Here is a 129,410-nt window from a genome sequence, read left to right as displayed (position 1 = left end):
CATCTAAAGTAACCCAGAAGTTTCGAGAATGGTAAATTTAAAGGATTTATAGGAACAGAATAAGTTCTTTGTCTTACGTGCTTTCATTCGAATCGTTTAACAAATTTTCGTTCATCAATCTTAAATAAGCATATTTCGATAGGAAATTTTCGATAAAAATTCACAGTTGAACGCTTATTCGTACAATTGAAACGTTCGTTTGTCGATTTTTTACGAAAACGTGCTTAATTTTGAATCTTAGGTAATTCTGATTTACATACCGGACGAATTCTTATATTCTATATTGTCTTTTCCATTCTGATTCTAGAAATTCGCAAAATTTGCTAAATTTAAACTTCGGAAAATTGGCTGAATCGTATCGCAACCTTCACAACAGAGTGTTCAAACGAGACCACCAACCTTCAAGACGTCTTATTTATCATGGATTTTTACAATCATACGAAAAAACGCAACGGATATGCGGACGTCGAATTATTATGATCTTGAATAACCAAACATCATCACCTTGTTTGGTGTAAAACCAATTGACAAAAACTGATATATTTTATTTGCCTATGTGAACAATTCTCCGAATTGAAATGAAAAAATACTTTCTAGAAAATTACACACGGCTACAGACATTATAATTTTAAGATCTACAGACACACATTCAACTACTCTGAATACAGAGATAAACAATTTATTTAGGTAGACTGGTTCACAACTTTATTAAACTAGGAATGTAATCAAATATTTTTGATACTAGTTAATAATTCGCGTAGTGACAACTAGATGGCACGATATTCCTCCTCATGTCGATTGATATCTTGAAGCATGGTGGACAGCTCGGCAGCTTGTGCGGCAGCTGGCCTTTCGGCAACAGGGCGACAGTGACGCAGGTTACCCTCCACCCAACCATGGTGGTATAAGCACCTGGTCAGTGCCCTCTTTAACTCGATATCGTCAGTATTTGTAGCCCTACTGATCATTTCCTCCTTTATGAGATCCAAACGACTTTGCAAGGCATTGTATAACTCCTCGTTTGCGGTGAATGACATTTTAACTGTGTACTAGTGAGCAGTATATATCTAACTCCCTACTTGGCAGGTAAAACTAGTTTCCTCAACTAGATGTGGCGAACAAACAGTCAACCACCACGGGCAAACACGGCTTAACCATTCAACCATATAATTTTCTTTTAAAGACCACGTTTAGACACAGGAAAAAAGGGATAAATAAATTATCTGAACAGGAGCTATAACGGCCGGAAAAGAAGTAATATCTTAATAATCTAATGAAATATACATGTAATGATTTAAAAAACTGCCGTTAAAACATGAATATTTAGGATGTGTCAATGGATGCGTGAACGGATCACCCACAGTCGTTACGAACGAGAAACAGATCAGGGTTGCTGCTGAAGTAGCTAGTCTAATGGCAGCACTTCACTTCCAGAATGTATTTTCCAAAAACTGCTGAAATCGATACCGAAAACCGCGGAAAGCTGGTCGTGAAAACGTCGAATTTTTTCCCGAAAAAAATCTATAAATTTTACTATGAAAAAATTTCATAAAATAAATGATTAACTCATTCTTGTTGTTTCACTTATATTAATTTTCTTGAACATAATAAATTATTACAAGTATTGGGATGACTATGACATATATAAAAAGGCTGCGATGACTGTATTGTTTTTGCACTGGTATAAAAACTTGTTTAAAAAACGCTTACTGATTGAAAATAATGCTTCTATACTGGATTGTACGTTATATCACAAGAAATTTTCGTAAAAAACCTATTATCATTAAGATATAGATTATTATCAAGGATCCAAAATGTACATGATTTGAATATAATGAGATTCCAGATTTCTGGCATAACTGATAAAACAGGTACTAGATTTAACACAGTATGAATTTTCAAGTGGCTATGGTCCTTTGTTTCTTTCATGGTAATATCGTTAATTTAAAATAGAAAAAACCGACAACTTGTCGACGAAAATATCCGTCGATAATGTCGTGCTCCGACTGTGGTCGAAATATGTCATTCAAAACAGAATTACATCATTAATTGCCGCCGAAAATTTTTTTTTTTTTTTTTTAAAATTACTATTCTACCCTTGAAAAGTCATGATAAAACACAAAGGACATAACCTATAAGGTCGAATATTTACATAAAATAATAATTAAAAATCAATGAAAAAATTATTGATTTGGCTAAAACCAAGAACGAAAAGCGTCGGTGTTTCTTGTGAAACGTGTGTTGACGATTCCGTCGTCGACGAATCTCGCCGTTCGCTGTCCTCCTGTGAACGGAGAATTTATCACAATATTGTGAAAAAGCCCAGCTCTATTTGTGTGGCCGTTTATCACCGGCTGGCATGGGAATAATCTTTGGGCTGCCGACGTAGGCATGTCTTGGGGCCGCTGTGTCATAATGTCCTCGTGCCTGCTTGGGGACGGGCGCCGCGAGACTTGGGGATGGGAAGTCGACCTAGAATTTTGCGCCCCGCGATAAATTGGTTGACCGGAGTTCCGCGCAAAATCCGTTATTTGTGGATCGTCCTGCATTGTAATGCACCGCGACAAAGCCATTTGATATGGCTCCGTCATCTGCCGGTACATACGGGACATTTCAATCGACCGCCACTTCCCCTTATCCCTCAACGCCTCGTCCGACAAGCCGGCTTCGCACGCTGCGGAAACCCCAGACATTTTGCAGGATTTTCTGCCCACTGGGCCGAAATATCCTACTTGACGGCATAATTGCGTAATATCGTTCAAAAGAGTCTGTGGCGAAAGTTGATACCTGCCGTCAGCCACAATTTGTCTACCACCTGGCAGCCACATGGTAGAAGTTCTACAGAACAAGAAGTTTTCATCCAGGATCCCTTCTCCCATAAACTGGAATCCACATCTGCGGTAGTACTTCTTAATCAGTACCACGGGACACAAATCTCCGCCCTCTGAAGCCAACAGGTTTGTACATCCTTCATGTTCTTGATCATTCTTCCTCTTTGGGTAGATCACTCGTAGAACCTCCACCCCGCCTATTTGATCTTGGCTTATATGGCAAGCCCTCACTTGATCAAGATCGGCGAGGCGAGTGAATGTGTGGAACTGCAAAATTATTGCCACCGTCGCTCGGAAAAAAGGCAGAGGAATGTCCCAGATGGAGTCATAGTCGTAAACTATCTTGCGCATGATTGCCGTGAGAACACCCTTAGGAATGGGCGTGGCTTTTCTGACGGGGGCGCGTTCCGTTGCTGCTCTTCTCACTGCTCCTTCCAACAGCCGCGACACGCGTTGTGAAAACTCCGAAACCGGCTGATCTATTATATATGACCATGCCTTCAAACTTCCACAAACTTGCTTGAGAAAAGAGTAAGGCTTCCTTATATCCTCAAGATAATGGATGAAGTCCTGCAACACCCTTTCCTGGAACGTGGTTGGCGGCAGATTCCTCTTACGCAGGTAGGCGAGAAATACCTCCACTACCTGTGAATGTACGCTCGTGGTAGACTGGGCGCGGGACGACGTGTATAGTTTGGCATCTCGACTCTTTGTCGGCGATAGATTCAGGCCTCGCGCTGCCCTCATGATTCTCAGAGCTGGCCTTTGTGAAATCCGAGCAGGAAGACCCTCTCCGACTAAAAATATAGATTAAATTAACCATAGATTTAAATAAAACGGACTTCTTACGCGTTAAACACCTCTTATGGAAAAAGTTATTCATCCAATTGAATGCAAAGAAAAAACCTGCGGCGAAACCGATCATTGTATGTTAACAAAAATTCTTTGTTTGTTGTATCATAGATTTGAGATTAAAAGCTATCAATCCTAAGGCTGCAAAAAACGTTTGATTCCTGTCTTGCTACCCGATTTTGTATCATATGAACAAATATACTTGCCTCTCATAGGTCTTTGTTGCCCTCTGGCCCGATAAGCTGGATCAAATCCGGCGCGACCCATTTTATACTGATTGCCGCGGATTCCTCTAATAAAAAGTCTGAAATGGATATACAAATTGAGAAACCAAATAACAAATCTCCGAAAAAACTCGTTTAATTTTGTAAAAAATCAGTATACACAAATATGAAATCCATTCGGAAATCAAGTACTAAAAAAGGCCAAATATTAACATTGTAAACCCATTTCTTGAACAGCCACAAATATATATTAAATTTTCAGAGTGTATCACAGACTAGAATAATTTTCAGATTGCACTTTCATGAAAAGACCGAACGTTAAAAAGATAGGGATGAATATAAAAAATGCTTATAACAAACCAAAAAGTCCAAAACAAGCAGGAATTCTCTTATAGGTATACATAATCTAATCTGCTCAAACAAACTAGCTGAATTTAGAATAATGTGTCTAAATTAAAATAACTATTTTGAAAAATAAAAATGCTTCTCATGTTCCTACACTTTTTGGACTTGTATGGTTATTACAGAACTTTAGATCTACAAATCAGATTAATACATAAATTAAAATAATTATATCTGCAAGGAAATGATATCATTTTATTGGTTACGAATGAAAAATATCTTCAAATCTTACTACATCTTTTCGTCATGGCGAAAATAGAAATTAACCTCCCCCTATGATCTAACAAAGTCCTATCTGTATATTTACTCAAATTTTTTCAAAGAAATATCGTGGCCCAATAAATGAAACATTTCTATTAGCTATAAATACACAACTCATGTCTTAATTAATAAAGCGATCATAGAAAAATTACAAATTCCTTTAAACATACAATCTGCTGCTTCTGATGTAAAAATGGTCTTAAACACAAAAATTCTTTTTATGAAAGACTTAAATTTTCCAGCTTCAATAAACTGCGACCAAAAACAAGCAGACTGCCATAAGGGAATAACAAAAACGATAGTGGCGGACGGTATACTCAAAATCTTATGTAATGCTGGAACTATAACTTTAACTGGAGGACATATGTACATGACACGCTTATTATCCAATTCTTGTATAAAAAAGTCAGTGCCTAATGCCGTTTTATCCGGCAACTTTGAATAAAACGCCGAACATTTTGTATTGGCCGCGCTGGCCATGAGATCGATTTCCGGCATAACCATAAATTTTTCACATATTAGATTATAATCCTCGAGGGCTACCGACCACTCGTCGGTGTTACTTACTTTAGATCCCTCGTCAGCGATTTTTAGCAACAACGTGCTCCTCCTTTGCCATACTGGCAAAAGGATAATGTCAAATTGTAGCTGGACTAACTTGATATTTATCACATGACGCTGCAGAATTTCTACTCTAGAGCCGCGGTTCAAAATACTAACTAAACCGCGATTGTCCGTACACCAAACCACTGTTTTGTGTCTATTTTGCTGGAGAAAGGATTCCTGTTCAAACATTTTCACAACTGCCAACAACTCTCGTAGTGTACTAGACTGCTGCATTTCGTCGTATTCAAATGGAAACTCTTTTATGAAACGAAGTTGCTCCGCTTCAAATACATAAGCTCTAGATTCACTTGAATCAGAGACCATGATGGACTCTATCTGTGTGATGTCTAAAGGATCTACAGCTTCCAGCAAAACTGCCTGCTTCGCAGATTGGATAATGTTGATGACCACATTACACTTGTTGACAGGTTGTCCGTTGAAACTGAAATAAAAACAAAGAATATTTAAGTGTATATTCATATTTAACTGAACGTCAAAATGCAAACGAAGTTAATCAAACATTCGTAAAATTGCCAGGGGAAAAATAAGACATAAAAAATCTTAAAAATGTTTTGAAACTAAAAAACTCGAATGTACACACCTTATTAGATAAACCTTCAACATTTCGAATTCTTGTAACATTCTATCGTTTATAGCTAAAGACCCGGACCATCCATTCTCCTGAACAGTCAATCCGAGTGTCTGCTGGCATGCTCTAGTCACCACTCTCATTATACTTCCATGAGAATGGAGAAGGTGACAACATACGCCAAGGATATGCGCTAATTCTTTGGTGTATATTACGCCAACCTTATCAGCCTTTGAAATAGCAGCGTTAATGTCATTTGTGAGAATTATTATCTTCATTAGGGGAGCACTGATTCTCATAGAGATTGAGTCTAAATTAAAGCCCAGGTAACACAAAGAAGTAGTAGGCCCGACACATTTCGATAAATTTAATGTCCAGCCTGTGCTTTCGAACACAAATTTTATGAATTTAAGGCTAGCCAATCCTTTAATTTTAGACAAGGCTGAATTGAACGAGTCATCAACAAATGTTGACAAGTCTATGCCTCGAGCGTGGCAGAATCTTCGTATGGGGACTATCAGAGAATTCATTATGTATGTGGCTGGTCCTGACAAAAAATATTGCATTCTTATGGATCAAATTTAAAAAATATGTACAATTTAAATTCGACGCTCGATCATTTCTTAAGAAAAACACTACCAAAACGTAAAAACAAAAACTATACACTCGCTTTTTGGTTTTTGGTATGCATAAGATTGTCAAATACATTTCATATTGTACTCATTAAACAATAGGCATCGCTATCCTTAAGCGTTTTAACGCTTGCGCATCGAAATAATGCCATTGATTGAATTAGGAAATAAAACAAAAAACTAACCTGTGCCGAATGGCAGTGTTAAAAACTCATAGAACTCCCGCGTGCCAGAGGCGTTGACAACCGCGAAGCCGAATAAACCACGGAACTCTGGATGTAATGCCAAATGGCAATACATCGCTGAGATGTCCAACACGGACATCCAGCAGCCGGGCGTGACTCTGGGAAGAACCATGGAAATATCCTCCATTTTCATAGAAACTTTTCTTAAACAGTCGTTCAGTGTACGTGACAAATCTAAACACTGACGTAATTTCACGTTACCCTCACTATCCAACTTTGACGCCACTGTCAAAGGGTTGACAAAATATGGTTTATAATCGACTTTCCTAACAATGTTTTCCTTAACCCATTTGTCTGTCTTTGCCTGAACGAATTGGATGTTTTGCAACGCGCTCATGTTGTTCCTAAGGTCTGTCGCCTCAGGAAGAGGAGTAACTATGTCCGGTTTATAACCGTCTCTTAATAATTCTAAAACGGAATCACTGGCGTTTAAAATCTGTTTATAAAATAACTGGGCCTTTGGATCATGGATCCCTCCTGCAACTGGACCGAAACCCAGGTCTTGCAACCGGTCAATTTCTTTGTCAATAAAAGCCGCAAATTCTTGGTCAGATATGTCACTTAAAGAACTTACGACTAAGTCACTGGTAACAATTTTAACAGAAGTATTGTCGTCGATTTCAATGTTACCATTGGAGTTAAAGTCAATAGTTTTTGTGTCAGGTAAATTATCGTTATCGAGTGGAGCGATAACATCGTCAATGAGGAGCTCCTCGGCTTTGGTAGATGGAAGTACCGCTATGGCCGGGGAACTCGAAGCCTCGCTTCAATCCTTTTTCTTAGGAGCTGTGCACTGGGAGGCTCTATGGCCTTGTTTCTGGCTGAAAGTATAATTAACATTAGACCGGCTGAGTTTAACAACTAAAAAACTCTGTGCTAAATAGTAAGTTAAATTGCGAATATATATATATTTTTTTTAAAAAACTAAACTATGTATTTTTTGAAAAGGAAAACTTCTTTGATTATCTATTTAGCATATCCATTTATTGCCCGCGCAAAATCGAGATCCAATTATCATTACAACACATTCAAACTGGTTGCAAAAAAGATATATTAAAAAATTTAAACGCTTACCAATTGTGGCACGTGCCAGTGAAGCGTTTCGCAGATGGCCTAGCCTCTCGTTCTCTGTCCCGTCTGCGCTTCTCGCTTTCTTCATGCTCCTTGCGCAAAGTATTTAATCTGGTGAGCCTCTCACCCTGCAGAACTTCACGATTATCGTTGCAGGCAAACTTGACAACCACAGAGGGGCTGTTTGTAAACGTCAAGCTCATGTAGAGACTCATGAACTTGAGCAGCTCGATGGCCATAAGCGAGAATTCCATACTGCGATGGACGGTGGCGTGGGCCTCAGGAGGTAAATACAAATTATAAAGCTCGCGAACTGCATCCTAAATTATAGTTTAAAATCGTAACAAATTCTTATAACACTTAAACGGTACTTAAATCAAATATGGTAGTATACGACAAAAACCTCAAATATTACCTTGTTTAGATAAACCGCTCTAGTGCTTATTAAGATCTATAGTATTAAAAATAACGACAAGTCTCACTGCCACAGTACTTGTGAAATTAAAAAATTTTTCGAAAACACTGTAAAAAGAGAGAATACTAGAACTGTGAACGATACTCTTTGTCGGATAATTGTAATAATATTACCTCTATATAATTCTGAACAGACAATAGATCGAGGCCAGTCTTCTGCATCAACCTCAAATAACTGGAGTCACGGCAATTCTGCGCATTGACCTCAGTTATTTTTCCCAGTCTGGTTTGTTGCGTAACAGCATAATGTACTAGGCAGAAACCGGGCGGCTTCGTTTTTGTAGGCACGCCTGCAACAAGTCTTCTGCTTGGTAACGCAACCATCTGCCAACCCTGGGGAAACGGCGTAGCCTGTTGAAAATTGGCCGCTTGAGACGCTTGCATGCCAGCCCTCTGCTGCTGCTGAACTTGCTGTTGCTGAACTTGCTGTTGCTGAACACCGCCAACACCATTGCTAGTCGATGGTTGAGAAGCACTGGTGCTCTGCTGGTTCTTCTGGTTTCTGTCACTGACTAGCATGCGAATTACGTCGATAAGAGCACTGTTTGGTACCTGACCCGAATTATCGACAGACAAGGGCCTGTCAGCCGCTGATCCTCGGTCATGACATGTACCGCGTGGAGGCATGACAGATTGAGCTGATTTCGTCGGCACTCTGGGTAGTTCCTCCGACCTATGGCGTATGCGTTCGCCGTTTTGCTGCGGTTGGGGCCTAGCTGCCGCGCCTCCTGCCATATATGGTGCCGTATTTATGTTAACGTTACTAAAATTCATTGCCTGATTCTGAGATGGATAATGAACTGGACCAGGCCGACACTGTGGTAGATGCTGAGGGTGATGTTGTGCTACTCTATTAACATGATCATGTTGGCCATATCTGGCCCTTTCTTGTTGAATGTACGATTGAGGTGCTGGAATGAGAGGTGTGGAAGCCCGAAACGGTCTGGCTCCCATTGGTGCATCATCTCCTAGCATGGCCAACAATTCCGCTGGATCTCTTCCGTTTCCATCATTCATTCGATCCGCCTCCGCAATTTCATCCATCATAGGAGCTGGTTGTGATTCATGGAACTGCGCATGAGCGGCGTCAATCTGATCCTCTTGATCATGGACACTTTCGTCACTATCATCAGCAGACTCATTATCTACGTCCGCTGCTAAAAAATTAAAAAGCTATTTCAAGTATCGATTTTCATTTATACATTGCAACCGCTATTTCGCATGGTTAAAACTAAATAAAACATGTCCAAAATGAAAAATCCCATGAATTTAGTCGACAGATTTGCAATTTTAGCTAAAGTATATATATATATTATTGTGCCTTAAACAAGTGTATGCACGAGTCAAAGAAAATTTTTTTTTTTTTTTTTAAAAAACAAGAATTGATGTAACGTAAATAACCATAGGTCTATATCAAGATGCGTGGTTACGAGAAAAACTCTATACTTAATAGCCAATAATCTGTCAATTAAAATAATACCTGGAGATACAGGTTCGAAACCGTTTTCATCCTCAAATGCCGGCAATTCTTGGGCTATGTCACCCAAATGTGGCAACTGCATCTCATCCTCACCGTCGGCCATCTTATGTATAAATATGCGCCGTATGGGATAGAAACAAAGGCTTATGATAAAAAATCTGAAAAAATTATATATAATATAAATCAAAAATTCTAGAATGAACTTATATAAAAATAAAACGAAGCATTATGATGATAAATTAAATATTTAAAAGAAATAAATCGAATCGACATTAAAAATGATCCCTATAAAAACTTTTTAGGTTAAGTCTTATAACATAAAATTTGAAATTTGAATCATAAAACTATCTATTATTGCCCTATCAAAAACCACGTGCATAAAAAACCGGCGAATTATGAAAGGGAAAAATATATAAAGAAAAATTGCTATAAAATTAAAACATACTGATGAAAAAATTTAAGGGAGTGGGAGGGAGGGAAAAATAAATTTTTAGAAAAAACTTAAACGATTAATATCACAAGCGACTTTGTAGCATAAATCTATGTTTCACTATCCTTTATTCTTTATTCTTTCACTTTTGTATTTAGATGTTGTTCGTTCAATGGTCAGATAAAGAATGAAGTAAAACAGCGAGCTTTCTCTCGGCCCCTGTAGTCCGAGTGTAAGTGTGTGTGTGCGTGTGTGTGTGTATGACTACTTGCTTTCGCGCTCAGCTTGACAACAACCACCCCTCGTGGTTTTAATCTAAACTTGTACCGTTCCGTCTCACAATCTGCCTACCGCAATTGAGAAACTTATCTGGCCTGTACCGCCATACGTAGAGTCCTCCTCTACTACCACTCAGTTAAGAGTATATAAACGTGCCTATACATCATTGTCGGCCCCTGCCGCTTCATATAGCCTGTATATCATTTATAATGCACGAATACGCCGCAAGAGGTACTCCCTCTATAATACGTCTCTCTACCGCCATCTAACGGCCGTAGCTGACAACTAAGGTTAATTTAATTTTTTCTGTCTGCTAACTCCCCAGGCTTTCTTTATCAGCCATTCTACTTTTTATTCAATACTACGAGCGAATTTTTCACATAATTCGCTTAAGATCTCTCAAACTGTGTTACTTTAGACTTCTCATATTAACTTTTTATCCTTGTCTTTCCACGTTTTATTCCGACGACCTGGGCCGCTTGCCAAAATGCTCCTAGAGACACGTTTAATGTATTTTTTGAAATTCCACCATATTGCACAACAAATACCAATTTTCTTTTTCGTTTTAAATACTTCAATGAAAACCTCACATTATTATTTCATAGCTTGAATTCCAGAAAAATCCGTTTGGAACGTGTACCTACTCAATTTTGTCATATTGTCCGAAGTTCGATCGAAATAAAACGCGGAAAGACTCGGAACGAGTAAATCTGTTCCATCTAAAGTAACCCAGAAGTTTCGAGAATGGTAAATTTAAAGGATTTATAGGAACAGAATAAGTTCTTTGTCTTACGTGCTTTCATTCGAATCGTTTAACAAATTTTCGTTCATCAATCTTAAATAAGCACATTTTCGATAGGAAATTTTCGATAAAAATTCACAGTTGAACGCTTATTCGTACAATTGAAACGTTCGTTTGTCGATTTTTTACGAAAACGTGCTTAATTTTGAATCTTAGGTAATTCTGATTTACATACCACTATCTAAACTGAAATATTTTATCCTTATAAAAAACCATTCTCGAAACTTAAATTAACTTTCTCATTTAAAAAGATTAATTCACTTTTACATATACAATTAATATTATCGTTTCATAAAGGATTGCGAAAAATAATGCTACAAAAAATAAATTTTTAGAAAAAACTTAAACGATTAATATCACAAGCGACTTTGTAGCATAAATCTATGTTTCACTATCCTTTATTCTTTATTCTTTCACTTTTGTATTTAGATGTTGTTCGTTCAATGGTCAGATAAAGAATGAAGTAAAACAGCGAGCTTTCTCTCGGCCCCTGTAGTCCGAGTGTAAGTGTGTGTGTGCGTGTGTGTGTGTATGACTACTTGCTTTCGCGCTCAGCTTGACAACAACCACCCCTCGTGGTTTTAATCTAAACTTGTACCGTTCCGTCTCACAATCTGCCTACCGCAATTGAGAAACTTATCTGGCCTGTACCGCCATACGTAGAGTCCTCCTCTACTACCACTCAGTTAAGAGTATATAAACGTGCCTATACATCATTGTCGGCCCCTGCCGCTTCATATAGCCTGTATATCATTTATAATGCACGAATACGCCGCAAGAGGTACTCCCTCTATAATACGTCTCTCTACCGCCATCTAACGGCCGTAGCTGACAACTAAGGTTAATTTAATTTTTTCTGTCTGCTAACTCCCCAGGCTTTCTTTATCAGCCATTCTACTTTTTATTCAATACTACGAGCGAATTTTTCACATAATTCGCTTAAGATCTCTCAAACTGTGTTACTTTAGACTTCTCATATTAACTTTTTATCCTTGTCTTTCCACGTTTTATTCCGACGACCTGGGCCGCTTGCCAAAATGCTCCTAGAGACACGTTTAATGTATTTTTTGAAATTCCACCATATTGCACAACAAATACCAAATTTTTTCTCTACACTAAAATCTACTTTCATATTTAGAAAAACAATCTTCTTTTAGAAAAATTTATAAGAAATATTTTTAATTAATTGAATTATTATTACTATTTTAAAAAGATAAATAAGTAAGTTAAAGATTTTTAAGAGTTGTTTTCATTGTAAGTTTGTTTATTAATATTAGGGAAAATTATTACAAGATATTTGTCCACAAAATTGCCAGACTGAAACTAAAAGGGCCATTTTTGATAATAATGAATTTATTTTTGGTTTCCCTATTTTCATAGAAAATAAGTGGATTCATAGATAATAAATGCATTTTTCCCTGGGAATCTATATTTATGATTCTAATAGAAAAAAGCACAAAACCTGCAGATAAAAGAAAAAGGACCCAAAAACTGGAATCTCTGACGACACTAGTTACATTACAACCATTTTTGGAGCTTTTGAGGTGTGGAAGTAGCAACCAATTTTTTCTTCATTATAAACAAAAATATGCATAAAAATGATTTTTTTGCTTGAGAATTTATCATTGTGAAAAATGGTGATTTTTAGGTCCTATTTTAAATCCTAAAAAGCCGGTTTGGAAGCTTATCTTCAATAATAAATATTAATAACAAAGATGTGAAGTTATTGATTTTTTCATAACAATAAGCTTCTGTCAAATTGTGATTTCATTGTGAATTTAGTGAAAAATGTGAAAGAAAAGTGACAAATATTCATTAAAATTGTGAAAATATTTAGTTTCAACCATTTTAATTAACGTAAAAATTATGATTTTATATGGTTTTTGTTAATTTCAAATATTAGTTATATCCATTTCTTAAGTTTCAAGAAAATTTATTTTTAAGATAATTATCTTCTTCTTTTGCTTTAAGATAATTTGTTATGAATCATATCAATTTGATTTTTTATAAAAATCGAAACAAAACAAGATTTACGTAAAAAGTAATGAGTAACACATTTATGACGTCTTAACTTTATTTTCTTAAAATATTAAAAAATGTCAAAATGTTCATTTTTAGTATCAGGGAGGAATTGGACAATGACTGTTGAATTGTTTTGCTTGACTAATCTACATTCTACAACCCTATCATCTTATCCCTTTTTTCTAACCAGCGTCGAAAAAAAGTTATTCTTAATTCTAAGGAAGGTTATTCATCGTCAGATGTCATATCCTTAAATCCCTGACGTATAGTACTATGATCGAATTCTAATGACGTATTTTAGTTATTTTTTTATTTTTGACTTTCAATAAAGTTAATTTTTCTATTGTTTTGCTATTGATTAAGTTTCATTTTCTTATTATAATTCACTTTTGTTTCCTTTTTATTTTAGTCAAGGGAAAGATTTTAAATAATTCAAGGAAAATTGTCCTTCTGTTTGAATACTAACAACTACGTATTTTAGGTAATTTTTGTGTTTCTTTACTTTCTTTCAAGTTTATTTTCTACCTGAGGTGGATTCTTAAAACAATGCTCCATTAATCGCTTAGTGGGGCAAAATTGTTTTCGTGAAAAATCCACCAAAATCACATTAAAAATCTACAAAAGTTAAACAAAATCATAGATGGGTTATTAACATAAGATTTTATTTCATTTTTGTAGATTTTTTATGTGATTTTGGAGGATTTTTTCACGAAAACAATTTTTTAAAAGAATCCACCTCTGGTCTTGCTATTGATTGTATTTCCTTTTCTTTGGAATGCGGAGCCGTTTGATCATTGATTTTAAAATCTGGGCTTTTCTTAACTTTTCAAAACTAAAATTGAAAGTCCTGAGTCTACGAGACTATTTTGTTCTAGTGAATAGCGAGATCCTTGCATTACAAACAGTTAGACAGACATCTTGTTACTTTTATAAAAAGAATTTTTTTCTTTTTTCAGAATGACAATGTTAAATAATTTATATGTAGAATTGTTGTGAAAATGGACTCTAGTGCAGGCCCTACAGGCCGAATGCACACAGGTATCGTCTTTAAACCATAATTGTACGTCATATTATTTATCTGACTACAAACACTTTAATTGCAAGACTTTTAACTGAAAATGCGTTCTAAATATGTATTGACTTTCGCTTGTTATTTATCAAAATCCCTCTATTTTTACTATTAATTTAAAGTATCTATAGGAGCATAAATGTATAAATACAACTTCTTTAAATAAGACATTGTTGAGGCTTAGATTTGCATTGCACCTATCACCCCGTTTTATGAAAATGTCACGGGAGCTAAATTTTAACCTTACAAAGATAATTAATATAATTAACTTTCTAATTGTTAATTTAAGAACGCCTTGTCTTGTTTTTTATTATTATTATTAGCTGCTTACATTTCGTTTTCATTAAGTTACTTTATTACATTTTTATGTCCGGACGTCTGTCCGTAACATTTGCGTAATAATAACAAACGTCACTGTATTTGTTCTCTCTCCAAAGATATCATTACATTTGATAAACAATTTACTGTTCTATTTCAATCTGGCAAACTTTTGATGCCTAGACATTACTGTTATTCTTTGTTTCAGGAACACGAATAGGACGAACTCCCAGCACCCCCCGCACACCCGGGGGCTCCAGTATCAGAACTGGAAGTGCTAATGCCAGATCAAGGAATGAATTTATTAAGTTAAAAGATGTCGAACCTACCCTCCTTTATATTTTTGGTGATTCTTGTAAAACATTGTGCCTTATTGTCATAGTTATTATATTTCAAATGTTTTCTAGCTAACATTGCTTCTAACAAAGCCTTACGGATTCCATCAACTTCCATTAATAGCAAAGCCTTTTAATCTTTTAATATACCTCAATTTAAAACAGGTAAAAAAGTAAAAAATCATTTAATGTTAATTCATCCTTATTTGCCTTTTCATACCTAATTGATAAGTTCCTTGTTCTTAAATAGAACGGGTAGTGTGCATCGCTCAGATGGCCAGAGTACGCCGGGAACGGCGAGTCGGACGCCGTCTAGCGGCGGCAGGACACCTGCCACACCCAGTACACCCTCTAATCGGCGGAACGGCCGACTGGGAAGTATGGGAAGCAGTACGTCGTCGGAAAGAGAGAAACTAGTCTTATCTTCTAATATGAGGTCTCCAGGTAATCATCTACACTGTTTGCTTATCATATTTATTTGAAATTATTTTGTCTGTTTTTTGTTTTTTTTTGTAGAGAAATCAAGTTAAAAACTATTTTAACAAATTCTGAAAAGGGTTATATCTGTGTTCAGGGGTGTATATTCTACATGGGATCCCCTGCTCAGGGAGTGAAAAAATAAAAAATAAATGGTTGGAGGGAAAATACTGTAAAAATTAGGTAAGAAAACTGAAAACATTTTTTCCATTTCCCCCCCTCCTTGGTGAAAAAAACTTTAAAAATGTGTGGTAGGAGGGATAAAATAAATAAAATATAGAGTTCTTTAAATATTTTTCCATTTTCCCCCCTACTTGGTGAGAAAAAACTAAGGGGGGAAAAAAATTTAAGCAGGGTAAAAAAATAAATCTTATGCAGAATATACACCCCTGTCTGTATTTAATTTGATTTAAAGTTTAGAATATTTTTAGAGGGGTAGGTCCATTGCTTACGGGTTATTCTTAAAGTATTTTTTAAAATCGCAATCCACGTTGTGTAATAGATGTATTTTTTTTCTTAGTTGGTCGAGGAAGAAGCGCCATATCTCCTGTGACAGCTGTGAACCCCATGTCTTCCATATCACCTGGCAACCCAAAACCGTTGCCATCCACCGCTACGTCGTCACATAAACCATTGCCTAAACAAAGGAAAACTTGTCATTTAATATTTAGATGTTGCATTGTGGATCATTGATCCTAAAGGATAAAACAACATGTTGATTTAGGTTCCCAATAGTGATAACAAAAATAGATTATCTCATATTATTGGCAGAAAAGTTTGAACGCTAATACTTTTGAACCAATTAAAATTCAACAAAAATATCCAAAATTGTGGACCCAACGAAAGGGATAACGTTGTAATATATAGTTTAATGTCCTCTTCCTCCCTGTAGTGTACCTAGGTAGGACACGTGACCTGCCATATATGACAAGTTTGAAATGTTTAGTTCTGAGCCAGGCTTAGAGAAATCTTTAGATAAATCTATGTGGACTGCCATTTATGATTATGATGCACAAGGTAAATAGATTATAGATAGATAGACATACAGATGGACAGATAGATTGGATAATAGAAGGATAAAAAAATAAAAAGACATACACTTAGCGAACCCTTTATATAAATCTAAATAAACTGCCATTATTCTCAAGGTATACAGAAAGACAGACAGACATTGATGTACATATAGATTGTCAGAATGCTAGATTTAAGATATACATACATAAAGACAAATGATGCTCAGAGAAACTTTTATATAAATATATGTGTTACAAGCTAAATAGATGTGATTCTCATATATACATTCAAGAGACAATATTAATTTTCAGGGGAGGACGAGCTTAATCTCCACAAGGGGGACTTGATAGAGGTGCTAAGCAAAGACTACAAGATCTCAGGAATGGCAATTAAATTCTCATACACTAATTTAAAATGGTGTAAATTCTAGATATTCATATTTCAATAACAGGATACCTAAATAAAATAAGTTAGCTACGTAAGTTTCAATACGTGTTCAATATTTTATTTATTTTTTAATTTTACTTGATTTTATATTAAACCTTACTTTGAACTTTTGAAGTATCACTTTTTACTTCCAATATTTTTGTTCATGAAAAAGAAGATTTTTTAGGACCATGGACATAAAACACAGGGGCTATAAGTAGGAGAAAAGTTACTGTGAAAATACGATAAAACCCGCTACTTCGTTTTCTTCTCATGGTCCGATTTTTAACAACTGAGTTTTGAAATTGCTACACTGCTCGCAGGAGATGAAGGCTGGTGGACGGGGAAGTGTAAAGGCAATGTCGGAGTCTTTCCATGCAATTTTGTAGCCCCCAATGATCTAGACTTTTCTAATCTTTCAAAGGTGAGATTTTTTTCTTTACGTAATAAATACCTAACTTACTCAGTCAGTCAGTCTAGCTATAAGGGAAATTATGAATTCACTGCACGGGTTCCCCTGCTAAGGTAGGGGGGGGGGGGGGGAGGGTGAAAAAAAATGTCCTATATTTGTGTAATGTATATAATAAAATAAAGAAGAATGCCTGAATGCATTTAACTAAGGGGGTTGGGAGGGGTTGAAAAGGTTTTTAGCCAGGAGAAAAATTATTCTTGTAAAGAATATACAACCCTGCTGATAATTAAATCTTTCTCTATTATATTCAAATAGGTAGGGACATTGAACTGTTAATTTCTCTGGTTCTATAATCACGTTCGTTGGCTTAAAAACTTTTGGTATCTACTTTTATTGAATTTTGATTGGTTAATTTCAAAATGATTGTGCCCACACTTTATAACCAATGTTATTCTTTTAATTTTGTAGGAGGAATTGCGGCGGTTTTGTCCCCCTCACATATCCTGGAAGGAGCTGGACGTTTTGGAATTCATTGGTGCTGGAGGCTTCGGAAAGGTATGATAGAATTCTATTTATTAAAAACTCTCCTTATGTTATTTTATATGTGTAAAAATATAAGAGGAATCTGTATGTAATCCTTATACTAAAGTAACAGGATGTCTGTGTGTTTGTACCGAAGGATCTCGCTAACCGCTGAATTGATCGGGTTCTCCTTAACAGGGTAGCTTCTCATAGGTCCCGGGAAGGTTTATAACTATTTTGGGGGAGGGTACCACCACCCTTCCCAAGAGAATCGCCTCTAGAAAAAAAATTACCCCTCCCGAAAAAGAGACTTGAACGAAACATAAACCAAATATTTCTCTAATTAGATATTTAAATAAAAAAAAACATTCAAAGTGCCACTAGAGGCCTCTAGGGGCGTAGCCGCTAGTCCTTATAATAAAGTAACAGGATGTTTGTCTGTGTGTTTGTATGTTTGTACCGAAGGATCTCGCTAACCGCTAAACCGATCGGGTTCTCCTTAACAGGGTAAATTCTCATATGTCCCGGGAAGGTTTATAACTATTTTGGGGGAGGGTACCACCACCCTCCCTAGAGAAAATAATTTTTTTTTAATTTCTCAATTTTAGAAAGAGAGTTCAACGAAAAACAAACATCAAACGAATTTTTTTTTTACTTTTTCTTTTAAAATCTAAAATAAGAAATTGAATTATTAAATTCGACTCTCTCCTCCTCAAGTGCCCCCTAGAGGCCGCTAGTTGTACATAAAATATTAGTCTTGAAAAAGCAGGAATTTTGTTTACCTATTAAGAGGGAAGTCATTTTCTAGTAAATCCCGTAAAGGTGTGTGTTATAAGGCCTAAAAATAGTAGTAGAACGATAAGGTGCTCTATATATTTGTATTCCCTATTGAATAGAACAATAGGGAAATTTTTTTTTTTTTTTGTTACCTGGAATATCTTTAAAAAATAAGAAATTTCTATCAAACGCTTTGTTTGGCTCAAACTGACTAAAATTTAAAAAAATATAATTATAATAATAATGTTTTCTATAGGTACAAGGTAAAGGTTAAGAACAATCTATACCATTAAAGAAAGGAAGAAGCCATTCTTTACAGGTTGATTTATTCAAGGTGACAAAAATTAGTTTTATGTTTGTGGAATTTCATGTTTGTTTGCTTTGAAGTAGAAGGTTTCAATGTGCATTGTTTCATTTCAATTTCACTACAGCGAACAACTACATTTTAGAACATTTTATTCTGTAAATTAAACTTTCATTATCAAAAAACTAACTTGTTTTTCAACTATATTTTGATCAATCTTTATTATAAAAAAAAATATTCTGGCTTTCAAATAGGATTTGAAACTAAAAATGACATACTACACAACAAGCAAAGAAAGAATATGACATGCAACCTCCACTTTGTATCTCTTACCTTATATAGATTGTATATCTGAATGTTTTCAAAATTGTCTGTATGTAACTTGTTGTGTTGGTTTGTTTCACTAAGTCATTGTATTAATGATTTGTTAAAGTTTCATTTTAATGTTCACTGCTCGTACAACCTGTAAAGAATGGCTTCTTCCTTTATTTAATGGTATAGATTGTTCTTAACCTTTACCTTGTACCTATAGAAAACATTATTATTATAATTATATATTTTTTAAATTTTTGTCAGTTTGAGCCAAACAAAGCGTTTGATAGAAATTTCTTATGATAGATATTCCAGGTACGGTTATCAAAAAAAAAAAAATTTCCCTATTGTTCTATTCAATAGGGAATACCACTATATAGAGCACCTTATCGTTCTACTACTATTTTTAGGCCTTATAACACACACCTTTACGGGATTTACTAGAAAATGACTTCCCTCTCTATCCTAAAATAATTTACATAAATAGATCGAGGCTTTTAGGGAATTTTAGAGGTCACTAATTCTTAAATTAAAAGGTTTATCTATCTACCATCTATCTAAGTAAAAGGATGCCAAAACGTTAATGTTTTTTATATAGATCTTTTATTAATGATATTATCTATCTATATAGGTTTATCGAGGCTATTACCGAGGCCACGAGGTTGCTGTTAAGGAAGCCAACAGAGATCCCAATGAAGATCCTGAAGATACGAAAAACAAGGAAAATAATTGTCCAAAACAATAAAGTTAACAATGTTATAAAATGTATTTAACTGCATAGGTTGATAAATTATTCTTTCATTGGTTTAGGTTGAATAATAAGGGTTATCTATAATAAAAAGTAGAATGATGTTCGTTAATTTGTCTGTCTGTCTGTTTGTTTGTAGCGAAGAATCTCGCTAACCGCTGAACCGATCAGGTTCTCCTTTACAGGGTAGCTTCTCATAGGTCCCGGGAAGGTTTACAACTATTTTCTTGGGGGGGTGGGACATCCCTAACCCCCCCAAAAAATGAAAAATCACCCCCCCCCCCCAAAAAAAAAAAAAAGTTTTTTTAAAATTTTCTTTAAAATCTAAAACACGAAAAATTAGCTTGATAAAACCTCTTGGTTCAAAGCCCCTAGAGGCTAGGGGCAAAGCCGCTATTGATATAAAATAGTAGCGCAACAACAAAACTTCCTTCAACATTCAAAGTTAGGTGCATTTGTTTTAATCTACATTGATATTTAAAACACACACGCACATCCTATTACTTTGTATCCTGTTTTATTTGGATAACCAATCAGCTTTATGACAAGTGGATATATCCAGATAGAATCAACTAGTAGGTTATAAACCGCTAGGTATCGTATTTGTTAGATCAAAAACTTTTTTTCAAATTTAGATTGGTTGGTTCCAACCCAGTAGTGTCCAAACTTTTTAACCAATAATTTTAATCTCAAGAAGGTGTAATTTGGTCTATTATCATTGGGGATGTTTATTAATTTATAGTCCATTGTCTTATCCCTTTATATCCCTGGGTGTGATTAGACAATTATGGACATTGCAGGTGCTACAAGAAGGAAAACTATTTTGGCTGTTGAATCATACAAATATTGTCGGACTTCTTGGAATTTGTCTGGAGCAGCCCAACCTTTCATTAGTCATGGAATATGCCAGGTTTTTGTTTGATATAGATTGTCGATATGAGATAGATTAAAAATTTTAATGTTCGATAGGCACATTAAGGTAAACTTCATATCAATGATGTGTCTACTAGATATTTTAAATATTAACTATTCTAAACCCTAAACGTATCGTATTTCGAGTAAATTTGGAAGGGAATTTAGACATATGAAAATATTGAAATTGGGGAATATTTATATACGTGTGCAAGAATTCTATTTCAAAAATAGGATATTAATTCCCCTCTCACTTCGTTCAAAAATACATCCCTATTTCTATTTTTCTAAATATTCAAATTTCTTAATATTTATATACGAAGTACTTGGTAAATAAATAGAAGATTTTGAAAAATAATAAATTTTTACGTTTTATATTTCTATTTCGAAATAAATCACGCAATCTTAAATTAAGTATGTTCGTTAAACAATTCCGAAATAAAATTTACTAGATATATTAGACTTTTAGGTTCTTTCTATGAAATTAATGTGATGACATAATTTCCTTACTCCAAAAAGTCTACCTGTTAAGAATACGACATTTTAGACGTCTTACTTTTTTCATTGCTTTTTTTACAGGGTAAAATAAAAATTCTTCCTAATATTAAAAAAGGATAATTTTGCATTACGTAAAAAAAGTATATAACGATAATGAAATATATTAAAGTTAACTTATAATAGTTTGTAATTGTATTTGTAACAATATATTTATAGATTCCCTGTTATTTGATATCATCCGTTTCCGGTGTATGCTGTTATATCAGGGATAAATATATACACAAAAATTCCTCCAACAAATTTTTATTATTTACCGTGGTCAAAACATATTAAAAAATCTTATTTTAAAAAATGTAAATATAACGAAATAAATTATATTGAAGTTTCTAATTACCCATGTACATTTCTACCTCGTGCACCTCGTGCACACACACACAGTTCTTCAGTCCTTATTTGAATTTCAGAGTGTATTGACACGTCATACTACGCGTTAGTTAGATACAAAGAAAAGTGAAAAATAATAAAAAATTAATATTCAATGTGAAAACTTCAAATGGAATTATATTAATACAATAAAATAAAGTGATAAATATTATTTGCATAGTTATAAAAAAAAAGAAGAAAGAAACAAAGTCTTAGTCAAGTGTCAACACAAGAAGATCTAATTCTGTACTGTCGTCCGAAAAAAATTATTGTAGTCTATTGTTTTGAGTGAATGTCATAAGAGTACATACACGTCAAAATAATAGGCTATGTTTTCTATTTCGGAAGGCAGTACACATAATCATTTACTGTATATTAAGGTAAGGATTTTGTAATAATTTGTAAATATAAAGTGATAAGTCTGTTCGTTATAACTTAATTATTCTTATTTTGCCTTTTGGTAATTTCAATTTTAAACGCACAGATTTTATACTGTGAATAATTCGGCAAGCTCCATACTTTGTTTTTAATTATGTTTATTTTTTATTTTTTTATATCGTTCCAAAATTACAAAGTATCGGGTGTGTTTTATCGATAAGTCTTACCTAAAAATATTGAATCCCTGTGTTCGAAAAGAATTTCCGTGCATTTTTTTACGTCGTTCAGAACGGCTCGGCTCCACATTAGGTTAAAGTGAGTTTTTACAGTAATAATATGATTTAACGGTCTATTTCCTTAAATTAAACTTAAAAACCATATGTTACCAAATATACACACATCCGCAGCCGTATTTCTAGATTCGGCTCCGCGTTTTTTTTGCGTTGAAACTCGGTTTTAAATGTACGCTCATATTAAACCTGATTATCAAGCTGTTTTTAAACAAATTTACTTACAATTTTGCTTAGACTCTTATATATTCGCATTCTGATAATTCAGTTCTGACATTAATGTCCGTATTTTTTTTACATTTTAACAACAAATTTTTATGTGACCTAATTATCCGATTGGTCTGATTTTTGGTTTACTGATGTTTGAATGTACAATAATATAAGCGAAGCGGCAAGTACGCATTTTTTATTTTTTTCCATCACCCTTTAATTGAAATTCAAATTTATTTTTGGATATTTAGTATTTACTTTCATTTGATGTCCAACTTATTTACTCTAGAACCTCGAGCAAGAGACCATCCACGCATAAAGACACAAGACAAGTATGATTTGAGTAATGTTTTTGGCTTCGCTACTTATTGATTATTCATCCTTGTTAAATTAAATAACAATACTGCCAAAAAAAAAATATATCAATAAACAGTTTTTTGGGTTTTATTACAACATTTATTTTATAATGGTAATGATACAGATATTTAAAAAACACAAAATTATTTCATTAAATTATTTGTTTTACTTTACTTCTACTTTATTTCTTTCCAACATAATTAATATGATAAACATATTTACAAGAATTATTTCACTTTTCCAGTTCCTTGGTTGCTGTCTTCTTGGTAACTTTTACCTGCCTATCCCAAAATGCTTGGGACTTCTTGGGGACTAGCTTGTTCATCTTCAAGAACATGATGGCGTGGATGGTTTCTTTCTCTAGGTTATACCGCCTCGATGAGTAAACTAATTTGAGGTGTGAGAAAATTCTCTCACACCTCGCATTAGAAACAGGTAAGTTGTTGAAGTTGGTCATCAAACTGACAAGTCCAGGTGGATAACATATCTTCTCTGCAACATGTTCATACCTGGCAGTAAGCATCCTGTGGGTTGCGGTCATTGCTCCTTGTTTGTACAGTTTCTGGCGTTCTTCAACATCGAAATCCTTGGACTTAGATTTTTTGACTTTCGCAATTTCCTCCTTTATCTTAGCGACTTCACGTTGGTAACCGTATGTCAAGGCATGCAACTTGGATTCTTCTATGTTACTCCAATCCTTCAGCCCAGCTTTCAGGTGTTTCTTCATGACGTCCAGGGGATCCTTCTGTTTGTCACGTTGTTCTTTCTTTTTCTTCTTGGCTGCTGCTTGAGCCTGAATTTCTTTGAACTCTTGTTGTTTGTTCCAAAACATCTTTTGGATGGGTGTCATCATGCCTGTAATACATAAATATAATTAATAAAAATGATAATTGAATTATTTAACTAATGTTATTATTATTATCTATTTTAATTAATATTGTATATCTTTACCTGTGGGAGGTGCAGTTTCTGGAGATTCGTACTCGTCAGCTTCGGAATCCTCATTGTCGGCATCCGCATTAGCTCTACGCAGGTCGGCCTCTTCATCTGCCTTTTCTTCAGGACTTAGGTTGGCTCTCAGTGAGATTCGGTGTAGCCGTTCACCCAACAACCTACAATTTTTGGGTGCTTGTTGTAAAATTGTTTTTGCTTCATCCTGTGTCACCGTATAGCTTTGTGTGCCACTCGCAATCATTTCCAAATGACTGCGTGACAGGGGGTGTAGGTAGAGACAGACTTGCCATCCTGCATTAGTACGGACAATCTTGTTAACTCTCAGGTGAAGGAACTTGAATACACGTCTAGCGAATAAGTTGCCAGGCATACTTGTCCGTAGGGTAAAGAACACCGTATCCAGCATGGTGAACATCTGGACGATTGTGGCCTCATGGGCTTGTGCAGGAATTGTCAGCATGGTATCCACACACTCCAACACTTCCAGGACTTCTCTGAGGGCAAGAACCTGGTCAGGTGTTGGCCACAGATTGTCAAACTTCTTGTTGACTAAAATAAAAATTAAAAATTAAAAATTAATTCTATTGATATATACAGTTCTAATTTTTAATTAAGGGAACGAGAGAAGAAATAATTTATTTAGTTTAAATTTTAATAAACTTCTATTTGTTACCTTTCTCTTTTGTTTAATTAAGGGACAGAGAGAAATTTAAATTGGTAATTTTGTTAGTTTTAAATTGTTGTTAAAATTATAATTAACTTTTTTGGGTTTACCTTTCTGATCCTGCACGGATTTTTTCACCTTCTGAAGTAGTGGTTTGTTGTCAAACAACTCTAAGAACCGCTTTATCATGTTCATTCTGGAGCTCCATCTCGTCTCCACGTATCTGGTAAGCATACGTTGTCCACTCTCTACCAAAATGCGACGCAGCTTCTTGTTATTCATAATTTTACTGACCAGCTTTGCCAGGTTAATTATGGTTCTGTTGTACCCCTTCCCTTTCTAAAAAAATATAATATTTGTTAATTTTCACGTTTTTGTATAATTTATTATTTAACTTTTTAAGTTACTGTATAAGTTATTTAGTTGGTTCTATTAATCATTTAATTAATTTACTTACAACTTTGGCAGCCTGCTTCAACGCCAACTCCACTTGGTGGTTGAGGCAAACACCTCCCACTATAAGTCCACATTTCTGCTCATCACATTTCATTGTTCTTTGGATGTTCTCTTCTATTAGTTTCCCGAAATTTGTGATTGCTGAAAAGAAATAATTTAATAAATTAATATAATTTAGTTAAATGCATTTCGTGAAACTACCCCTGTAAATCATTAAATGTAATTCATTGAATTTTTTGGGAATGAATTTAATTTAACTTTACTTACCCTCTCTTTGTTGTGGATCTTTGATGGCGATGGACCTGTAGAAAATCGCACTTGATATGCCGCCATCGCCGCCATCGCCTTGTCTTGTTCCTGCCAGGGTTTCTTCATCTCCATCCTGACCCTCACCTTCGGCTTCTACAACACCATCCTCAACCTCATCTAAATCTTCTATAAACAAATCCAACGGGATTTCATCTTCACTATCAGCCTCAGGTGTGTCTTCCTTATCACTATCATCATCACTGACTCCCTCATGGTTCATGAAACTTGTATACTCTGTGGGGGTTTTCCCGTGCTCTTCATTGAGTATCTTGACGGACTAAAGAATGAAAAATAAATTAATGATTTACTTTCTAATGGTATTGTTTTATAATATTAATTCTCGTATTCATTCAAATATTCATCTAAAAAAACTGGTTTTATCTTACAATTGTACATTTTACATCCGCGGAAAGCCATTTAAAATACGATGCGAGAAAAAACTATTAAATAGTTATGATTTTATAATTATAATTTATAATTTTTCATTACCTTTACACAGTTGGCAGCCGAGTCGGATGTGGAGCTGAGAAGTTGATAATGCTCAAGCCCAAACGTTTTCAACAGTTCTTCGAAATATTCGTAGATGCTGCGGCCGGAAGCATCGGGTTTAGGCATCTAAACATAAGTAATTAATCAAATTATCATTTAGGTATTTGTGGTCATTCTAAATTTCTAAGAATTAATTTTAAACTTATACCTGTTCACAGGCGAGCAACAATTCTTTGGGACCGTCTGCATCGGTATAGTTTGCAGTTACTGAAAAATTAGTAATTCTTTTATATTATTCATTCATAATAGTTTACTTTACTTTATTTAATTCAGGTTATGTAGCTGCTGCAGTTGTAATTGCATTAATAAATAATAATAGTTTATTTATTTTATTTAGGTTACCTGCAATGAAGTCGGTGTGGTGAACATTGCCGAAGTCGAAGGAAAGGTGCACACCTGCGGAAACAAAGATAATATTGATTATTTAAAATAATTAAATATTAACATTTTTTCCGCAGGTGTGCACCTTTCCTTCGATTTCGGCAATGTACACACCCGCGGAAGTGAAGATAATTTAAATTAATTATTTGTTATTTCTTTCAGATTTTGAAATTATTTAGTAATGTTTTAGTTTATAAATTATAATACTTAATAGTTAATAGTTATTAATACCTTTATTTTCTAAAATCTTCTTGAAGGATTCCATGTAATACTTGTGCTGCCCCTGCAGCCAGTTATGAAGCTGTTTGCTGGTGGGTGCATCCTGCTTCTTGCCTTTCTCAAGTAAACCGACCTGCTTGGCGACGATATGGTCAAAGGCATTGGCATCCATATCCTTAAAGCGAATTTTTTAAAGTTAGTATGTTTTTCAACCTATTTTTAAAAAATACACTATTCTAACTGACATGAAGATATATTTCGATTTTAGCAATCATTTTCAATTAATTTTGTTTAAAAAAATATAGGTATGAGACATTAGATAACAGCAAATATGATCAAAAATATTAAACATACATTTACCTTAAAGCGAAGGAAACTTTCATTATTAACCAGTTTTCCTGTTATGTGGCGCAGCGCTTCTAGGGCAGTGACGTATATTTTGACTTCATGGATAACTTCAGCATCTGCCTGGGCCTGTTGAAACTTCCTCTGAAAGCTGGCCAGGTTCACTCCCTTCCTATACTCTCGGTAAACATCTCTGTGGTCATTGATCCAGTGATGGCGAAACCTCCTAAACAGGTAAGCAATTAATATTATTTTTTTTTAGCAAAGCTACTCTATAATTCACCTTGTCCGTCAGTATATATTTTTAATCAATGTTTATGAATACTTAATACATCGTGTTATTTTATGTCAACTTAATATTATTACCTAAGAAGGTTAGTTTCTTGATTTATAAAATCTTTCCTTCCATCTGGATCTGTGGGGCATTCTTTCACGTGGTATGTGCCATCCCAGGTATGGAAGTTACAGTATTTGCACCCCCGCCCCCACGGGGTCTTATTCTGACCCTTTCCAGGGTAGTTGGGGATCATGTAAGCATGATCTTCAAGCACTTTAACCAAGTAGACATAAACCTGAAGTAATTTTAATTTTATTAAACATTTTATTTAATAATCTCACACCTGTAACTCTTTTTTTAGTTGTGTTCCTTTCTTGACTTTTAGTTTTGCTTTCAAAAAGTGTCACTTTTGCCCCCCCCCCCCCCCCTCTACATTTTATTATTATTTTTAGTATTTATGTTTGTACCTTATCACCATTACTATATGTTATCCTCTTCCCATCAAGGCGGTCATAGAGCGAGTGTGTGTCCCCTTGTACTGTACCCACGCAGTCTAGGTAATCAATAGAACAGTTAATTTAATATATTATAGGTAAAGTAAAACAAACTAGTATTCTAGAAATTTATGTATTTACGGTTGAGATTGTATGGTTATTAATTATAAATATAATATAATGTATTTTATTTAAGTACAGACAAATAGACATCCTGTCAATTAAATTTTTAATGTTACTACCTATGTTATTGATATTAATTATACTAATTTAAGCTTACCTCTGATGAACATATGTTCCGTACTGTCACTGTTCATCTTGGGTTTATTCTTGGATCCTTTTTGTCGGCCACCTCTCCCTTTTGGCTTTTCTCCAGCTGGGGATGACTGTGCTGAAGAAGGTGTGTCTCCAGCTGGTGTTGTAGGTGTGGCTGCGGCTTTAGGTTTGGCTGCGGCTTTAGGTGTGGCTGTTGTACTTGTACGGCCACCTCTCCCTTTTGGCTTTTCTCCAGCTGGGGATGACTGTGCTGAAGAAGGTGTGTCTCCAGCTGCGGCTTTAGGTGTGGCTGTTGTACTTGTAGGTGATGGAGACGGCGGCGGCGTTACGTTGAGTGGGCGCATTGGTGATGTATCTGGTGTTGTTTGTGAAGCTGGTTGTGGGCTTGCTGGTTTTGACCTTAAAATAATTAATTAATATTATTTTTCCCTTGCCCTCTGGACAAAATATAAAAATTATTTGGCTACTTGTTTTTTTTACCTCGATTGGGGAGAAGGTTTGGGGGGTGAAGTTGGATTTTCAGGTTCTGGGCTGTCAGGTTTTGACCTTAAAAAAATAGCCTATTATTTTAATTATTAATTAATATTATTTTTCCCTTGCCCTCTGGACAAAATATAAAAATTATTTGGCTACTTGTTTTTTTTACCTCGATTGGGGAGAAGGTTTGGGGGGTGAAGTTGGATTTTCAGGTTCTGGGCTGTCAGGTTTTGACCTTAAAAAAATAGCCTATTATTTTAATTATTAATTAATATTATTTTTCCCTTGCCCTCTGGACAAAATAAAAAAAAATTATTTGGCTACTTGTTTTTTTTACCTCGATTGTGGAGAAGACTCTGTTCTTCTTTTCTTGACCCTTGGAGGTGAAGACAACTTAGTTATTATTCGCTTCCGTTCACGTTGTGGATCAGCTATTTTTGAAGTGACTGGAGTGCAACTGAAATTAAATAAATAAATAAATTTTCAATTTCTCTGGTTCTTTTTAGAACCCACCAAATTTACCAAATTTGGGATTATATTCTAAAAAAAAATGGCCTCTCTTGGTGTGTAGAGCACCGAGAGTTGCTGAACATGGAAGGAATGCGCCCCGGAGGATGGATGGAGGACCCAACCTAACCTGACCAAAAGTAAGTAAGGATATTTTTTTAACATTTACCTACCCTAAGATAAAAAGTTACTGTAAAAATACAATACTTTTCATAATCCCATTTATTATAATTTTATTAGGGGTATGCATTTGAGCTTAATAGTAAATAAAAAGTAAAAATACGACGAAACCCACTAATTTTATAAGGGGTAGTTTCACGAAATGCATTTGAGCTTAATAAATAAAAAGTTACTGTAAAAATCCCATTTCTATACTTTTTTTAGCATGGGTAGATGCACTTCGTGAAACTACCCCTTTTAGTTTTTTTATAACATTATTAAATATAAAATGAAAATATTATTATTACCTAATGTTATCACTGGGGGTTATTTTTTTTGTGGGGGTCCCCAACCCCTCCTTCTCCTCCAACATTACCGACCCTGGAGTGCAACTGAAAATTAAATAAATAAATAACATTTACCTACCCTAAGATAAAAAGTTACTACTTTTCATAATCCCATTTATTATAATTTTATTAGGGGTATGCATTTGAGCTTAATAGTAAATAAAAAGTAAAAATACGACGAAACCCACTAATTTTATAAGGGGTAGTTTCACGAAATGCATTTGAGCTTAATAAATAAACTTCGTGAAACTACCCCTTTTAGTTTTTTTATAACATTATTAAATATAAAATGAAAATATTATTATTACCTAATGTTATCACTGGGGGTTATTTTTTTGGGGGGGGACCCCAAACCCTCCTTTTCCTCCAACATATCAAGGTCAACCTCATCCAAAACATCGGGTATGCTTGCATCGGGGATCGTCTTACGTTCACGCAAACTACGAGTACGCGTAACTGAAGAGTCAGGCATAGCTTGGACAACCTCACTGTCATCATCGTCACCTACTATAACTTTATTAGAGTCAGGCTCAGCCATTCTCTAACGATGTTGTAACTGAACTAAAACTAAAAAAAAAGATTAATATTAATTATGACTTTATGACTTTAAGCCTAAGGTGGTGAGAAAGAATGGCCAGGTTACCGCTTACATTGGATGATTGGGGGAAGAAAAGGGTTAACAACTTAACAGTAACTCCACCCATAATTTTATTTTTTGGAATAGTAAGGGATAAAATAAACACACATAAAAGAAAGTGTGGGGGGGGGGGGGTATAACTAATCCAATTACTACGAAGTACGAGGGAAATCATGGGATGTGTTGGAAAATATTTATATGACATGTAAGACTAAGAATTCTCCTAATTTCCCCTTGAGGAGGGGGGAGGATTTGATGCTTAATCTGCAGAAGGGGTAATTTAACACTTAATTTACCCTCCGTAAAAGATTAAAGATTAAAAGATTAAAGATTATTTGAAACCTGCCCCACCCCCCTTTTTCAACACTTCTTATTTGAATATAATTATATGTAATCTTTTTTTCTCCACCCATCATAACGTAATGGTTAGGAGGAGGGGGGGGGGGGGAACCAACAAGATTTAATTTGGATTTAATACGATGAAATTTTAGTAAATAAATTAGCCGTTAGAGGCTGGATATTTCAAATTGTTTTTCAATTTATACTTAAGTTTCATCATTCATTGGTAAGAAAAGTTAAAAATTATATTTCAAGTTTTAGAAACCTATTTTTAAGAAAAGTTACATTTGACATGAATAGAATTAAAAAAGTATTCGGTAATGTAGACAAACAAAATTGCTTCATAGTTACATATTGGAAGTTACATAACATTCAAGGATTACCATTGACATTGTCAGCTTTGAGGTCACTTTATGAAGGCTTTTTGGCCAATTATAGAATAGATGGATGATAATGATATGATGAATATCTGTATCATTTCATATCTTTTAAAAACAAAGTTTTATACCAACGTTTTCTTTTTGGTTTGCTCAACAATTTTGGGGAATTTTGGGACTTGGTTGCTTCATTAAGTTGAGTGTAAAAACGTTTCAACTATGAATTGTTATTTACAAAAGGGGTAATTTTGTGCATCATCATTGGGAGTGTACATCAATTTATCGGCCATTATAATATAAGGTTATAATTTATAAAGGTGTCATATATATAAACCTTTCTTAAAAGTTAAAAAAAAACTCTCTCCCGTCACCCAGCATTAGTGGAAAATTTTTATAAAGGAAAATTTAAATAAATAAAGGGGGGTTATAATAAAGGTGTCGTCATATATATATTATGGAAAATTTTTATAAAGGAAAATTTAAATAAATAAAGGGATTATTCTTTGTATTTTTTTTGGGGGGGGGGGGGGGTTATATTCAAAATCAAGTTCAACCCTTTCTTTTCATATATTCTATGTATAATAAAGGTGTCGTCATATATATATTATGGAAAATTTTTATAAAGGAAAATTTAAATAAATAAAGGGATTATTCTTTGTATTTTTTTTTGGGGGGGGGGGGTTATATTCAAAATCAAGTTCAACCCTTTCTTTTCATATAGCAACCCTCCTTAAAAGGGGAGGGGGGGGAGACTAGAGTAAAATAAACAGCCCATTGCCCTTCCCTTTATTTTGGGGGGGGGGGGACTATAAAGGTGTTAACTGTTACTTACATGTAAAACCCTTTTCCCCCACCCATATATGTTTGGATATTGACCTCTCGGATGCCACTTATTTTAAAGGGTATGTAAAGATAAAATTTTTTCATGCTATTAGACTATTAGACTATTAGTATTAACAAATTGAAAATCTTAACATTTTCTAAATAATAAATATCGAAGATTGATTTTACGGCATTAGGTTGGTTTATTCGAAGATTGATTTTACGGCATTAGGTTGGTTTATAAAGATAATTTACATTTTACAAATTTGTAATTTAAAGTTAAATAGTAGGTTGGCGACGAACGAGACATGGGCCAGCCAACTTCAAGTTACTTGGATACTAAGGGGAGAAGAAACGGCGGCGCAACCGCCGAAAACTGCCGAGAAAAGGCAAAATAAATTTCAGCGGCTTATCGGAAGGTAATGAGGAAATTACATTTTTGCATACAACCCCTTTATTTTAATGGCTTTCTCTACCTTTTGACCGCCTTTCTCTTTGTTTTAATGCGTAATTAGTTTTTATATACGCATAAAATAAACTTATAAACTTAATTATTTTTTAATATTTGATTTTGCAGTGTTTTTATACGTATATTGTGAACGTTTTGGTGAAATTGAATTGAAATTGAAATTAATTATATCTGCATTTGCATTATGAAAAATAAAATACTAATTATTAAATTATTATTTCAGTATAAATATCCGAACGATCAACGAATAATGAAATCTAGAGTACCCAGCAGCACGAAACGAAGGAGCCAGCGAATACTTGAACGACGTCAAGGTATAATATATATTGAATTCTATTTATTTTTAGTTATTTATTTATTAGGATGTAGTTACGTACGATTTAGAAAGCGAAGCAACTCTATAATCATTACCAGAATGTCCGTAAATGCATAACCATAACCATAAACAATTATAAACATGACATTATACAAGTGTTAATGTCCGTTTGTCCTACCTTTTCAGAGCTTCGCTTTTATGGATGTTGTCATCCTTGTTTTTATAGTTATAACTTATTCCACAAAGTGTAATATAATGAATAAATAATCCTTATACTAAAGGATCTCGCTAACCGATGAACCGATCGGGTTCTCCTTTTTACCTTTTTAAAAGCGAAGCTTTTCTATAATTATGGTCGGTCCGTCCGATTTAGAAAGCGTAGCAACTCTATAATCATTACCAGAATGTCCGTACGTTCATTTTAAACATGTTGATTTTTCGTCCGAGATAGTTAGCTTTTATTCGTTAATTTAGGCATGTTAGAATTGTCCTATCGATTTCAAACTTTGCATGATGTAGTTACGTACGATTTAGAAAGCGAAGCAACTCTATAAGCATTACCAGAATGTCCGTACGTCCCTTTTAAACATGTTGATTTTTCTACTTTTATAACAACAAAATTTTATGTGATCTAATTATCCGTTTGATCTGGTTTTTGGTATATTGATTCCTTGGACAACAAAGAATAATATTATAAGCGAAGCAACTCTATAATTAAGTCCTAGAAATGTAAGTATGACCATAAACATTATCCTGTATGAAGCAGTTTTCCAACAAATTTACTTAAAATTTTGCTTCGACTCTATACATTTATAATTTATTAAGGTGTCGCTGTTCCTCTTCCTGTTCCTGTTGAGGCCCCCCTCCGAGATGATCCGGTTGTGGCTGCTATTGCACCCCAGCCTGATGACCAGCGTCGAGTTCGACGACAACGACGCCGTAATGCTGCAAGACAATTAGGTAGGTATTATATATAATACGTTTGTCCAGTAACCTTACTCTAAAATAATAAATTCACCTTTTGGAATTAATTTAATTAATTAATTGCGTTGAGATATTTTATGGTTTGGAAAAAATAACCATTTATTTTAAATTAATAGTAAATATCATACAGAATTGCTTACATGATTATTATAAAACAAGGATGAAAACATCCATAAAAGAGAAGCTCCAAAAAATGCGTCAAAAAATCTAAGCTGGATCTTTAATTAAAATGTATTTTTTTTGGCTTTTATGGAACTAATTGTAATCTACAGAAGGGAAAATCACTGGGGATGTACATCGATCTATCGACCACCCTCCTGAGAGATTTTAATTTTAATTTTGATTTAATTTATTAAGGTCAACAGGTTATCCAACAGATGGGGAACAATAATAATGTCAATGTTCCCCATCAACCACCACAACCGGACCATCCTCAAGAGCCGGACCACCCTCAGCAGGACCCTCCAGAGCCCCTTCCCGCCGACAACAATCCACCTCCCCCACCCCCGCCACAGCAAGAACGTCAACCTCAACGTGTGCAACCTATTTTCAATTTGACAATAGGTGCGCACGCCACAGTAAATATCAACAATAATACATTTCAATTCTATTGATTATTGTTGATATTTACTGTTAATTTATTGTTATTTTGTGTTGTTATCCCCCCCCCCCCCCCCCCGACTAAATGACTGGATTAGGTTAGGCTAGGTTAGGTTATATGGCTAGGGGGCCGAGCGCCCGCGGTTATTTTTATTGGTGGGGGGGGGGGGGGGATAAAAATTGTAAAAATCTATTTTGTATTTTGTATATACTATTTTTGATATATTTACTTTATTTACTAGAATTCCAATTATCCCCCCCCCCCCCCCCCCCGACTAAATGACTGGATTAGGTTAGGCTAGGTTAGGTTATATGGCTAGGGGGCCGAGCGCCCGCGGTTATTTTTATTGGTGGGGGGGATATTTTCAAATTTTGTATATACTATTTTTGATATATTTATAATACTTTATTTACTAAATTTGCAGATTTTTTAAAGGGGTAGTTTCACGAAATGCATTTAAACTTAATTTAGTGAACCGCATATTTTATCCTGGTTAAATGGTTAAACTACATTTATATGGCATATATTTGAAAAAATTTCAATTTTCTACCACATAGTTTTTAAAATGTCAAGACTTGAAAATCGTCTTTTTAAATTGCATATATCACAAAAAAGACAATTTTAAGGTCTTGATATTTTAAAAACTACGTGGTAGAAAATTGAATTCATTTCAAATATATGCCATATAAATGTAGTTTACCCATTTAACCAGGATAAAATATGCGGTTCACTAAATTAAGTTCAAATGCATTTCGTGAAACTACCCCTTTTCTTTAGTTTTAATATTTTCATTTAATTTTTTTTTCAATTTCATTGTTTCATTTTTTAGTAGCAAATCTACTTTATATTTCTAAATGTAAATATGTCTGTCTGTCTGTCTGTTTTTTTTTCGTTTTTCAATTTCATTGTTTCATTTTCATTTTGTATTTCATAAATTCATTCATTTCATTTCATATTCATATTCGTGATACAAATAAATGTGATAAGAAACTCGAAATAATACACTTTTTTATTCATTCTTATGCGAAGCTTTTCTATAATTATGGTCGGTCCGTCCGATTTAGAAAGCGTAGCAACTCTATAATCATTACCAGAATGTCCGTACGTTCATTTTAAACATGTTGATTTTTCGTCCGAGATAGTTAGCTTTTATTCGTTAACGATGCAAGAAATAGCTATCTATTGATAATTTTAAATACGTGGAACGCTTACCTAACCTACCTAAGTTTTATCAAATAACTATATCAAACGTCTCTCTTCCTTCCTTGGATACAAACGGCTGCGCCCCTAGCATTTAGAGGCTCTATATTCGAACCTACCTACCTACCTACCTAAGTATATCAAATAACTATATCAAACGTCTCTCGAGTCTCTTCCTTGGATACAAACGGCTGCGCCCCTAGCATTTAGAGGCTCTATATTCGAACCTACCTACCTACCTACCTAAGTATATCAAATAACTATATCAAACGTCTCTCGAGTCTCTTCCTTGGATACAAACGGCTGCGCCCCTAGCATTTAGAGGCTCTATATTCGAAGGGATATGAAAGGGCAGAAAAATAGCCTAAAACCATCTAAGGACCTATACGAAGCTGTACTGTAAAGGAGAACCATATAGGTTCAGTGGTTAGCGAGATCCTTAGCTACAGACAAACAGAGCTTACTTCATTATAAGTTTCCTAGCGGCTACGCCCCTAGAGGCCTCTAGTGGCACTTTAAATGTTTTTGTTTGTTAAAGTTAATACTATAGCTATTGATAATTTTAAATTTATGTCTTCAATTCAAAGTTAAAATAAGTACACAAATAAAACCATCTAAGGACCTATACGAAGCTGTACTGTAAAGGAGAACCATATAGGTTCAGTGGTTAGCGAGATCCTTAGCTACAGACAAACAGAGCTTACTTCTTTATAAGTTTACTAGCGGCTACGCCCCTAGAGGCCTCTAGTGGCACTTTAAATGTTTTTGTTTGTTAAAGTTAATACTATAGCTATTGATAATTTTAAATTTATGTCTTCAATTCAAAGTTAAAATAAGTACACAAATAAAACCATCTAAGGACCTATACGAAGCTGTACTGTAAAGGAGAACCATATAGGTTCAGTGGTTAGCGAGATCCTTAGCTACAGACAAACAGAGCTTACTTCTTCAATTATAATTCAAATTATAGAGCAGCATCGCAATTACAAATTAAATTAAATAAAAATAAGAAAATTATTTTTCATAGTTTTATTATTATAGCATATATATGTCAAGTTATGTTATTTATGTGGAATCTAACTAAATATTCACAGGAATGCGATCTCATTCTCAACTCAATCGATAATGATCACTGACTCATCAGAGTCATCACCTTCACCTTCGCTCGCGCCACCTTCGTGTTCCAGAACTTCCAGGATGGCGTCAATATCTCCATCATCGGAAGATGGATTTACATCGCCGGAGATATCGGGATATTCGTCACCTTCGCTCGCGCCACCTTCGTGTTCCAGAACTTCCAGGATGGCGTCAATATCTCCATCATCGGAAGATGGATTTACATCGCCGGAGATATCGGGATATTCGTCTTCATCTGATAGATCTACTGTGCCATCTAATCCTATCGCACGGTCATAGACAGCTAACGCCTGGATAACGTCGTCACGGTAACCGTTGCATTTTGCTTCCATTTGCTGCAGAACAAGTTGGTTTTGTTCGCGTGTACGCTGCGAAGATGGAAGGGCTTGGTGAAGGAATTGGTATATACCAATTCCTTCACTAAATAGTCTGATCGCCTGCATATTCCGAACACTCTGGAACCCCGACCTGTAAAGCAGCGAAGATATATCTTTAAAAGATCTGTGAAGGACCTGATAATGGGCGTACCATCCAGGTATCAGGTCGGGGTATAAACTTGGTTCTGGATCTGTACAGGTAAGTGTACGGGCATCCATCGCTACCGGCTTGCGCCTGCGCCCAACTCTGACTCTCTGTCCTTGTTCCGCCATAATAACGATAGCAAAAAATAAAAATAAAACAAATGTTCAAATGTTGTCACTTCAAAGGTCTGTAAGCAAATGAAATTTCAAGGAATCATTAATTACCCCCTACAAATTTTTCTTTGTTGTTGGTTTCCAAGAAATTATTAAGATTTATAATATTCTAGATATCTTCAATGGGATCGGATGTGTGAAATATTTTTAACAAGGATGACAATATCCATTAAAGCAAAACATTAACATAAATGCATTAGTATAATCAAAATTATAAGTAAGTATTCTGTCTATAAGTATAAATTATATAAATACTAACATACTGACGTCTATAACCAACACTAATTATAGAAAAGCTTCGCTAATTCCTAGTATTTTGAATTTTCCATATGTTTTGTTTTGTTTTGTTTCTTGGGGGGGGGGGGGGGGAACATTAACATAAATGCATAAGTATAATTATAAAATAAGTATTCTGTCTATAAATTATATAAAATAGTAATACTAACTGACGTTTATAACCAACACAAATTATAGAAAAGCTTCGCTAATTCCTATTTTCCATATGTTTTGAATTGTCCATTTTCACCGCTCATTATGAATATGGGCGGAGTGGTAATGCGCGCCCCCCCCCCCCCCCCATGTAACCCCCTAAAATTGGGGTTGGTGTTGTATGTAATAAATATTAGGAGGTAATAGGATATCTGTTTAGCTCCCCCCCCCCCCAAAAAAAAAGGGGGAAAAACATAAATATTAGGAGGGGATAGGACAGTTGACAATAATAAATAATAATCAAAAATCAAAATGCTGAACTGATAAGAAATAATTAATAAACAATTTTAAGTTTAGGCAAATTTAGGATTATGTAATTGTAAATTCAATTGTTTAAGTTTTAACGTTTTTCTATTAGCTTAATGCTTCAAAAGACAACCATACATTGTTCCAAATGGTCTATTTATTATTCATAATTTTAGAGCTTCGCTACTTATGTATGTTTTATAATTATTAGGTAGACATGTAAGAATTATGCTAATTTCCCCTTTGAGGAGGGGGGGAGGATTTGATGCTTAATCTTTCATGTCACACGGTCCACGGATAAAAAACAAATATATAATATCGTAACCAACCTGGTAATGGTATGGTAATAATTGGGGTGGGGGGGGGGGGGGAGAAACAAGATTAAATTTGGATTTAATACGATGAAATTATAGTAAATAAATTAGCCGTTAGAGGGTAAATATTTCAAATTGTTCTTAAATTTATACTTTCATCATTCATTGGTGAGAAAAGTTAAAAATTATATTTCAAGTTTTAGAAACCTATTTTTAAGAAAAGTTACATTTAAGACGAATTGATTTCACAAAGTATTCGGTAATGTAGAAAACAAACAAAATTGCTTCAAAGTTACATATTGAAAGTTGGAATATAGATAACTTCTCTATATGCTTTATAACACTTTATGAAGGCTTTTTGGCCAATTATATTATAGATTGATGATAATATCTGTGATAATATCATTTCATATGTTTTAAGTTTTAAAAACATTCTTTCGCAAGGAAGGGAAATTTAAATTTTTTTAAAAAGGGTCAACTAAATAACATGACACGGATATGAAGCAAAATTGTAAGTGAATTAGTTGGAAGACTCTAATTGCAATAAAACCTACTCTTTTTGAATAAAACAAATATACAAAGTTTTTACTTTTTAATTCGTTCGTTCTTTAAGACAGATAGCTATTTCTTTCATAGTTAAACGGCTCCTCGGGGCTAAAAAAACTGGTTTTAATAATCAAACGATTGTACATTTCTGTTCTGTCTATATATCATAGTTATCATTGAAAACCAAAGAATAAAATAATAGGATGTCTGTTAATCTCCACGGATAAAAAACTTTCCTAGGAGTTTTATGAAGGCTTTTTGATCAATTATACAAACTACAAAGATATGATGATAGTAACCAAATTTAGATAATCACTTTAATAATTTTAGTTCTTTCTTTTTGTCTGTCTATCTTTTATTAAATACAAATCGTAAAATTCGGAATAACTATATACGGTTTTTTTGGACTTCAGTTGAAAGAAATCGTTTTTACTTTCCGGTCATACGCTTATAATACGATGTGATAATTTGATAAATATCTATTTTTTGAATTAAATTTATCGCCTGGACAGACATACTTACAAAGCTATGTTCATATATATTTAAGATTTGAGATTAGTTTGTTTCCCTTCAGTATTTTATTTTTTTTGGAGCGAAGCTATTTCATAATTAAGTTTTTTAAAATTTTTATAGACATTTTTCCGTGCATTTTAAATTTGTTTCAATTTTCCCATAATTACTAAAATAAAAGAATAATGTCAGTTTGATAATAAAAGTACTCGTTTTTATGGTAAATAAAATTAACATATCTTCGCGCCTTAATCGCTGTACAATATTTATTTTTGGGGGGGGGGGCGGGGAGGAAAAATTTATGTCACCTGATTAAGGAAGGGAAACTGGAAGGGTCAACTTAACTGAACTCACATGAGAAATATGAGATCTTCAAGTTCATACAGAACAATAATTTTCTATAATTAGGGTCAGTTTGTCCGTCGACTATTTGTCGACTATTCTGAACTATTTAAGTGTTTGTGTTATTATCCGTTTGTTATACAGTTTCAGAAATCGTTTTAATCTTACAGAACAATAGCTTTTTTATAATTAGGGCTGGTCAATCTCCGTAAGAAAGCGGATAGCTTTTTTCATTTCTGGTAATGTAGGCATTTGCTTCCTGTATCCGTTTGTCATAAAGTTTCAGTACTAGTTTTTATGGATGTTTTAATCCTTGTTAATATTCCCCAATATACAAGGTATATTGATAAAAGCGTTTTTTTTTGGGGGGGGGGGGAACATTTATGACCGCATAAAGCTAAGGGTCAACTCATGATACAGGAAATATGAGACCTTAGAGAACAAGGACAAATCGTTACAATTTACAAAACTAACTCCAATCCAAATAAAATAAAAATATTTATTTTCATTTTATTTAAGTCAACATAGTTTATTTATTTATTTAGATTATTTATTTCATTAAAGTAAAAAAAGTTATGATTATTGTTTTGTTAGTATGTTAGGTTAAATAATAAATTAGTACATATTACTTGAGTTAGAATGATTAATACATTATTTAATGGTTATTGGTGGTTTATTTTTTAACTTTTCTTTCACTTTATGATATTAGCAAGTTTGATATATGGTTGAGTTGAAATGTAGAAGACAGTAAGCAGGGTGGAGGGTTGGATAATGTAGGGTGTTGGATCTTTGGAAGGTGGATTATTATAGAGTAGATACGCTGAAAGCCTGAAACAAAAAATCTTAAGTCTTAACAGCTATGTGAGGGGGGGGGGTGGTAATTTATCTATCCTTTACAACCCTCTCACATACTCACACGACAATACAAATACACATAATAAATACTAGGATATGACAATGAAAGAAAAATCGAGATTTTTGGAATAAAGAAAGGGGAGAATAAATTATTTAAAAGTCTTATCTATTATACAAATTTTATATCTAAGTTTTCATATTTATTGAATTGTTTACAAGTAAAACTGATATGGTTCTGATATCGCAAAAACCAATCAACCAATATTATTTTTTTATAATTCATTCTAAAAAAATAAAAAAAACTCATCAATATTTAATTTTTAAAGTTTTCATATTTATTGAATTGTTTAAAAGTAAAACTGATATGGTTCTGAGTTCTGATATCGCAAAAACCAATCAACCAATATTATTTTTTTTATAATTCATTCTATAAAAATAAAAAACTCATCAATATTTAATTTTTAAAAAAAATTGTATAAAAAGTAAAAAAAACACTGAGAAAATATTAGGTGTAGAGGTTTCGTGTTTTTTCTAGACAGCCATATTGGCTATTTTTCCAAATTTTGACGAAACGAAAAAATTTATTGGAAAATATCAGTAAATATTAACTTTCAGGATCGTATAAATTTAGAAAAGATTTTAATATTTAGGTTTCCTGTCCAAATTCAACCCTTTCCCTAATTGTTATAAACGTCTTTGGACAGTTAGAAACTAGGGGGAATATTAAAGAAATATTGACCCGACAGTTTCAAATTTCCATCGTCTAAGATCTATTGAATAAATTTCTAGTAGACATATGTCTGCTTCATATCAAACAAAAACATCCCACAATAGGGGCGGTGCATTGAACCGGATACTGAGTGGGCGCAAGGTGCGTCCCGACGTTCTGATTGACTGGGCCATCCAGATTGCCCGGGGGATGCACTACCTGCACGACCTGGCACCCATCTCACTTGTCCACAGAGACCTCAAGTCTTCCAATGTTCTCATACTCGAGCATGTTAAAAAGGAATGTTAGTTTACATTGATACAAGTGGAGGGCTAAGGAGGTCAGGAAAATGGCTTTAAACTATCGCATGTCATTTGCCAAGCTTACCTTAAAAGTACAATCCATTCGAACCAGCAATTTCAAAGATCTTTAGCTTCAGACAAAAAAACATACTACTATCTTATTGTTATCTTAAATATCTAATAGCGAGAAGCTTTTGAAAGAAATTATTCATAATTTGGAGAGGGAGTGGGGTAAAAAAGAACAAATAATAAAGAATTATTTTTAAGATGTGTACTGTATGTAGGCCACAAAAGGTTAACTGTCAAAAGAAGAGAAGCACAAACCTTTACATAAAAGATAACCAAGGGGGGGGGGGGGCATCCTTTACCGATATGGATATTTTGTATATTGGCTACACTTTTTAAAACGAAATTTTATAATTTTCTTTTTTTTCTAAAATCGTACCAAAATTATGATAACCTAACAAAATACCAAATACAGGATGACGATTTATTATTAAAAACGCTCAAAATTACCGACTTCGGTTTGGCCCGAGAGTTTTCAAATACCACGAAGATCTCGGCGGCCGGTACCTACGCCTGGATGCCTCCAGAGGTAAGATAGAAACTAGATATCCATGTTAATTAATCACATAAGTAGATTGTTATAAAGTAGAAATTTAGAAAGAATCTTAGGGAGTGGGGTAATTCGACCAACCACTTTCCATTTCAGTTTTAAAAAGAAAATATATTTATAGGGGGGAAGGCATGTATTTTTTTTCTGATTGTAAAAATGAAAGTACATAGAAAAAAAATACATTTTCAAAACAAAATCATAATTTCAGGTGATCAAAAAGTCAACGTTCAGCAAGGCCAGCGATGTTTGGAGTTACGGAGTTCTGCTTTGGGAACTATTAACTGGAGAAACACCATATAAGGAAAGTGCAAATAAAGTATAAAAGAAATTGTAAACGATAAACTGATATACATTCTAAAATTACCACTTCTAAATATCAGAATTATTGGTGGAAAAGTATGGACATTGCTAACCAATAACGATTTTGTAACAATTATTAATTTATTAGGACCAATATGATTTATAGTTCATTTTCCCTTCCCTCCCTTTATATAGTTAATATTTATTTGCTTTGTTATCAACAGGGTGTAAACGATGTAGTGATAATGTACAAGGTAGCTATGGGTCAACTCAACCTGCCAATTCCGTCTACCTGTCCACAGGAATGGAGGTACGTTAGATAGATTGGAAGATACTGGATAGATAGATGAATAGACAGATAGATAGCTAGACGGACAGTTGGATAGCTAGATTGTCAGTCGGATAGCTACATAGACAGTTGGATAGCTAGAAAGATAGACAGTTGGATAGCAAGAAAGATAGATGGATAGACAAATAGATAGATTGTTGGTTAGATATATAGGTAAATATTAATAGTTTCTTTTTAAATTTTTCTTTTTTCCATTCAATAAATCTTTTTAATAAACCAAAATAAAATTAGATTTGCAAAAACGCATTATTTTTTATTGAATTTCATAATGAAACTCTTGGCAATGACAATTTTATCATTATAAATTAATTATCCTAATGTAATTGAAAGCAATGTCTAAAACTGATTTAAGTACAACCATGCATTGGTAACTTCATTTATAATTATAAATCAATTAATGTACAAATCAATCTTTATGCAATTGAAAGTAATGTCTAAAGAGATGCTATATCTGTCTGTTATATTGGTTTTAAGAAAATTGGATTCAGCGTTGAAAGTTAAGTATCATATTTTTTCTATAAATAATGTTTTCCTTGGTCATTCATTCTAAAAATATGATCATAAATTCCCTATATAAAGAGAGACTTATTACTAATGTTCTATTCATGTTTATTAAATCCAGTTTGCAATAAAATTTGCTAGTTTTGTGTGCTAGAAACAATTTTCCAAGATTTGCAATCTTTTTCTCTCTAAACATATCATGTACATTGTACAACATTTACATGGGATAAGAGAAAAGTGAATTAAATGAAAGGTTTTCTATGTTAAATACAAAAACTTCTATACCACTAAAAGAAATATTTATGAACCAGAAGGGGAGAGTTTGCCACTTAGGATCAAAAATCATTAGAGATGGGTACTGTGGTGAAAGTTTAAAAGTTTTTTAAATTTTCCTTCGTCTATTGGTTCAAAAAAATATAACAGAATTGTAATGTTTAGTTTAATACTTATGTAGTTTTTAAAGTAAAATATTTTTACATATTCCCAAGATATTTATTTTCAAAAATTAAAGTTCTTTGCATAATTTATAGAGTCGCATATTATTTGTAGCTTGTTTATTAATTCACAACTCTTAATTGCTAAATTGTTAACCTCTCTTGTATGAAAAGTCCCCTAGGAATCTATGCTATGTTTAGAAAGGTTTACAATCAATTAAGGTTCTTAACTTACATTTTTTAATAAGATTATATCAAGAAATACACCAAACGCTTTACTTAAGTCTAAAGTACATAAATTAAAAACCTGTTTCTAAACATGACATTTAAAGTATAAAATTACAAACTTTAAAAAATCTACCAAATATTTTCTTTGTTTACATTGTCCTATTTTCATGAAATTATCTATCTATAGATTTTCAATATGAGAAGAAAATCATTTCTCCTTTGATCTAATCAGGGATGGAGGGGACATTGACAATTAAAATAATCTACAACCATCTACCTCATTATCTCATACGGGGGGGGGGGGGGGGTTGCAGTCCATGACACTCAAACGCCAGGGTCCAACAACCCAGGATAACCAAGTGGAGAAATATGTTTCCTTTTCTGTCCAAACACCCGGGGTATTAGGTTAACTAATGACCATCAGACAACCAACTCTTTGATTGCACGACCTATATCTTAGAAGTCATAACTGTGCATGATAATGATTTGCGCCTGTTTTGAGCCAATGCAATCCCCCCTCTCTTATTGATAATATCGCACACCTGAAATAGTAGCAGCAGGTACCATTTTAAACGTCTCTAGTTTTGACGCGGTGTTAAGCCGATATTCGAACTTATCACCTACCTCCCCGACAACGAGCGGATGCGCAATGTGTTGAGCCACGGTCACGAATTATCTACAACCATTTACTCAACACAATAATTTTAAAACTTCCATTTCACCATAAAATTTTGATGAAGAATAATTTGTCATTCATTATCCAATCCCTGTATCCCAAGATCTAGTGCACTTCTTTAGAGAAACATTTGGCGGGATCTAAAGTTACTTATAGAGTAGCATCACTACCAATTATGAACTTGCAATAGCCTCTTATTCATCTGTGACATTAGATTGGTATTATAAAGTTTTTCTATTATTGTTTCTTAATAATGAATAGATTTTTTTAATAGGAAAGATTTGCACCAGGTTTATTAGATGTTCATCTTTAGTGGATGATAATTTGTTATTTAGAGATTTTCTATCTATATTTTCAGTATAGGTATATGAATACCTATTTTTTTAAAGATGAAAAAGATTTCCATAAGCTATTTTATATTACCTACACAAATGAGGTTTTTAACAAATATTTAGACTTACTATCTATATTTCAATATTTTGTTTATTTATCTGTCTCAATTCAATTTAATAATTTATCTGTCAAGGTTATAAATAGAGAAATCACAAGCTATCTATCTATATTGTCTGTCCAAATATCTTTCTTTCAAGGTTATTAATGAGGAAATGTTGGGAGTACGACTGTCTAAAGCTATCTATCTATGTATATTATTTATCTATCCAACTATATATTTAACTATCTATCAAGGTTATTAATGGAGAAATGTTGTTAGTACGACTGTCACAGGCTATCTATCTATGTATCCATCTATCTGTCAAGGCTTTTAATGGAGAAATGTTAGGATCACGACTGTCACAAGCTACCTATCTATTTATCTATCTTTTTAACTTTTTAGAAACTATCCAACTGTCTCTCTCTAAGTATATTTCTTTCAAGGTTATCAATAAAGAAATGTTGTGAACGACTGTCACAAGCCATCTATCTATGCATATTTTTTATCTATCTATTTAATAAACTTACTATTATCTATCAAACTATCTCTCTAAGTATCTTTCTATCAAGGTTATTAATGGAGAAATGTTGGGAGTACGACTGTCACAATCTATATATCTATATCATCTATCTATTCAACTATATATCTATCTATCTATCAAGTTTATTAATAGAGAAATGTTGGGAGTACGACTGTCACAAGAGATTTGTCTATATCCAACTATCTTTCGAAGTATATTTCTTGGAGAGATGGAGAAATGTTTGAAGTTGGACTCTCACTAGCTATCTATCTTTCTAGTTATATATCTTTTATGTATTAAGGTTATTAATGGAGAAATGTTGGGAGTACGACTGTCACAAGCGCCCGTCTTTCAAACAAATTCTGGACAAACTGGATTCCCTAGTTTATCCTGAGTTTAATAGTATAGCAGGTACAGTTGATTTAACTTTTTTACAGTAGCTACTCTATATTTGTTGTCTGTGTGTCAATTACTATTTGAATTATGTTTAATCAAATTTCTTTTCCTCAGAAGAAAGGTTTTTTTTCTACATGCCCTATTTTGTCCCTTACTGACAGTTTTTATCTTGATGTAAAACAGAAAGGATGTCCGTCTGTTTGTGAGTCAGAGTGTTAAAAACAGCTGTAACTATATTCTTCTATCATCAGTGTAGCTTTTAGTAGGTCATAGGAAATTTTTTTATCATATTTTGAGGGAGGTTAGCTCCACTCTCCCATTACATAGCAATGAAAAAAATTACCATCAAGGCGCCTTTTGCGAGTAATAAAAGAAAGATTAGAATTTAAAGGTACAAAAAACCTATATCAATGTATTTTCTATATACAATATCAACAATAAAAGTTTGTCTTTCTCTTTGCACAAAGTTTTATGAGATATTATGATTTATTTTCTTAAAGTTTCTTTTATAGCAAACCTTTCTTGTTTTTTAGTAGACAATTTTTAAAATTTTGGTATTGTCGTTTTAATTTTCTAAGGATTATCGATGAAAAAAACTAGGGTAGGTGCATCTAAAAGAAAACTATTTTACCTCATCAAGTTCCTATCCGTCAAAAATAATAGTTTTATATGAATTGAATAACAATCATGCAATAAAGTACACTAACATGCAGAAATATACCAAAATTTGTGGGAATAATGTTAAACAATGTGTATTCTGTTTACAATTGACATCTTTTGTTATCAGGGGATAGTTTCCATATGATGCAAGCAGACTGGAAATTAGAGATATCATCTAGAATTGAAGAAATCAGGGAAAGAGAAAGTGTAAGTATTTTTGATTAGTTATTTCAAAAATGTCCCTTTGGAATAGACCCGCAACAAGTTTTAAAGTTTAGGTTAATTAGCAAGAGGGGGGGGGGGGGGAAGTTTTGACACATTTGAGTAAACTGTGAGTATAGGCTTTATCCTTGGACTGAGAGGATAGATTATTATTGATAAAATCATTCTTATATGATAAATTATCCCAAGTTTTAAGATTTTTAGGATAGGCCTCCCTTCAGGTGGTCTCTGGACAGGCAAAAATCAAAATAATTTTTTTTTTTAATTTAGAGATCATTTAATACCTATAACAAAATTTAAAATGTTAGGTATTTACATATTTGAAGAAAAAAGATGCAAATTTGGTTAATAAGTTGACCTCTATCTCTTCAAAAAAAATAATTTTTAATTTTACTTGTCCAGAGAGACCAACTGGAGGCCTACTGGATCCCTGAAACTGGAGGCCTGAAGCTCCTGAACCTGAAGGCCTATCCAAAAAATCTTGAAACTTGGGAAAATTTATCATATAAGAATGATTTTATCCCTAATGATTTATCCTCTCAGTTCAAAGACAAAGCCTATACTCACTGTTATTGCAAATGTCTCAAAACTTCCCCCCTCTTATTTCAGGCATTCTTGCTTTATATTAGAGTTGAGTATTAATAATGTTAATACTTTACCTATACTTTAGAATTAAATAGTTATTAAGGGTCCATTTTATGTTTTAGGAGTTGAAAAATCAAGAATATGCTTTAGCCGAGGAAAAGAATAGAATACAACAAATGTTAGCGGCTGAAAAGGCAGCTCTTGAACGTAGAGAATTCCAGGAAAAAATGCGTTTAAAGCAGGAGCTAGCGGAGCAAATGGCTGAAGAGCAGCACCGTATAAAACAAAAAGAAGCTGAGCTAGCTCAACGTGAACTAAGCCTTCTAGAAAGAGAATTAACCATGCATATGATGTACAACAACCAGTTAAATCAAACACCCACACCTAAAAAACGGAAAGGAAAATTTAGGTAAAATATCATACAGTTTTTACTAGTAAAGCAACTCTACAAATTTCAAATTCGGTCAGATTCTAGGACATACGCAGGAATGACAAACGTCGGAGTGGACAAACGCAAGAGTGTCTAAAATATTACGTCAATTAAGTGCTTCTATAGAGTCGTCGAACTAATACACCATGTGGAATAAGATAAAGGGGGGGGGGGGGGGGAGAAATGTGGTGACTCGTCACACGACATACCAGCAATTTTATTTTGGGTGCTACTCCCTTAGTTTTAGAGATAATTGGGTGAAATCTTTTTGGTTTTGTCACTTATTATCCCAAGTTTTGGTATCTTTCAAAAAAAACGGCGGCGGGACCGCCGCTCCCGCTGTCCGCTGCCGTTTTCCGCCGCCATCAAGTCACCACATTCCCCACCCCCCCCCCCCTTGTCTGCATTTTCATTGAATTGATCTCTGAAGGCTGTTTCTAAAATTTATTTGAGTTTGTTAGTGTTTTTGTGTTAGGCATGAAGGAAAATTATTCTTTGCACTGAAAATAATTACCCTTTTTTAAATTCATACAATTCTTTTCACAGGAGAAGATTGTTAAAGAAAGAAATTTCAAGTACCTCTGTGATATCAGCCCCAACAGGTAAATAAAAATTAACCAGCTACAATTACCCTATTCCTGTATTCCTAATTTTCTGCAAATCGACTTTGAACATTTTTTTTGTGACATAGAAAATAATTTGACTGCATGAATTGAAAGATAATAATAATAATAACAAAAAATGTTTGAAATGTTAAAGATTCATCATTAAAATCACAATAATTGCTTTTAACAAGGTTTTAGTGTTCTAATCATGGAATTTAGCAGAGGAATAAATTAAGGATATAATAATTTTGGTTTCTGGGCGCTTAAAATTCATAAAATAAATGGGTGTTGGAAATAATTTTTATTACAGCTATAAATTCTTTTTTTATCCAAAAACTTGAATTTCAAAATCTCTACAATAATCCGTTCCTCTAAATGAATAATAATTTCTTTTTTATTTGATTGATTATGCAGAAAATAAAAAAAACTAATAAAAATAAGTCAAGATGTTAGATTAGGGTAGGTTTTTAATCATCTGATGTATTATGCAGACTTTCAACACAAGATATCGCTGACAACCCCGCCGGATCCGGGCAGTCTGGACATCAGTCCAGTTCATGGACTACCAATTAATAACCAATGGGACAACAAGTCATTACAAAATAATGGTAAAGGGATGGTGAAGGGTTTTTAAGATTGTAATAATTTTACCTTAAAGGGATGATGAACGTATTTTAAAATTGTAATAATTACCTTTAGGGGATGGTGAAGGAATTATGCTGTAGTATTTGCACTGGAAAGGGATTGTGTAGTAAAGTTTAACCCATTTTGGTTTAGAAATATTTTAGTGAATGCCCTTTTAAAAAATGGATAAGGTGGTGTCTAGTTTGCTTGCTTTTAATACAAGTCCTCATTTTTTATTTTTTTTGTAATTTACCATATACTAACCAATGGGGGAACATTTCTGTACCAAATAATGGTAAAGGGATGGTGAAATGATTTTAAGTTATATTAAATGTACATTGATGGGTTTATTTAATTGGTTCAGGAATATATTATGAATGTTCCATTTTCTTGCTATGTACATTAGTATGTCCTTGTTTAAAGTCTAGCATATGATTACTAATAGAAATCAAGTTGAATGGGACTTGACATGTATTTTGGTGGAGGTTTTTGAATTACGAACTAATATGTTCAAACACTGTTTACTTTTGCAGTATATTAATAACAATGGAAAATTTATCACAATTTTGATAATTCTTTTATATATGTTGTAAAGGCTTTTTAAAAACTATCCTTAAATGACTATACTTTTAGGACATAATAAATAAAAATCCTACCATTACAGGATTTATATCATATTTGGAAATTAATTTAGACTTGTACTTTTTATACTTAGACTTTCTTCTTTTATTTGTCATTTTAAAATATTATGTAATAACACGAAAATATTAACATATGACTAAACTATATGTACTATGAAGTGTTTCTTATCTTTGTCTGAATTATATGATACCATTATTAGATACCTACAATTCTCTCAGGAATTATCTTCATTTCCACTTGGTATTTATAGAATAGATTATTATTTTTTCGTATCATTCTATGTATTATTTATATATGTACTATTTAGAATATGACACAATGATATTTACTTTTTACCTATACTTCTCATGATTTTATGAAACCTTATATATTTTATAGGTTTTATCAGATCAATTTTATATTATTTAGAATAAAATAATTTTTATATACCTAAATACTAACCATTACAACAATTTTAAATGATTTATGACATACACTAACCAGTAACCAAAAAACTGACTGAGCTGTGGATTTAGATATTGGCTCTCAGTAAATTAATATTGATATTAGTTATTTTGAAAGGAATATATATACTATTTATATAGATACTAACCAGTTACTAACAACCTTTTTAGATTTCCGGCACACACTAACCATAAAACCGTCTGCGGATTCTTATCTTCCAGGGTCACCCACGCTTTCCAGGCTTCGTGCCATTGCATGTGAGTAAGAACAGCACTGTCTGTCTGTCCACATCAATGTTCTGTTATGTATTGTATTTCACTTTGTATCATTCAATATTTTTGTTTCTTTTTTGCATTCCACAGCATGAAAGTCTCATTTTTTCATGTTTATTTTGTTATTATCACTTTATCAAGTAGTTTTGGTTAGGTACACATATATGAAATAGAATATTTATTTATTCTAAAATTAAAACTGGACTATATGAAAATAAATTAATTTGGTCAAAGTCTGAGGTATTTATCTTCAAGAATGCCAGACAGTTACCCGTATATTTGTTTTGTTAATGAATATCTAGGAATTATGTATTAGAATAACCAAATCAATCTACATCTATCACTTCATCTACAAACTTTTTCAGGGAATAAGGGAATAAATGATTTAAAGATTTAGGTACTTTAGTACAAGGTGTTTAATAGGTTGAATAGGTTATAGGTTTGATTCTCAACCAACATGGTGTATTATTAAAAAACATTAGGAGTATATAATATTCGAATCCTGCTATGTCAGATTTCTAACAGCTATCCATAGAAAAATATATAGTATATATATTAAGTATCTTTGCCTCCCTGGGTATACCTGAAAGTTTAAACTGATGTGTATGCATAACTTTAAGTTGTCTCTCTGGGAATATATCAAGTATCCCTATCTCCCTGGGTATACCTGAAAGTTTAAACTGATGTGTATGCATAACTTTAAGTTGTCTCTCTGGGAATGTATCAAGTTTCACAGCAGGTATTTATTCAATCTGTTGTAGCAAATTAAAGTCACATCTGATTTTGGTTTTAAATGAATTACCATTTCTTGACCAACATTATGAATTCATCAAACCCAAATATGTTTTGGAGATCTGTCAGATTTTATCTAATCTTGTCAGAATCTGAATCTGATTATTTGAAAATGGTCTTAGATTGTCATCAAGGCATACAACATTTTTCTTTCATGCTACTTTGAAGGTTTTTTAATCAGAAGGTCTAAATTCAAAGTCAATAAATCACTTGCAAGACTCATCCTATTAGAAAACTTAAGCTAAAATTACTAACTTAAAGCTTATACACACTTTCTTTGAATTCCCAACATGTTGTTTTGTCTTGACACTTTTTCCAACTCCACTTGAGCTACTCTGCCTAAAGGAGACAAGTTTCTATATCAGTTAGATAACCAAAACATAATATTCACAAAGCACATGATAACATTGTTTTATACACTTAAAATTAATTTAAGGATTAAGTCAAAATTTTAATCATAAAAATTTATATCAGTTGGATAGAATAAAGAAATGAATTTAGAATTAAAATTAAAATTTAGTCTTCTTGATTTGCTATGTTCATAATACAATCAAGCATCTAATTGAATTCTAATATAAAAGCAACTCGATATCTATGTGTATGTCTGGGCCTCGAAAGATATCGCTAACTGCCGAACCGACATGGTTTTCCTTTGCAATGTAGCTTCTCATAGGTCCTAGAAAGGAGTAAAACTATTTTTGGGGGAGGGTACAACCATACTCCAAAAAGAAATCATCCCAAGAATAAAATGTCCACCCAAAACATGGAAATTTGGGAGGAAGGGGGTGGATTGGATTCCTCCCCTCTACCGTAAGTTCCCCTAGAGGCCTCTTGAGGCGAAGCCGCTAGTAGGAAATAAAATGATAAGATTGATGAACACAAGAAACTGATAAGATAGAAAAAAGAATAAGTTTTCCTGATTGGTTTTCCTCATCTTTAGTTTAGAAAACTCAGGGAGGAAGGAACACTTGGCTGTAAACAAAAAAATTTACCCAAAGTTTTATAAACAAGTTTTCTTATTTGTAGGCTACCAAACTTTTTGGGCTTTTATTGAATTGTAATTGGTTGGTTTCAAACTAGTAGTGCACTGTCTAAACCTTTTTTACTCCATGAGGATAATTTTGTTATTTATCAATTAGGATGTATATTGATTTAATTGGAGAGGTTATTAAGTTTTTAACGGACAAAAAAATTATAGAAAAAAACATGATGGATATGTAAATGATTTCTTTTGTCATTTTCCCTGGTCCTTATTCTTACTATTCTCCACTTGAAAACCAAGTTGAAGTATATTTTAGATATAATACCCCACTTTGGTATTGTAATGAATATGGGTTCTTATGTATAATATCAGTGGTGTGAAGATACAACTTTAACATGTAAATATATTTTCTTCACTACATAAATATTTTGTATATCTCTGTAGGCTGTCTCTAGATTTTGATAATTAAGTTAAAGAACATTGTAGATCTAAAACCACATAATATAATCTATACCTCATATTAATATGTTATTTTTCTTTGATTTTATATAAATAGACTTCAGTTTTATTATTTGCTTGTTATGTTTTGCATGTGTTATTTCAGATATTTTATGTTAGAACACAGATTTATATGCACCTCTTTATTTTCAATTTAATATTTGTATTGTTCATTTGTTCTATTTTATGTTAAAATTATTAGTCACTCTTTATAGTTAATATATAAAATGCATTGATGTTTTAGCTATGTCAAACTATTTTAGGGTTTACTTTTTTGCCAATCAAAAAAATACTTCTTGTAGGTATGATATTTTAATTTTGTCCCAATCATAGTATTTTTTGAGCTAAAAAAATATTTGTTTTATTTAATACCTAGTAGGTTTACTTAAAATACCTAGCTTAAAAGTAGTTTTAATAGATATTCATGCAGAAATTTCTTTTGTATTAATTATAATTTTTCAGTGCCTGCCGACGGGATTAAAGGTAAAACCTGGGGTCCCAGCTCACAATCTATCAAACAGAGGCCTAATATATGCAATACTCAAAATAGGTCAGTATTATATCAAGGTTAAATGGGTATAAATAAAATATACCAAGACCTTTTGTTATAGTACTTTAAATATCTATATATCTAATTACTAATATATCATGGTAAGTGAATCAAACTCTTTCAACAGAATCTTATTACACCCATTTACATTCAAAATTGGTCAGTTTTTATCAAGAGTTTGTTTTCTTGTTTTAAAAAAAGCTAGTTACTTTAACTTATAGAAGAAAAATACCATTATCTATATTTATTAAAGTATATTTCTCATATTCCAGAACCAGCTTTGTTAAAGTAAAAAAGCTATTTGTGGTTTCTTAGACTTTAGCAGAGCATTTGATAGTTAACCAAAAGCAATTCTGTTACATAAAGAATAATCAATAATGTCTGTTTAGATGGAGTAAATCAGCTCCAAGCCTTGAAAAACCTGTCAGACCTCTACCTACCCCTCAGTCAACTTTAACCGAAGGTGTGGATTAATTTTTATTTGTTTTTAAAAATCTTTTAGGTAACAAAAAGTTATGATATTCTTTTTTGAATGGTAATCACAGTACAATCAATTCAGACAATTATTAAAAGTATAAGATGAAGTAAGAAAAGATAGAGGCACAAAAGTTTTTTTGTACATTGTACAAGCCTATGTGTGGTTTGTGGGATCTAAGGAAATATCAAAATAATTTCAGTAAACTAACTCTGGAAGTGGAAAACATCTCAAAAACATTCTAGATACACTAGGAAGTTTTACTTCAAAGTAGTAAAAGCATTCATTAATCAAACCGTGTTTTAGACTAATGAGAGGAAATAAAATAACTAATACAATTTTCAGCGTTCGAGGATTTTTTGCTGGTTCACCCATCTAAGTCTGAGTGTGCATTGTCTAGTGTTGACTACTCGATGCTAAATTATTATAAAGGCAATTTTTCATGCTTGTTCGATTTCTGAAAAAGAGTCTTTTTCCTACCCTTTCCTTTTTGCCAATGTTTAAATTTGTGTCTTTATTTTTTTTTAATTCCACTTTTTTGAAGTGTGACTTTTCCTCAGTAATCAAACTAGCAAAATACTGGTTACCCTTTAATTGAAGAACCTTTAGCACCTTTCCTTTGCACCTAGAATGAACTGCTACCAATGATAATGATTTTTTTTACATAGGAATTACAACAAGAATGACGCCTTGCATGAATTAAATACTGTATTATTATATTTTTTAAATTTTTCGTGGCACAGTTTCTAAAAACTGTTAAATGTTGTAGTCACATGCGTGCGAAAGGGGGGAGTAGGAGGGTTTAAATACCCCCCTTTAAGCTGTAATTGGGAAGTCCTGTTTTCCCTCCTTCTTCATCCCCTGAAGGTTTACACCCCCATGGCAAAACCCTGTGCGCGCCAATGTTGTATTGATGTTATACTTTGTTACTGTTAAAATTTGAACATTACCCCTTTGTAAATAATTTCTTAAGTTTTATATTCCATTGGATTCTTATGAGACAGCATTTTTGATTGTTTACTCAAATTCTTTTACACCTTACTTTTTGACATTCTAGTTTTTACATTTTACCAATTCCATAGCTGTTACAAAAAGGCAGACGGGGGAAGGGTGAATGTATATTTTCTGAAGTGCACACCTCTCCCCTCACCCTTTACCCAAAACTTTAGACCATGCATAGTATAAACAATACCTTTAGAAGCATTATAGTTTCATCCTACATATATTGAATTATTTTACCCTTAATTTAAAACCTGTACAAATATTGTCAGTAACAAGGACAGTATTGTTTGTAAGTAGCGCACAAATAACAAAATAACAATTTATTGTTATACAGTACTGATACAGAAAAATATAGATAGCAACATTTCCAGTTTAGAGATTGACTGCTTAGAAACTAAAGGATTGTATGAGATTGTATTTTCATTACTTACAGAGTTGTTGCGATACTAAAATAATATATTTCCAATTTTTATTATTTTTTTATGTTTTAGTTGAAAACGAGGACAGAGAAAATTATTCTACAGTTCCCTTGCCTACCCTTCACTCGGGCACCAATCAGGAGCAATCTCAGGGCAAAATGGGTAAGAGGATAACAAATAGATATATAGACAGATTAATATCAAGAAGATATCTAGAATGCAAGTAGATATTTATCTACCCTTTATTCTGGAATCAATAAGGTTCAATCTCGGGCAAAATTGGTAAGCTAGCAAGAGGATACGTTGTTAATAAGTAGATAGCAAGTAGACAGCAAGTGGATAGGTACTATGGATGCTAGCAAAAAGATACCTACCATTTATTCTGGTAGCAATCTCAGTGAAAAATGGATAAGATAGCAGGTAGAAAGCAGATAGTAGGCAGATAGATATCTACCCTGCAGTCAGAAGCAATCTTTAAGCAAAATGGTTAAGTTAGCAAGATGATAGAAAGTAGATTGATATTTAGACAGATTTATATAAAGAAGTTATCTAGATTGCAAGTAGATATATATTTACTTGCAATCTGGCTGCAATCAGGCAAAAGTTCAAAGGCTAGGTAAATATTTTGTTTTTCCATTTTTAATTGTTGAAAAATAACCTGTACTTTTTTTGCAGGTGCAATCCATTTGATGCTCTACAATATGTCTTCCATGCTGGCATCCGTGGCAGTTGGCTGTGATGTAAGGTCAGTGTCAATGCATGTGCATATACACAGGGATATTAAGGGATAAGACAATGGACTTTACATTTATGTACATTCAATTACCTCTCTGTAGCAAATGCTTAGTTGAAGCAAAGTTTTAAAGTATAAAATAAGAAAATGTTTTTATAGAACTTTGGGTACAATAATTTACAGTCCAATGTCCTCTCCCTCTCTGTTTTTATAGAAATACAGGCATATGAATGAATATGGAATATGAATGAATCTTCACGTCCTACCAATGTTATAAATATTTGGGTAAAGAAATCAAAATCTTTAATGATACCTTTCTCTCTCTTTCTTTATTTTTTATCCTAATATTCTTGAGAAAATTTCCTTTAAAGGGGTAGTTTCATGAAATGCATTTAAACTTAATTTAGTGAACCGCATATTTTATCCTGGTTAAATGTTTAAACTACATTTATATGGCATATATTTGAAAGAATTTCAATTTTCTACCACGTAGTTTTTAAAATATCAAGACTATAAAATCGTCTTTTTAAATTGCATATATCACAAAAAGACAATTTTCAAGTCTTGATATTTTAAAAACTACGTGGTAGAAAATTGAATTCATTTCAAGTATATGCTATTTAAATGTAGCTTAACCCATTAACTAGGAAAAAATATGCGGTTCACTAAATTAAGTTCAAATGCATTTCGTGAAACTACCCCTTTAGTATTAATACAATTAAAATAATCCACCCCCCCCCTCTCCACTTCAAGTTTTAATTTGAAATTTATTGTTGTACCGAAATATTGAAAATGAGAATTTGACATGAATAAAGTAATCACTTTGTGCATCCCAAACGCAAACACACATTCTTTCTTCAGGTTAACCAATGTAGCACCATTTCACCCGAAACTACATCCGCTTGGCGGCGGTGACGGCGGTCCTGGCACCACCGGCGGCATGGGCCATGCACACGCCCAGTCCTCGCCAGCAGGGCCCCGCCTGTACCCGCACGCCACATACCACGGGCCTAGCCAGCACCATAGGACGCCGTTACCGGGCGTTGGTGGTGGTGGCAGCGCGGGCGGTGGTAACAATGGCGGGAACGGCATGACAACGGCAGATTTAAAACCGTTACGGTTTACAGATTCGCCGCAGCATGGGTTAGGTGGCGGATTAAGACATAGGTAAGGTTTGTATACAGAAAGGCATTTTTATGTTAAAAGTATACAGATAGTGGTGTATCTTTGAGAAGATAGGTGAATCCATCATATGAACAATGTTGATTTTAGGCATTTAAAAGATAATGCTCCTGTACTACATTTTATAACAAATCTTACTTTCATATTACATTTTTGATTTAACCGTTCTCAATTTTTGTAGCTAGGTACTGAATTAGTCATACAACTAAAATCTATAAAATTGGGACCTATTGTAAAAGAAGAAAGGGTTGTAGATCAACTAACCAGTTTTTTTCGTCCCTGTTTGAAACGAACAGTATTACAAAGCAATACATATACTTTAATTCTTGATATTGATAATATTTTTAATTTAAATTACAATTTAGGAAATCAAGTTTTGACTCACCTGACGGTGAGTTAAAAGTGTCCTATCCACCCCCTCCTGTAGCCACTGGACCTGGCTTGGACAGACCTATACATGCTCCTTCACATCACCAGGTACATAGATAGATAGATAGTATCCATCCACCCCCCCCCCCCCCCCCTGTAGCCACTGGAACTGGCTTGGACAGACCTTTACATGCTCCTTCACATCACCAGGTGCATAGATAGATATATAGTATCCAACCTCTCCTGTAGCCACTGGACTTGGCTTGGATAGACTTATACATGCACCTTCACATCACCAGGTACATAGATAGATAGATAGTATCCACCCTTTCCTGTAGCCACTGGACTTGGCTTGGATAGACTTATACATGCTCCTTCACATCACCAGGTACATAGATAGATAGATAAATAGTATCCAACCTCTCCTGTAGCCACTGGACCTGGCTTGGACAGACCTATACATGCTCCTTCACATCACCAGGTACATAGATAGATAGATAGTATCCACCCCCCCCCCCTCCCCTCCCCCTGTACCCATTGGACTTGGCTTTGACAGACCTATACATGCACCTTCAGATCTCCAGGTTGATAAATAGATACTGACCAATAGCCCGATAAACCTAATGCTTCTTGACATTACTAGGTAAATAAACAAAAAGCCAGATAGATATTTATCAGAGATTAACAAAATATGACATTTCTTATTCATTACAAATCCATTTGAGCTGTGTTTTCTACCCATATGACACTGTAAATCTCATAGATAGAAACAAGGTATCTAGATTAAAAAATGATAATTAAGTACAAGGTACATATATGGATAAAACAAATTTTTAGGTCTTCTTACATAACTAGTCAATAAGATACCTAGAGTGAGAGGTAGATATCTTCAGGATTTATAAAAAAAATGTAAACTATTTTAGGAATTAAACCATCCCCAAGAAGTATTTGAAAGAATACAGCTTGATTATGGAGAACCGACGGCCTACACTATGAACAGAACTGCTAGATATTTAAAGGTTACATTTTAATTTAAATATAATAATATTCTGAAGGGGGGGGGGGGAGGGGCGAAAGTGACACTTTTTGAAACAAAAAATAAAAGTCAAAGGAACTCAACTAAAAAAAGAGTCACAGGTCTGACATTTTGCATGGCAGTTGCTTTATAGGGGTACAATATGGAACTGTGAAAAAACGGCGGCGCAACCGCCGAGAAAAGGCAAAAAAAAAGGTCTAAAGGGGTAAAACATTGGAAAATAAATCTATATACATACATCCCCATTTCCCTTTAGTCGACTAAAATTATTGGTTGAAAAGTTTTGTTGCCAATTTTTGGGAACCTACTAATCACATTTAATGATATTACTCGAAAGTTTTCAAGCCAACAAATAAAATAGCTTGGTCTCTCCCTGGTTTGGCTCGTCAAATTCCAGCCTCTATGACATAATATTTTTAGATATTTTAGAAAATTAGAATTAATAATTTTTTTAGGATCAGAGAGATGTAGATTTGTATCCATATCCCGGCCTGCCAGGTCTCCAGGATCAGAATTATCCACCCCATCCTGGAGGATATAATAATCCCAGGTATTCTACCCCTTTATTTTTACTATAATTCACAAATAAACGAGAGGGGGTGTTAGGTGCTTGAATTTTACTGTTGAGGGAAAGCAGCATTTAATCTTGTTTTTATTACAGTTATGACCGAACAGTGATATCACGGAATAGCGGGGGTAGCGGCAGTGGCGGTCATCGGCGGACAGGAAGCAGCTCTAGCAGCTTTTATAGCGGTGATCCTTCAGTGCCTGGCGGCGGATATTATGAGCCGCACAGCGGCGGCAGTTCTGGGGAGTATTCGGCGGATGGACATCATCATAATGTGGTGGGGAGGGTTGTTCCACCCCCTTTAGTACCAAGGTATTTTATTATCTTTCTGTCAATTAAAGGGGGAAACGAACTATGGTGAGATCCCGTAGAACGAAGTTTTTAACCACTTAAGAACAGGATTAGAACGCTCAAAAATGCCTAAAAACTTTTTTATTTAAAGTAAGAGATAGGTTAATTGACTTTAGAAAAGAAAAATAAATTTAAAAATCTGTAATAATATGAAAAAATTATCTTATTTCAAATTGAATGCTTTCTTAAAGTCTAACTGACAAAAGTTTTATGGTGATAATTTTCTCGTAAACAATTTCTTGACCATTCCTCCCACCCCCCCTCCCCCTTTTTTTAATGCGGGGGGTGGAGTGTTCCAGGTACATATCTGTAAGGGTTAGGAACTCATCCAACGCTACCTTCTTTTTTTTGGTGGGGGGGAATGGGATATTTAAGACTTTTCGATTGAGCCATGTCTAAAATTTTAAATTTTCTAAATAATTTTTTCAGGCGAGGATCTAGACAGGCATCCTATGGTGGAGCTCCAGAAATGGAACGGCCACAAACTCTGGAACTTCCCAACCTTACACGCCAACCTCTCAGGTTATTGTCTTTGAATTTGCATATTTATCTGCGAAAAGGGACAATGGACTATAAATATATATCACCCCTTCACATTCTAGAGAATTTTTGTTTAGATTGATAACATTTTTTTAGGGGGATTTTTTCTCCAAAAATAGCTATAAACCTTCCCAAGACCCTTTAAAGATTTCAATTTACATAAGCATATCAGTTTATTGGTTAGCACCATACACACAGAGACATAAATTCTGTTACTTGTATTCAAGAACTAATCTTACCCCATTACTTTACCACTTTGTAAGAATTTTAAAGAATTAATATATAAACTAAAGTACCTTATGTATATTTTAGATCTTCCCTGAAGAAATCCAACTATATACCAACCAGTAGCACAGCCGCGGCGGCCGCTAGCCGCAGTCCCTGGTGGGGATCTGGCGGAGGTAACGGAAGTTCTGGCGGCGGGACGCCGACACACGACCGGCCGACGCCGGATTCTAGCAGTGATGAAGTGCCGGCTATGTATCCGCTGTCCAAGGCGGATTCTGGGTTTGTGAGCACTGGTAGCCGTTTGGGCGTTAGGAATGAATATAATAAACTATGACACAAAAAAATGCCTGTTTGCAGGGATCCCAAGGGATAGGACAATGGACGAAAAATTTATATACGTCTCCAATGATGAACAAAATTACCCCTTCTGTATTTTAGGATTATTGGTTAGATACTTTTAGATTGGAACTTGAATATAAAAGTATCTAACCAATAATCCTAAAATACAGAAGGAATCATACGGTACCTAATTCATTAAAAGTACCTACCAAAAAAGTTTTAGACAACAAATAAGATAACATTGCTGTAAAACATTGTTACCAGTTTAATTTACCTTCTTCATTGTGAAACTCGTAGCTCATTTTTCATTAAACTTTTCTAAAGGACTTTGATTTATTATATTCAAATTGGTTAGGTTTTCACCATCTCCATACGGAGGCGGGGGTACTGGGGTGGGGATTATTAGTGGAAGTGGGGGAGGGGCGGCTATGACTTCTCAGAACAATGTGGGCAATAGCGGGGGCAGGGGGGAACACTATACGGATTGGAGTCCCACAGGGGTCCATCCTGAACCCTCGGTAAGGTAAGACATAGAATAAATATTTATTAATATTTTTTACTTATATACAAAATACTAGAAAGCCTTTTTTCTTCAAGTTAGGAAGAGCACAATTAATAGCTGTGTTGTTATCAATTATAGTTCTTAAGTCAAAGTAGTTTTTCTTTAGGTTGAATGTATATTCGATTACATTCTTTACAATATAATACACAAAAAGTTGTAATGATTTTAACATTATTATATGTTTGCTTTATATATATAACAAGGATGACAACATCCATAAAAGCGGAGCTCTGAAACGGAAGGCCAAACGAACATTAACACTTGTAGAGTGTCAGAACATAAAATAAGAATATAAATGTATAAAAGTCAAAACAAAATTGTAATTAAATTTGTGGAAAAACTGATTAGATACCTACAGGATAATTTTTAAGGGCATAGTTATATTTTTAGGACTTGATTGTAGAGATGCTTTGCTTATAACATTGTACTATGTTGTCCTAGAAAACAGTATTCCAAAAATCAGATCTATCGGATTATCATATCACATAAAAAATTCTCATAGAAAAGCTTCGCTTTTAAAAAATGCAGTAATTACCAAGACTTTCATATAAAAACCTTGGTCAATGGTCATGACTTTAATTATTTCAGAAGAAAACAGTTTCCAGAATTTACCCAGATACCAACAAATCCTGAAGAGGAATGGTCTCAATAGACAGACATTTTTTTCAAACATCAATTTTAGAATTGCCACGTAATACTACCAAGATCGAAATTATTGTGCATATATCTTATGCAAGAATCATATTTGCTATATGGAAACACAAAGAAAATGTCAGTTGTTTATTATTTCCCAGTTCATGTGCGCAGATGCCGTGAAAAATTACCAATATTGTGTTTTTGCGCATTTTTGTGATTGTGCACAGATGCCGCGTAGTATTACCAAGATCATGTGAATTGCGCATTTTTTGTGGAAGCCACATGTTATAACCAATAATTTGTGGTTTATAGAAAATATGAAACGTTGCCACTTCACAATAATACCATGAAAATTCCAATTATCAAATCATGAAATACATAATTAACACAAATACTGATATAATTCTCCCATTTCCTTTTATATTTCCTTCAAAGGGACTATGCACGAACGAGAGCAAGTGTTATAAAGCACCTTTTAGCAGTTATGTAAAATATTTTTTAGTTGATATATTTTTTTTTTGATATATAGGGCTAAATGATTGAAAAAAGTTTATATGTACCATGACCTTTACAAAAAAAATTTAAAATGTTGAGATTGTAAATTATCAAATATTTTGACACTAAAGTATACTTTTTCGATAAAAATGTATATTTAGCAAAGAGGTGGTAAATTGGAATACCTTATCTAAACAGTTTGATTAATTTAATTTTGCATTTTACAGAATTTGATGTTCTGAAGCGTTTATGTTTTTATTGCACCTTGAACTCAACAAAACATTTGATGATATTTCTTCATAAATTGCTTAACAATTTAAAGTTTTTTTTTTCAAATAACCATAATTAAACAATTTTTTTTTAATTGACATAACTATAAAACAAAAACATACTAGGTACCTATATTCATGAAAAAAAATACTCAAATTCACAGCTGGAAGGTGCTTAAATCACTTGCTCTCATTCATGCATAGTCCTCTTTTTACTTTTAACCCCTTGCATTCCAACATTTCATCAAACAAGCTAAAATTACAATTTAAGTAAATCTGAAGGGTAAATCATCTATAACATCCAACTTCTGTGAATTTAAATTATTTATAGAATAAAAATTCACTTTGGAATTGGATGCATAGGATATTTTTAAAAGTTTTATAATACTCTCTAATCGTCTCAATTTGGCCTAATAAAACTTCTTTGAAAATCACAAAAGGAACCTTGAAATTAAAATAATTTTGAATATTAAAAATGTATATTAAACCAAACCCTACTTAATTATAACTTACCCAATGGACCACTTAGATAAAAATAAGAAAAGATTTTATAATAATCATTATCTACTTATAACTTATACTGTAGAAGAAAGATATTTAAAAAATAGGAATACGTGGAAAGTATCGGGGTGCTGCCACTTTTACCACTAGCAAAAATACAGCCACTGTGTTTTTGACAAAAATTGGGTGTGTTTTTGTCAATTTCGTTTTTAGCTGTATTTTTGGCAATATTTTTTTATCCACTGTCAAAATTACATCTTTCCGTTGTCATAAACACAGTTTTACTGTCAAGTTCACACCCATGAAATTCGAGTATGCTGTCAAATTCACAGTTTTGATGACAAAAATACACCTACTTTTAAATTAATATTAATTATAAATATTTCGACAAAGTTGTTAAAACTTATAACTCTCTCATGTCCCCACTTCCATAAAGATTATGTTGGCGAGGTGGACCATAAAGCTCCCCAACTTAGTGACAATAAGGGCCAGCTTGTTTGATATCTAAAATTGATCTTTCTAACGAGAAAACTTCGTCTTCTAATTGAGAAAGAGTTATTTGGAATCAGTGTTAATAGCTAAACCTACATCAAAGGAGAAGAAAATATTTCTTCCCTCTTCTATGACAGCATCAGGATCTAGTGGTGATATAGGTACAGATGTAGACGTCGGAATTGAACTATGTCCAGGTTCAGGTACAGTTTCAGGTACGGGCACAGGTACAGGCACTGGTTTACAGATTTTAATATGCCGTGGTAAATAGGAACTGGAATATTTCTTATTACAAGAAGGACATGGTTTTCTACCCCTCACAGAGCTGGCACCACGACCACGTCCACAACCATGACCTCTGCTGATACTTTGCAGAACATGGCGCTCTCTCTCAAGATCTGAGATGAAGACATAATTGAAACTAAACTTATTTGTAATTACATTATTCACAACTAGCGGCTTCGCCCCTAGCCTCTAGGGGCTTTGCCCCAAGAGATGACAACAAAAAAAATTCAAAAAAAAAAATAAGAAGAACTAAAGAAATCTTCTACAAAAGAAATTTTCTACAAAAGAAATCTTCTACAAAAGAATTCTTCTACAAAAGAATATTTCTACAAAAGAATTCTTCTACAAAAAAAAAAAAAAAAAAAAAAAAAAAAAATGGGGGGGATTTTTTTTGTTTTTTGGGGGGTTGGGGGTGTCCCACCCCCCAAGAAAATAGCTTAAAACCACCACAGGACCAATAGGTATATACCCTCAAGAGTAGAATCCGATCGGTTCAGTGGTTACCGAGATCTTAAGGGACGGACGGACGGACAGATGGACAGACATCGTTCTACTTTGTATTATAGATATATAAACAATATTTTACCGATCAGATGTTTATTGGTGAGTAGCTACTTTTAATCTGATATGAGAAGGGGAGAAAGAGGGGAGTAAATCAAAGGGTATGTATAATGCTACAACATTGAAGTGGGTTAATACACATATTTTTCTATATGTAATAGATGTATCAAATTTTATGGATAAATATGTAGGTATAAATTTGATAGATGTATATTTGTCAATATGTAGGTGTATAATTGACAAATTCTAAATTTAACAGATGTATTTTTGTCAATATGTAGGTGTATAATTGACAGCAAAACTGTGAATATGCCAGTGCAATAACTGTATTTTTGTCATACCCCCTAAAAATGCAGGTGTGAATTTGACAGTAAAACTGTGTTTATGACAGCAAATCACTGTGTTTATGACAGTAATATCACTGTATTGTTGCTAGTGGTAAATCTGCCATGTACCCAAAGTATCTACCTACTTAAAAGAAAGAAACTGTTGTGAATTTGACAAATGACTATTTGTGCAAACAAAATATTATTTAAAATGTTATTTACCTACTTAAATTTTCTTATTGTGGGTAATGGTTATTTCATAGATCTTGTAATCTACAGGGTGCGCCACATAAATCCGGACTTTTTCTTATTTTAAAAAAAATTAACATAAAATCGTCAATTTCAAAGATTTTATTGAATTTTAAAAACTGGGTAGCAAACTAGCTATATGACTATTAGATTATTCAATAAAATCGCCGCCAGCCTCAATCACCGCCTCTACCCGCCCCCTGAACCGCCCCCAGACCCTGGTCACCATGTCCCTGTCCAAGTTGGCGAAGTTCTCCTTCATAGTGGCAATGAGGGAGGTCTTTGTGGTATGTGCGCGTCTATTGGTTCATGCTTTAATGGCGCTCCAGGCCCAAAAGTCAATTGGATGAAGATCGGGGCTGCTGGGAGGCCATATCTCCTTAGGGACGTGAGTAACTGCAGGATCCAAATTCACCCATCTTTCAAGCTACCCTTCGACACGGCGGCTCTCATTTGGGCCACAATTAAGCTAGAACAACGTGCAATACCTTTTTAGAAATGGCATGAAGATTAAGCTAGGGTTATCATCGCAACACATAGTCTAAAACGAGTTTTAAGGTTACAAATGGGCCCATGTAGTCGAGAACCGAGAAATTTTCACGAATTTTCACGATTTTTGACGTTTTCGACCTCTCAAAATCTGCCATGTTTCACTTTGATGGAGTACTACAGCCAAGCCATTTCAGATAGAGAGCTCTAGTCTTTTTTAGTGTCTTACTTATGTATCTAACAGTATCCCCAGCAAGTTGTATAACTCTACCTCACCTACAGATGGGCTGGGGTCAGATTTAGTGGGCCCTAGTCAAGAATCCAGGGTAAACTATCAGCGCGTTTCGATTCTGCCATGTTGAACATAAGCGCTGCCAGCTTGGAGAACACGTCCTCCATCGTCTAAAAATTTTTATGGGCAAAAAGATAACTAACCAAGCATTTTATAGTGTGGTCAAACGTCATGATTGGTCAAGTAGTTTTGGTGCTATGGCCGTTTGAAAAAAGTCCGGATTTATGTGGCGCACCCTGTATGTATTGATATCTTAAAGAAATATCACAGAACTCTAAAAAGGGAGGAGTAGGTTGCGCTAAAAATCCTTATAGGTTGAGGGTTTTAAGTTAACTTTTTAAAAAAATGTCTATAGTTCTTTTCAATAGATATACACATATTTAGTGAATATTACCGTTCTGCTACCTTCTATTTTAAAGCCTTAAAACTCACACCTTTACGGATTTTTAGCGCAACCTACTCATCCCTTTTATTTTAAGTTAGTTAATAATAGTATTAATAATTTTTATCTAGAATTTTCATTCTATCATTTAATGCTTTAGTTACTGAGTTCTATATTTTGTAAATAAATATCCATTTTTTGTTTTCTGTGATATTGCTTCTCGGTACTTGGATTACAAGATGTCTACAATAGTTGCCGCCCCTCTAGAAAACTTCATTTGAGGCCTAAAAATGTGCTATTACAACAAGTGGTTGCTGTTTTGTCAGAATTGGTATTGACCCTTGTCCTTTTGCCAGCCACCAAGAAAACCAAAATGAAATTATTTTTATATTTATTATTGCACATAATAAAATATCATTTTATGCTATTTTAAAAATATTTATCATATTTTTTGTATTGCCTTGTTTTATCTACATACATGTTTGTGTCTTTTGTTGTGAAAAAAGAACATTCAGAAGATAAAGTTATAAAAATCAAAATTATGCCTACTTAACAATTGCTATTTAGAACTCTTGTAGTCTGTGCCAAATTTTTAAAAAATATTTTTATTTAAGGTGCACTTATTTCAAGGCATTTTCAATATTTTTTGCGTTTTCTTGCACACTGTACCTTTTTTATGCTCAGAAATCAGCTTCAAATTACTTATTTTTATTCAACAGATGGTTATGGGTTTATTTTAAAACTGTTGTCTTTAAAGTTGCCAAAATTACACAGCATTTTTATCACAAATATAATGCATTTTTTAATACTATTTAAAAGTATGTTACCTTATATTCATAATTTACGCCAAATATTTGGCGCGCTTGCGCATTTCCAAGAATAATGCCGCGTTTTGTGTTGTTTTGTTGCAATAGTCACTCTTGCTTGTAACCTACCATTCCTCAATTTTTAGTTTTTTATTTGTAAACTGTGATTATTATTGTTATTTTTTATTTACTTTTATGTTATATTTGATAAGACTACGCATTTATTTTAATATTATGTTTGTAATTATATATATTATTTTAACATTAACATTAGCTTTTGTTTAAAAGTGGTAAATAATAGAAAAGGCGATGGTGTACCACAAAGAAATTATTAATATGATAATTGAAATTTACATGTACCAATTTAAAGCATTTTTTTTACTGCCATTTTGGTGTTTCTCTAAATTAGGGTAAAATTGCCGCAAGTCCTAATTATTGGTTTATTTTTTGTGAAAATTGTTTTTGGTGCATAAAAGTTGATTTTGATATTGTAATGTTTTGTTTTTGTTAAGTCTCTTTTTTTGAAATTCTCCTACCCATAGTTTTATCAGTTAGGAGATTTATTTTATGTTGATCTTTTGATAAACTATAGTAGCTGTTATAAATGTCCAGTAAGATTATGCGAACGGATAGGACTTACTGTTCTTAGTTTTCAGGAATGTTTAATATGGGTTTAAAGCAGGTTTTAGGCTGGGATGAAGAACTTTAATTGTCTTTTTTTTTTTGGGGGGGGGGGCCGTTTTTAAGAAAAGAACAAGTAATCATAAATAAAAATTGATTAGAATTCACCATTAGGTGTGTCTCAAACTTTCATTGCTATACGAAATTAAAATTAGGGCTCTTCAATCCGATAAAACTCTGTATAAGGAGACGTGAATGCTACAGTGTCATTTCTACTAAAGTATATCATCAAAATTTGTCAAAAAAATATCAGTTGAAAATTATACTTTGACTCAAACTAAATAAACTTATTATTCTATTAATGTGGATTTATTTTCTATTCATGTTCTAAAAAGCACAAGATTCCGTATTTTGACTCCAACTATTACGAAATTTTACTGAAAGGCTCAATTGAATCTTCTGGGTTGATATTGTGGCTGTTCCTTTACGATCCGACAAGAATGTGTATATAGAGTAGTATGTTATAGAGTTCCACATGATTTAAATGTAAAGGGGTAGTTTCATGAAATGCATTTGAACTTAATCTAGTGAACCGCATATTTTATCCTAGTTAAATGGTTAAACTACATTTATATGGCATATATTTGAAAGAATTTCAATTTTCTACCTCGTAGATTTTAAAATATCAAGACTTGAAAATCGTCTTTTTAATTTGTATATATCACAAAAAGACAATTTTTAAGTCTTGATATTATAAAAACTACATGGTAGAAAATTGAATTTATTTCAAATATATGCCATATAAATGTAGTTTAACCCAATAACTAGGAAAAAATATGCGGTTCACTAAATTAAGTTCAAATGCATTTCGTGAAACTACCCCTTTGTTGCAATACTGCTTATATACATGGTATTGATTGAGAACATACAGGGTGGGCCAGATAAATCCGGACTTTTTCTTATTTTTAGACAAATGAACATAAAATCGTCAATTTTAAAGATTTTATTGAATTTTAAAAACTGGGAAGCAAACTAGGTATATGACTATTAGATTATTCAATAAAATCGCTTCCAGCCTCAATCACCGCCTTTACCCGCCCCCTAAACCGCCCCCCGCCCCTGGTCACCATGTCCCTGTCCAAGATGGCGAATTTCTCCTTGATAGTGGCAATCAGGGAGGTCTTTGTGGTATGGGCGCGTCTATTGGTTCTTGCTTTAATTGCGCTCCAGGCCCATAAGTCAATTGGATGGAGATCGGGGCTGCTGGGAGGCCACATCTCCTTAGGGACGTGAGTAACCGCAGGATCCAAATATACCCATCTTTCAAGCTACCCTTCGACACGGCGGCTATCATTTTGGCCACATTTAAGCTAGAACAACGTTTTATACCTTTTTGGAAATGGCATGAAGATTAAACTAGGGTTATCATCACAACACATAGTCTAAAGCTATTTTTAAGGTTCCAAATGGGCCCATGGAGTCGAAAACCGAGAAATTTTCAAGTTTTTTGACATTTTTGACACCTTAAAATCTGCCACGTTTCACTTTGCCGGAGTACTATGGTCAAACCAGATGTGATAGAGAGCTCTAGTCTTTTCTGGTGTCTTCATTAAGTATCTAACAGTATCTCCAGTAAGTTTCATAAGTCTAACTCAGTTACAAATGGGCTGAGATCAGATTTAGTGGGCCCAAGTTGAGAATCTAGGGTAAACTAGCGCTCATTTTGAATATGCCATGTTGAACATAAGCGCTGCCAGCTCAGAGTACACGTCCTCCATCGTCCAAAAATTTTATGGGCAAAAAGGTAATTACCTAAGCTTTTTAAAGTGTGGTTAAACGTCCTGATTGGTCAAGTAGTTTTGGTGCTATGGCCGTTTGAAAAAAGTCCGGATTTATGTGGCCCACCCTGTACTTACATTTTTAGGCTTTGATTACAGAGAAGCTTCGCTTATAATATTTTACCTAGTTGTTTTAGGAATCAATTTCAAAATTATAGTTTGAAATCGATATGACAATTCTAACATTCCTAAATAACGATAATAACAATGTGTTATTATGGACTAACTCTAATTATAGAAAAAATCTTCGCTTTTAATAACAGTTAAACATAACAAAGTTACATCCACATTTTAGTAAATTAAACTAAGTTTTATAGAACATCATTTGCATGTTAAAACCATACAGAATTAAATAAAGAACAAACATGGCAGTATTTATTAAGAAGAATTGGATTATTGATAATTGATCTAATATTATACAATATATATATTTAATGTAATTTTTCAATTCTAGTGGCTTTCCCTCTAGCATTTAGGGGCTCTGTATTCGAAGAAGAGGACCTAAAACCTACTTAAGATTTCAAGGCATGGTAAATTGACAGGTTATCAATCTATCATTTAAAAAACTATGTGTAAAATTTCCATTAAAGAATTAAAAAGAAATTTGTAGGGGGGCTGGATTGGGTATTTTTTCCTGGGGCGATACTAATTAAAATAAACCTTTCCTAGACCCACGAGAAGCTTCGGTTAGTGAGATCTTTATGTAAAAACACACAGATAGACAGACAGACGAACATCCTGTTACTTTTATATGAGGATTCATTAAATGGTGGAGAAATTACCTAATCTTTCACAAATACCTAGTAACAAGTAGGGGTCAATGGACAGTAGATTATACCTACAAAATTGATTATCTTATCCTGCCATTTGTTGGCTTTGTTTGAATTATCATTGGCTTGTTCAAAGTAACTTTTTTCTATTATATTAATCTACAAATTTGATAATTTTGATTTTCACAACTTGGTAGATACATTAAAATTAAATAAAAGTGCCATCCCCTTGCCCCGAAGCAGCATATGGTGCCTAATATAAATGACGCCACAAATATATGTTATAAATGAAAGGCCAGTATACATTGTAATTGACCAATGATAAAATATATACTTGCCTTTTATTGGTCATTTGTATTGTGTGACGTCATTTATTATTAGGCGTAATAAGCTGCCTCCTTTACCCCTTCATAATATTACTCATATATTTTATTTTAGAATTTCAACAACAAATATAACTAACAAGGATGACAACATCCATAAAAGCGAAGCACTGAAACGGTAAGACAAACGGACATTAACACTTATATAGTGTCAGAACTGAAAAATCAGAATATAAATGTAAAAGAGTCGAAGCAGAATCGTAATTAGATTTGTTGAAAAACTGCTTGATACAGGATAATGTTTATGGACATACTTACATTTTTAGGACTTGATTATAGAGTTGCTTCGCTTATAACATTATACTTTTTTGTCCCAGGAATTAACATACCAAAAATCAGACCAGTCGGATGATCAGATCACATAAAAATTTGTTGTTAAAAAAGTAAAAAAAATCAACATATTCTAAATGGACGTACGGACATTCTGGTAATTATTATAGAGTTGCCAAGGAATCACCTTGCAAAGTTTGAAATCGATAGGACAATTCTAACATGCCTAAATTAACGAAAAAAGCTATCTGTCTGACGGACGGAAGTACGGACCGACCCTAATTATAGAAAAGTTTCGCTTTTAATATTATTATACACAACAATTATAGGATACAACACAAAAAGATGTTTTTATGAAACAACAGAACACGATAAACAAAGATTGAAGTAAAAATTTGATAAAAACAATCCTTAAAACAATGATTTTAATGACACCATAAAGAATAACAAGGCATTAAAAAAGAACCTTTATCTAAAAAACAAAATTGGTGCTTTCTCTTAAAATGCTGAGCCTTGAATTCTCCCCCCCCCCCCCCCCATAAGATAAAAATTTAAAATTAGGATAAGAGAATCTCGCGGGGCTACCCATTACCAAATATAACTTATAACTTAGCCAGACTCAAAGTAAAACACACAAAAAAAACTACACCTCGATTAGGTATTTTGAGGTAAAACACCGAAAAATTTAATTTTTCAAAGTCATATTTTGAAGATAATTTAATTCTGAATATTTAAAATTAATTTTTTAACTTTAGAATTGTCCTATCCCATGATTACTGGGTTTAATAATTCCTGTGCACGCCTCTGCTCCGCTGGTTTAGAATTCCTGAGCACGCCACCGCCGCTGGATTAGAATGTCATTTTAATCCTCTTCTTTGGATCGTCAGGTTGACCGCACTTGTGGTTGATGAATATTTCTAGCTCCACCTTGTCCTCCAGTCCATACGCTTTTCTCAGCTCCTACAAAATATTATGGTTACCAGTTAAACCAGGGATCTAAAGTGATACAACCCCAATGATGATACACAAAATTAACCCTCCAGAAAGTTACAATTAGTTGTTGAAACGTTAGACAACTTAATAAACCAACATATCAAAATTCAATAAAAGTCCGTAAAGTTGTTAAGGCAAGAAAATGTTATTATAAAACTTTGGAGACTAGTATAAGCATAATGTACTCTCCCTCCCTACAGTTCAAAGGAAACAAAATGGCCAACTTTTTAAAACAACTAACTCTTTGATTCTTTTGTCTCTTAAAAATCTTTAGTTTTGACGCCAAATTCAAAACCATCAAGTAAGATAATTCGAGCCACAAATGTTGCGGGTCCGAAGGCCTTTTTTACAAAAGTGATTTAAACTTTAAACAATTTTTAGGTGAAGCTAATACATTTTACCTTTAATATTTCCTTTTTCATAGCATCATTAGCAAAGGAGGCTTTTGCTGCATTAAACGTCAGGGTAGCCAGATATGATTCTGTCAGTCCCCAAGATTGACACAGATCATATTCTAAATAATTATTATATGGCAGGGTGGCCAGATATTATTCTGTCAGTCCCCATGATTGACACAGATCATATTCTAAATAATTACTATAGGTTAGGGTGGCCAAATATGATTCTGTCAGTCCCCAAGATTGACACAGATCATATTCTAAATAATTATTATAGGTCAGGGTGGCCAGATATGATTCTGTCAGTCCCCAAGAGTGACACAGATCATATTCTAAATAATTATTGTTGGTCAGGGTGGATAAATATGATTCCAAGATTGACAATTACAATTCAAATCAATTAATAAAAGTAGGGAAGTATTATAAAAGAAAACATTATTTTCTGTATGAAAAGGCAGATATCGACAATAAAGAAATCTAAACATTTTTTTATATTTTATGATAAAAAATGAGAAAAGACCGTACAGACTTAACGTAATTAAAGAGTTGCTACGCTACTTTGAAAGTTTTATTTACCTTGATTTAGCCAGCCGCCAATTAGACTGGGCATTCCTGCTCCAACACTGTTCAACATAAAAATGGTCAATTTGTTTGTTAACTAGTGTAATAGAATGATGATTTTTTTTAATAGTATGGGAGGCGTAATTGTGGTTAAATGGTTTCCTCCATTTCCAATATATTGAACTTTAGCAGTGGAAATTAAAGACCATCTTAGTTATCTGATATTTTGTCTAATGATTCCTATGATGATTAGCAAGATATTATTAGCGCAACAATCCTACTTAAAGGTTTTTATGTACATGTTACTATTTTTTTTCTTTTTGATTTTTGGAGTTTTAAATATGTCTTAAATGCAAGGCAAGGAACAATGGACTGTTAAATTACTTTGATATCCAAAGATTTATAAACACGTAATCTCATTCGTTGGCGTAAAAACTTCGAATACTGAATTTTCATTGGTTAGTTACAACCTAGTAGTGCCCAATAATTTTAAATTAAAGTAAGAATAATTTTGTTTATTATCATTTGGAATTTAAATTAATTTATCGTCTAATGTCTTATCCTGAAGATCCCTGCTAAGATAGAGTGTTGACATATTTTCCTGAGATTGAGAATATCTTCAGCAAATCTGACGACAGGATGATAGAACTCTGCTAACCCCACACTTCCGCTCATTATACTAATATTTAGTTTCATAAATAATTTTTAATATTCTAAATCTACAATTCAAAAGGGAGGGTGGGGTGAGGGTGTTTGTCTAAAAATATTAAATATGACCATCCCACCCCCTGTAATGAAATTTTACGTCAACTATCCTCCCGTTAAAATCTCTAAAAAAAACTAATTTTTGGGGGGGCGCTTCGCACCATGGCCTGGGCTAAAGCCTTTAGTTTTACAAATTAGGTAATAATTAATACGCCATGATTGGGAATTTAAATCAAGGGTAAAAATTTCGAAGAGGGTTATTTCACTGACCCTCCTTTATTCAATTAAATCTACTTTGATAGTTTTTGACACATCCAAACCGCCCCAACCCCCCAAAAAAGGAGATCTGTTAAAAAAGATTTTAAGAAAATAAATTCCTTAGTGTTGGGCAAACAGAAAACTGAACTTTGTTCTTGATACAATCCTAAATTAGAGAGCTTTATCAAAGAGAATAAGGATACCAGGGAAATAAGGAACATTATGCTATAAGTTATCTTATTCATTGTTCGAAAGCTTTTTTTTTAAATTTTGATTGGTTATTTGTAGATAGTTATAATCTACAAAAGGAGTAATTTTGTTTTTCATCATTGGATATATATAAATCATCCTATGTCTTAGCCCTTAAGGTAAAGAGTGGCGGTGCAATTAAAATAACTCGAATTCTTGTTAGCTTGACTTTGCAATAACATTTGATTAACAATTCTATAAATCATAATTTTTACATATTACATAGAAATTATAAATGAATATAAGTAAAACTTTATGCACAAGTGGCTTCTCCCCCAGCAGCTAGGGGTGTGCCCTATTCAAAGGGGGAAATTGGGGGCATCAGGAGAATAGCTAGAAACTATCCCCAAATAGCAGAAAACCTTCTTAAGGATTCTAAAAGATATTTAACCTTGTAAAGCTGAGCATCATCAACTACTTTGTAAGCTTCGCAGATTCTTTCAAACTTCAATTTTTCTTAATAAAATGAGAATATCTATCATATGTAGTATTAGACAATTGTCTACGGATAGACAATAAAAAATAAAAGGAATACTTTTTATTATGATGGTCCCAAGGTGTCAAAAGCCAAAAATTATTTTATTTTTTGTAGCAAATCGTCAAAAATATAATACGATACAGGATTTTTCAATATGGTTCGGAACCGGTTCTTATCCACTGGATATTAATCGGTCTCGAAGCGATACGGGAATATGCATTAATCGTATGGTATTATAAACAATTATACAGTGATAAAAATTGAAATTAATTTTTGTTTTGTTTGCCCCAATGAGAAGAGGGCCCGATTAACTCTATTATTCTTTCTAAAATTTCGTGAATAATCTAAAAAAAATATATATACAAGTTGCTTGTTTTAGTTTGATTAAGAACCAGTTTTAATCCAACGGAAATGATAGGATTCTTAGAAAAATTGTAAAAAGAATGTAAAATTAAAAATTACCTATACTGTAGAAAATTTTATCAGCACTTGCGTTTCCCCCTAAAGAATAGTGGTTTATAGATTATTTTAATATAATTATGAAAAGTAGTAATGTTTGATCTCATTAACCGTTTAACTAATCTTGCTCTTCTTTATAGGGAAGCTTATACAGGTCCCGTGAAGGTTTTTATCCTTTTTCTGTAAGGGTACTTACATATAATCTCCTAAGACAAATCGCCCTAAAAAAATTACACCCCCCCCCCCTCCCCCCCAAAAAATACTTTTACTTCTCCATTTGAAATTATTCCGCTAATTTTTTCTTAAAAAAACAAATTCCCTCCCTTACTCAATTCTACTGTTGCTTTTTCATAAAAAAATACACAATCACAAACCCACCATTATAAAGAGTAGGTGAGCTACTAAATAATATAATGCTTACCTAAATTAACTGCAACATGAATTTTCTTTTCTCTGGCATCTAAACAAAAGAAGATAGTTAACATGGATAGGCATAAGCTGCAGCTGAAAAATCGAAACCGCCAAATGCGGCTGAATAAGTATTGAAGATGGTTTGGATTAAGAACGGAAGTTGTTAAATATTTGGCAGCTGTAGTGTGTTTATTTAGAAATGCCAAAATATCTCAACAAACGTAAGAGGTATTTTTAAAAGCGAATCTTCTCTAAAAATAGGATCCGTAACGATAAATTCTTTTCATTTATTTAGAAGATGATTAAAGTCCCTCCACAGATTATGACAGATTATGACGATAGAATAACCAATGAGAGGCCAGCATAAATTTTACCATTGGTCAATTACAGTGTATACTGGCCTCTCATTGGTTATTCTATCGTATGATGTCATAATCTGTGGAGAGACTTTAATCATCTTCTTAATTTATACATTTTCGAATTGCACTATCGATTTCAAGCTAAGAAAACTAATTAAGCTTGATTAAGACCAAACCATTCCACAAACTTTGCATGATTATTCCCATAACAGTTAGGTACGATTTGGGAAGCGTAGAAACTCTAAAATCGTTACAAGAAAATCAGTACGTTCATTTCAAACATGTTGATTTTTAACTTTTTTAACAACAAATGTTTATATGATATAATTATCTTACTGATCTGATTTTTGAAATACACACTGACTCCTAGGACAACAAAAGTACAAGAGCTTGCTGTTTAAAAACAATAAAAGTGGTCCTGTAATCACAGATCAGTTAAATTGTTACCAAGATCTTAACGGACAAACAAAGATGAAAACCCTACAATATATATAAGTGTATATCTGACCATACTATTAACAATTTACTCTTTTTTTGTCTAGCCCGATTTAAAAAGTTGTTAGCCGATGTAACAAATTGGATAATACTGTAAATACTAATTTATATATGATAACCTAAAATTCTATTATTGAGGCGAAGACATAGAAAGTCTCTAGAAAAGTCAGTATGTGACGTCAAAAAATGAGGGATTGTCCATCTCTTTTTTAGGGGTTTTCTATCTTACTCCTCCTCTCCTCATCCTTCATTTTTATGACGTCAAATTTTTTTTTGAGAGACTTTCTTCGTCTTCTATTGAGGCTAATACTGAAAATCTAAATAAACGCCTTTAGGGAAGGTGGGTTATAGGATTGTAAATCATACTGGTTCCCAAAGTTTTATAAAACACAATATCTCATTTATTATCCTAATTTTTTTTATAATTTATTTTATCATAATTGGGTTGGACTAACCTTAGGTGTTTAAACCTTTACAACCAAATATTTTACTCCACAGAAGGGGTAATTTTGCTTATCATTAGAGGGAATGAACAACAATTTATCTTCCATTGTCTCGTCCCTGAAATATCCTTGGTGTTTGCATAATAAAAAGTCTGGTCTGTGGTTTCTCTCAATGCCAACCTTCAGTTTTATCAGGGATGTTAAGGGTTAAGACAATGGATGATAAATTAATACATCCCAAATTAGTTCTTCTTCAAAACTAAAATTATTGGTTTAAAAGTTTAAAAATTTCTAGTTCTAAACCAACCAATCAAAATTCGATAAAGTACCCAAAGTTTTAAAGCTATCGAATAAGATGAAACTTTGGGAACCAGTGAATTTTATAATTCTATGTTCCCTCCCTCCTTGCACAAACCTTCATATTTATTTATATTAAGTACGCGAATATACAGGAATATAAGAATACATAAAATGTTTTATAAGGAATCTCCGTGGTAAAAATTAAAAGAGGGTTTTTTTATTAGATTTTTTAGTGTGTGTGGGGGGGGGGGGTGAGGTATTCCTTTGCAGAGGGTAGATAATTGATTGAAATTTTAAAGTTTCTCATTTTATAAACAGCTATAAAAATACTTCCTGATATGTTGAAAGCACGAACCAAAAAAACCTGGTTTTAATCATATGATTGTACATTGTTTTCTGATACGATGCTATACATAATATTTCAGCATGGGTGAGGACCAGTTCTAATACACTGGATATTAATCGGTTTCGCAGCCATACGGGAAAACTTATTCTCTCATTAAACACAATTTTAAAAAGCGAAGCTTTTCTATAATTATGGTCGGCCAGTCCGTCAATCTGTTCATCCGTCAGTTCGTAACGAATAGCTTTTTCGTTAATTTAGAATTGTTTTATCGATTTCAAACTTTGCATGATGATTCCTGTAGTAGTTAGGTACCAGAATGTCCGTACGTCCATTTTAAACATGTTGATTTTTTTAACAATAATTTTTTTTTTATGTGATAAAATCATCCGATTGATCTGATTTTTTAATTACTGATTCCTATTACAATAAGGTACAATATTTTGAGCGAAGCATCTCTATAATCATTTCCTAAAAATGTCAGTATGTCCTTAAACAGAATTCTGTATTTAAGAAGTTTTGCAACAAATTTACGTATAATAATGTCAAAACTTATACATTCATATTTTGTATATTCAGTTCTAACACTCTACAAGAATTAATGTCCGTTTGTCCAACCGTTTCAGAGCTTCGCTTTTATGGATGTTGTCTTCATTGTATTAAAAATCTAAGTTACCTTTAACAATTGATTCAACAAAAGTTGGGAAGAAATTTGCACTTTCTAACTCTCCATCACCATCTACAATTACTTAAATGTAACAAGGATGACAACATCTATATGTAGCGAAGTACAAAACATCATGGATGGTCAAAGTCAGGGCTGCTATTCAGCCAATTAATTCCATTTGAAATTGCTTAAAATTAAATATTTAGTTGGCGTAAAACTAGTTTTTTGATATAAATGAAGGGAAGTGAGGGGGGGGGGGGAGAAACGGGAAGGGATGTGTAGGGAAATTTTCACCTAGAATTGTTTGTCAGAATCACATTCCCTTTTTCCTGGTCAAAGTGAGTTATAGAGCGTTATAAAATAAATCGAAAAAAATAAGCAATTTTGTTTTTTTGAAGCTTGACCGACAGACAGACGGATGGAGTAAATTATATACTGAAAAGTTAGTAATACAAGGATTTATCACCCAAACACTCCTCTGTATATCTTAAATAACAGCCGAGAAAACTAGCCCATTAGCGTTGCGGACGGACTAACTGACGGGCGGGCAGACAGACAACGTGAATTACAGAGCAGCCTCGCCAATTAAAAAAGTTTCTTTTACAAACACTTTCACCTCGAAACTTCATAATCTCAACCGAAGACGTATGGACTTACAGACATTGTAAGTTATAGAGTAGCTTCGCTACTAAAAATAGATACCTTCTCCTTCTCTCTCCTTGAGTGAAATATATTCCAAACCAACGACACCACTATCCCTAAAATTAGAAATTATATAAAAGCCAAAAAGTACTCTCACTCAAAGTGCCTTGTAGAGCACAGAACCCCCATTCAGTACACCTTTTCTTAGAAATTTATTGGAAATCAGGGGAAAGGGTTTAGTTATCTTTCTATGCCTAACACCTACGGGGATGCCTTAAACCCAATATAACCTAACCAAACCCGACAGTTAAAATATAATATTTGTCTCTTAGGTTTTTATAAGCTGCACCACGAAAGAATGAATATTGAAATACAAAATTTTTCATCAACAATATGAAAGTCAAGAAAAACTTCTACCTTTTGTATCCTGTTAAGTTTTAAAAGAATAAACTTTTTTACGTTTTCTGTACAACCCTTGATATTAATATAGACGGTCAAAAATACCAATAATGTTCTCACCGTTTTAAAAAAATTCCTACTAAAAGTGTTATAGCAATATTTTGAAATTAAAAGCAAGAATTAAAGCAAAAAAGACACCAAAATAGCATGATTCAATTATCATCATTAGAATAATTTTAAAAAAACACATATGCATGTCCGTTCGTAGATAGTGCAGTAAATCATATTTTTAGTCAGAAGAGCATCTAGGGTCTTAACCCGAAGAGGGTTGGGGGTAAACACTTCCCACGTTACTAATTATAACAAAAAACTTCTTTATTGCCATCTTAAATCTCTAAGATCATAGTTGGTCCAGCGATTAGCGATATCTTAAGCTTTATCCAGACGGAAACACAGAACAACATATACATCGTTCTATTTAGGTATCTTTCTGGATAAAAAGATAAATAAATATATACCCTCAATGTTCATAAACAAAACTACGCCTTGTGAATGCAGGTTATAATTATGGTTGTAATGTTTGACCACTATTAGTTTTTAAGCCATCAAATAAGATAACATGTATATAAACTTTGGGTACCTGCTTGATTTACAGTCAAATGTTCCCTACATCACTGATTATATACAATAATGAAAATAATTTAAATTCTACAGGCAAAAATTTCTGAAGATGCATTATCCCTTGTCCCTGCACTGAATCTATGCAGTTATGATGTAAAACATAAAATGTACGAAATAAAAATAAACAAGAAATAAACTGTAAAAATATAAATTTGACCTTACAATAATGTTTTAGTCTCTGCAATATCGAATATTTTTCATAGAATAAAATATAGAAATTTAGATAGGTAAATTATAAAAAAATAAACAAATTCTAAAAGTAGTAGGTTGTCAGTCAATATTTGTATCGCTAGAATCGACCCCCTTTTTCATTTAAAGGTAAAGCCCAAAGAAAATAAAAAAAATTGGAAATAGTCCCTTTCGTAACATCGCCCCATAAGGGGCGAATCGTCGTGTTTTTAAAATGGCTTTTTATAGGCTATTTTAGGTTAGGTTAGGTTATATTGGGTTAGGTGATTGCCCCACAGGGTTAGGTAATTGGCTAGAAATAGGAGAAAAGCTACTGTGAAAAATACGAAGAATCGTCCCATAAGAATCAAGATGATTAAATGTACCTACGTACTTTCTGGAAATGATTGTATAATTACTACGCATTCTTAATTGTACCTAACTGTTACAGTAATCATCATTGTAAGTTTAAAAGGACAATTCTAACATGCTTGAATTAACAATAAAATAGAGACATATATATTTATAATGACTGTAATAATATGAAAATTCATGGAAAATTTCTATTTAAAATTCTATGGAAGTTTTGCAAATCTGAACCACTGTATAATGAAAAATGACATAAAATTTGAAAATAAGTATTAATATTAAAGGAGTGTTTATAACTAACAGCAATTCATTATGTCCAAAAGATGTGATTTAATTTAGTTCAGCTTTGCTTTATCCTCTTCTTGGTGATTTATTCGATCAAATTATTAACTAAGCATATGACTTATAATTGTTATTGCATCCAAAAAATTTAATTTGCATGAATTTTATCGACTTTTATTTTCAGCCGCGTGTAAGCCTCAGAAAAATCGTAATTTATAACTTCGGCTGGATGTCTATCAGGCTGTCTTGTATTACTTTAATTTTATGGCTAAAGTCAGCTTTGCTTACATTTATTTTTGGTTTTTACTTCCATGAAATTGACGAATTCCAATTGCTTCTCTATAAAAAGGGATTGTATATATGTTGTATAAGTCATATATCAAAAAAAGTTATTACTTTAATTTAATTGCTAATTCCTTGTTTTTTTGTTAAGCATAATTTTGACATATACAAGGATAGTCCTTATGTCCAAAAAAAAGATTACTTTAATTTTATGGCTAGGTCCAGCTTCGCTTTAGCTTGTTCTTGGTCTTCAGTTGCATCAAATTGTAGAATTACACCAGATTCTACCTCACTTAGAGATTCTCCATCTAAAATGTGATTGGGAGATTATACCTTATAAAAAACGTCCAAATCCAAATTTTGAACCTTGCATGAAGATTCCTGTAACAATAAGCCGAATTTCTAAAAGAAAACTGTCTAATTTTTTGAGCTTCGCTATAACGTTTGTTGTCATTTTTGTTACCTAATAATGACATCTTTTAACAGGGAACTTTATAGCAATATAATTTTCACTATTAAAATTGAACAATTTAGCTGACTTAAAAAAAGGATGAAAAGCAAAAAAACTTTAAGGATTATGGGAAGAAAACGAAGTAGCAGGTTTCGTCGTATTTTCACAATAGCTTTTCCCCTATTTCTTGCACCTGCGGGGCAATCATTAACATTTAAAGCTTATGCTGTGAAAATACGACGAACCCCGCTACTTGGTTTTCTTTCCTTGATCCAACTTTTATAAATGGATATATTTCTAACCTTTTAAACCTTTTAGAATTGCATTAATAATCTCTTCCATTGTCAGATCCTTATTCTTCCTAAATATATTTAAATTTTTTTTTTATATATTTATATATTAATTCATAGGTAAATATTAAGAATTGTATGCTACAATTCTATAGAAAACTAGCGGCTGTGCCTCCAGCATCTATAGAGTCTCTGTATTCTTCGCAGGGAGGGGATAGGGCATAACAATAGTTTGAATAAAAAGACTTAAATTTAAAACTAAGTAGCCTAAAACCATCCAGGACCTTTTGAGAACCTTCCCTAAAATTGAGAACTCATTCGGTTCATTAGTTATCGAGATCTTTAAACAAACAATAAGAGTTATTTCGGGTATAGTCCTTTCCATGACATCGCTCCATATGGGGCGATGATTTTAATTGATCGCCTCTTATGACAAGGGGCGATGTATTGGCTCCTTGAAAGGAGCGATTTAATAGCCCCTTATAACAAGAGGCGATGTTATGACTCCTTGAAAGGAGCGATTTGATAGCCCCTTGCCCTAAGAGGCGATTAAATGATCCTTTATCGCTCCATAATCGCTCCTTCTGCTATAGCCCCATGATGGCTCCTTTATAGCCTCTCCATCGCCCCTCCGTAGTCCCTTTCCTTAATTTATATAACAACCCACTTGATGGCCCCTACATCGCTCCTCCATTGCCCCTTCTCCAAATTTATATTACATTGTACTTTGATGGCCCCTACATCGCTCCTACATCGCCCCTTCATCGCTCCTACATCGCTCCTTCATCGCTCCTTCTCCAAATTTATATTAAATTGTACTGTGATGGCCCCTACATCGCTCCTACATCGCTCCTACATCGCTCCTACATCGCTCCTTCATCGCTCCTACATCGCCCCTCCATCGCTCCTTCATCGCTCCTTCTCCAAATTTATATTAAATTGTACTGTGATGGCCCCTACATCGCTCCTACATCGCTCCTTCATCGCTCCTACATCGCCCCTTCATCGCTCCTTCTCCAAATTTATATTACATTGCAACTTGATGGCCCCTACATCGCTGCTACATCGCTCCTTCATCGCTCCTACATCGCACCTCCATCGCTCCTACATCGCTCCTTCTCCAAATTTATATTAAATTGTACTGTGATGGCCCCTACATCACTCCTACATCGCTCCTTCATCGCTCCTACATCGCCCCTTCATCGCTTCTTCTCCAAATTTATATTACATTGTACTTTGATGGCCCCTACATCGCCCCTCAATCGCTCCTACATCGCCCCTCCATCGCTCCTACATCGCTCCTTCATCGCTCCTACATCGCACCTCCATCGCTCCTACATCGCTCCTTCTCCAAATTTATATTAAATTGTACTGTGATGGCCCCTACATCGCTCCTACATCGCTCCTTCATCGCTCCTACATCGCCCCTTCATCGCTCCTTCTCCAAATTTATATTACATTGCAACTTGATGGCCCCTACATTGCTCCTTCATCGCTCCTACATCGCCCCTTCATCGCTCCTTCTCCAAATTTATATTGAATTGTACTGTGATGGCCCCTACATCGCTCCTACATCGCTCCTTCATCGCTCCTACATCGCCCCTTCATCGCTCCTTCTCCAAATTTATATTACATTGCAACTTGATGGCCCCTACATTGCTCCTACATCGCTCCTCCATCGCTCCTTCATCGCTCCTACATCGCCCCTTCATCGCTCCTTCTCCAAATTTATATTACATTGCAACTTGATGGCCCCTACATCGCTCCTACATCGCTCCTCCATCGCTCCTTCATCGCTCCTACATCGCCCCTACATCGCTCCTCCATCGCCCCTTAATAGCCCCTTACCTTAATTTATATAACAAAGCTCCTATATGGCCTCTCTATCGCCCCTTAATAGCCACTTAATTTAATTATATAACATTGCCCCTACATAGCCTCTCCATCGCCCCTTAATAGCCCCTTACCTAAATTTATATAACAAAGCTCCTATATAGCCTCTCCATCGCCCCTTAATAGCCCCTTACCTTAATTTATATAACATAGCCCCTACATAGCCTCCCAATCGCCCCTTAATAGCCTCTTACCTTAATTTATATAACATAGCCCCTATATAGCCTCTCCATCGCCCCTTAATAGCCCCTTACCCTAATCTATATAACATAGCCCCTACAAAGCCTCTCCATCGCCCCTTAATAGCCCCTTACCTTAATTTATATAACAAAGCTCCTACATAGCCTCTCCATCGCCCCATAATAGCCTCTTACCTTAATTTATATAACATAGCCCCTAAATAGCCTCTCCATCGCCCCTTAATAGCCCCTAAACTTAATTTATATAAAATAGCCCCTACATAGCCTCTCCATCGCCCCTTAATAGTCCTTTACCTTAATTTATATAAAATAGCCCCTATATAGCCTCTCCATCGCCCCTTAATAGCCCCTTACCTTAATTTATATAACATAGCCCTACATAGCCTCTCCATCGCCCCTTAATAGCCTCTTACCTTAATTTATATAATCCTTACCTTAATATATACAACATAGCCCCTACATAGCCTCTCCATCGCCCCTAAATAGCCCCTTACCCTAATTTATATTACATTGCAACTTGATGGCCCCTACATTGCTCCTACATCGCTCCTCCATCTTGATGGCCCCTACATCGCTCCTACATCGCTCCTCCATCGCCCCTTCATCGCTCCTTCTCCAAATTTATATTACATTGCAACTTGATGGCCCCTACATCGCTCCTACATCGCTCCTCCATCGCCCCTTCATCGCTCCTTCTCCAAATTTATATAAAATTGCAACTTGATGGCCCCTACATCGCTGCTACATCGCTCCTCCATCGCTCCTACATCGCCCCTTCATCGCTCCTTCCACAAATTTATATTACATTGTACTTTGATGGCCCCTACATCTCTCCTCCATCGCTCCTCCATCGCCCCTTAATAGCCCCTTACCTTAATTTATATAAAAAAGCCCCTACATAGCCTCTCCATCGCCCCTTAATAGCTCCTTACCTTAATTTATATAACATAGCCCCTACATAGCCTCTCCATCGCCCCTTAATAGCCCCTTACCTTAATTTATATAACAAAGCCCCTGCATAGCCTCTCCATCGCCCCTAATAGCCCCTTACCTTTATTTATATAACAAAGCTCCTACATAGCCTCTCCATCGCCCCTTAATAGTCCCTTACCTTAATTTATATAACATAGCCCCTACATAGCCTCTCCATCGCCCCTTAAAAGCCCATTACCTTAATTTATATAACATAGCCCCTACATAGCCTCTCCATCGCCCCTTACCTTAATTTATATAACATAGCCCCTACATAGCCTCTCCATCGCCCCTTAATAGCTCCTTACCTTAATTTATATAACATAGCCCCTACATAGCCTCTCCATCGCCCCTTAGTAGCCCCTTACCTTAATTTATATAACATAGCCTCAACATAGCCTCTCCATCGCCCCTTAATAGCCCCTTACCTTAATTTATATAACATAGCCCTACATAGCCTCTCCATCGCCCCTTAATAGCCCCTTACCTTAATTTATATAGCATAGCCCCTACATAGCCTCTCCATCGCCCCTTAATAGCCTCTTACCTTAATTTATATAATCCTTACCTTAATATATATAACATAGCCCCTACATAGCCTCTCCATCGCCCCTAAATAGCCCCTTACCCTAATTTATATAACATAGCCCCTACATAGCCTCTCCATCGCCCCTTAATAGCCTCTTACCTTAATTTATATAACATAGGCCCTACAAAGCATCTCCATCGCCCCTTAATAGCCCCTTACCTTAATTATATAACATAGCCCCTACATAGCCTCTCCATCGCCCCTTAATAGCCTCTTACCTTAATTTATATAACATAGCCCCTTCATAGCCTCTTCATCGCCCCTTACCTTAATTTATATAACATAGGCCCTTTATGGCTCCTGTACAGCCTCTGTAATTGTATTGCCCCTTCATTATAGAAGGTAGGGCATTAAGGTAAGGAAGGAATGTGACCCTCTACAGTTTTAAATTTAAGTTTTAAAAGGATGACAAGGATGACAACATTTATAAAAGCAAAGCTCTGAAACGGTAGAAAAAAGTTTAATGAACATTAATAATGTAGAGTGTCAGAACTGAATAGTCAGAACATAAATTTAAACAAAATTTAAAATTCGAAACAAAATTGTAAGTAAATTTATTGAGAAATTGCTTACATGCAGGAAAATGCTTAAGGACGTACTCACATTTTTTGACTTGATTATAGATATGATTCGCTTATAACATTCTATTTTGTTGTCCTAGGAATCAGTATCCCAGAAATCAGATTAATCGGATAATTTTGATACATAAAAATTTGTTGTAAGTTAATAATTAGTATGCTTAAAATGGATGTACGGATATTCTGATAATGATTATAGACTTTCTAAATCGTACCTTTCTACTACAGGAATCACATGCCTAAATTAACGAAAATAGCTAACCGTTACGGACGTACGGACTGATCCTTATTATAGAAAAGCTTTGCTTTTAAAAAGTTAAAAAGATTTTTTGAGGGGATGGGGTAATATTTTTCTTGGGGTGAATTTTCTGGGAGGGTGGAGATACCCTCCCTTGAAATAATTATAAACCCTCTATGAACTTAAAAGAAGCTTCACTGTAAAGGAGAACCATATAGGTTCAGCGGTTAGCTTTTCTACAGACAAAAAAAGATTACTACTTTATATAATAGGTTATGAAAAAGGAAAAAAAGCAAGATAACAAGGATAACAACATTCACAAAAGCAAAGCTCTAAAATCAGGAGGTCAAACATAAATTTTGTTAAAATTAGCGTAAATCTATAATACAAAGTAGAATGATGTCTGTCCATCCGTCTGTCTGTCTGTCCGTCTGTCTGTCCGTCTGTCAGTCCCTTAAGATCTCGGTAACCACTGAACCGATTATATTCTACTATTCAGGGAATATACCTACTGGTCCTGTGGTGGTTTTAGGCTATTTTCTTGGGGGGTGGGATACCCCCAACCCCCCCAAAAACAAAAAAAATCCCCCCCATTTTTTTTTTGCTGAAGATTTTCTTGGTCCTATTACGAATTTCGCCAAAAAAATTTTTATCACCTCTTGGGGCAAAGCCCCTAGAGGCTAGGGGCGAATCTGCTAGTATAGAATATAGTAAAAGGGCATAATTTTATTTTTAGTATTTGATTATAATACTAAACCTTGTTGTCCTAAGAAACATTACTCCAAAACCCAGATGAATGGGACAATGATATTATACAAAAAAATGGACGTACATACTTTCTAGTAATGAATATAGTATTGTACCCAACTGTTACAGAAATCATTCTGCAAAGTTTGAAATCGATAGGATATTTATAACATGTCTAAATTAAAGAAAATGTCGTCTAACCGTTTGGACGTACGGACTAACCAATCCTTACTATAGAAAAGTTTCGCATTTAAAAAGGAAAATTATAATGAAAATATAATGAATTAATAAAATAAATATAAATAATATAATAACATAATGAAATAAAGAAAAAAAAATAAACTAAGAGAATGAAATTTTTTAGTTAAATAGAATATTGAATAAGGATCATATAATGGACAAACAGACAAAGTAAGTTATAGAGCAGACTTTAAGAGAATATGCTATTACTCAAAGATTATCACGAAACCTAAGTCTTTTGAAGCATAATTGAGAGACAGACAAAATAATTTATAGACTGGATATACATATGTCATGGGAATATTCACTAAAAATCTCAACAGTCTATCTTTAACAATAGCAGAGAAAACCACATGCTTAACTTAATGAGAAGAGCAATGACGAAAGGACTAACCCTAATTGTAGAAAAGTTTCTCTTTTAACAAAAAAAGTATTTTTTTTGGTCTGAAGCTTAAAAATTTCATAAACTGACTAAATTCTCCATTTAAGGGAAGCTTCACATAGGTCATGGGATGGTTTTTTGCTTTTTCATTTTCAGATTTAAGCCCCTAATTGGTTTAGGCTATTTTTCTGCCTCCTTACATTAAAAAGAGCGCAGCTGCAAGTGAATAAGAAAAGAGAAATATAAAAGGAGAATACATATTATCCTATTATATAAAGTAGTAAAACATAAACAAACGTTGGAGTGGACAAACCTAGGAATGGGACAATCGTCGGAGTGGACATTGCTTATGTAAAACGCAGGAGTGTCTTTTATTTTATTTATAAGATAAAAATCTTTCAAAACAAAAAAAAAATCTTGAATATCTTTTCTCACAGACTGAAATTTTAAAATCAGTCTGACAGTTTTCCAAAGTAGGTAAGTTCTATCGAAAGGCAAAGGTTTGAAACAGATAGAACATTTCATTAAACTAAAACATATTTTTTTCTCACATTGTTTACAACTGTCAAATATGTTTTTTTATATACCTAACCCCTGCAGGGGGCTTATTTGTATATTTATATCTTAACCTAACCTAACCTGTGTAGAAATAACTAAACAAATGTTGTTGAAACCTAATTTTTAAGATATTATAGACACTTCTGCGTTTTACTTATATAATGTCCACTCCGACATTTGTCCGAAATATCCTGCGTTTGTCCACGTTAGTAAGGCTTTCTGTTCTGAAACTTAAGATCTCAATAACTACTAAACAGATTGGGCTTTCTATTTCAGGTAAGCTTAATATTTGTCTTGTAATGGCTTTAGGCTATTTTATTTTAAGTCGAGGGATGGTTTTAGGCTATTCTATTTTAAGTCCTGGGAAGGTTTTAGGCTTTTATTCATTCCCCTTTGAATACAGAGCCAATAGATGCTGGGGACGTAGCCGCTAGTCGATATACAAAGTTTTTTTTTGTCTGTAGCAAAGGATCTCGTTTGCTGCTAAACCGATATGATGTATGTCTGTCTGTCTATACCGTAGGATCTTGCTAACCACTGAGTCCTGAGATGATTTTAAGATAGTTTATTTTTTTTCCTTATAATAAAATAACAGGATATTTGTCCATAAAAAGCGAAGCAATATCTTAATTTTTGTTGTTGGAACTGTTATTCAGTTGATTATACCAAGGATCTAAAGGAATGAGACAATGGCTGATAAATTTTTATCCATCCCTAATAACGATACACAAAATTGCAACACTACAACCAAAATATGACAAAAGTCCCCAAAGTTTTGAGCCAACGAATAAGAAAACTTCATTATAAAACTTTGGAGACTATTGTAAAAATTGCCTAATGTTTCCTTTCTCCCTGAGATTATACAGACTATCCTTAAACTAATATTTACATTAAAGTAATAGGATGTTTATCAGTATCAACTGAACCGATATGCTTCTCCTTTACATTGAAGCTTATTTTACTCGCAGGAAAAGTTTTCATTTTGGGGAGGGGACCAACACTTTCAGCCCCCGGAAGGTATCACTTCCCTTAAATTCTTAACCTTCCCCCTCCCCCCCCTCTCCACCACATATATTCATTAAAGTACTCCTAGGGTCATCTATGGGATTAGCCATTAGTGACTTAAAAATAATTCAAGTGCAATGATATATTTACCAAATTAATACGATAATTTTGTATACAATTTTTTATGAAAAAAAATTATTTTGCCAAAGGCAGCCAAAAAATAAGCAGCAAATATTTCAAAAATGCTCTGATAATCAGAGATCTACAGGGATAAGACGATTGTCGATAAAATGATATATATACATATATACAGTGTGTTTTTTTATGAGAACTTTTTTGAAAGCAATTTTACCTTACTTATAGTTATCAGAATTTAATGATTAATGGCTTATTCTCTTCTTTTTTTATAACCTTTAATAGAAAAGCAAAAAATATTTCAGTTTTTATTCAAAAAGTACAGTAAATTAAAAAATTTAAAACTTAGGTGTCAACATCTAAAAATGGTTTTAGTGCATTTTTCTTATAATCTACCTTTGCAAGAATGGCTGCAAAACGCTTCAAAGTTGAGATATAGAGCTAAAAATTTATATAGATACTATTTGTGACATGTACTAGAACATTTTGAAATTTGAAGGCCATATCTCAACCAGGGAGGGAATACTGGCCCCCCAATGTACTCCCTCCATTCTTGGAAAGGGTAGAAGATTTGAGCATAAGAAAAATGCGCTAAAACCATTTCTCGTATTCATTTGAATCCGGTGGATAGGAACCGGTTCTCATCCATACGAAAAAACTATGTCTAGCATTGTATTATATCCAGCTTTCTACGAATATAGATATGTACAATCATAAGATTAAACCCAGTTTTTTTAGCCGGTGCCTTCGGCACCTCGGGGCTAAAAAAAACTAGTTTTAATCTCATAATTGTACTTTCTATATCCGCGGAAAGCCGTTTATAATACGATGCGAGAAATAACTATTTTAGATGTTGACACCCATGTTTTGAAATTTTGAATTTACTGTACTTTTTAAATAAAAACTGAAATATTTTTTTGCTTTTCTGTTAATGGTTATAAAAAACGAAGAGAATAAGCCATTAATCATTAAATTCTGATAACTATAAGTAGGGTAAAATTGCTTTCAAAAATGTTCTCATAAAAAAAACACTGTATATATATATGTATGTTTATATATTAATTATTCCCATTGATGATTCACAAAATTACCCCTTCTTTAGTTTAGAATTAGTGGTTGAAACATTTAGACACTCAACTTAATGAACTAAACAATCACAAAACAATAAAAAGTCCCCAAGGTTGTTAATCTAACGAATAAGAAAACGGTATTATAAAACTTTGGAGACTAGACAGCACTCTTGGATAAGCCAACTTATAACACTTTGGGAACTATCCCAATCCTCCCTGGCGAAATGACAATGAGATTTTTTGGTAAATTTGTGGCAAACTTTATTCTTAATAAATTAGCACTTGCCAAAATTATACTGGAGAGATATTTCATTGAAGAATAAATCTTTTTTTTTGCCCAAACTTTTCGTCAGCCAATAATAACAGATAAGTTAAACATTGTAAAAATAATATAGTAACTTAACTCGAGTTGTCAACGGCAGAAATTAGGTCCTGAGATGGTTTTAGGCCTGGAAAGGTTTATAACAATTTTATCTGTATTTCTTAAAATAAATTAACAGAAGCTTTGTCTGTATGTATGAATGTCTGTCTGTACCGAAGGATCTTGCTAACCGCTGAACCAATATGGTTCTCCTTTACAGTGAAGATTCCTATAGGTCCTGAGATCGTTCTCCTTAATAGGGTAGCTTCTCATAGGTCCTGGGGAGGTTAATAACTATTTTATTTTAATCCTTATAATAAAGTAACAGGATCTTTGTCTGTATGTATTTCTGTCTGTACCTTGCTAACCACTAAACCGACATGGTTCTCCTTTACAGTGAAGCTTCCTATGGGTAATGAGATGGCTTTAGGCCATTTTATTTTTAATCCTTATAAAAAGTAACAGGATCATTGTCTGTATGTATCAAAGAAGATCGCTAACTGCAGAACCAATATGGTTCTCCTTTATAGGGTAGCTTCCAATAGATCCTGGGAAGGTGTATAACTGTTTTGAAGGAGGATATAAGGGGCTATTAAGGGGCGATGGAGAGGCTATGTAGAGGCTATGTTATATAAATTAAGGTAAGGGGCTTTTAAGTGGCGATGGAGGGCTATTAAGGGGCGATGGAGAGGCTATGTTATATAAATTAAGGTAAGGAGCTATTAAGGGGCGATGTAGAGGCTATGTAGCGGCTATGTTATATAAATTGGCTATTAAGGGGCGATGGAGAGGCTATATAGGGGCTATTTTATATAAATTAAGGTAAGGGGCTACTAAGGGGCGATGGAGAGGCTATGTAGGGGCTATGTTATATAAATTAAGGTAAGGAGCTATTAAGGGGCGATGGAGAGGCTATGTAGGGGCTATGTTATATAAATTAAGGTAAGGGGCGATGGAGAGGCTATGTAGGGGCTATGTTATATAAATTAAGGTAATGGGCTTTTAAGGGGCGATGGAGAGGCTATGTAGGGGCTATGTTATATAAATTAAGGTAAGGGACTATTAAGGGGCGATGGAGAGGCTATGTAGGAGCTTTGTTATATAAATAAAGGTAAGGGGCTATTAGGGGCGATGGAGAGGCTATGCAGGGGCTTTGTTATATAAATTTAGGTAAGGGGCTATTAAGGGGCGATGGAGAGGCTATGTAGGGGCTATGTTATATAAATTAAGGTAAGGAGCTATTAAGGGGCGATGGAGAGGCTATGTAGGGGCTTTTTTATATAAATTAAGGTAAGGGGCTATTAAGGGGCGATGGAGGAGCGATGGAGGAGAGATGTAGGGGCCATCAAAGTACAATGTAATATAAATTTGTGGAAGGAGCGATGAAGGGGCGATGTAGGAGCGATGGAGGAGCGATGTAGCAGCGATGTAGGGGCCATCAAGTTGCAATTTTATATAAATTTGGAGAAGGAGCGATGAAGGGGCGATGGAGGAGCGATGTAGGAGCGATGTAGGGGCCATCAAGTTGCAATGTAATATAAATTTGGAGAAGGAGCGATGAAGGGGCGATGGAGGAGCGATGTAGGAGCGATGTAGGGGCCATCAAGATGGAGGAGCGATGTAGGAGCGATGTAGGAGCAATGTAGGGGCCATCAAGTTGCAATGTAATATAAATTAGGGTAAGGGGCTATTTAGGGGCGATGGAGAGGCTATGTAGGGGCTATGTTGTATATATTAAGGTAAGGATTATATAAATTAAGGTAAGAGGCTATTAAGGGGCGATGGAGAGGCTATGTAGGGCTATGTTATATAAATTAAGGTAAGGGGCTATTAAGGGGCGATGGAGAGGCTATATAGGGGCTATTTTATATAAATTAAGGTAAAGGACTATTAAGGGGCGATGGAGAGGCTATGTAGGGGCTATTTTATATAAATTAAGTTTAGGGGCTATTAAGGGGCGATGGAGAGGCTATTTAGGGGCTATGTTATATAAATTAAGGTAAGAGGCTATTATGGGGCGATGGAGAGGCTATGTAGGAGCTTTGTTATATAAATTAAGGTAAGGGGCTATTAAGGGGCGATGGAGAGGCTTTGTAGGGGCTATGTTATATAGATTAGGGTAAGGGGCTATTAAGGGGCGATGGAGAGGCTATATAGGGGCTATGTTATATAAATTAAGGTAAGAGGCTATTAAGGGGCGATTGGGAGGCTATGTAGGGGCTATGTTATATAAATTAAGGTAAGGGGCTATTAAGGGGCGATGGAGAGGCTATATAGGAGCTTTGTTATATAAATTTAGGTAAGGGGCTATTAAGGGGCGATGGAGAGGCTATGTAGGGGCAATGTTATATAATTAAATTAAGTGGCTATTAAGGGGCGATAGAGAGGCCATATAGGAGCTTTGTTATATAAATTAAGGTAAGGGGCTATTAAGGGGCGATGGAGGAGCGATGTAGGGGCGATGTAGGAGCTATGAAGGAGCGATGGAGGAGCGATGTAGGAGCGATGTAGGGGCCATCAAGTTGCAATGTAATATAAATTTGGAGAAGGAGCGATGTAGGGGCGATGGAGGAGCGATGAAGGGGCGATGGAGGAGCGATGTAGGGGCCATCAAAGTACAATGTAATATAAATTTCAAGAAGGAGAGATGAAGGAGCGATGTAGGGGCGATATAGGAGCGATGAAGGGGCGATGGAGGAGCGATGTAGGGGCCATCAAAGTACAATGTAATATAAATTTCAAGAAGGAGAGATGAAGGAGCGATGTAGGGGCGATGTAGGAGCGATGTAGGGGCGATGGAGGAGCGATGTAGGGGTCATCAAAGTACAATGTAATATAAATTTCAAGAAGGAGAGATGAAGGAGCGATGTAGGGGCGATGTAGGAGCGATGAAGGGGCGATGGAGGAGCGATGTAGGGGCGATGTAGGAGCGATGAAGGGGCGATGGAGGAGCGATGTAGGGGCGATGTAGGAGCGATGAAGGGGCGATGGAGGAGCGATGTAGGGGCCATCAAAGTAAGTACAATGTAATATAAATTTCAAGAAGGAGAGATGAAGGAGCGATGTAGGGGCGATGTAGGAGCGATGTAGGGGCGATGGAGGAGCGATGTAGGGGTCATCAAAGTACAATGTAATATAAATTTCAAGAAGGAGAGATGAAGGAGCGATGTAGGGGCGATGTAGGAGCGATGAAGGGGCGATCGAGGAGCGATGTAGGGGCCATCAAAGTACAATGTAATATAAATTTCAAGAAGGAGAGATGAAGGAGCGATGTAGGGGCGATGTATGAGCGATGTAGGGGCGATGGAGGAGCGATGTAGGGGCCATCAAAGTACAATGTAATATAAAATTCAAGAATTAGAGATGAAGGAGCGATGTAGGGGCGATGTAGGGGCCATCAATGTACAATTTAATATAAATTTCAAGAAGGAGAGATGAAGGAGCGATGTAGGGGCGATGAAGGAGCGATGAAGGGGCACTGGAGGTAAAGGACTATGGAGGGGCGATGGAGAGGCTATGAAGGAGCCATCATGGGGCTATAGTATAGCCTCTTATCATAAGAGGCGATATTAACGCCCCTTCAAAGGAGCTATTAAGAGGCCATGAAGGAGCTATAGCATAGCCTCTTATCATAAGAGGCGATATGAACGCTCCTTAAAAGGGGCTATCACATCGCTCCATATGATAAGAGGCTATGCTATAGCTCCTTGAAGGAGCTATAGAAAATCATCGCCCCATATGGAGCGATGTCATGGAAAGGACTATACCCGTTATTTCTCGCATCGTATTATAAACGGCTTTCCGCGGATATAGAATGTACAATTATGAGATTAAAACTAGTTTTTTTAGCCTCGAGGCGCCGAAGGCACCGGCTAAAAAAACTGGTTTTGAAAGCTGGATATAAAACGATGCTAGACATAGTTTTTTTCGTATGGCTGAGAACCGGTTCTTCTCCACCGGATTCGAATGAATACGGAAAAGATTATTTTTACCTTATTAATTTTCTAGGGTTGAGCTTCACTTCAAAGTATTTGATGCCACTCTGAAGACAATCCTAAACAAGACAGCATCCATAAAAGCAAAGCTGAACATATTTATAGGTAAAACAAAAGAACGTTGATAAATATGGAGTATCGACGCATTTAATATTAAACATTATTAAAAAAAATCTTTATTAACCCTTAACGGTCGGGGGGGGGGGGGTGTGGAACGTCCCCCCATCCGGTTTTTTTCTGTATGTGAAAGATAAAGAGCCCAAACTGCGTGACTTTTTAAGTGTAGGTATGACACATAACTGAGAGTTGGAATTTTTTGAATATCTCCATCCTGGCGGGCACAGGATGCCAGCAAACCTGGCAGGGTCATCCAGGTAAAGAGCAGAAATATTTTTTTGACTAAAACAAAGCATTTTATCATACCAAAATACTAAAATATCCTCTAGTAGTACATCCTTATACAAAATACAGGTGTTCAAGTCACTTTCAGGTTCCAGGTATGATCCTGCAGGTCCTGATCCTCCAGGTCTCCAGAAATCTTTAAAAGGCTCCTGTGGCCGCAATTTTTGACTTAGAGACTTCAAATTTTAAATTTTAAAAACTTAAGCTTTTCTGACACGTCTACATAACATACTAAAATTTCCCGCCGACCGCCGACTGCGGTGGCTGGCAGCTGCCAAGTACAGCTGCAGCCGCAGAAATTTATATTTTGATATTTTAAATATAAAACTTACATAAAGATAAACATTTTCTGGAAAAAATTGTTCTTCTAGCTTCAAAAATAAGAAAATTACAGCCGTTTGAAATTTTTAAGTAAAAAAAGACCTAAAAACATAGGTTGTTAAATAAAAGGGTGAAGGAAGCGATAATTGACTTCGACTTATGAAAGGTCGGAAATTCATTATCAAACAGGGGACTTGCACAAAAAAATTTAGCCCTCTAGCTCTAATAGGAACTGAGATAATAGAAAGGGGGGGGGGGCGTTGAACGACCGATTAAGGTGCGACAAGGGGCCCGACTGTAAAGGGTTAATCTATTTATTATGCCATTGCTTAAAGATACTAGGAATCCATACTCCAATAATTAAGTGATATACTTTGTAGTAATAATTATAGAGTTGCTACGTTTATAAATTGTGCCCAACAATTACAGGAATCGTCATGTAAAATTTGAAATGGATAGGATAATTCTAAAATTAACGAAAAGCTACCTCTACGGATCGACCATAATTGGCTTCGCTTTAAAAAATCAAAGCTTTTTTACACTAAGGGTCAGCCGTACGTCCGGACAAAGGTCTTTGAATCAAAGGAATTAAAATGTGCTAATATACCTGAACAATTTCAAACGCTATTCTTGTAATGGATTCTAAATCATCCGCTATTACTCGTATGCATTGGTCCAATTTTTCTAAACAAAAGTTGCATTTAAAACATAAATTCTTTATAAATTTTGACTATCATACTTTAGATAGGTTTTGGTGTAGTTAAGGTTTCAGGCTATTTTAGGGAGTTAAGCGAGTTAAAATATCCCCTTCATTGTAAATTGGTTTATTGATTAATTAGGAAATATTTATGTCTTGTATAAAACTATTTATACAATATCATCCATACAAGGATAAAAACATTCATAATTAGCAAATAAAGCGAGTTATAGAGCAGCTTTTCTATGATCATAAATAAAGAATGTATTTTGAAAATCATGAAATCCTTCGTATGTTTGATTTATGTTTTAATCATTGGTTAGCCGTCCATCTTGAATAGCAGCCAAGAAAATCACATTTTCTTTATAGCGTTGAGGACAGATAAACACAGAGAATTGTAGAGTAGCTTCGTTCAAAAAATGGCAAGCTTACTTGTAATTTCTTCTGTGTCCTCTGGGCCCCTCAGTGTCAAGAAATTTGTAATATCACTGAATATAATATAAACAATTAGTTTCTATACAAACAAACCATTTTCAATTTAAATAATTAAATGTTTTAAAAAATAAACCTAAATATACTTTTCAACAAAAAAGTTGTGCATTGGAAGCAATCTTGTAAGAAATAAAAAAAAAATAAAAGAAAATACGTCTACCTGATGTCAATTTGTTTGTCTCCCATACTGAGGGCTAGATCTGTGGGTCGGGGTAACATTTGACTTCCAGATAATGAACCACCCTAATACAATAAAAATAATATCAATGGCAATGAACCACCCTAATGCAATAGTTTTTAATTGTGTTTATGAACCATCCTAATGTAATTTTTATATGATTATTTGACAAAAAAAAATTTCATATCAATTTTTAATCCTTTATGTGACAGAATCTGTCCGTCTGTGTGTACTAAAGAATCCTATCAATCAATATTAAATTAGTAAATACACTGACTGGTTTCAAAGATCCAGATTTTGGTGAGCCAGGCGTCAGGGAGGATTTTCTGGAGGCTGGTTGCTGCGGGGACAACCTGGATGGTGAGGCCGGATCTGCAGCATCTTTCTCAGCATCCTCTGCAGTAGTAGCACCACCTTCACCATCCTCTGCGCCACCGTCAACATTTTCCTCACTAACCATCATTTTGTATATTTAATTATTTAATAATCCTTAATGCTAAAGTAGCAGGATATTTGTCTGTGGGCAGGATTAAGGCTATTTTGCTTAGAAATTAAGTTTTTTTTAATTAAAAAAAAAATGATCATTGTTCTACTTTATAAATAGTTTTATCTTACGATATTGTTTATTAGTCCTTGTTTCTTTAACAGGTATTTAGTATAGAAGTATAAACAGATAGCTACCTGCCCCCTTTTCCAAAGACCTTTTTCGTCTGCTAGCAAATTGTTTTCTGGTACTTGGCTGTGTTAATCCCGACACTATTGGTTCATTTTCAAAGATCCAATTTAGTGTCGGCACAAGTTATCTAACCTCTTTCCCCTCTAGTGTTTTACTCTTGTTTCTTTTTAATAAATTCTACTAAATGATTCCTGGCAGAAATATCAATGTCAGGGCAACTAAAGTCTGGAAATTTCTAAATACAATAAAAACAATTCATAAACATATTTTATTTCAGTGTAGATCAGGGATCTAAAGGGATAAGACAATGACCGATAAATTAATGTACACAGTACATCCACAATGATGATACATAAAATTATCCCCCTCTGTAGATTAAAATTAGTGGTTGAAACTTTTGAACACTCTACTTATATAACTAACCAATCAAAATTTACTAAAGTCCCCAAAGAATAGGAATAAGAAAACTTTGGGGACCAGTGTAATAAACAGCTCATTGTCCCCTCTCTCTCTCTCTGAGTGTAGATAATATATAATAAATAGAATAGATAATTAAATGAGCTTAAAAGAGACATAGTAGCTAACTAAAATTGTATTTTGGACAACTGTCCTCAGATAAAAAATAGAAAAGAATCCTTTTTTATTGGGCGTAAGGGATCTAAGGCTCAAGCTAACACACAAATAGAACCTGGGTAAGGACATATACAAAAAAACACATCCCAATAATATATATTTGTTTTGAAAAGGGGGGGGGGGTTAGTAATCATTTCGTAAGGGGCATGTTTTCCCCTAATAAAATTAGCCAAAAATCACCACAGATCCTGAGGATATGTCAACTAGTTATTATTTCAAAAACTAATAATAGTACAAAAAGGTTATATACAAATATGAAAACTAGAGGTTATAAGATTTTCAACGGTATGCATAGGATGGAAAAACGAACAGACAGACATGACTCTACTTTGTATTACATGAATCATTGAATATAGATGATGAAAAGTGACAAAGTTTTGATACATTATTCCGAATGACGTCAATACAACAAGACCAGACTGGCTAGATCCATACATAGCGTTCATAAGCTATTAATCTTTTTTTATTGATAATGTATGATCAATGGAGAAAATTTTTGGGAAGTTAATGTTTCAAAATTGATAAGATTAGTCTAACTTTTTTATTATGGGCGTTCGTTAGAAGAGAATTAGGAGCGTCTGTTCCTCCATTCTCTCCCCTTGCATATAGAATTACCTCTACCTACACCCCCCTAAATGTCAAAAAATGCCCATCCTCTAGAAAAATTCCCCAAAGATCAAGAAGATTAATCAAAAAAATATCTCCTCTTAGACAAAGTGCTTAAAACACCTATACTTCTGAAATGTTTTGTCAACAATTATCTAAATATCAATAAAAAAGACAATTTTTGAAAAGTCGGACATATGAAAAACAAGCTTAAGTTATAGGGTAGCTGCGCTACTTATAAAAGTAGTACAATAAGATTTTAACTAAAGTTGATACAATTCTGCAAATTGAATATCGACCAACTTTTCTACCGCAAGTGTTCACTCGGTACAACAAAATTTTTGGATAAATGATAGTTATTTACAATATATCTAGGAGACAGATACACATACATAGTTGGACCCAGAGAGGAAGGGTGTATTGGACTGTAAATTATACTGGTACCCAAAGTTGCATTAATACCAAATCAGATTCTTTGGCTTAAAAACTTTGGGTAAATCTTGATTGGTTGGTTGAAACTAGCAGTGTCTCAACTTTTCAACCAATAATTTTAATCTACAGAAGGGTTTAATTTGTTTATCAATATTGGGGCTGTACATAAATTTTACCTTTTCAAAAATAAACATCAAAGCATCAAACAAATTTGTTATTTTTAACGTCTTTAGTTATAAAGCAATTTGGGCAAGGATTCGATCCTATCGACAAATTTATAGATTTGTATAAAGTATTCCTTCAACAATTAGGTATGTATGGATGAAAAGTCTACTAACTATATGATTATTACTAAATTATATGATTTATCCTTATGATAAAGTTACTGGATGTCTGTTTGTTTGTACCAAAGGATCTCGCTAACCGCTGAACCGACTCGGGTTCTACTTAACAGGGTAGTTTTTCTGAGGTCCCGGGAAGGTTTATAACTATTTTGGGGGAGGGTACCACCACCCTCCCAAGAGAAAACATTTAAAGTGCCACTAGAGGCCTCTAGGGGGCATAGCCGCTAGTATTACATAAAGCAGTCAGGTTTTTTTGTCTGTAGTTTAAGACTAATAACTAACTACTAAACGGAATACTTTCCCAAATTTAGGAGAGCTGCAAATTCGTCCCAGGATGGTTTCATGCTGTTTTATTTTTCAATTTAATCCTTAGTATACTAAAAAGTAAGAAAATAGTTATTTCTCGCATCGTATTATAAACGGCTTTCCGCGGATATTGAAAGTACAATTATGAGATTAAAGCTAGATATAGCTTTTTCGTATGGATGAGAACCGGTTCCTATCCACCGGATTCGACTGAATACGAGAAATATAATTACCAAGTTTTTAGCTTTCACTAACTCCCACAGGGTAGAATGTCTGGACAACAAAAATATTACATTTCATATATTAACAACAAATTAGGGATCTTAAGGGATAAGACATGGACAATTGATTGATGTACATCCTTGTTCATGATAATCAGAATTCTGTAGATTAGTATTATGGGTTGAAAAGTTTAGACTCTGTTAGCATGCCTCAACTAATCAGAGCTGGATCTTTAAATCATTTCAATGGTCTGCCAAATCGGGGTGCGCCGAATTTCAGCCAATCAGAGCGCGGCATTTCGTAAAATACTGTGCTCTCATTGGTGGAAAATTGGCTCACCCCGATTTGGCGCACCATTGAAATGATTTAAAGATCCAGCTTAGGATTTAGTACCAAATGTTAAGACTTTGATATCAGTTAGGTGAGGTGAGGTTAGGTTAGGGTATGTTAGGTACTGAGCTGGATCTTTAAATCATTTTAGTGGTGAACCAGATCGGGTTGCGCCAAATTTCAGCCAATCACAGCGCGGCATTTTAAAAGTGCCGCGCTGTGATTGGCTGAAATTCGGCGCACCCCGGTTTAAATCACCATTAAAATGATTTAAAGATCCAGCTCTGTATAGCCCCGCAGGGATGGGGCAACTCAGGTTAAGGTCCCAGAGTGTTAGATTGGAACAATTTTTGCAGCTTTATTCCATCATTATTTATAATTTCACGTTGTTGTATAATTATCAATGATTTATTATAATCATTCAAACATTTTGCAATAATTGATGAAGATGATATTACTACAACAGTATTAAAAATAGAAAAGAAATCATTAATACCTATATTGGAGAACTCTTTTTCTTTATGAAAACACAGAAATATTTTAGGCATATTTTAAGCATATTTTTGTAAAAACTTAATATCTTATCTTTATCCTTTTCTTCCTGAGTGAATGATCGAATGAATAAAAACATTATTCAAGGAAATAAAAACACAGAAGATCAATTTTCATCTATTACTTTCATGACTGTTAATTTACCAGATTACAATTTTACCATTTATTTTCTTATTTACTTTACAAAAAGGATGACAGCATCCATGAGTAGCGACAAACAAAAAACTCTGGTATAGTGCCTTTCGTGACAACACACCTTAAAAGGCGATTTTTCGTATTTTTCACAGTAGGTTTTTTCCTATTTCTAGCTCCTTCGGGGGCCTCAAACCCTGCGGGGCTAATTGCCTAACCCTGTGGGGCAATTACCTAACCCAATATAACCTAAAGTAACCTAAAATAACCGATAAAAAGTCATTTTTAAAGGGGCGTTGCCACGAAAGGGACTATTCTCAAAAGCTCTTAGATAAACAAATGGACAAAGTGAGTTATTTAGCGTTTTTAGAAAACGTGGTATAAATCATGAATAAGAGTAAAAAAAGTATTAATGTCGACTTTGAAGCATGGACTGATAGACAGGCAAAGCACGGTGAAAACATTCTTTAATGATATGTTTCTAGCTTCTTTGAGTAATGTAATTTACAAAACAGGATTAACCCATTAATGACAATAGGGTCTTAAACGACGCACAAATTCAAACCTATACTATCACTCTATTTTTTTATGCTGTCCTTTGTAAATGTTTGTAAATAACTGAATAGAGCTTCAAGTTTTGTCCTCTACATTGCTTGGCCTCTCACTTCATTCGATGACCAGATAAAATCATATTTTCATGGCAGAAGTGGAAAAAATAGGAAAAAATTTCCACACCAGGTCTAACTTTTTTCTTTTAAAGAATTAAAACATACTTATTTATAATTAATTATAGCATTTGTTATATATTTTTAGTTTCTGCTAAGTTTTCTTTAATTTTAGTTAGTTTACATACTTTTTTTTGATAAATTGTTGTGCGTCGTATTCGACGCATTCGGACTAATCATTTTAGCCATTGCGTCCTTTTTGACCTTGTAGGACTAATCATTTTAGGATTTTACTGTATAATCTCCTATAATCTACTAGTTGCTACGCCCCTAACCTCTAGGACGTGTGGGGGATGTCAGGAAAATAGCTTAAAACCATCCCAAGGTATTAATAAAGCTTCCCTGATAAGTAAAACCAATTCAGACCTTCAATTTCTGTAATCTTTGGCTTGAGCCAAAAAACCTTACTACTTTATAGTATGGAATACAATACAAGCAGCGGCTACGCCCCTAGAGGCATCTAGGGCCCCTTAGATTGCAGGGGGAGTCAAATCCCCTCTTTCAATTACAATTTTTTAAAGAAAAAGTTTTTTTTTAATTTTTGGTTTTTTTATTTTCTAGGGATGATTTCTCTTAAGGGATGATGGTGGTACCCTCCTTCAAAATAGTTATAAACCTTACCAGGACCTAGTAGAAGCTACCATGTAACGGAGCACCATATATGTTCAGTGGTTAGCAAGGTCCTTTGGTACACACACAAAGACATACAATAACATGTTACTTTATTTTAAGGATATAAAAGTAGTAGCGCAGATAATCTACAACTAGGGTCTGTCTGTACGTCCACCTGTCTGTATTTCCATAATTGCATCCAAATAAATAATAGCTACCTTACAACTAGGGAATGTATGTATGTCTGTCTATATATCCAAAATTACAGCCAATTAAAGACTGTAAATATGTTTATACTTCCGTAATTTTTATTGAAGCCTAGCTGTTAATATATTCATAAAAATAGCGCAAATACTCTACAATTATGGCCTGTCTGTACATCCGTCCGTCTGTATATATATAATTGCATCCAAATAATTAACAACTACGCTACAACTAAGAAATGTATTGGTTAGGGATCTAAAATAGTAGGTCAATGGCCGATAAATTGATGTACTTACTCAGGGATATTATACCATAAAATCTTTCTGTAGATTACATTTAGTGGTTGAAACATTTGGACACTTAATAAACCAACCAATCAAAATACAAATACAATTCCCCACAGTTGGTAAGAAAACAAATAAGAAAAAGTTATTATAAAACTTTAAGGATTAACAGAGGCTGGGGGGGGGGGGGGGGGTTGAGGGGTTGTCATGTATTGGGTTGTTCAATATAATTGTCGACAAAATCATATTTCTTTGCTAAACATTGTAATAAAGTGAAAGGGTATCTATTTGTGTATCTGCTTAACTGATATGCTTCTTTTTTTACTTTGTAGCTTCTCATAGGTCCTATGAAGGTTTACAACTATTTTTGGGGAGGTTACCTCCACCCTCCAAAGAGAAATCGCCCCTTGAAAAAGACCCCCCAACACAAGAAAAAATAGAATTAACTTAATGAAATTAATTCTTTTTAAATAAAAAATATTGTTGTTGAATTCAATGACCTCTCCCCATCTCAAGTGCTCCTAAAGGCCTCTAGGGGCGAGGCGTAGCCACTAGTACTAAATAATTATATTCTGAATTGTTTCATACAGACGAATGGACGTACAGACCGACACTGATTGTAGAGTATCTGTGTTATGTATCCTTTTAATAAAGTAACAGGATATACTTTCTACATGTGGCTGTGTGTTGTGTACCAAGGGATCTCACTAACCACTGAAACGATATGGTTCTCCTTTACATGGTAGCTTTTCATAGAACCTGGTAAGGTTCATAAATATTTTGGGGGAGAGTACCACCACCCTCCAAAGAGAAATCGCCACTTAAAAAAGACCCCCAACACAAGAAAAAATAGAATGAACTTAATGAAATTAATTCTTTTTAAATCTAAAATAAAAAATATTGTTGTAGAATTCAATGACCTTTCCCCATCCCAAGTGCCCCTAAAGGCCTCTAGGGGCGTAGCCACTAGTACCAAATAATTATATTCTGAATTGTTTTATACAGACAAATGGACGTACAGACAGACACTGATTGTAGAGTATCTGTGTTATGTATCCTTTTAATTAAGTAACAGGATCTAAATACATTCTACATACATGTGTCTGTGTGTACTAAGGGATCTCACTAACCACTGAACCGATATGGTTCTCCTTTATATTTTAGCTTTTCATAGGACCTGGTAAGGTTTATAACTATTTTGGGGGAGAGTACCACAACCGCTCTAGGAGAAATCACCCCTAGAAAATAATAAACCCCTCTCATTATTTTTTTAAAATTTTTCTTTAAAAACTGTAATATATAGAGGGGGTTTGACTCCCCCCAAACCCAAGGGTCCCTGGATGCCTCTAGGGGCGAAGCCGCTGCTAGTATAGTGTTCCATACTATAAAGTAGTAAGGTTTTTGTCTGAAGCTAAAGATTATAGAAATTTCGGGTCTGAATTGGTTTTACTTATCAGGAAAGCTTTATAAATATCTTGGGATGGTTTTATGCTATTTTTCTGACTTTCCCCACCCACCCTAGAGGTTAGGGGCGAAGCAACTAATAGATTATACAGTAAAAGCCTAAGATGATTAGTCCGATATGGTACATAATAGACGCATGGGAAAAATGATTAGTCCGAATGCGTCGGAAACGACGCAAAAAAAAAACTTCTTTGGTATGCCACAAATCAAAAAATCTAAAAATACAAATGTCTTACAATCCCTTAAGGAAGCTGTGTTTAAAATTTCAAGTGATTCTGACGACAGGGGGGAAGTTCGGCACTAATGGGTTAAGCTTTGTGAAAAAAATAATCTCCCCTTATATTCAATTTGAAGTACGTGAAGAAAGTTGCTCAAAAAAAATCTGACGTTATAATAATGAGAGATGAGGAGAGGATGAGTAGGAAAGAAAACCCATAAAAAAGAGATAAATAATCCTTCATTTTTATGACGTCACATGCTGATTTTTTGAGCGACATTCTTCACATACTTTTAATCAATTTGAATAATTTAAATCAAAATAAAAAAGTGGGGGATTTCAATGATGGAATGGCACTTTAAGGGAAAGCACCCAAAATTTTTTGTAAGAATTAGTGTATTACAAATATAGATGTGATGAAGATTGCAAAAATAACAGCTGAGCAAAAAAACAACAACAACAACAGAATAATAATAATAAACAAATTTTCTTTGCACTCAGTTTTGCATTAATTACACCCCAGATTAATAACTCAAATCGATATATAATTACTTGGATGTTGCACCAGATTTTCATGTACTCTAATAAAGTTATACTCCCAGCTGGCTAAATTAACGATCTAGATATAGTAAGTTTTCAAAAATTTGATGAAGTTTGTCTTGAATAGCAACTAAGATAATCACATTAGCATAGCGTTACGGACTAACAAACGGACAGACAGACAAATTAAATTGTAGGGTAGCTTCGCTACTAAAGAGGAACACAAAAAAGACTGTCAAAACAATAAAAATATATTGTTTGTTTTGCTTGATGTAATAATTATTACCAAATACAAACAAAAAGAACAAACAGATAATAAAAACTTTTATATTCGGTATGGCTTCCAAACCGATTAATATCCGGTTCTCAGCCATTCTGAAAAATCAGTATAACATCGTATTACAGACGATTTTACACGATTATTCAAATGAAAAGATTAAATCAGCTTGATAAGCCAGTACCTTGGGCCCCTAGGACCAACAAAACTGGTCTTATACTTAGAATTTTTTATTTCAATATCCGCTGAAATTTGTCTATAATACGATGCGATAAATAACTTTTATGTAGTTACAATTTATACAAGCAACAGATTTAATAAAATATGTAGATAATAAAGAAATACAAGCTTATCCGAGACGGATATTATTTTTCGTTAATTAGGCATGTTAGAATTGTCCTATCGATTCCAAGCTTTGCATGGTGATTCCTGTAGTAGTTAGTACGATGTAGAAAGCGAAGCAAATCTATATTAATCAAGCCCTAAAAATGTAAGTATATCTAATAATGTCCTAAAAACATTATCCTGTATCAAGAAGTTTTTCAACAAATTTACTTACAATTTTGCTTCGACTCTTATAAATCATATTCTGATTATTCATTTCTGACACTATACAAATGTATTACCGTTTCAGAGCTTTGCTTTTATGGATGTTGTCATCCTTGTTGATAAAGAACATTACAGTGAAAAGACTTCCATACCAATCACATGCAATCAAAGGGTTGGTTGTCTGCAATAATAGACCTATGTTGTTATCAAGAGATATTAATCAAGAATACAGCAAAAAGGAGGTATGTAGACGTAGAGTTTGAGTTTTATCCGACATTGTAAATAAATCACAGGATATGATATCCAATGCTATTATAATATTGAGTTTACAAAATATTCATTTGATTAGGTTAAAATGGGAACTTGGTATATTATCAAACACGTTAGCATAATTATTTTTTATGTTTATTACCGAAACTACTCTATAAGACTGTTTGTGTCCGTCTGTTCCTCTGTCTGTTTCTGCATGATGTTAGCCTGGCCCGATTTTCATAAGAATTTCAATAATTCACTTTTCTTCACTTAACTTTTTTTCAAATTCGTCAACCCCGACATTTATTTCTCTCCCATTCCATTACCTTTATTAACTCATAAAACTTTTTTGTTTCTCTCTATATCTAACTCTTCATATGTTTACCCTTATGATCATAATTTCAAACAGCTTCGCTACTATTGGACGCAATTGTTCGTGTTTAAAATATTTCTAGTTTCTAGGAATTTCTATTACGCAGACTTTTACCAAAATATTTACTTTAATGACTTTTATCATTTCTAATTACTAGAAACTTATAATAGAAGCTTCTAATTATATGAATAGGGTATGTCTGTACGTCCGTCTGTCTATAAATTCAAAGACTTTTTTTTATATATTTTATCAATGGATATAGGATATACTTGGATGGATGTTATAGCAGGGAAAAAATTCTCGCCAATTTAGGTTTCTAACATGAATACTATTTATGGCAATTCGTTCGTACTGTAAGAGGAGAGGTAATGGGGTGGATTTTAGCCAGCTACAAGTTTCACTTTTATTAGCGTACGTGATAATCTGATGTAATATTCATCGTTGTAGCTGTTTTACTTTCATTATTTACAACGATCTTCAAGGATATGACAATGAACTATGAATTCATTCATATTCCTAAATATGATAAACAAAATTACCCCTTCAATAGATTAAACTATTGAGTCCAATGTCCCCTTCCTTCCTGATTGTTTAAACTTATTTAATTAGGAGGAATAGAATTTTATTTATCGTCAACCTTAACATTAATAAATACTTAATTCTTTTAAGATTCTGTAATATTTTAGTTTCCTGATACAAGCTTCAAATTGTAGAGAAAGATCAACTCTGGTTTTAGGCAGTGGCTTCATACGTCGGCATGGTCCTCGATAATGACTAAAATAGATAAATTATAAATATAGATAATATTCAGTAAATGCAGGCACAAGGAAATGATATTCTGACAAACAATTCTAAAAGAAAATTTCCTCACAACCCCCTTCCCCTTTTCCTCCCCTTCTTACTCACCCCTCTTCACTTAAATGAGAAAACAAAATATGCTTCCAAATACCTTAAAAGGTTTCGTGATTTTTTGTAGAATTGATTGTTACAATAGCTACCCCTGAGTAAATGGAAAAACAGTGGAAAAACAATTGGTACTATTGTGTTTTTATTTAGTCTAAATGGATATTCACATCCAAAGGAATAAAATGATGAATCTTAAGACAATAATTAGGTACAAATTTTCTCAATTTCTCAAAGTTCCTATCGAGCAATGAAACCCAACCTTCAGCTAATTTTTCAAATAATTTGAAAATAAATGATAGAAAATTTTCTTGGACTGAGGACAACCAATACCTCGTGGCCTTAACCCGGCTGGGCCTATACCTGCGATGCTGCAACCCTACGGGGCTACCCAGTACCCAATATATCCACACCTGACCTAACATAATAAATAAAACAAACAAAACCTATTGCCTCCCCTATTTTTTCAATCTATTTCAAAATAAGGGGAAGTGAGTTCGAATAAACACTTTTAGCCTTTAGGTAAACATCTTTTTAACTTTTTTCTACGGGAATATTGTATGATAAAATATTAAAAAAATGACAAATGAATATTTTGTCCTTTATTGTGAAGGAATGTTGCAAATTGAAAGTTTGCATGGAGAAAAAGTATTCAACTTTCAAACCATTTTTCTTCAAAGTTCATTCAATTCAACTAAACTTCTAAAAGTTAGCAAATATGATAACCTCACATTTGTTCTACATCACTTACTAATAAACCTGACATAGCAGCAAAAGCAACCAATTTTTAGCCTTACCAGACCACAGAGTGACAGAGAAAGGATAATATCTTTTTTTTTACGTTGGCTTAAAAACTTTGGGGACTATAGTGAATTTTGATTGGTTGCTTTATTGAGTTGAGTATTCAAACTTTTCAAATACTAATTTTAATCTACAGAAAGGATTATTTTGTGTATTATGATTGGAAATGTACATCAATTTATAGGCCATTGTCTGATCCCTTTAGATTCCTCCATGTTCATGCATTTTTGCAGGAGTAGAGCAAGTACTCCGACCCCACATGTAGAAAAGCTTCGTTATAAAAAATGTGTCAACCATAACTGTCATAGGGATCTTATGGGATAAGACAATAGGCAATAAATTGATACACATCCTCAATGATGATAAACAAAGTTATCCCTTCTTTAGATTAAGATTATTGGATGAACAGTTTGGACACTACTAGTTTGAAATAAACCAACGATTTAGATAACGAGTTTATAAAACTGTAGGTACTAGTGTAATTTATAGTTATTATTGGTTCACAAATTTGGACACTTCTAGTTTTAAATCAACTAATCAAAATTCGAAAAAAGGACACATACTTTTGGAGGTAAAGAATTTCATAACATGTTTATAAAACTTTGGGTACCAACTACCTCAGTGTAAGTCCAATGTCCCCTCCCTTGCTTTTTACGACCAAAGATCAGCCTGCTAAATGTATTTCTTGCAGTTGATAAGAAACTCTGAAAGTATTCAACTTTCGCTTCATTTTTTTTTGCATGAACTTGGGTTGCAAAAATAATTCTATCTCTACCAATGAAAACATCATGACTTGAACATTTAAATTACACCGTTTCGAAACTTTTACTTTTGAAAGCAAAACTACTCTATATGTACTATCTTCATATTTTATTATCTATACTTTCAGGCAATCTTTTCATTGGAAAGAAAACGAGGTCGTATTTTCACAGTAGCTTTTGATAAGTTAATTTAGGTAAATGTTAATGATTGCCCCACAGGGTTAGGAAATAGGTCCCGCATGGTATGGTTAGAGCCCCTAGATATAGGAGTAAAGCTACTGTAAAAATACGACGAAACCCGCTACTTCGTTTTCTTCCATGATCCCAAATTTGTATATAAAATTGAAATTTGAAAAAACGTACATTAGTAGAAATTAAAATTTCTAAGGAAATAATATGTGTATTTGCTTGTCTTAAGGTTAAATTAATTATTTGGAAATATAATCACAATGTACGTCACATATGCTAGATATTATGGCAGCTATGATCTGCCTTTTGTCGAAATAGATTATTTAAATTGGATGAGCTTTATTTGAATTTTCGAATGTGTACACAGTTTCCTCGGTGATTTCTCATAATATCTCAATATTTACTGCTAGCTAAAAAGCTTCAAATTCAATAAAATCAAAATTTAAAAATTAAAATTTTGAATGTATAATGTAAAAATCATTTATACATTCAAATTTTGATATTTTTGGAAGTTTTAAAGTTTTTTAGATAGTAGTAAATATTAAGATTGGATAAGGAAACGCCGAGGAAACTGTGTACACTTTCGGAAATTCAAATTCAGCTCATCTTAAATTGTCTATTTTGAAATAACTAAATCAGTTTGACAAGGGTTTTAATAGAATGATATTGTTCTTGTTAGTAAAGGACAAATGGGCGGACACTTTTGTAAAGTTAATTTTCAGGGATCGTAAGGGATAAGACAATGCACAATTTAGAGATAAATTAATGTACGTACCGAATGATGATAAACAAAATTAACCATTCAGTAGATCAAAATTATTGGGTGAAAATTTAAGACACTTCTAGTAATAACAACCCTATCAAGATTTTTAAAAAGTACCCATAGTTTTTGAAATCAACAAATAAGCAAAGACTTTAATTGATGTACATACCCAATGATAATAAGCATTAAAACTACACCTTCTGTAGATTAAATCAACCTTAAAGATTCAATACAAGTAATCAAAGTTTGGAAGTCAACAAATGAGGGAGTACGGTTATAAACCTTTGGGTTCTAGCATAATTTACAATTCCATTGTCCCCTCCCTCCCTGCTAATTTTAGACAAAGAATTGATTCTTCTAATTTTAGGTTGTTTACAAAATATAAAATTAAATATATAATATTGACCTTCAACAAGGATGTAAACAGCAGGTTTAGCAAAAATAATGAAATAAGATAGAAGTTTTGGCAATAGACTGTAAGTTACGCTGGTGCCCATATTTTTGTTACACGATCTATCATTAGTTGTCACAGAAAGTTTGGGAACTTTTATTAAATCTTGGTTGGCTGGTTCATACCAATAGTTTTAATTTTAAGGGGTAGTTTTGTGATCGTTCATTGTCTTGTCATTTAGGATCCATCCATTTGTAGGGGGGGGGGGGGGACAAAGTGTCTCAAAAAAGCCCTGTGACGTCATAAACATGTAGGAGATGAGAGGAGAAGCGGGAAAAAAAACCCTAAAAAAGGGTTGGATTATCCATGATTTTTATGACGTCACATTGCTGATTCTTTGAGACACTTTATTCCCCTACAATTTTTATGTGTCACATAGTTTTTAGATTTTTAGTAGCGAAGCTACTCTATAACGCAAATTGTTCGTCAGTCAATCCGTAAAGGTATGGGGAAAAGTGTTTTTTTGGCTGTTATTCAAAAATGACGTCTGATTTTTGTGGTAAGATTCTTTATATCAAGAGCATCCAATATGTGTTATTCATTGTACAAAATATGAATTTTAAAAAAATATAAAGTTACGCGAGAAAATTTTTTGTGCTTCGCTACTTTTGGATGTTGTCATTTTTATTAAACTCTAACCTGTAAACTCCAGCATAAGGTGTCCAAGACATTTTTTTCTACTTAATATCAAAATTCTGAAATTGAAAAAAAAATTAATCTTTTTTTATGTTCTAAAAAATGGAATATATGAATGTACGAGCTTTTAGTCATGTTATATTACTTAGGTTTTTCTTTCAAATAATATGCTTCTGTTATCACGTAAAAGTTTATTAAATTATTTAAATATTTTAATCGATAAGACGGTTCTAAATAACCTAATTTTTTTTTATTAAAGCCCTATAAAAATTTAGATTTTTTTTATTCTTTATGTCTAACACCTGTGGGCTATAACCCTTTATTTTCAGTTGATTTTAAAAAAAGGGCATGTGGGGGGGGGGGGTTAAGTGTTCGACTAGGCACTAACAAGGAAACCGCCAAATTATCTATCAAATGCTTTGCTAAAACAAAAGAACATTAATTACTACAAATACTTTGAAATTTAGATTTTCATTCTTTTGGTCTTTTATATTCGATAAATAAAGATAAAACTTTATTTTTGAAACAATGATTCTTAAGACAACATGGTAATTCATGTATCTTTATAAAGAATGTTGTTTATTTGGCTGATAAATGTAAACTAATGTTGAGGAGAAATATTGTTGCATTCAAGGTTTTATACAAGGTGTCCAGTATTCATACAATACTGTAAGAAATATTGTTGCATTCAAGGTTGTATACAAGGTGTCCAGTATTCATACAATACTGTAGGAAATATTGTTGCATTCAAGGTTGTATACAAGGTGTCCAGTATTCATACAATACTGTAGGAAATATTGTTGCATTCAAGGTTTTATACAAGGTGTCCAGTATTCATACAATACCGTAAGAAATATTGTTGCATTCAAGGTTTTATACAAGGTGTCCAGTATTCATACAATACCGTAGGAAATATTGTTGCATTCAAGGTTTTATACAAGGTGTCCAGTGAACATACAATACCGTAAGAAAATATCCTTGCAATTAATACAAAATTATAAGATTCTTTACAAAAAATGACAACTGGGCGCTTTCACTCAAAGTCCCTTGTTGAGCACCCCTTTTATTTTGAAACCAAATTGAAAATAAAGAGGCGGGGGTATTATTTCTTAATTTGTTTATTACTTTATGTCAAGTTAGGTTAGGTTATATTGGGTACAATTGGTGGAAATCTTTATATTGTGCAGTAATATGTCCAAAAACTTTGTTATTTTACATAAATAATATGACAGCCAAGTTATGTAAATATAAAAAAATATTCTCAGTCTCCTCAAAAAAGTATCTGTTTTTGTTGGTATTTTGATGTGCTATATTTGTATTTAAGTAACATTGTATAAATTTTGCTTTTACAAGGCATATTTTTTGTATTGGGGGAAATGTAAAGGCAATATGGTAAGAGTTATAGAGGAAACCTGGGGAGAAATTTAAAAGGGAAATTAAAATGGAAAGGTTTTTACAAGTCTTTTAACACTAGAAATATGAAAAGTACATTATTTAGCCATAACAAGGATAATTATGTCACTAAGTAGTGTAGCAATAACAAGATAATTAATTCTTTTTGAATAAAGGAATATTTTGTTGATATAAAATAAATATTGATTATTATGAAATAGCAAAATATTGAAGCCTTAAAAAAATGACGTCATACAATATAAATCACCAATGATATTACAATGTATACTGGCCTATCATTGGTCATATGTATTCAGTATTGTATGACGTCATTTTTTATTAGGCACTATAAGCTGCTTCCAAAATACAAATAAATAATAGTACTAAATTAGAAACTAAAACTATGGTTTCCATTAAAAGGCTTACCAACCAAATAAGATTGTTTGAGATACAAATATTTACAATTATAGTTATATTCAAAATTGTTTGAAAGTCTGACTTCTGAACGGAAATTCTATACATTAATCCCCCAAATTACCAACCAAAATTACTTAAATACAGGATGCTTTACAAGAACATACTTACATTATAGGCCATGATTATAGAGATGCTTCTAATTGTACTAGGAATCCATCATCCAAAAATCAAGTGAATTGGATAAAATATTACATAATTAAAAGTAAATAAAAGTATAAACAATGGATGTCAAAATCCACAAAAGCGAAGCTCTGAAACGGTATGACAGACAAACAATAACTCTTGTAGAGTGTCAGAACTGAGTATAGAAACATAAATATATAAGTTTTGACAAAAATATACGTAAATTTGTTCCAAATCTTCTTAAATACAGAATTCTGTTTAAGGACATACTGACATTTTTAGGACTTGATTATAGAGATACTTCATCCTGGTAATGATTATAGAGTTGCTATGCTTTCTAAATCGTACCTTACTACTACAGGACTATCATGTAAAGTTTTAAGTCAATTATTAAATTAAAGAAGGTGTATCAACTTTTTTTTTTATAGCTATTTATTATTTTATTTTAAGGTACTAAAACGCAACAAAAAAAAGGAAGAAAATGTCCATTATGTACAAAAATAGTAAGATCTTTAATTTGACACCTTACTTTTTGAATTTTGTCAGGTAATTATTGAAAAAATTGATTTTTTTAAACCCACGAGAATAAAAACTTTGAACTTAATTTTATCATTTCACAGGTAAAAAAATATGGGTTCATTCATATATACCTTAAGAATCAGAAAAATATTACGATCCATTGTAAGCAAAATTGAAAAAAAGTAAAAAAATAAAAAATAAACAAATGGCCAATTATAATTTTTGTTCAGGCAACACTTTTGTCTTCCCTTTTTTACCCCCTCTTTATCCCCTCTTTACCCCCTTCCCATTTTTATACTCAATTCAAGAATTAGGACGTTGCCTGTATAATATAATATGATATTTTCATATAATTCCTTTTATTGTAGTTTATATACTATATTGTAAACTTTTTTTTTCAATTTTGCTTACAATGCACACTGGTCCGAAAACGGAGATTTGGGTCAACAATTCGTTTTTAGCCGTATTTTGGCCAATTTTGATGCCCAATACGGCAAAATGGGGGTTTTAGGGGCCAGGGAGTCCATTTATGAGAAAAAAAATATATGACTTTGAAGATGAAAGACGTTTAAAATGACCTTTAAAGTCTGATTTTGCCGTTCTTGAGGTTTTATTGGACATTTAGGGGGGGAAGGAGGTGTCCAATCAAGACGACTCTGAAATATGTTTTTACAGGCGATTGCATTGGCTAAATTTCATGTGAAGTAAAAATTTTTGTAAAATAAACTGGTTTTGCACCAGCTGAATTTCAAATTTTCGCCTTTATATAAGGTTAATTTCTAGTTTTAACCCATTTATACATATACAGGGTGGGGCAAATAAGACCGGACAAACTTTAAACGGCCATAGCGCAAAAACTACTTGACCAATCAGGACGTTTGACCACACTGTAAAAAGCATAGATAATGATCTTTTAGCACAAAAAAATCTTTGGACGAAGATGGACGTCTACAACGAGCTGGCCGCGCATACGTTCAACAAGGCAGATTCCAAATGCGCCGGTGGTTAAATCTTGATTCTCGACTAGGGCCCACTACATCTCACCTCAGCCTATCTGTAGGTGAGATATAGTTATGCAACTTGCTGGGGATACTGTTAGATACATAAGTAAGACACTAGAAAAGACTAGAGCTCTCTATCTGAAATGGCTTTGCCGTAGTACTCCAGCAAAGTGAAACTGGGCAGATTTGGAGATGTAAAAAACGTCAAAAAACCATGAAAATTCGTGAAAATTTCTCGGTTCTTGACTTCAGGAACTCATATTGAACTTTAAAACTCATTTTAGACTATGGGTTGCGCTGATAACCCTAGCTGAAACTTCATGCCAATTCCAAAAAAGTAAAGAACGTCATTCTAGCTAAACTGTGGTCCAAATAAGAGCCTCCGTGTATAAGGGTAGCATGAAAGTTGGGCGAATTTGGATCCTGCGGTTACTCACGTTCCTAAGGAAATGTGGCCTCCCAGCAGCCCGATCTTAATTCAATGGACTTTTGGGCATGGGGCTACTTTGAAGCATGCACCAATAGACGTGCTCATACCAAAAAGACCTCCCTCATTGCCACTATCAAGGAGAACTACGCCAGCTTGGACAGGTACATTTTGACCTGGACCTGCCGGCGGTTGAGGAGGTGGGTAGAGGCGGTGATTAAGGCTGGCGGCGATTTTATTGAATAGTCTAATAGTCATATACCTATTTTGCTTGCCAGTTTTTAAAATTCAATAAAATCTTTAAAATTGGCGATTTTATGTTCATTTGTCTAGAAGTTAGAATTTGTCCGGTCTTATTTGCCCCACCCTGTATATATTTTTTAAATATTTATATAAATTTAATATATTATAAAGACATACTTTTAAAAAGAATCTATTTGATACTTTAAAGTCTTGCAAATTGTAATTTTTAATTAACAAAATATTTAATAAAGCTCTAACAAAAATGTGTTTATGTCTAATGAAACAAACAAACACACACACAAACGCACACACACTAACGCCCACACTAACGCGTAGTTTCGACCAATAAGAGGACAGAGATTTTTTTTAATCGTCCAATGACAGCTCGTTATAATAGCTTCAACCAATAAGAGAGACATGGTCCGTGTTTCGACCAATCAGAGGCGAGAGAGGCAAATGTTATACAAATACAACTATTGAACGCTGTCGGGTTATAATAATAAGCAATATTTTACGACATACATTTTATTTTCTTTTATAATGCACAAAACGAACAAAATCGGATGCCATATATATCGTGAAATATGAAGCCAATTACAAAACCATCAAATTCTCTTTAATTAACATATAGGAGACTCAGGTTATACTCACTAAAAAAATTTCGCTGAACTTATCCCATCTTAAAAATTGATTAAAAAAAACCACATTTTTGCATTTTGTTACATTTTTTGTGTTATAAATTTTTTTTGAACTTATATAGGGCTTATTTTAGTTGGACAATTTCCAACATGCGGATATTTGATTTTATCACATTTAAGCCAGTATAGCCAATTTATCAATGTCAACAATACCTTCTTAGATTATAGGGTTCTGCAGCTTTGGCCCCAAATTATTTCAAAAAACATATTATCAACATGGGTTGATATTTAAAATAAAGGTGGCCCAGGATGTCTTTGAAGACTGGCAGGTCAACTTTTGTCTAAATTGATGGGTAGGAAAAATTGAATTGTTGACCCCTCCAGACCAGTGTGCAATGGATTTGTAATATTTTTCTGATTTTAAAGGTATATATGAACCCATATTTTTTTACCTGTGAAATGATAAAATTAAGTTCAAAGTTTTTATTCTCGTGGGTTTAAAAAAATCGATTTTTTCAATAATTACCTGACAGAATTGAAAAAGTAAGGTGTCAAATTAAAGATCTTACTATTTTTGTTCATAATGGCCATTTTCTTTCTTTTTTTTTGTTGCATTTTAGTACCTTAAAATCGACTTAATTTTTTTTAAAAAACTTAAATTACTTAAAAAATAAGAGGTCTACAAAAAAAACGATTGCATATCTGAATTCTATGAAAAATTTTACATCTACTACTTACTAAAAGAATCGGCTAGCTATAAAAAAAAGTTGATACACCTTCTTTAAAATCATTGAATTAAAAAAAAGACATTCTGACTTTATTTAAAAATTGTAACTGTATCTAATTGTTACTGGAATCATCATGCCTAGTATAAATACTTATACCAATAACTAAATTAATTCGAAAATAATCACGAAACCTATACGTGGTTTTTAGCTGTCGTTGATGGGCAACATATAGTAAAATTGACGACCTCTCCATTTGCCCCCCCAAAATATTATTTAAGATTTATTTCACTTGTTGGTTATACATTATTCCTGATAAATACTTTCAAAATGTTTTATTCCCCCTGCCAAGTTGAAGTATAGAATGAAACTATATTATTTCACACAGTAACCTGTTGTTATTCAGGGATACAGGGATAATTCAATGCAAGATAAATTAATGTTTCCAAAAATTCTTTTGTTTGAAATTCTGCCTTTAGCAGAATTTTTAGTTGTATATTCGAAATTATCGGGTGTTGAGAACTGAAAACATAATTTCACTCCTCATTTTGAATAAATTAAAAATAAGGGGGATGGCTATTTTCTTGTTTTTTGTTGTTGTTTATTAGGTAAGTGAGGGTAGGTTATATATATTTGGTACTTGGTAGCCCAGCAGTTAGGCTAAAAAATACCCACTCATAATTTTAAATTTTCTAAAAAAATAAAGAGGGTGGGGGGCATGGGATGGATGATATATATTATACATGCTCAACTGGCACTTTATTAGGACAGCACTTTATTCCTGTACATAACCACAATGGAAAAATAGAATATCTTTTTTAAATTTGAGTATCGCAGCTACTCTGTAACTTGCAAATTCAAGAGATCTTGGACAAAGTAGCCTCGGACAAAGTAGCCGAGCGCTGTTGCCATAATCATTATTATCAGTTGAGGCTACTTTGTCCGGAGGCTACTTTGTCCGAAGGCTACTTTGTTCGAGGCAACTTTGTCCAAGATCCAATTTAAATACGTCTATCCGCCACTACAGCACTTCGAGTTACAAGTAAGTAAGTATAATCTTACTTGATAATGACGGATTTGAAATGAGTTAATGTTGATATACGTTTTTAGTACTAAAATGTTATCTACTGTATAATATTTCCTAGCTATTTAAAAAAAAATAATATTATTTTTAAAAATATGATTCAACTTCTCTATAATTCTGTGTGAGTCATATGTTAAATGGTAAAAAAAGTTTGATCAATGAAATACAGGGATCTCAAGGGATAAGACAATCAACTATATAATAGAATAAAATAGAGTAGTTAGAATAGAACTATATCTATAAATACAAAACAGAACGAAGTCTATCTGTCTGTCTGTTTGTTTTTACCGAAGGATCTCACTAACCGCCGAACCGATCGGGTTCTCCTTAACAGGGTAGCTTCTCATAGGTCCCAGGAAGATTTATAACTATTTTCTTGGGGGGTGGGACACCCCCAACCCCCCAAAAAATCAAAAATACCCCTCCAAAAAATTTTTCTTTTCTTTATAAAACTAAAATAAAAATAGTGGGGTCGACTAAATTACAAAAAAATGGGTTTGAGAATCAAGTGCCCCTAAAGGCCTCTGGGTGGCGAAGCCGCTAGTATATATAAATTCAACTAAAATCACGATGAACAAATTTACCCCTTCTGCAGATTAAAATGATTAAAAGTTTGAACACTGCTGGATTGAACCAACCAATCAAGATTTAATAAAAGTACCCAAAGTTTTGTAGCCAACAAATGAGAAAAAGTATTTAAAAAACTTTGGGTACAGGTGTTATTTACACCTCAAAATCCTCTTCCTCCCTGATAAAATATGAATACACTCATACATACAGGGATAAGACTAGGGAAGAAAATTAGGAAGGAATACCAATAAATTGTTATCTCTTTCTATTTCTCTTTATTCTAATTTACCAGCCATTTAATTTAAACTCTCCAGAGATCTAAAGGGACAATAAATTGATCTACATCCCCAATGATGACACACAAAAAAAATCCCTCTTTTGTAGTAGAAACGTCCCTAAAGTCGGTAAGCCAACGAGTAAGAAAATGTCATTAACAACTTTGGGGACTAGTGTAATAAACAGCCCATTGTCTCCTTCCTTTCTGAAAATTCCTAAGTGGACGTACGAAAGGGTTAACCGACCCTAATTGAAGAAAAGCTTCGCTTTCGATCTTTTGATAGTGCTAATATGTTGCATTATTTCTTTTGTTTATATAATTTTAAGGAAGTTATTGCTAATTTGATAAGTTTAGTTCAGTTTTGTTATTCAAGTGATTTGTAATAACATTATATATTATAAAATAAAGAATGATTAATTTTATACTTACTAACAAGTTACATAAAATTTGATTTATCATTTAAACCATATTAAAATCAATTTGTAGATTTTAAAAAGCAATACGCCCGGCCCGTAATGGATAGCAAGGGGATTCCTGTAACAGTACAATTTGAAAAGTATAACAATTCATAATAATCAGTCCATATAAAAGTTTTACAGAAATCTATGATTATTTGCCAAATATGCTCATCTTATAGTTATATAAGAAGGATGAATACCCCAGGAATCTAAAGGGATAAGACAATGGCCGATAAATTGATGTGCATCCATATTGATGATACACAAAATTACCCCTTCTGTAGATTAAGATTTGCGGTTGAAACGTTTGGACACTCAACTAAATGAAACAACCAATCAAAATGCAATAAAAATACCCAAGGTTGTTAAGCCAACGATTAAGATGACATTTTTTTATGGGTTTATATTTACCTACTCCTTCTGTCTAATTTTTAAAATACTAGTGGCTTCACCCCTAGCCTCTAGGGGCTTTGCCCCAAGAGATGCCAAAAAAAAATAAAAAAAAAAATAAGAACTAAAGAAATCTTCTACAAAAGAAATTTTCTACAAAAGAAATCTTCTACAAAAGAATTCTTCTACAAAAGAAATCTTCTACAAAAGAAAATTTCTACAAAAGAATTCTTCAACAAAAGAATTCTTCTACAAAAAAAAAAAAAAAAAAAAAAAATGGGGGGGGATTTTTTTGTTTTATGGGGGGTTGGGGGTGTCCCACCCCCCGAGAAAATAGCTTAAAACCACCACAGGACCAACAGGTATATACCCTGAAGAGTAGAATCCGATCGGTTCATTGGTTACCGAGATCTTAAGCTTCAGACGGACGGACAGACGGACGGACGGACAGACATCATTCTACTTTGTATTATAGATAAAGAATATGTATAATCTATAAAGTGTGTTACTTTATTTTATGTTTTATTATTATTTGGTCACAACTTGGTCAAAAATGCTCACAAATCAGACCTTTTTCGACCAAAGATACTCAAATGGTTCCTATACAAGCCCAATCAATCAGTTTTAAGATATATTTATATTTCAAGAAAAATTTATGAAAATACTAAAAAAGGCAAATTTGGGTGTTACCTTTTATATGCACAGATACCATAAAATCAACAGAAAAAAATACTTATTTTTACTTTTCTGTCATTTTTAAAGTTTGTTTCTGTTAAATTGGATATTCTTGAAGGGATTTATGCATTGAAATATACTGAAACATAATATTGGGCAGAAATTAATGTATTTCAAAGAAAGAAAATTTTGAAAATAAGAAATTCAACCTCTATCACTTCAGAGGACAGCTGCCAAGCTCCAATTGACAGGATATAGTTAAATATTTGTTAGCCATAATAATTAGCTCAAAAAGTAAAACAAAAAGTTTTTTAATATGGCAAAAAAATGATAATCTAAATCTTAATTTTGGGGATGCTGATCTAAAGGACGCTCTTACTAGTGGTGATGATGACCCAGATGGTATCCAAGTACATGAGCATTATGACAACTCATCTATTGAATTATGGTCCGATTTTTGTATTTGTAGCAGCCTCCAATTAAAAGTTGTAACAAGAAATATAACCATCTTTTAAAAACTACTATATTTACCTTATGAATTGGAGAATTTAAAAACCAAAATTGTATGTTTTGGGATTTCTCTTGATTGGAGAATGCTACAAATACAAAAATCGGACCATAGTTTAATAGATAAGTTGTCATAATGCTCATGTATTTGGATACCATCTGGGTCATCATCACCAACAGCAAGAGCGTCTTTAAGATCATCATCCCCAAAATTAAGATTTAGATTATCATTTTTTTACCATATTAAAAAATTTTTGTTTTACTTTTTGGGCTAATTATTATTGCTAACAAGTATTAAACTATATCCTGTCAACTGGAGGTTGGCAGCTGTCCTCTAAAGTGATAGAGGTCGAATTTCTTATTTTCCAAAATTTCTTTCTTTGAAATACATTAATTTCTGTCCAATATTATGTTTCAGTATAATCAATGCATAAATCCCTTCAAGAATAGCCAATTAAACAGAATCATACTTTAAAAATGACAGAAAAGTAAAAATAAGTATTTTTTCTGTTGATTTTATGGTACCTGTGCATATAAAAGGTAACACCCAAATTTGCCTTTTTTTAGTATTTTCATCAATTTTCCTTGAAATATAAAGATATCTTAAAACTGATTGATTGGGCTTGTAAAGGAACCATTTGAGTATCTTTGGTCGAAAAAGGTCTGATTTGTGAGCATTTTTGACCAAGTTGTGACCAAATAATAATAAATCATAAAATAAAGTAACACACTTTATATTCTACTTGTCCTAAGAGATTTTTATTTTGTAAAAAATGAACAGGTAGCTTTTTTGCAGTATGAAATTATATTATAAAATTATTTGAGACGATTTATCATCATTTACTCCATATTTTTTTCTGATGTCTTGACATGGGGCTATTGCACTTACTCATCCAGCAAATTTACAGTTGATGTATTTTTGGCAAAATGTTTTCTTCCTTTTTCTCATGCCATAAATACATCTGACACTGGCATTTACACATCCATACTTTTTCAATTATATGTCATAAATACATCTGACACTGGCATTTATACATCCATACTTTTTCAATTATATGTCATAAATACATCTGACACTGGCATTTACACATCCATACTTTTTCAATTATATGTCATAAATACATCTGACACTGGCATTTATACATCCATACTTTTTCAATTATATGTCATAAATACATCTGACACTGGCATTTACACATCCATACTTTTTCAATTATATGTCATAAATACATCTGACACTGGCATTTATACATCCATACTTTTTCAATTATATGTCATAAATACATCTGACACTGGCATTTACACATCCATACTTTTTCAATTATATGTCATAAAAACATCCAACACTGGCATTTACACATCCATACTTTTTTAATTATATGTCATAAATACATCCAACAGTGGCAAATATACATCTAGATTAATATATATGAATATTTATTTACAATTAATTAGATTTTGTACAGTATGTATAGGTTTTTAACTTTTTACTTTTAAATTTTAGTTACTCTACCCCTATTTACTTCCCTTTTTCTCAAGATGCTTCCTACAAAACATCAATACATTTGCGCAGGTGGTCAAATTATTGCTGTATAATATGATAATTTAGATATTTATTGTTAGTTCATTGTTTTATTATGGCAGTAAAAATTCACACAGTGCAAATGAAGGTGCTTTGACTTTTGTGTTAGAACCTAAATTGGGACATAGTGCATTTCATTACCCTAGGTTAGGTAACTTCATTTCACTTTTCAATAAAATCTAAAATGCAGCGGTTTTTTAGAAAATCAAATTTGAAAATTTCAAGTTTACTTTTCACCCACTAGGAGTTACCGCATAATCATGACAAGAAAAGCAAAGATTATTTATTTAACATTTTGAACAACTTTGCTTTTATAAAGTTCTTCGTAAAACCACTCCTGAAGTGAGCTAATTAATGGCCATTTTTATCAATTGCTTTGCTAAGGTCACGGAAATTCAGCCTTAAATAAATCATATATAGAGAGGTTTTATGACTGACTTTATAAAAGCAAAGTTGTTCAAAATTTTAAATAAATAATCTTTGCTTTTCTTGTCATGATTATGCGGTAACTCCTAGTGGGTTAAAATTGAACTTGCAATTTTTAAATCTAATTTTCTCAAAAACGGCTGCATTTTAGATTTTATTGAAAAGTGAAATGAAGTTACCTAACCTAGGGTAATGAAATGCACTATGTCCCAATTTAGGTTCTGACACTAAAGTCAATGCACCTTTGATGGCACTGTGTTCAGTTTATCATAAATACATTCATTGCACTGGCGAAAACACATCCACTGTAAATTTGCTGTATGTGTAAATTAAAATCTTAAAATTTTAGTGCTTCGCTACTTATGGATGTTGTCATCCTTGTTAATTTTGTCCCTTATTGGACATACTAATTTATCTATAAGTTTGATAAAATTGCAATTTATGTCATCTTTGCATATGAATACAATCAAAAAATGAACTGTTCAAATTCCATTTTTTCAGAACAATAATGTTACAACATGTTTTAATGTTTCTTTTGCTAACCAGGGCAACCTCGAGTTTTAAGGTGGAAAACCAAGAAAATGAGAGGACAGAAACTGAAGGGTATGATGGCGTTGGAGTAGATTACGAAGGTATTAGAGTATAACAATAGAGGGGGAAGGGGTTAAATAACCCCAAGTGCCGACTTTTAATAAGGTCTTTATAAAAATCAACCAATAACGTAGGGAATAACACAGCCAAGTAGAAAGCAATTTGCTAGCATACAAAAACGGTCCTCAACAGGGGGATCCAGGTAGTTGTCTGGTTATTCATCTATATTCATAGATTTATTACTAAGGTCATGATGGCTCAAGAGGAGATTACAATGGATCAGATAAACGTCATCTCCGCCTCATTAATTACGGTGATTATCATCATTTTCTACCTTTTTTGACTTTAAATTTTAGGATATTGTCCCTTTCGTGGCAACGCCTTTTACGGGGCATTCCGTCGTATTTTTATAGTAGCTTTTGATAGGTTATTTAGGTTAGGTTAGGTTAATTAGGTAAGATGATTGCCCCGCAGGGTAAGAGCTCATCAAAGGGGCTAGAAATAGGGGAAAAGTTACTGTGAGGCGTTGCCACGAAAGGGACTACACCTAATATTTATTTGATAAAATTATCTTATTCTCTTGATATTTTTAATATTCCTAGAACAATAAGCACAATGTTATAAGCAAAGTCTCTTTAGAAGAAAATCTAAAATTGTAAAGATTTCAGTTATTGAATTCACGATTTACAGAGTTTTACTTGTTATAAATATTTGTTAATTTTCGTTTGTCCACCAATTTTTTGTTTTTATAGTTGTTGTCATCCTTGTTATTAAAGATTTTTAAACTCATTGTAGGTCCAACCTTCCGTAATGGATAGTTCTTAATCGCTTAGTGGGGCAAAATTTTTTCGTGAAAAATCCACCAAAATCACATTAAAAATCTACAAAAATTAAACTAAATCATAGAAGGATTATTAACATAGGATTTTATTTAATTTTTGTAGATTTTTTATGTGGTTTTGGAGGTTTAGCGATTAGTGGGGCAATTTTTTTTTTTGAAGAATCCACCTCTGCACTAGATCCTTTTATTTAAACAGTTCTGTAACAAATTTTCATACAAATTTGTTTAGACTTTCATATTATGCTGATACTCCATTCTACTAACTGCGCTATTTAAATTTATACTTTTTAGATTATGGACTTACAGAATGGGAAAACAAAGGCACTGCTATATTTAACTAATTGTACGCTACTTTTGAATTTAGAGTGCTTATCCTCAACGTGCCACCCCAGCCTCCACACAGAGACGTACGGACAGACTGACCCTAAATATAAAAAAGCTTCACTTTTTTAAACAGGAAATATTTTGATAATAGCTACGGAGGGAGGGGACATTGGGCTGTTTATTACACTAGTCCCCAAAGTTTTAACATCACGTTTTCTTATTCGTTGGCTTAAAAACTTTAGGGACTTACATGATTTTTGATTGGTTGGTTTATTATGTTGAGTGTCCAAACGTTTTAACCACTAATTGTAATCTACAGAAGGGGTTCTTTAGTGCATCATTATTGGGAATGTAGATCGATTTATCGGTAATTGTTTTATCCCTTTAAATCGGATTATGGCAATATAATGTTACAGAGAATTGTTCAATACCATTCTCAGGAATGGTATTTAGTCAAACTGAATCAGGTATAGTCCTTATAAATGAGTAAAAGTAACAGGATTGTTGTCTGTCTGTCTGTAAGAAAAGATCTCGCAATTAAAAAAGCAATAGACACAGTATAGCTAGATAATCCATCTGACCCCATTTTTCGTCAAACTTACAAAGGGATATTTACCAGACAAAAAACATTTATTTTTTAAAAACGAGATTTATTCACGAAAAGCTTTATCCTAAAAAAATCGACAATTATAGCTGACTCATTATGGGAACGAAATGAAAAAAAAAACTATGCCCTTACGTGCTCAAATCTGTAAAATGTTCGAACCAATGACAGGTCTGGGATGTACCGTCACTATTCACATATTGGCTGATTTAAACAATATGTCTCTTGGTTATCTCTATTACCAACGCCAACCCAAGAGAAATTGCCCCCTGGAAAAAATTAACCCCCACATGATTTGATTTTATTGTGGTGGGGGGAGTCCTCAAGGGGCGAAACCACGATTACTGGGATTACAGGGATTTAGGAATATGACAATTTAATAAAACAATCCTTCTACCATTTGTTGTGTTTGAAATTTTGCTTTCAGCAAATAATGGAGAAAAGGATTAATTTTAGATCATTTTATTTTAGGACTGGCAGGCGCCTATGCCATCATAGCTTCTGGGATTGGGGCTACTTTAAACCTTACCTTTATCATAGGAATATTATTTCAATAGTCTTTAGCTTCTGTGATTGAGTATGCATAAACCTTTCAATAATACTTTTATAAAAGTATCAGTCGGTGAGTTTATCTATCTGTGTGTCTGTTTGAAACGAAAGACCACGCTAACCGCTGAACCAATATATTTCTCCTTTACAGTATAGTTTCTCGTGTATCTCATATGTAAGGTTAATGACTAATTTTGGGGAGGGTACCAAAAAGTGTCCCTCCCTAAATTTCTTTCTCGCTTTTTGTTCTTGATATAAGTAGTTTTAAACTACTCCAAAACCCCCCAAGAGAATTCTATTGAATTGGCGTAGTATATAGCATAAGATAAGTTGCGTTGGCCAAGACAATCAAATTTTAGATACATTGACCCATCCCTATAATCCTGGCTAATTTCCGTAGAATGTAAAACAAAATATTCAGTGTGTTACTAAGAGAACATGAGATAGTTTTAATTAATAAAGTTATACATAAGAGCGAAGTATAAAAAAGGGAAGTAAGGAAAGTAGATAAACCAACAGACAGACAGACCATCTCTACAAGTAGTAGCTTTGCAGTTGTTTTTGAAATTTGAAATGACATATTGATATGGAATTTGATAGCGATTTTGACTTATGGGTAAGTAAAATTTAATTGTTTTTCTTAAAAATTTCAATCAATAAATTATGCCCCCCTTAAATCATTTTTTTGGGGGGGGGGGTGGGATGGGGTTAAACTCAATTTGAATCTCAAAAATGCAGGGTCAAATAAACTTCTTATCTATCAGGATATATTTGTTATGAGGGCATAAAATCTAATATATACAAAAAAATAAGAGTTTTATTCGGCGGAGTATTAAATTATCCACCCCCCCCCCCTGATTAAAAGAATATAAATATTTAGACGAACCAAGAACCATGTAACAACTCCGTTTCTAGTGTCAGGTAAGTTACACTGCTTAGAAGACAAGGCGCTTTCATACAAAGTACCCTGGTGGGCATTAATTCCCCCCCCCCCCTTATTTTGAAATAAGGGGGGACTCTTAGTCAAGATAGTGTGTTTATATTGGACAACCCCACAGGGTTAGAGCACCGCAGGTACACGCCCCGCAGGGTTATGGCCCCCCGTAGGTGCTAGGAAAACGGGAAAAACTAACTTCTCCTTATTTTTAAATGAGTGTGTGGGGGGGGGGGTTAAAAGTGTTCAACCGGCATTTTGAGTGAAAACACCGATAAAAAGAACATGTATGTTCATAACCAACGCTGAAAGTTAAAAAATTGCTTGGATGAAGAAAAAACAGTAAACTGTTATTTTAAAACTTAAAATTAAGTAAATAAAATTGTAAAAAATCAAGAAACCTTGGAAGCTTAAAACTTTATCACTATTACATTTTAAGTATGCATTTTTACTATTTTCATATAATAAAACTGTATATGTTATTTTGAGAAATGTAATTATAGCATATCTTTCATAGCAATTTTACAGGCACATTTAATTGTAGTTCAATTGCCTGAATATCTGATTTATTGAGCTTTACATTTATTGATGTTTTCATCCTTGTTTAACAAGGATTTTAATGGATATGACATTGGACAAAAATGGATGTGAATCCCCAATGATGAGAAACAAAATAACCCTTATTGATAAAGACAATACAAGTCTCAACCAATATAATAATATATCAAGTCCCCAACGTTTTTAAGCTAACCAATGAAAGAAAAGCACATTAATATTTTGGGCACCATCATAATTTATGGTTTAATGTTATTAATTTAAAATTTAGTATCTATAACTGACTTATGGACATGCTGTTTTAACCTGCCCATACTAGCTACTAGATTCATTACAAGGTAATCTTTGTTTTAACCAGCCATACTAGCTACTACATTCATTACAAGGTAATCTTTGTTTTAACCTGCCCATACTAGCTACTAGATTTATTACAAGGTAATCTTTGTTTTAACCTGCCCATACTAGCTACTAGATTCATTACAAGGTAATCTTTGTTTTAACCTGCCCATACTAGCTACTAGATTTATTACAAGGTAATCTTTGTTTTAACCTGCCTATACTAGCTACTAGATTCATTACAAGGTAATCTTTGTTTTAACCTGCCCATACTAGCTACTAGATTCATTACAAGGTAATCTTTGTTTTAACCTGCCAATACTAGCTACTAGATTTATTACAAGGTAATCTTTGTTTTAACCTGCCCATACTAGCTACTAGATTCATTACAAGGTAATCTTTGTTTTAACCAGCCATACTAGCTACTACATTCATTACAAGGTAATCTTTGTTTTAACCTGCCCATACTAGCTACTAGATTTATTACAAGGTAATCTTTGTTTTAACCTGCCCATACTAGCTACTAGATTCATTACAAGGTAATCTTTGTTTTAACCTGCCCATACTAGCTACTAGATTTATTACAAGGTAATCTTTGTTTTAACCTGCCTATACTAGCTACTAGATTCATTACAAGGTAATCTTTGTTTTAACCTGCCCATACTAGCTACTAGATTCATTACAAGGTAATCTTTGTTTTAACCTGCCCATACTAGCTACTAGATTTATTACAAGGTAATCTTTGTTTTAACCTGCCTATACTAGCTACTAGATTCATTACAAGGTAATCTTTGTTTTAACCTGCCCATACTAGCTACTAGATTCATTACAAGGTAAACTTTATAAATCTTGCTTAAACAAGGGTGGGAGGGGGGGGGGAGATACCTCACATTTTTTGTTTTTGTTTTTAAAACAAATAACCACCCCGGGAACCGCAAAAAGCTTCATTGTTAAGAAAAGTCATGTCAATTCAGTGGTTGGTAAGATCGCCCCCCCCCCTCCGATTTCAATTTTAGTTCGAAAAAGAAAAAGTAAAAATAATTTTTTTTTATAGTGGCGATTTCTCTTGAAGAAAAAGGAGAACCATATCGTTTCAGTGGTTCGCTAAATTCTTCGGTACTGACAGACAGACTTCATGTTACTATATTTTGTATGAGGATCCAGGTATAGTCCCTTTCGTGACAACGCCTATTAAGGGTCGTTTTGTCGTATATTTACAGTAGCTTTTGAGAGGTTATCTTAGGTTGGGTTTAAATTAGGATAGGTGATTGCCCTGCAGGGTTAGGCAATTGGCCCCGCAGGGTTAGAGCCCCCCACAGGGTCTGGAAACAGGATGGTTGTAAATATTCTGTTTAGAGACTGGATGGAAAATCTTGGACCTTTTCTCTGCAGAGTTTATCCTCTCTCATTCTATGGGTAAGGAATCAGGGACATTAAGGGATAAGACAATGAATGATAAATTATTTTACAAAATTACTTCCTCCTATAGACTGAAATTTTTGGCTGAAAGTTAGTTACATACCGATCAAAATTCAAAAAAAGTACCGAATAAAAATTTTTTAGCCAAAGAATAAGATAACGTGGTTATGAAATTTAAATTCAAATGTCCCCTCCCTACCTGATTGAAAATATGAATGGACAATTATGTTCAGAAGAAGCAAAGCTTGGAAGTTGACAAAAAAATGTTTTTGATTATAAATAATATTTTTTTAAGCATTCGAAATTTGTTTTTATACTGAAAAAATAAAATAATACAATAATAAAAGTCTTCTTGTTTCAGGATAAATGGAGTGAATTTATTAAGGAAATAATTTACTTAAATTTCTGTTAATTTTTCCATTAATATTCAATTTTTTTCAAAGCAAAAATTTTAAACGACGACATTTCATGTTTTTAAAAATCTTTACATTTATAGAATCTACGGTTTATTCTATTCTACAATGCCTGTCTCTCGATCAGTGTGGATGAAACTTAAGATCTGGCTAACCGCTGGGCTCTGTTTTCAAGAAATATACTTACTTGTAATACGAAGGTTTTATTATTAGAAGTTTTTATGAAGTGTTTTTTTAATCGTGGGGGTTTACCACAAACCCCTTTAGAATAAAAGTCACTTTTAGCTTAGAAATAAGTAAATGATTTTTTAACAGTTTGACTATGGTTACACTACAACGGTAAGGATTAAAATTTTAATTAGCAAGGCTATTCTATAATTCAAACTTTCCGTCGTCATTCTTAACACTATTCGACTGCTATTTAAGATAGACAATTGAAATTTTTTGGAGAAGATTCAAAAACCCATGAATCCATCTATCTATTTATCTATCTATCTATCTATCTGTCTATCTATCTATCTATCTATCTATCTATCTATCTATCTATCTATCTATCTATCTATCTATCTATCTAGAGCACTACTGTTACTATATCCTCAGAAGGCAGAAGTATTTTTTTCTAAAGTGATCATAATTAGACAACATAAGTTCAGAGTTATGAGGTAACAACTATCCTTATGTAAAATAACAGGATGTCTGACCTTAAGATTAAGATCTCGCTAACCGCTAAACCAACATAGTTTTTCTTTACAGTGAAGCTTATTGCAGGTCCATGAAGGTTTTATAAATAGCCTAGGGAAAGGTACCTTACCCTCTCATGGAAAATTAGCCCTCCTCCCAATTTAT

General features: G+C 33.6%; 9 protein-coding genes across 10 annotated transcripts in view; 3 read left to right on the top strand and 6 right to left on the bottom strand.

Moving 5' to 3' along the window:
* Window positions 1–8,253: 8,253 nt before the first annotated feature.
* Window positions 8,254–12,272, bottom strand: LOC145304719 (uncharacterized). The gene is made up of 2 exons (XM_080146669.1): window positions 9,668–12,272; window positions 8,254–9,344 (listed from the first exon to the last, which is right to left on the bottom strand). Exons 1-2 carry the CDS (start codon window positions 9,768–9,770, stop codon window positions 8,254–8,256), a joined length of 1,194 nt encoding a protein of 397 aa, XP_080002795.1. The 5' UTR covers window positions 9,771–12,272.
* Window positions 12,273–14,149: 1,877 nt separating this feature from the next.
* On the top strand, window positions 14,150–67,615 carry slpr (mitogen-activated protein kinase kinase kinase slipper). Its single transcript, XM_080146375.1, has 33 exons — window positions 14,150–14,238; window positions 14,796–14,880; window positions 15,173–15,366; window positions 15,920–16,046; window positions 16,346–16,416; window positions 16,725–16,790; window positions 17,160–17,263; window positions 17,720–17,806; window positions 19,798–19,888; window positions 20,716–20,824; window positions 41,110–41,286; window positions 41,770–41,881; window positions 42,111–42,204; window positions 42,428–42,512; window positions 45,645–45,754; window positions 46,527–46,606; window positions 47,329–47,615; window positions 48,183–48,238; window positions 48,733–48,849; window positions 52,958–53,045; window positions 53,435–53,508; window positions 53,866–53,952; window positions 55,014–55,103; window positions 55,617–55,686; window positions 56,536–56,841; window positions 57,222–57,333; window positions 58,149–58,244; window positions 58,717–58,811; window positions 58,923–59,141; window positions 59,610–59,702; window positions 60,033–60,261; window positions 60,644–60,810; window positions 61,438–67,615. The coding sequence occupies exons 1-33, from the start codon at window positions 14,199–14,201 to the stop codon at window positions 61,499–61,501; spliced, it is 3,882 nt and encodes a 1,293-aa protein (XP_080002501.1). The 5' UTR covers window positions 14,150–14,198; the 3' UTR covers window positions 61,502–67,615.
* On the bottom strand, window positions 22,283–25,829 carry LOC145304669 (uncharacterized). The gene is made up of 5 exons (XM_080146606.1): window positions 25,324–25,829; window positions 25,058–25,197; window positions 24,711–24,939; window positions 23,934–24,485; window positions 22,283–23,837 (listed from the first exon to the last, which is right to left on the bottom strand). The coding sequence occupies exons 1-5, from the start codon at window positions 25,583–25,585 to the stop codon at window positions 23,215–23,217; spliced, it is 1,806 nt and encodes a 601-aa protein (XP_080002732.1). The 5' UTR covers window positions 25,586–25,829; the 3' UTR covers window positions 22,283–23,214.
* Window positions 26,689–28,455, bottom strand: LOC145304670 (uncharacterized). The gene is made up of 5 exons (XM_080146607.1): window positions 28,387–28,455; window positions 27,911–28,305; window positions 27,604–27,689; window positions 27,226–27,431; window positions 26,689–27,085 (listed from the first exon to the last, which is right to left on the bottom strand). Exons 2-5 carry the CDS (start codon window positions 28,248–28,250, stop codon window positions 26,830–26,832), a joined length of 888 nt encoding a protein of 295 aa, XP_080002733.1. The 5' UTR covers window positions 28,251–28,305; window positions 28,387–28,455; the 3' UTR covers window positions 26,689–26,829.
* Window positions 28,261–30,650, bottom strand: LOC145304671 (uncharacterized). The gene is made up of 3 exons (XM_080146608.1): window positions 29,705–30,650; window positions 29,358–29,441; window positions 28,261–28,840 (listed from the first exon to the last, which is right to left on the bottom strand). The coding sequence occupies exons 1-3, from the start codon at window positions 29,932–29,934 to the stop codon at window positions 28,717–28,719; spliced, it is 438 nt and encodes a 145-aa protein (XP_080002734.1). The 5' UTR covers window positions 29,935–30,650; the 3' UTR covers window positions 28,261–28,716.
* On the top strand, window positions 31,289–34,002 carry LOC145304668 (uncharacterized). 2 transcript variants are annotated; one of them, XM_080146605.1, is made up of 4 exons: window positions 31,750–31,990; window positions 32,264–32,354; window positions 33,182–33,316; window positions 33,698–34,002. In XM_080146605.1, exons 2-4 carry the CDS (start codon window positions 32,291–32,293, stop codon window positions 33,952–33,954), a joined length of 456 nt encoding a protein of 151 aa, XP_080002731.1. In that variant the 5' UTR covers window positions 31,750–31,990; window positions 32,264–32,290; the 3' UTR covers window positions 33,955–34,002. The 2 variants fall into 2 exon arrangements, with proteins under 2 accessions (XP_080002729.1, XP_080002731.1); XM_080146603.1 differs by having other exon boundaries at window positions 31,289–32,354.
* Window positions 67,616–71,156: 3,541 nt separating the features above from the next.
* LOC145334888 (adenosine deaminase-like) lies at window positions 71,157–72,526 on the bottom strand. The gene is made up of 3 exons (XM_080180503.1): window positions 72,482–72,526; window positions 71,909–72,021; window positions 71,157–71,474 (listed from the first exon to the last, which is right to left on the bottom strand). The coding sequence occupies exons 1-3, from the start codon at window positions 72,513–72,515 to the stop codon at window positions 71,364–71,366; spliced, it is 258 nt and encodes an 85-aa protein (XP_080036629.1). The 5' UTR covers window positions 72,516–72,526; the 3' UTR covers window positions 71,157–71,363.
* A 489-nt stretch (window positions 72,527–73,015) lies between these two features.
* LOC145335147 (adenosine deaminase-like) lies at window positions 73,016–99,543 on the bottom strand. The gene is made up of 16 exons (XM_080180878.1): window positions 99,481–99,543; window positions 97,120–97,161; window positions 96,528–96,704; window positions 96,233–96,315; window positions 96,013–96,068; window positions 95,491–95,567; window positions 94,158–94,219; window positions 81,210–81,268; window positions 80,659–80,764; window positions 78,336–78,391; window positions 77,643–77,705; window positions 75,037–75,075; window positions 74,619–74,657; window positions 74,070–74,134; window positions 73,551–73,595; window positions 73,016–73,147 (listed from the first exon to the last, which is right to left on the bottom strand). The coding sequence occupies exons 4-16, from the start codon at window positions 96,289–96,291 to the stop codon at window positions 73,016–73,018; spliced, it is 858 nt and encodes a 285-aa protein (XP_080037004.1). The 5' UTR covers window positions 96,292–96,315; window positions 96,528–96,704; window positions 97,120–97,161; window positions 99,481–99,543.
* Window positions 99,544–122,503: 22,960 nt separating this feature from the next.
* LOC145335120 (protein trapped in endoderm-1-like) overlaps window positions 122,504–129,410 on the top strand; it is an 8,583-nt gene continuing 1,676 nt past the window's right edge. The window contains exons 1-12 of the mRNA XM_080180847.1: window positions 122,504–122,630; window positions 122,837–122,902; window positions 123,722–123,751; window positions 124,171–124,221; window positions 124,830–124,898; window positions 125,508–125,523; window positions 125,788–125,828; window positions 126,668–126,734; window positions 128,089–128,148; window positions 128,513–128,536; window positions 128,880–128,903; window positions 129,140–129,226. Coding sequence (XP_080036973.1) covers window positions 122,507–122,630; window positions 122,837–122,902; window positions 123,722–123,751; window positions 124,171–124,221; window positions 124,830–124,898; window positions 125,508–125,523; window positions 125,788–125,828; window positions 126,668–126,734; window positions 128,089–128,148; window positions 128,513–128,536; window positions 128,880–128,903; window positions 129,140–129,226 — 659 coding nt within the window. The 5' untranslated portion in view covers window positions 122,504–122,506. The remainder of the gene's footprint in view (window positions 122,631–122,836; window positions 122,903–123,721; window positions 123,752–124,170; window positions 124,222–124,829; window positions 124,899–125,507; window positions 125,524–125,787; window positions 125,829–126,667; window positions 126,735–128,088; window positions 128,149–128,512; window positions 128,537–128,879; window positions 128,904–129,139; window positions 129,227–129,410) is intronic.

The sequence above is a fragment of the Acartia tonsa genome, chromosome 13 (genome assembly GCF_053477335.1).
Source record: "Acartia tonsa isolate MP-2025a chromosome 13, ASM5347733v1, whole genome shotgun sequence".
NCBI lineage: Eukaryota > Metazoa > Arthropoda > Copepoda > Calanoida > Acartiidae > Acartia > Acartia tonsa.
This window is presented reverse-complemented; position numbering and strand designations above follow the sequence as displayed.

Coding starts and splice junctions, on each gene's coding strand:
- LOC145304719 (XM_080146669.1), bottom strand. CDS start 9,770: ATGGCCGACGGTGAGGATGAGATGCAGTTGCCACATTTGGGTGACATA. Junction 9,345..9,667: donor TTTCGAACCTGTATCTCCAG/GTATTATTTTAA, acceptor TTAATTTTTTAG/CAGCGGACGTAGATAATGAG.
- slpr (XM_080146375.1), top strand. CDS start 14,199: ATGGACTCTAGTGCAGGCCCTACAGGCCGAATGCACACAG. Junction 58,812..58,922: donor GGAGGATATAATAATCCCAG/GTATTCTACCCC, acceptor TTTTTATTACAG/TTATGACCGAACAGTGATAT. Junction 59,142..59,609: donor CCACCCCCTTTAGTACCAAG/GTATTTTATTAT, acceptor TAATTTTTTCAG/GCGAGGATCTAGACAGGCAT.
- LOC145304669 (XM_080146606.1), bottom strand. CDS start 25,585: ATGAACCATGAGGGAGTCAGTGATGATGATAGTGATAAGGAAGACACA. Junction 25,198..25,323: donor AGATCCACAACAAAGAGAGG/GTAAGTAAAGTT, acceptor ATTTCTTTTCAG/CAATCACAAATTTCGGGAAA. Junction 24,486..24,710: donor ATCCGTGCAGGATCAGAAAG/GTAAACCCAAAA, acceptor TTTTTATTTTAG/TCAACAAGAAGTTTGACAAT.
- LOC145304670 (XM_080146607.1), bottom strand. CDS start 28,250: ATGCGCCCACTCAACGTAACGCCGCCGCCGTCTCCATCACCTACAAGT. Junction 27,690..27,910: donor GGAACATATGTTCATCAGAG/GTAAGCTTAAAT, acceptor TTGATTACCTAG/ACTGCGTGGGTACAGTACAA. Junction 27,432..27,603: donor CATATAGTAATGGTGATAAG/GTACAAACATAA, acceptor AAATTACTTCAG/GTTTATGTCTACTTGGTTAA.
- LOC145304671 (XM_080146608.1), bottom strand. CDS start 29,934: ATGGCTGAGCCTGACTCTAATAAAGTTATAGTAGGTGACGATGATGAC. Junction 29,442..29,704: donor ACCCCCAGTGATAACATTAG/GTAATAATAATA, acceptor TTTAATTTTCAG/TTGCACTCCAGGGTCGGTAA. Junction 28,841..29,357: donor ACCCCCAGTGATAACATTAG/GTAATAATAATA, acceptor ATTTAATTTCAG/TTGCACTCCAGTCACTTCAA.
- LOC145304668 (XM_080146603.1), top strand. CDS start 32,225: ATGAAAAATAAAATACTAATTATTAAATTATTATTTCAGTATAAATAT. Junction 32,355..33,181: donor AATACTTGAACGACGTCAAG/GTATAATATATA, acceptor TAATTTATTAAG/GTGTCGCTGTTCCTCTTCCT. Junction 33,317..33,697: donor TAATGCTGCAAGACAATTAG/GTAGGTATTATA, acceptor TAATTTATTAAG/GTCAACAGGTTATCCAACAG.
- LOC145334888 (XM_080180503.1), bottom strand. CDS start 72,515: ATGCCCAGTCTAATTGGCGGCTGGCTAAATCAAG. Junction 72,022..72,481: donor TGGCGGCTGGCTAAATCAAG/GTAAATAAAACT, acceptor ATAATTATTTAG/AATATGATCTGTGTCAATCT. Junction 71,475..71,908: donor TGAAAAAGGAAATATTAAAG/GTAAAATGTATT, acceptor AATATTTTGTAG/GAGCTGAGAAAAGCGTATGG.
- LOC145335147 (XM_080180878.1), bottom strand. CDS start 96,291: ATGTTACCCCGACCCACAGATCTAGCCCTCAGTATGGGAGACAAACAA. Junction 95,568..96,012: donor GGACACAGAAGAAATTACAA/GTAAGCTTGCCA, acceptor ACTTTTGTTTAG/AAAAATTGGACCAATGCATA. Junction 73,596..74,069: donor ATGATGCTCAGCTTTACAAG/GTTAAATATCTT, acceptor TCTCTAATTTAG/GATTGTATCAAGAACAAAGT.